Source organism: Lissotriton helveticus, chromosome 4_1, assembly GCF_964261635.1.
Source record: "Lissotriton helveticus chromosome 4_1, aLisHel1.1, whole genome shotgun sequence".
In the NCBI taxonomy this organism is placed as follows: domain Eukaryota; kingdom Metazoa; phylum Chordata; class Amphibia; order Caudata; family Salamandridae; genus Lissotriton; species Lissotriton helveticus.
The window spans coordinates 1,177,866,582-1,178,010,760 of NC_136063.1; positions in this window are offsets into that span (position 1 = coordinate 1,177,866,582).

A 144,179-nucleotide genomic window follows, 5' to 3' on the forward strand; every position below is an offset into this window, starting at 1 on the left:
TATTAACAGTTTTCTTTGACAGGCATTGGCACTGTGCAGTGTGACACTCAATAACAAACAATGAAACAGTTAAATTGCACATAATTATATCCTTCACACTCTTTCTCTGTGGGGGAACTTACTAACACTTTCTGCTTATGCCTTTGATTGGAGCCCATTAGCCCAAACTGTAGTCAGTGTTGAACGTTCTTATATGCTTGATGTTGTTACTCAATGGCCCAATTCCCATATGGTTTGTGAGGAGTAGGTGGGACTTGCTCTTTGAATACCACTGGCTTTGAGAATGCACTGGGCCGTTCCTTCCAATTCGACTCTGGTCGATAGACCTTTTTAGAAGCAACATCTGAAGTCAAAAGGTTTATTACAAACTCAAAGCCATATCACTAGTAATCAATCTCAAGCACATACTATACAAAATATTAGTTTATCAAAGCAAGACCAAAGCAGCATACAAAATTAATCCTCAACATCAATGGGCATAAAATAATTTCTTTGACTGCTATGTAAAAAATAAGGAAAAGGATTGATGACTAGACAAATGGATTCAATCCTTCTCTCCACACATGGAAAAGATTTGCAACAGCTACTAAACCCTGCACTCAACTAAGGAAAGGGGAAACCCTTTTGAATCAAGAAAGCAAGAAAGGTGTCAGCATCAATACCTCTGCAGGAGTTCTATAGGTAAGTAGTCATGTATAGCACGAGGCCACACAATCAGCGATGATAAGAGAGATCCGTTCCTCTCCACGTCAAAAAAGAATCTGACTAAACCCAAGGTGGATTCACTAATTAAAATGCACAAAGAACATTCCATAAATATGACCAAATTTGCATCATAGTACTTAATTTCTGTTGTTTTTAACCATTGTCGCACTTTTATGGATACAATGTTTAGCCGAATAAAGTTTGTGAACTGAACTGAACTTGCATCATAGTACTTTTCCAGTTACCAGGAAAAAACGTTCCACCTTGAACATTTCTCCCATATGCCAGTCTCCGCTTACAAAGCTTCCTTGGATTACTACCTTCATCTTATAGTACCAACTGGGAACACTCCCTTTGTTCTTCATTAAAATTGTTTGACCTTGCCAGTTCTTCTTCGCCTCACTATCTCTGAAATACAATGTGCTTTTTACAAACTAATGAATGTCTTTGGTCTGCACCTGCAGAGGAGAAAACATGAAGAAAAATAACTTTTACATTAATATTAAATGCCTAGACTGTAAACATAAGGCAAACAATCATGCAAACTTAACAGTTTTCTGTAAATGCACATTAATTCTACAACCTACATTTAAATGACACTGTACTCTTATGTGTGGCACGATAAACTAATACATAATAATAATAATAATAATAATAAAACCACTTTTAGAGCGCATGGTTACACTAAAAACAGTGTGTCCCCGCGCTAAGAAATGCTACAGCTCCCTGAAGAGGTCGGGGACCGGGAATAGTCTGGATCCCGGGCTACAGAAACAGTTATTCCCTTGGAAAGAGGTAGGTTTTTAGTTTAGATCTGAAGATTGTTTCTGAGGGCAGACATGTTTTATTAACCAAAAACGACAACTGGTCACAATTTATAAAGAAAGCATTAAACACACATGTGATTCATTCTCACTAATCCCTGGTAAAGGCATTGCATTAAATGCATTTTAGAGCACCACCTTAACATCTCAGCCTATAGAAGGTTAATATCAGCAATCCAGATGTCTCTGAAAAGGAAAACGTTAATATTCACACACTTATGTGTCAGAACACAAAATAGATGACTTTCCATACCTTTGGCGCACCTTATCTCATGGCTATTATCTCATAAAACAAGAGTACATAAGGCCAAATGCAAATATATGTATGGCCTCGCCAAACATAAGAAGATGGAGCCAAAATTATTCTACTCAAGCTTTCTTCTTTCATCCTGCATTGCAGGATTCTAGAGCAAGCCAGAGTACAACAAGACTGAGCTACAGTAACATGTTTGTGACTTGGGCCCAATGTATTTATTCCAGGGGCTTCTAGTTGGACCTGGCCCCTTTGCAGGGTTATCCCCAAATGTTTTCCCTTCTTCCTCCTATTTTTCTGACCTGTTTTTGTTGGCTTTATGACTCTGGGTAGTTTATCACTACTAAGCAGTGCTGAAGTGTGTATGCTCTCTGTCTAAAACTGTATTGGTGATTGGTTTATCCATGACTGGCATATTTGATTGAACAATAAGTCCAGAGTAAAGTGCTCCAGGGGTGCCCAGAGCCTGTAAATCAAATGCTACTAGTGGGACTGCAGCAATGATTGTGCCACCCACATGAGTAGCCCTGCAATCATGTCTCAGACCTGCCACTGCAGTGTCTGTGAGTGCTGTTCTTAACTGCCATTTTGACCTGGCAAGTGTACTCACTTGCCAGACCCAACACTTCCTTTTGGTACATGTACGTCACCCCAACGGTAGGCCCAAGGAAGCCCCATGGGCAGGGTGCAGTGTATTTAAAAGGTAGGACATATACTGGTGTGTTTTATATGTCCTAATAGTGAAATACTGCTAATGTTGTTTTTCACTATTGCAAGGACTTTCTCTCCCATTGGGTAACATAGGGATTGTCTTGAAATATCATTTAAGAATAATTTCTGATTGGGAGCAGATAGAGATTTGGAGTTTGGGGTTTCTGAAATCACAATTTAAAAATACATCTTTTGGTGAGGTTGGTTTTTAAATTACGTGTTTGAAAATGCCACTTTTAGATAGTGGGCATTTTCTTGCTTAACCCTTCTGTGCATCTGCCTGTCTGTAGAATACACTATTGGGCTAGCTGAAAGTTAGGCTCTTTTGCATTCAATCCAGACAGTCACACAACATCTGAGGTGTTCCTTGCATATCCCGATGGGTCATAACCAGGCTGATTGGCCTTCCTGAGCTAGAGTGGTGGGAGGATTTGTCATGACACATGAATAGGGCTGTGCCGGTCCTCATACAAAGCTGTCTCCACTCCCTTGTAGTGTGCCCGGAGCCAGGTCAGGGAAAGCTAGGGTCTTGTGCACTGCAAACTACTTTGAAGTTTGTCTACTTCAAAGGCAGATAGGGATATAATATTGGACCTCTGACACCCCAAAATCAGAACATTTATGGACTGAGGACATTCTGCTAGGAAGAACATTATGTTGTTGGAGGGACTGCCACTCTGCCTGTTGCATTGTTGTGCTTGCCTGCTATTTTCTGATTTTGTCCTGGGATTGAAAGGACTGGACTTTGCTTTCCACATCCTGCTTCCAAGGTTCTCCAAGGGCTTGTGCTTGCACACCTCCTGTTTAGAAGTCTCAAGGCCATCAAAGACTTCGCCTACCAGTCCCTGCTCTCTTCTGCTGAGAGTCTTGACTTGCCAAGTGGTGCCAAATCCTGGTCCGGGCCTGTGGAAGTGTAGCCTGGTGATCTTAGGGAAAACATCCATGTATCGACTCCCAGTGCCTGTTTTCTTGATGGATCACTGGAATACATTGATGCATCATGCTGCCTGTACCAATGTGTGGTTCCCGCTTGAAGCATTTTCACCGAAGGCCCCAGCTCGTCATCGTAGGGCGTCAAACTGCAGCGTGAGTCACGAGTACCATGTCATCAACATCCCTGGCACCCGCTCCGACTCAGCACCTGCTCGCGGCCGAAGAATCACCTCCGTGCCTGCCTTGCAGCTGTGAAATCGATGCACCACCTGCATCCTTGCTGCCACAGCGGTGCAGTATGTCTGGATTTTCAATGCATCATCTCTTGACATGACTCTTCATCAATACTACGCCGCAGTAAGGAACCGAGGCTGCGTGTCTGGAAAACCAGTACATCACCTCCCCTGCCAGTATGGAACTGATGCATCTACTCCCTTGCCTAGCAGTGAGAAATTGGCGCATCACCTCCCCTACCATTAAGGAACCAATGCATAACCTCACCTGTGTAGTAATCACTTAGTTTTTCTGGTGCCTCACCAGTGCATTACACTGTCTTTTATTTTTGACGCATCTAAGATACTTTGTGCATAAACAAATGCATTCATTGATTTCTAGGGACTAAACTTGCTTAACCTTTTTAAAGTGATATTTTGACTTGCGTATGATAGATTTTTGTCGTTTTGGTCTTGTTTTAGATAAATATTGGCTATTCTTCTAAATTGGTGTGGACTCCTGGTGTAGTGTTTTCACTGTGAGACTGTGTGTTGGTATAGATGTTTCACACATCATCTTTAAGATAAGCCTGACTGCTCGCGCCAAGCTACCAAGGGATTGAGCAGGGGTTACCTTAGCTGTGTGACTCCTTTACCCTGAATGGAGTGAGAGTCCTTATTTGGACAGGATGCACACCACTGCCAACTAGAGACTCCATTTCTAACACTTCTCAACACTGCGTAGGAAGGTGGATATCTGACTATATGGTTACCCCAACTTTTTGCCAAGTGTTTTGCTGGTTTTCGACTTCGTTGGCCTGGGATCCTGCTATTCAGGGCCCCAGGCTATCTGCTCTCCCTATAAAATGGGCTCCATGTACTTTAGGTACATACTTGATTGGGTATTGGGTCACCTTTGTGAGCCCCTGTATAGTGTACCATAGGTACCCAGGGCATAGGTGCATCCAAGGCCTACCAGGGGCTGCAGCATGTATTATTCCACCCCTGGCTGGCCATCCAAACTGACACCACAGGCTGATCACCCAGCTTGGGTAAGGTGGTGTAATCACCCCTTACTTAGATATATTATACCTATATCTACCCATATATATAGACACATATGCACCTATAAGTCACTCCTATGGTAGGCCTCGACAATCCTGGAGGCAGAGTGTTTGGTTTTATGTGAGAGGGTGCCCTAGCATGAGCTGAGCCCCTCTGCAGCTTTTGGAACCATCTCCTTATAGCTGTTCTATGATATAGCTATACCATATACTCTTAAGTGCATTATAATCCTCGCGGGTAATGCTAACTTTGGTTTGGCTTTATCAAAACATGTTGTGTAAGGTGTCAAACACTTTGGAATACTACCCCCCCTGCCAATACTGGCGGCGGGGGTAGCATTCCACCCTTCTACAGAAAAAAGACATGTATGTTACTGCTTTAACTCCGGCAAGGGAGGCCTGGACAATAGGTCTCCTGTACAGGGAGGTGCCAGCAACTCCCCAGACAGGCTGATGTGTATTGGGACAGGGAGGGCTGCATCAGCAGATGCTTTTTGAGACACTGCCTGGGGCACACAAGGTGCTCCATGCATAGCCCGGTTCAAACCAGTTGCTGGAGCACTCCAGCCCTGCTCTGACGCGAAACTGGACAAAGGGAAAGGGGTGTAACCACTCCCTTCCCAGGTCCACCCATAGCAGGGACCTAGCAGGTAATCCAGCCCATTTTCTTAGTATAAAGATAGGAGCTGTGTCCGCAGGCCTTTAGATTATTCTGGAACGAAACTCAGATACAGAACTCTTGGACCTTCGACGTTCTGTTTTGACTAGAAGACTGAAGACATCTCCCTTGTGGTCAAGGAGTGACCACCCTGTGCAAACAGGCACCACTGGTAACTTGCCAGTCTGCTTTGTCGATGCTCCCGCCGGAACTCGAAGACTCAGTGACACAAAAACTGGACTCTCAGACTTCTCAGACTCCGACCCACATCCACAGCAAAGCTGAGACCCGTGGCGGACATGAGAGACGTGGGACCAGACACCCTGGACATCCTGCATTTTGCTAACAGCACAACGACCAAGGTACCCTCGCAGTTGTGCATTGGGGTTCCAGAAGCCCCAGACCTGAGTGCCATTTGCACTGAAGCTCAGCCCTCCACACTCCTCGAGTGCCACATGGGGCCCGCTCTTGCATTTCAGATCAATGCGTCTTCCCAGTTGCTAGCTTGCTGGCTAGTGAGCCCTCTGAAGACAAACCTTTAAAACCAAACTGCTTTCCTAATTGCTCCCGGCTTGCCCCAGCTTCCCTGCAAAGAAGAAGCTCCTCAGACCTTGCTGGTCTGCTCCAAAGCCACTCTTCACTTCCTGTGTGGATTATGTTTGCCAAGGCTTGTTGGGTTCAGTCTGGATAACGACAATGCAGTCAACTAGATCCTTTGTGGGACAACTTGAATCCAGCTCCTGGTCATCGTCGACTTCTCCTGGTCCTCATGGCTGCAGAGACAAGTTTCACCTCTTCACCTGAGATCATCTCGACATTGCCTGGTTCCTTCCTGGTTCCTTCCTGGTCACTGGCTAGTGACCCAGTCTCATCTTCGATCCACCCTTGTATCCACCCAGACACTCTTCCTCTGGCCGCCTGCAGCACTTCTTTGCAGATCTCCATTGAAAGCATCGACGAAACCCGACACCAAAAGGCACCCATGCACCCGGCTTCCCTGGGTGAGGTAACACGAGTACTCCGGTGCTCCCGTGGGTCTTGACTCTCGAAGTGTCCTAGTCTAAAGGGGTTTTGTCGTAGTCCATCCGGAAGTGCCCTTAAACAGTAACTTTGTAACTTCTTCGTTCTCCGTTATAAGTCAATGGTAACTCGCGACTGTGTTTAGACACTGCACGCGTCTCCCGTGGGTCTCCTACTTCCTAACCTTTGGTTGTTTAGTGTAGCCCCAGCGATTCCCTAGGCCCTCGGCCTATTCACTATTTCTGTAGTGGTTCTTGTACCACTCACTTAGTATAGGGTTTGTGAGGCCCCTAGGGCATAACTGTATTTGTTCAACTTATCGTATGCTAATTGAGTAACTTGTGATGTACTTCGATCTCTGACCTCATAAAGAGTGCAGAGGGGTTGTGTTAGAAATAAATACATATATAATTAATATATAACTTGTGTGGTGTTCTTTCATTTGGCATTCAAGGGATTATAATTGGTAAAACAGCTTGCTTCACATGCTCTCGGAAGTCTTAGCTTAAGACTGCTGGTCCATGCTACCACTAAGATATCTTGTCTATAAGGTTGACTTTACAACCACCATCAATAAGGGTCGATTAGACTGGTGCAAGGTGCCCACTAGAATAGTGGACATCAAATACCAGGCTAACTTCTCACACACTGCAATAAACATAGAGGCCTATGTACCGAAGGGTGGAAACCTCTTATCTTCCAAAAATACTGGTAATGTCATTGTACTTCCATAGAGGATTTCCTGCTAGTGGAGTTACCAATACCAAGTCGTAGCATGTTGATGGTAATTAATCAGCCACAGAATGCTGTGGGGGAAATTCCATTGAAATGGTTATATTACTAGTATTTTGGTAGAATTTTCCATTACCACTCTTCTCCAAAGTATGTGCTTGTTGTTTCTTGGTGCACATGTTTTCATTCAAAGCCTTTAACTCATCCATGAGATAAAAGGGAGAGGTGTTTGAGATAAAGTAAGTTCATAGCTCAAGAAAATTGTGTGTAAAGCAGGGTTTAACCTAAGGGGTTTATATGTGACCACTACAGTAAGGGTTTCTTTGTGTGAAACATAAGCTATATGGTTACTGTATTTTGTAGGGAAGTAAGGGAAGAGACAGCAAGGGGATATAAAACGTAACCAATGTATATAGTGGTAAGTACATAATGCTATATAGTCTCTTACTATGTATAGATTGCGATTTGGTGAATGTGTACTTTAATACATTGAATATCCTCATTATCAGATACATTTTTTTTAGAAGAATAGCAATGTGCATTGGCAATATTAGCTCAGTAAAGATCTCCCAGAATGGGGACATACTGCGCTTTAGCACTCCCATTCTACCTTATTGCTTTGTAGCATGTGAAGTGGTGGTCTGTCAGAAAGCTGGGTAAGTACTGCGGTCCTACTCCTTGCTGGATGGCAAACTTGCTCTCTCTCACTGCTCAGGATTCCTGCTCTCTTTACAGCTTTAAAATCCCTCCTCAGCTCCCCTTTATTAAAAAGGGTACAATTATTCAGTAATTTTCTCTAAACGCTATATCAAGAATATATTAGAAATATAGTTTCACACATTATAAAAAAGCATGCACTTTCAAATAACATCCAGGCTTGACTCTCAAGCATGTTTGTACTCCCTCTCCAGAAAACATACAAAGAATGTTATGTTATGTTAAATAAATTTATATTGCGCTCGGCTACTCAGAAGAATGTCCCAGCGCGTGCAAAGGTAAAGGCAGAAGGTACCAAAGACTCATCTAAAAGAGGAATGTTTTGAGTTTTTTTTAATATTGCGTGATCCTCAATACTCCGGAGCCCCAAAGGTAAGGCATTCCAAGCCAGACTAGCTTTCCTAACAAGTAAGCAACCACCCAACCTGAGGCAATTGAATCTGGGGGTCTGCAAAAAAAGTTGTGAAGAGGAACGCAGCTGTCTAGCAGGAGTGTAAAAGTCAAATCTTTTCTGAAGATAGCTAGGGCCTGTGTCGTACAGGGCCCTATGAGCAATGGAAAGCATCTTGAATTGAATTCGAGACGCCACTGGGAGCCAATGCAGGGAACATGAATGCGCACGCACACTACACCGTGCAGACAGGCCTGACAGGAGTCTAACAGCGGAGTTTTGAACGACCTGCAGTTTGCCCAAAAGATATCCAGGACTGCCCTCATACAGGGCATTCGCATAGTTAAAGCGAGATAAAATCAGTGCGCGGACCACTGTTTCTTTAGCTGGTCCTGGAAGAAAGGGAAGACATATTTTCAGGGCTTTCAAAGTACCAAAGCATGTCCCGACAAGTTTCTTAACTTGTGTCGAGAAATTAAAATTTTCAGAAAACCATATGCCAAGATTTTTCGCAGTGGTATTCCCTGCGCTAGGCATAGGGAATCCGGGTGGGCCATAGCTTTGCTCTGAAGTAGTCTGGAAAGGTCCCATACAAGAGAACCTCCGACTTCCCTTCGTTACACTTCAACTGGGCTTGAGCCAGCCACTGAAAAACAGAGGCGAGACGATGTTGTGCCAACTGGACCAAGTCGTCATCCCTTCCCCAAGAAAACAGCAGCTGAGTGTTGTCAGCGTAGGCCATCACCTTAGCCCCCAAAGACTCAGCTGAAACACCAGCAGAGTCAAATAGATGTTAAATAAAAGGGGACTAAGCGATGACACCTACGGAACGCCAGTGACCAGCTGCTGAAGCTCCGAAGTACACGGGGGAAGCCAGACCTGTTGCCTTCGCGCTTCGAGGAAAGACCTGATCCACTCCCAGACAGCACCCGCAACGCCGATTTCCGAGAGGCGATTAAGAAGCAGCACATGAGGCACTGTGTCGAACGCCGCCGAGAGGTCAAGTATCACCAATGCTGCCCTCCCGCCGGCGTCCAGACACTCACGAATTGCTTCTGTCACCTCTACCAAGGCTGATTCCGTACTATAAGAATCTTTTTAAGGAGCTTGGTCGGGTTCACTTTGACATGGTTGGATGATGGAGTCATGCATGCCATTAAAAGGATGCCATTACAACGTGGTTTTAACAACAAATAAGTCTTTACAACGCATGTCTTTACCACAAATAATTTTACTAGATATGCTTTACAAAGCAAATGTAAGTATTTTGCAAGGAAGTATAACGCCTATATATATAGGCTTTATACTTCCTTGCAAAATACTTAAATTAAATACTACCCAGCCAGGGGTCGAGATGCCAAAACAGTATAGTAATTTACAAATGTTCCCCCATCCATACGCATGAGAAGTAGAGGTACACCAAAGCTGCTTCACTACCTTGAGTGAGTGGGCTTTGATCTCTTCCAGAATTAGAGTCAGTTTCCTGTCAAAGGTTTCACATGGCACATTAAGGAATCGATTCTTCAGTTGGGGGGCCTGAGCCTCAAGCAATGAAAGTCGTTCGTACTGCACATGCTCCTTGGCCCATACCCAGGGCGACTTTAGCGTTGGTGGCGTCCGGTGCAACAATTTTTTGGGGTACCCCCCTTCCTTACCCCCTCCCCCGATTCCCTCACCACCACCATGCAAAAGTGCCCCTCATCTCTCCATAGCCCCTCTCTCACATATGTTTAATTTATTTTAAAGCACTGGTAAAGGCTGGTTTTATTAATCCACTCAGATATCCACATAAATTACACCCGTTCTTTGTAGCAGGCATATTAACACTCTGCGCTACTATATGGTAATTTGAAACTGTCGCTAGACGAAACTCTGCTCTGTCTCTGTAGCAGGAACATTAATCACAAGAGGTACCTAGACCATTATGTTGCTGCCTGAAAGTTGGGCACAAAGGGAACTTTGCAGCAGGTGCTTCTAAGTCATCATTTTTTGCTAAGGACACTTACTGCTTGACACCCGCCGTTTGCCACCCTAGACTACTTGGAGCCTGGGCAGGGAAGGAAGAAAATTTCCAGAACCAAATGTTGTGGTAGGCTTGAATTTTCCCACTTCAAGGTGTGAATGGTATGATGGGGGAACAATATAATAAGACTAGAACAAAGACGCTAACAGGGCGACAGCCCAGACAATCAAGATTTGGCATGAGGCGCAGAGAGAACTGGGATGGGAGGGAGTTGTAACGAAAGCTACGCCACTATGGGACACAAAAAAATTAGGCAAGCTACGAAGTACTAAAGGTTTCAGTCATGGGGACCTAATAGGCATCTTGTGGGTGGGGGACTTATGGCAGAAAGGTAAGATTATCCCATTTACACAACTGCAGCAGAACTATGGCTTAGCAGACACGGACACCTACAGAAACATGCAAATACGGCATGCACTTGAGGCACTGTTCCCGCGAGGCACACAACTGCCAGAGTCATCACCTACTTACTAAATAGACTAATTTACTAATTTACAAGAAAATAGTAAACAACCAACCGGACCCGACAACAATCCTGAAAACTAGATGGGAGACTAACCTGGGTGAACTAGACGAGACAGACTGGCAGGGAGCAATGGCATCCCCAGGGAGGTAGCGATCCCCTCTAGATTTAAACTAGTGCAGCTGAAGGTGCTACACCGCAGGTATTACACCAGAACATTGTTGTACAAATTACACAGGACAGATACGCCACTTTGCATTTGGCAATGTGGAGCACAGGGCACATTCTGGCACACAATCTGTAGACATTGCCACATACTGGAAAGCAATCATGCACACAAGTTCACAGGTCACAAGAATAACGGTTGCGCTGGAGCCGAGGAGGTATATACTCAACATCTGGGAACCGACAGATCTCAATATGCGGCACAAACCTGGGTAGCGCTTGGTATGGCTTTGGCGAAAAGAAAGATAGCGCAACTATGGGGAGCCAGACAGACCCCCACATTGGGTAGGTAGTGTTGAGACATGGACGAATTAATGGTAACTGAAAAATCAGTATACATACAGAGGAGATGCCCCGAAAAATGGACACGGGTGTGGGGGAAGTGGAATGAGTATCGTGAAAACATTTGTGATCCCCCACTGGAAGAATCACTATCAGACGGTACTGACTAGCTGATGTGTACATAGGAGGTGTTAATACACTGACATATTAATGTGGACAAAGATGAGGTTGCACATGAAAACCTGACATGTGTATTGTCAAATCCTTGCTGTTCATGGTATGGCTACAGTTCGTTGATGTGCTATATACAACAATGAAAACGTATGGAATTGAAGATATGGTTGTAACTGAAAATGTCAATAAAAATATTTATAAAAAAAAAAGTTTACCCACTTTAACAGATGGCATCACGTGTAAGTTTTGGACCCTCTTGAGTACACTCTTGGATCTACTGGCATTACAGAATGATTAATAAAAGAAAAAGGTAGTCACTAGCACACCTCGTAATTGAGTGCTTGTCTAACTTTTTCTAAAGTGAAGCGGATGATTTTCTATCTATGGCGTGCTACTTGGTGTCATATGGCTGCCTATCCCTAAGGTATCTGAATCAAAGAATGTGGGTGCGAGACACACTGTCACGACCGGACCAAGAGCACAGCTAGGATGAATCTATTTCAAACTGCTTGCACAAATGTTTTTAACACAAACTCAACTTCTTGCATGCAAAAAAATTGCACATTACAAATCATCTTTAGTTTATCAATGCTTGTATAATTTCAGTTTTCATTGATAGTAGTTATATATTTTTTTCATATCTTTTGTATTTACATGCAGTTCAGTGAAAAGTCATTCCTTCATGACTAAATTCATATCTGATTACATAGTTCATAAACATATTGTGATGATTACATCAATTTTGTTAACACGAATATACTGATGACAGCGATTGATGGTTGTTGGCCCAATGCATTTCAGGACATGTAGTCCCTTCCTCAGGGGTCACTGTAAATAAAACAATGAGGAGAAGCAATATAATTGTACATTTCATGGTATCATTATAACGTTTCTACATTTCTACTGAGTCCAGTTATATTGAGCCAACTAAAAGAATCGAGTCACACAAGTTACAACATGCAACATATGTTAACCCCTTCGACGCTCATGACGAGCTCAGCTCGTCATGGAGTTTCCATTGATTTCAATGGAAATTACATTGAAGTGGTACCAGGGGCTCAGCATCCAAGTGGTTAACATGACAATCCAAATGAAGTTTCCTATATCTACCCCATTAAGCTGTACGGAGTGAGTCAACTGAATAGCAGAAGGGTACTAAATTGTTACAAAGACAGAGATAGTAGAAGATAAACGTGTGTAGATGAAAAACACAAGGTGTGAGTTATCAACTTCGACTACTGCGTGCTGTGAAAAAGACTGAAACGACAGAGAAGTGAACACTGCTTGGTCTGGAGGAGGGAATGGAAATAACATGCTTACGTTTCGCGTGCGGACAAACCACTGTGCGCAGAAAGAAACTCCCAGCGCGTGCATTAGCACGGACTTAAAGTGGGGGTGAAAGTGACATGTTTAGATGAAGCCGAGGTAACCATGCTTCCAATCATGCATAATCCAAAATTGAAGCTGATCTTCGTTGTAAACGTGAAACGTGGAATGACCACGCAAAAATGAACCGTTACGCCGAGCCGTCTGTAAAACAAATCAACCATGAACTGAAAAGACGTGCTGTGCAAGACTACAGAGGCACGTGAACGCTGTTCAACAAAAACTCATAGTACCTGTGCAGGTCTGCTCTCGAGTTAACGGGGCTGAAAGAAGCATGATGCGGAATGATCACTACTTACAGAAAAGGAGAAAACCTGAAGCCTGAAGCTCTGGACTTTGTACCAGAGCAGATAACTTTTTTAGCAGGACTAACCTGGTCCCTGTATCTGAACTAGTGATGTATCACCGGTCTAGCATGATCAGAAGACTGCTAGGTCTGCGTTTAGGTGCTATTTTGGACTAAAAACCTTACAAATTCATAACTCCAATTCTACTGATTGGATTGAATTAGTTTTGGTGTCATTTTATTTATTACATTTGTATCTATCGGGTAGATGCATCATTGTTGCCGTTTGCGATTCCTAAATTGCGAAAATTAAGGAATTGCAATTTAGAAATCGCAAACGGCAATGCATGAACAATTCGCATTTATTTTTGCGATTCGGTATTTTTCTTTAATTGCGATTTACAATTTGCGAATCGCAATTAAGGAAAACCCTTCCCATTGATTCCTATGGGCCAAAAGGCCCATAGGAATGAATGGGAAGGCAATCACATTTTGCGAATTTCAAATTGCAATGCGCAAAATCTGAATGCAATTTCAAGGGTGCAGGGGGGGGTCCAAAGAACCCCTCCCTGCACCCCTGAAATGTAACTTTAAATGCAATTTACACACACACATGCCCCAAGGGCATGTGTGTGTGTAAATGTAAACTTCCAAAAATGCAATTTGTGCATATTTGATAGTTTTCTGTAAAATAGCATGCAGTTCAATTTCATGCTATTGCGAATTCGCAATTTAAAAATAATCATGCATTGCATTTAAGAAATCTCAAATTGCGATTTCTTAAATGCAATCGCAATTTTAGAAATCGCAACATGGTTGCGATTCCTAAAATTGCGAAATGCATGATGCATTCCAAATTAGTCAATTGCATTCGCAAACGGCCGAAAATTGCGATTCACACCGTTTGCGAATGCAATTCTGTTTGATGCATCCAGGCATATATTTCTAAATTGTTTTGGTATTTTTCTTTGTAGTATGCTGCCTCTGTATATACTATACCAAAGTAAGGTATAGTGTGCACAACTTTCAGGGAGTCCCCAGAGGTATAGCAGAGGCTAAATTAGGTAAGTAATGAAAGCTCTCTTTGTGGTAGTGTGGGGAAGCAGTTAGGCTTATCCAGAGGGTGTGTTAATCATTTATTATGTTCACTCAATCAAGGACTGTTACACACACTCAGAGACAGAATCCAGACCAATGAGGTAAGTATACAAAAGATATACTTATGTTTTATTACAGAACCAGCAAGACTTGGCACAGGTACGTAAAAATATACTTTCAAATGCAAGACTGTTTAGGGAAATACAGTTGTGCTTGAAATTACAATTCTTACAGTTTTGTATTACTTTTAAGGTGCAGTTGGAACCATATAGTAAGTACGTTCAGATCACTTTTGAGTTACTTTTGATTTCTTTGAGTACTGGGGGTGGTATACTTAGATACCACACCTTAGTATCTCTGCTTTAAAGGTAAGTATGACTTTTTATACTTTGCAATAGAATCTCCTTTTCTTATTTCAACACAGTTAAACTCTAAGACATTATTTTAGGCCAAAAATCTCTTTTCATGAGTTCCTATGGGGAAAAAGTGTTAACGGATTTGAAGGTATGTACACAACTTACGAAGGTGAGTTTTGGGGCTTAGGACCAAGGTTCCCCAAGGTCTAGATGAGCACTCGAGTTACACCACCAGCAGCACTGGGGCGGCTGGGTGCAGAGTGCAGGGACCCAAAGATAACCAACAGGGCCAAGGGGGACTTCGGTTAGGGACTGCTGAAGAGCAGACCACTCTGTTGTGGGAGCTAAAATCCTGGGGTTAAGGTCAGCACTGCAGTGGCCAACAACAAACACAGGAGCTGCATTACCACCGGCACTCGGACGGCCGGGTGCAGGGTGCAAAACAGACATCGGGGACCCTGTGCTATCCAGTTTCGGAAAGATGCTGCAAGCTTGCACAGGGATACTTCTTGAAGGCAACCACTGGCAGGAGATGTAAGTTGGGATCTCGGGAGATGCCTGGAAACCATTGTTTGGGCCACTCAAGACCATGGGGCATGGGTGCAAGGGTGTCTTCTGTCATTCGTCTTTCTTACCAGCTCCAGTCGTGGTCGGGAAGACCCTTCAGGTTGAGCCTGCAGGCATCATCGAGAGTCTTGAGGAAGGTTAGGGGTTAACCAGATCCCAGGGCAGGATCGCTGGGGAGACCTCTTTGGGGGTGTTGGACCACTCGAGCTCGGGCTGTGGGCCTCGGGAGCAGAGTGGTGCAGAATCGCGGAATGAACGGAATCTGGATTCTGGAAGTGAGTATTTATTTGAGCAAATCTGGTGCTCATGGGATACAGCACGTCAGGTCCTCTGGGCTCTGGGGGTTGCTGGTTGCTGGACTCACGGGGTTTATTGCTATAGGCAGGTCGTAGATGGGAAAGGCCGGTAGGGTGGGGGCCAAGGCAGTTTGTGTCCTCTTCTCCTTCCTGGGTCAGCACAGCTCTTAGGTCCTTCTTCTTTCTTCCTAAAACTTGAAGAGGTAAGGTTCAGGGGCACCCCTAAATACAGAATTTAGGGCCTTTTAAGGAGTATTCAGATCTGGACCAATGGGTCCCTTCCTTGGGGTGGAGACAACCCCTATTACACCACCCTCCAGTGGGAGGTGGCATGAGTCTTTTCCTAATTGGTCCCTACATCTTTAAGATGGAGGGGACTGAGATGTGTGTGTCTCAGCAAGGCATGGATGCTACTTTGCACTGATTCTGGTGCCGCTTTTAGGGTTTATGTACCCTTGGTCGACTTATTTGGAAGCTCAAGGAGTGGACTCCCTCTGACTACCCATTCCATAGTACCCATTCCTGAATGGGTTTTTACCTAGAACGCGGTTATTAATATGCACCAAGACCACGCACAGCTCTTACAGTTGGATGAGTGAATCTGAGGCATCACCATCACGTATATAATTTTGACCCTTGCCCTGCAGAAGTCCAATATTCAGGGCAAAACACGTTGACTATTTTTTCTGTATATATCTCTTATTTGTGAATATGACTGAATAAAAAAGAAGATTTGAATGCATTTCTGGAAATCACATTGATTTGTTTGGATATCTTAAATATAATTGTTGCATGGTGCACCTCTTTGCCTTGTCTGAATCTGTATTGTCCTTTTAGGACCGCACCCTGGCAGTGGGTGTAATTGTGTTCACAATGCCAGGCACATGGCGCTTCTCTTTTTTCTGATATATTGGGGATATCAGGATAGGTGCGATCTTTACTGTGGGTCCCGCTGTGGTGCTTAGGTTTGGGACTGAGATGTGTGCTTCAACACACCTCTCCCACCTGAGGGGTGGGGTTGGCAGAGGTGGGCACACCTCTGTTCCTAGCTTGGGTGTCCCGCCAATTCTCCCTCCCAAATTAGGGGCAAGAACCGGTGGGAGCCAGTTGCTGGGGGCAGGAAAAGGCAGGGACAGCGTCCAAAGGGGGCAGTCCTTTGACACTTCCCCTTTCGTGCACCCAGCCCTTCCTGGGGCGGAGGCATGACACTTCTGCCCAGGATGGGCTTTGTATCTGTACCCGGGCAGCGGAGGATCTCTAATAAGGGGTCCAGAAACCTGTCTGGTGGTGGCAAATTGCAGGCAGCCATTCAGAAGCCACACCAGGGCTAGTCAATTTTCAGGGGACATCTCTAATATGCCCTCTGAGTGCATCTTACATGAAATCCCACACTGGCATCAGTGTTGCTTTATAGACGTTTGCTACCAAACTTCCCAGTTTTTAGTAAAGCCATTTTGGAGCTTTTGAGTTCATAGTGACCATTTCCCAGGCCACATACTCTTTATGGCTTTACTACACTTGGAATGTCTAAGAATGGGCTTAGACTCTGTAGGGAAACAGGGTCATGCCTCTGTACCCTCACCTTAGGGTTTATGCACCCTGCTAGAGTGGTGACTTACCTACGCCTCAGGCAGTCAATTGCAGGCATGGCACACACAGATGCATGCCATGTTTACTCTTCACTTTTCTCTGCACCAAAACACGCATCCTGCAATGGCAGTGTGTGTGTTGGTTAAGGGGCGGGGCCTCTAAGGGTGGGCCAATAGGTTCTGCAGCCCTTAGAGACCTTCCCTGGTCACAGTGCCCTTGGTACCTATCCATACGTTTACAAGGGGCTCACCTGTGGCCAGGGATGTACCAATTGTGGATACAACGGTACAGTCTTGGGAAAGAACACAGGCCCGGGAACCTGATTGGCATGGACCCAGTGCCCTTCAAGCCAGGTTGCATCATATGTCAGGCAAAAAGTGGGGGGTAACCATGCAAAAAGGAGCACATTCCTACATTCTTGCATTGTGTTTTCACTTTATTGCTCTTATGTGCTGCATAAATACTTAAAACATTGCGTCTAAGTTAAGCCTTACTGCTTTAGTACAAAGCTGCAAGAAGGTTAAGAATAGGCTCAGCCTGACAAGGATTCTGGTTGTCTTAGTAAGGCGACCACTCTCCTCAACCAACAACACAATTGCTTACAGATAAGAATAGCCATGAAATATCAAGAGTGTAGTGACGCTTTCAGTGCCCAAGAGGTGGACATGGTATTGACTCCATAACTGCCATAAAGACTTAGCGACTGGTTTATTCGTTGGAGAGGGAACTCTGTCCCGACAGAATGCTGTACCCGCCAACACAGTGGTCTGCCCATCTGATTTAGACACAGGCCGACCTTAAGTTTGGCCGTGGCCAAACTTCTCTGAGAACCTGTCGGAGTAAGGGCTGACGGAGAATTGGCTATATGTCCATCTGCCCAATTGGGATGGGTGGCTCTTTAGCCCTTTTTTACTGTCCATCACCTCCAAGCAAACCCTGCCATTTTGGGACATTAAAAAGGAAATAATGCATTATCTTTTTTTATTTTCACAAAGAAAATGTTATGTTATGTTATGTTATTTATATTTCTATCGCGCACAGCTACCCCAGCAAAGGGGCGTCCTGGCGCTATTGACAGGCACTGTAACATAACACATGTTAAAAGAAGGGAAGTTTATTAAAAAGCGGGAAATAGGAAGGTTTTAATCGCCTGCCTAAAGGCGAACAGATCATTAAGGGCTCGGATGGATACCGGAAGGGAGTTCCATAGCCCTGCTGCGAGCACCCGAAATGAGCGGCCGCCCATTCTACTCAATTTAAAGCGGGGGCAGACTGCCAGGTGGAGAGCCTCCGATCTTAGGGATCTCAGAGGAGTGTAGGGAGTAAGTAAATTGGCAAGTGCCGGCGGCGAAGAGAATTTCAGAATTTTAAAGGCCAGACAGAGCGCCTTAAACTTGATCCGCTGTCTGACCGGTAGCCAGTGAAGGGCCGAGATGGTACCTGACACAGAACAGTGTCTAGGGAGGCCCACAATGGCTCGTGCCACGGCATTTTGTACCCTTTGGAGCCTAGAGGTCTCCGCCTGATTCATCCCCAGCATCAACGAGCTACCGTAGTCCAGGCGGGATAAAATCGACGCCTGGACCACAAGCTGTCTAGTGGGGGGATCAAAATACTTCAGAACCGGCCTTATACCCCGCAGGATACCATAGCACATGGCGGCCGTCTTTTTCGTATGGTCCATAAAAGTGAGCGCGGGGTCCAGCCAGATGCCTAGATTTTTCACTCCAGATGCTGGGATCGGAGTGACACCCAGCTCTGGTGGCCACCACTGGTTACCCCAAAGCTCAGCGTGCTTCCCCAACACCAACACCTCAGTTTTGGTGGCATTCAACTGTAGGCAGTTGGTGCGAAGCCAGCTTGCCACTGCCATAAGTCCCGCACGGAATCTGGGGGCCTCCACCTCAGGGTCTCCACTAAGTGTCACCGCCAGCTGCGTGTCATCAGCATATGAGGTCATCACCAAACCCCACTGTTTGACGACCGCAGCTAACGGTTTCACATAGAGGTTGAACATTGTAGGGCTCAACGAGGAGCCCTGTGGGACTCCCAGCTCCAGGGGATAGGTGGTAGATTGGCCTGGTGGTATCGCCACTTTAAAGGTTCGATCAGATAAAAATTATCGGAACCACTTGAGGGCGATGTCAGTGACTCCAGCTTCCTCTAGGCGTTGGATCAGTATATGGTGGGACACAGTATCGAAAGCAGCGCTAAGGTCTAGTAATAAAAGCGCTGCTGTACGTCCTGAGTCAAGTACCTGGCGAAGATGTTCCACGATGTAAAGTAACGTCGTCTCGGTACTGTGTCCTGACCGGAAGCCATTCTGACTGGGATCCAGTATCTTATTGCGAGCCAGATACTCAGACAAAACTGAGTTGACATGGGCTTCCGTTACTTTAGAGATCCAAGGCAATAGGGAAATTGGTCGGTAGTTTTCTGACAACCGCGGGTCAGAGTTGGCCTATTTTAATATGGGAGTAACCACCGCCTGTTTCCAGGCGGAGGGAACCACTCCATTGGCCAGCGACATATTGATAAGCTTCAATATGGGAGCTCGGCACAGCGGGGAAAGCGTGTTAATAAGAGCCGGCTTCAGCGGGTCCAGAGGAGAACCTGATTTAACCCTAAGGCTAAGTTTGTCAAAGATCTCAATAGACAAATCTGGTATTATAGTCAGGGTCTCATACCCCAAAGAATCGGGGTCAACTACCTCAAGAGTCGGCTGACATGAGGCAAAGCCTCGATAGATTTTCTGCACTTTCTCCAGGAAAAAGATGGCGAGGTTCTCACAGTGGGAGTCTGTGCAGATCATCTCTGAGGTGGCTCTTTTTTTCATAAGGTCCTTCAGGACCTTAAAGATCAGTTTAGATGGATTAGTACTGGCTGCAAATTCCTGAGCGTAAAATGCGGCCCGTGTTCTGCAAATGGCCCTATGATAGAGCTTTAAAGCCGCATAGTACCGGAGTTTCAGGGTGGGAAAAATCCCCCTTGCTGATGGCAGAATGCCTCTCGAGCTGTAAATGAGGGCATTAATCCCTGAGTTCTCTATACTTTATGAGCACATTTTAGCCTTGGTAGAAATAGAAAATAAAGTCCTAATAAAATACTGAGATAGTGATCTTTCCAGGGGATGTATTTTGCATTATGTCTTGCCAGCAGTTTGCAGAACCAATCGTAAATTCAAATTTAATGTTCGAAATAACTGCTTAACATGATTTAATTGATGTTTGCCATTATTTTTTTTCTCACATATGTATCGAGAGTATTCTTGACAGCATAATCGAAACAATGCAAAACAGAGTGCTGTGAATCCTGACAAAGTGCCATTCGCTGTTACCAAAATGACAAACTCAAGGCTAACTTAACCATTAGTTTTCTAGGGGCAAACTTTATTAATTCCAAATTCCAGTTTATGTATCCCCGCATCCAGTGCAGTAGCAGTTGAGTGACATGGTACCAAAATGAAGTTCGCTTTGGGAATGAAAGAGCATTTGAGGATGGCCATAATGTGGGCTAACATTAGATATAACCTAAAGGTACCAATATGTGGTGTATAATTTTCACTTGAGTAATAAACATGACGGGGGTAAAATATGCTGATGTAGATATTTCCCAGATGTCAATGTGACAACTTACAAAATCAATCACGAGCTAATGATGTTCTCATCTCAAATGGTGCTTTGCAAGAGCCATTTCCAAATCTTCTACTGATAATTTACAAAATGACCACACTAGGTATTGCTCTACGAGATTATTGGGTGACGAGGATAGTTGACAAGCATCATAGCAACACGACTCTCTCTTGAAGATGTAGAAAGATTGAAAAATAGATGTTAATGTTGCTGCATTTCTAAGAAATATTTGTAAATGTGCTCTTCTGGTTGAAAAACATACCTACCTTACTTGTGTTGTCTCTAATTCCCAAGGGTTCTTGATTTGTACAATAATAGTGCTGATGTTGCTTCAGACATTGAGGATATGTTGTAAGATATGGACACATGAAATTCTTTATGTTAAAACATGAATGTAATATAAAGTGATATGCTTTACACTTTTTGCAAAACCTTTATGTGCCAAAATAAAAGGGAAAATCTAACTCCTCCCAAGGGTCAATTACTTTATGTATGTAGCTAACATCTGTACGGCTACATCTTGAGAGTGATCACAACAGTTATATGGAATTTAAAAAAGGCAGTCCATCAACAAACTCTAACACTGAGTCCTGTATGCTTTTACGAAGTGAAAAGCCTTTTTTGGTAATTCTGAATACTTTGATATCCCAGATGAACAATATCTCAAATCTTTGTGATAACTGTGTTAGGAATATATTCTAATATATCTTCAAAAAAAATACAATGGCTTAGTCGTATGATCATTTTAATATAATTAGCATATTTTGCTTTTCTTGTTCGAAAATGTTGTTTCAGATTAGCCTATTGTACGTTCAAGAAATAATAATTGGATGTGTTAAAAGATTTGTTTCAAAACATTATTTCCACATCATCACAGTTTGTATTCCTGTGCGAAAAACATACAAGTGATGGGTGGAATGCTCAAATTAATCTCAACACTTTTAATTATTGTGGGCTACATACCAGTCAATTTTCTTGCGCACTGGTAGGATGGTGGAGACCTTCCTAACAATCCGTTGGGGGATGACTCGAGACTTTACGACAGGCTCTTTGCATGAACACCTTACGGCAGCCCAGAGCTTCAATTATTACCTTCACCATAGCTCCCACATTTTCAGTTTGCTTATGTGTGACATTTTGATTGCTTCAATGCACAGTCTCACACCGCACCCTAGCCAGCAGACTCCACGATGCAGGAATCCGGAACAATGCCCTCAACTGGATCAGCTCATTCCTCTCCAGCAGACAGCAGAGGATCAGGCTCCCTCTTTTCCTCTCAAACCCACAACGACCACCTGCGGAGTCCCCCAAGGATCCTTAATCAGCCCCACCTGTTCAACATCTACATGGCCCAACTCGCATCCATTGTCAGATCACACAGACTCATCTTCTCCCTATCCAACGAACCCAACATCTCCAGACACAACTTCCAAGAAGGAATGGAAGCAGTCACCAGGTGGATGAAGAACAGCTCCAGACACCTCAACATGGACAAAACAGATGTGCTCATCATTGGCCCACACCAAGATCCTGGAACGACACCTGGTGGCCCCTGCTCTCGGGAATCCTCCCTCCCCCACGGACCACGCACACAATCTAAGAATCATCCAGAACTACCAAGACAAAATGGACCGCCAAATCAACGCTGTCACCTCTTCCTGCTACCACATCCTCCACCTACTCCAGAAGACCTTTAACTGGATTCCCCTCGAACACAGGAAAACCTCTCTACGCTGGGATCAACAAGAACCTCACCTGCAAACTCCAGTACATCCAGAACGCCGCCACTAGACTAGTCCTCAATCTACTGTGCCACTCCCACATCAGCCAACACCTACGGTTACTACACTGACTCCCCGTTGAGAAGAGAATCACCTTCAAGCTTCGCGCCCACAAGGACCTCCGCAACAGTGGACCCACCTACATGAACCACTGCCTCTCGTTCCATGCCCCCCAAAGATCCCTCCGCGATCCACACGGTCCTAAGGCGGTCGGACCAACAAACTCGTAATAAGGCCCTATGTTTCTGCACATTTTGCCATGACATATAATACTGAAGTCACTAATCCCAACTGTTGACAACCAGAACTCAATTCCATTTCCGTGTAGTTACACACACACCATCTACAGTGATTGCATTAATCAACTGAGGTTACACAATGTAAAATAGTGCAATTCCCATCTATTTCTTTATCTTGCATGATTTCTGCTCTTTCATTTTGGTGTGGACCATTTATTATCTTAGGACATCTGTAGTATCAAACTGTACCAGATCATTTATTTGAAGATTGACTTTATTATGTGGCATCCAAGCAGCACCATGTCACAGTGCATAGGATGCTGACCGCTTAGCTTTTACAGCAAGGTAAACTAGAAACTGTAAGGTCCAATCAGGATGTTGATTCAAAGGGAGTGGTCCCTTAATCGTCTTTCTGTTTTCATACTGTTTTTAAAAAGATATTTTTACATTAATCAAAACAGATGTTTTTTATTTGCAAACCTGCCAATTTTTGCTTCGTGTACCACCCATTCTTTCCCTGTGTGAAACACACATTTGTGCATTGAATCTGAAATATAATGCTTCTGGTGGTCAGTATAACTAACTGGAAGGGTGGGTAGAATAGTTAATGCACACGCTGCACAGATCAGACTAGTAAACTTCAGTGCAGAGAAGAAAGTGTATTATCACCTGACTAGACTGCTTGTTTAGAAGTGCCTGGGGACTGTGTCTGACAGGCTGAGCTCTTGCCTCAGAGCCCCTTAATTTCCAAGTTCTATGGACTGGCGGTAGAGGTGAGGCTACTGGGGTGTTGCAGCACCCCACAGGCTTGAAGACTATGGCTGTTTACAATGGATGGTCAAGTAGTCGGCTCAGTTCAGATCTCCACACAAAAACAGTGCTGTGTGCTTGGTCTGGAGAGGAAAGTAAAGCACATCTAATCTACCACACGGGCCGAATATGCACAGATACAAGTAAAATGCACATAAGGATGTTACTGAAAAGAATTGGACTCGGGTGAGTATTACATAAAATAATACTTACCAAGAGGTGCTTACTAATAGGATATAAAAATAAGGATAATTAGTAAGTAAGATTATATGTTTTCTCTAGATTACGAAATAACTAGATGCAGAACATTTTGAAAAACAGTGGTGAAATACGAACAATTATAAATAGAAAAATTGTGGAATCTTCAAGTGAGTCATCTTGTAAGTAGGGACTTACACGTAGAGAAAATACTTTTTAGGTAATCTTCCTTAAATACTTATACATAGTCAAAAGTCAGTCATATTAGCTTTATTTCGATAAAAACATATCTTAAAAGCCACGATACACAGGTTGAAAAAAGCAATATAATTAAGAGCATAAGACATTTTCTCGAACAGTAAATACACTCTTGATGACTGAATAAAAAAAGTTCACCAGGGTCCATATAATAAAAATGATTAGAAGTAACATTAAAAAGCAGTATATACAATTTAAAATTAGAAAAGGTGCAATTACTAATGTGCAAGTGACTCATAGGGCATGAAATAAAAAAAGGTACAGTTTCTAAAGTGCAGATGACTCGTAGCAGCATCGATAATTAAAAATTAATTTTCATCGATCTCGATCTAATGTTCCAAGCCCAGCTCAGGGATTTGGCCAAACCACACGCATACAGGGCTCGCGCATCAGATCTTAGAATGCGTAACGCTACAAGGTGACTACGAGTACCCAGTTCCCTGCAAAGTGGCTTGAGCCAACGTTCCCTTGGCGCTCCATAGGCTGGGCATACGAACATGATGTGGGCTATTGACTCTAGACTAGCCTGACAGTTCGGGCAGGTGTCTGGTGTCTGGTAGGGAGCCTTCCATCGGGCGGTCATGTCGCTTGTGGGGAGCAACCCAACCCTGAATGCAAAGAACAAAGCTCGGTTATGGGGTTTTTGAATGACATCTAGATATTGTTCATAGCAAGTGGAGCTTTTATGTTGCATGAATTCATCAGATAGCCTTCCGGATCTAGGATCAAGGAGGCCCCTGGTGCAAACCCAAGACCAATAGACTATCTTAAGTTCTGCTTTTGGGGGAGCAGTTCTATTTGTCCATGCTTCTTTAAGGCCAAGGTCATACAGGAGCATTTTCAAGTCCCTTAACCATTTGATCCTATGCCATCCATCCATGCTCATTAGTTCACTTAGCCCTGCTGCATACCCCGCCAATTCTGGGGTCCGCCATAGGCGGGCCCACAACAGTAGGGGTCGCAGTCTGGCCAAGTCTCTCAATGAATGGCATCCAAGGTCCTGCAGCAAGGGCCTTGTCGGGGTCTCTGGGGGCAACCTCATGAGTTCTTTTAAGAATTTCTTTTCTGATTTCGTGATTTGGTCAAAATATGAAAAACCCCAGAGTTCGGCACCATAGAGGGCTGAACTCACTCCTCTGACCTTATATATCTCAATCGCAGGAGCAATGGGCCTACTTGTTGAGGTACGGTGCTCTCTAAGGTTTGCCCCCGTTACCTTCTTATGGTTCAGGAGCATTTTTTGTATGTGGGTATTCCAGAGCATAGTATCAGAAATGCGGATGCCCAGGTAATCAAACGTAATAACCCTCTCTAATTGGACAGAGTTCAGAACAGGTGGTGTCCTGAGGTTCCTCGGGGGGTTCAACACCAAGTACTTTGTTTTTTTAGAATTGATGACCAACCCTCTATTATTACAGAACAGCTGAAAACTATCTAGTAGGCTCTGTAGGCAAAAGTGTCCTTTATGTATTACAGGGGGAGATATTAATGTAGTAAAAACATACTGGAGAATTGATTCAAGTATCAGAATTCAAGTGATTGAACTACAACAAGTAACATAATCGGTAATTAGAATGGCACGTAATGGGAGAAAAAGGAGCATGATTGACCCTTCTCTGTATTTCAACTCCAATGATCAATAGGAGGAGAATGAAAAAAAGTGATTAAAAAACCTTAACAGATTCATAGATAGTATTAGCCTTCGAGTTTCCCCCTCATATCTCCTCTGTCACAAAATCTGAGACCCATGGGTGGACTCTTCCCCGAATTCCACTTACAGGACACGAGTATGTAATGTTTATTTTAACTCATTCATGGAATTACAGGCGTACTAGATCAACTTGGCTCTACGTCTAAATAACTTTACTTACGAATATAAAATTGAATTTAAAACGATATATATATAAATATCAGTAGGCCAGCTTTTAGTTTTTCTTTATTTATTGGTTTGTATGTATTTATTTGTATTTTTACCTGTTTGTAACTGTCATTTACTTATTACTCTGCAATAATCGATACATTATTTACCTCGCCTGATGTATACCACCACCATGTATAAGCATTTGTTATTCTTTATAATTTTCTTTATACAGTGTTTGCTTTCTGGAAATAATTAATAAAATATTTTAAAATAAAAAAACCTATATGGAGACCCTGGGTTTGGAATCAAGTAGCGAACAAAGTAAAATAAAAGTAAGCTTTTGAAGGTGTTTGGTACTCGTACAAAACATTGGTACTATGAGGAATTAGACCATCCATGATTAGTTAATGCATGTTAAAAACCAAGAATGGACGTGTTGTAGGCTATATAACTTTTTATATTGGTGGACAAATTGTTTATTAAGATAGGAAACATTGTCTGTACCTTTTAACTTTTTGCACATTAGGGTTTGAATTATAATTGTTAGAATAATTTTCATGTTCAGGATAAAGGAAATATTTATGTGTATCATAATATTGGTACAATATGGTTTCTTTCAATAAATGTATAATGCTGATTGAGGATTTTTATGTTTAACCGCTCTGAAGAAACACTAGTGAGTGCGAAACACGTATTGACTGTAGTTCTTGGCTGTATTTGCTGTATTAATAGACTCAACAAAAGAATTTAAAAAAAGGAAGCCTACAAGAAATCTGCAGAAGAATCTTTATTGTTCGTCTCTCAGTAAAGTTATTTTATGTTTTACAATGATCAAACCGGTGGGGACTAATGGTTGATACAAAGCACTGGGCAATATTCCTGCTACTCTGAAGTTGTTATAGTACAAGTAAAATGTTGTTGATGTTAGTGTCAATCAATTAATCTGGCCGGTTCAAACTGGGAGGAGGGGCTAGAGACCCAGATGGGAAAGTGTAGAGAGCCATGTAATTGCTCTCCCCACTGCTTGTAAACATCATGCTCTTTGCCTGCTGCTGTCTGATCTGATCAGTGAGTCAGTGTCCACACTGGGGCCAGTCCACTTATCTGGGGCTGGGGGCATTCAGTAATAAAAACAATTAAGGAACACTTCAGCTATGGATGAAACCGTAATGGTCTGCAGCAGTGTGACCAGAAAGCAACAGCAGGTGCCGGATTCACGTGAGGTTGGGTCTGGTGCATGCTGTTGGTGGTTACATTTACATCCTCTCTGTCTGGAATGAGAAGCTCGCCCACTGCTGGATCCTCACGTTTTGTGCCTAGAGTGAGAGGCCACCAGAGCAAAGCTTTATTTTATGCAGCAGAAACAAGATATCAATGTACAAGAGTCTTGGTCTTGTACACCATAGCAATAAGTGAGTTCAGGCTGGATGGGAGCTTGTGGCAGGTTAAGAAACGAAAAAGAGCTTGAATCAGGCAGAGCAGCACCGTACAACAAGCAAACATCGCACACGAGGGCTGCTAATATTCATGCTCTTGTATTCCCCACAGTGTCCAGAATCTCTGTAAATGCATGAATAATGCATTTTAGTGTGGTGATGTGGATACCTGCACTAAAATGCGTTAGTCTAACCCCTGATGTTTGGTACTTGGCAGGGCTGCATCACTCTAACTCTCTCTTGCATGTCTGCAGAGGAAAAGGGAGAAGCTACAAATCAGACGTGGCTCCTCCGTATTGGTGAAGGAGTTTCACCCCACTGCAGAATGAAACACAAAATGATAATAAAACAATTGTATTATTGTTTTATTTTTCACTGACAGCTGATGCTGCAGAGACTAGTGAAGGGCCAGGTGATCCTCTCTTGACAGCTCAGGGACTGGAAGGAGGAATGAAGGGTACTTGTAAGTGTGCATGTCAGTTTGGCCAGCCGTCTTGGGCTGGCCAAACAGAAATGCACACTTAGATTTCTCAACCAAGCTGTATTGTATAGCTCGGTGGAGAAATGGCACAGGCTCAAAATCATGAACATAAAGACAAACTAAGCGCGGAGGTAAAAAACTCAAAATGGTTCCTTGTTATCGCAAGGTGGGTACAGTCCATTATCCATTCCTGTGGTGTTCAGAAATCTCAATGGAGATTTTACAGTATTGAGTCCACTGCCTTCAGTGTTTCTTCTTGTGGGACAGTGGTGTAAAGTATTCCACATGCATGCTAATCATTACATCATATTCAGGGTCATATCTTATATCAGAGAGGATATTAAGAAGTTATTTTGTATTGTTCAGATACATGTTTATATATTCCACAATTAGTCTTAGGAATCAGTCACAAAATTTAGTGGATTCTGAAGCTGATCCTATTCCATATACTATAAGCCTCCCAGGAGGAGGATAAACACCCTTATGGATTTTTGGAAGGGTGTACAATTAAGGAACCTATGGAGTAGAGTTATATATATAAAAAAAAACTTCCTTCCAAGTTATACAACGATTTTCCAGCCCACTGTCCACTAAGAATGTTACTTCTTCCATCACATCCGGAGTGGGATACCCTAATAGTTTTTTTTAATTTTCTCTCCGCACTCAATTTTTTACTCTCATCTCTGTACATTCCACCTGGGAGTATCACAATTGCGCCTCCCTTGTCCTATGGTTTTATGATTATGTCCTTGGCTTCTGAAAGTTGGGTAATCAACTGTCTTTCCTCTTTCATAATATTCTTGTCGGGCCTTAAATGGTGCACTTTCATTTTTTCTACTTTGTTGTAGACTGCTTCCTCGAATGCTAGAACTCCTGCTAGCATCTCCTAAGCTTGTGGATTAAAGGTGGAATTATTTCCTCACACATTTCTTTGCCCTGAAAGATACCCTTTAACTGATTCTTTAGGAAGAATTCCACAATCTCTCTGCATAGTTAAAAGAAATAACATCTTGGGGTGGAAACAAAACCTAATATTTTTTTTCAGTACACACATTTGAGGTTCAGTTAAGATTCTCTTGCTCAAGTTCATCACGGGGTTCTCTTAAGTCTAGGCTTACTTATCTTGTTTAGGGAATTTCACTGAGGAAATAAACAAATTGAAGGATGTAATTCTCAAATTACTCTAAGCCACAGATAATTGCCCGCAAGTGTATTTTAGTCCACTGGTATATGTTTTGTCTAGGCCATTACTTCAGTTTGGTTTGCCTTTCACTTGAACCCAATGAAATGGCTGGACTTATGACGCTGACAAGCAGTTTATATTAATGCATTCTTTTTGCAAACTGAAAATCTGGGACGGTGGTCACTTAATAGATATTATCTGCTGCATCATCTATCACTCTAAAAATATAAGTGAGAAAAAGGAGACATGAAAAAAAGGAGTCTTGTTGCATGACATTCAAAAACGGACACATTTGGTGCCTGGTTTTTCTTTTGGCACACACAGTACCTACACCATAGTGGAGTTTTTTCTCCCACAATGGGGAGAGTACTCTGCTTCAAAATGTATAGATGTCCACCAGCACAACAGACTTTTTTTTTGCATTTTCAAGCACTTCTGTCATGGCATGGATTACAACTTTGACGGACGGCTCCATCAATATGTTGGAGACGTACGTCAAACTTTCAACTTAAAAAAAAATAAAAACAAAATCCCACAGCGGGATTCTGTTTTTCATAATAAAAACAAAACAATGACTCCCCCCCATTGGAGTTTTCTCCCATTGTGTGAGGGTCATTTTGCAGTTTTCACTGGCCCTTACTGCCAAGTCTTATCTACAGTAAAAATATGCCATTTGTCTGCCCACTTAACTCGAAATGAACGTTATGGCATGTCTGAATTTTGTATTTCTTATACTCCTCTTATGCATCCCTTCCCGCCTAATGGCTGCCTTGGAAAGTCCCTAAAAACTTTTTTGTGGTGTGGCTAGAAGCCACAGCTACAACTTTAAAAACGTTATGCAGCTACTGAACAGGGTGGCCTTCGTCTGCAGAACATTCAGAGCTAATGGCTGGCAACCCAGTTGGCACATCACCCTGGGCACACTCAGCTGGGTGCCGTTGAAGCCCTCTCTCTTGGGCCATATCCAGGGGCTATGTATGCTGCACATAGGGGCAGCCCCCAAAACATTGGTCTTTAATCCTGTCCAGGTGACCACCCTCCAGCCCATGCAGATGGTGCACTGACTGCTGGGTGTCCACCACCATTTATGCCCAGGCTCTCCTGTAGTGCCACACATTATTTCGGATCAGAGGGGGTTGGAATCCCTCTGGCTGGAGTTGACATCCAATGGGTTACACCACCTCACTGATCTAGTCAAGGATTGAGAGTGCAATATGTTTGCTGAGGCCAAGGAGCAGTATGGCCTTCTGGCAAAACATTTCTGGGATTATCAAAGTCTGTTACGCTGCCTTTGCTAGGCCCTGATGCCCTCTACACCAACAAATGGGCAGTTTATTGGCAATATCGGTTAATGGTGGAAGTCTCTATTCTTCTCTTCTGGGAAGCTTCTTCCGCGAGTGGTAAACAGAATGCCTACAGATTCAGTACTCAAAGGCAGACTGGGGAGACCTGCTTGCAGATCATGACCGATACCTCAGGGAGGATTGCCTTAAGTTCAGTTACTTTACTGTTCGAACTGGTCTGCACTCTTCTAGCATCCCGGCGGGTCTTCTTACTGGCAACCTCACACTTCATAGGTATTTGCTTCTTTCATCCACCATGTGCTGGCGATGAGGCTCTCTCAATGGCAATATCGTTCATCTCCTCTGGGACTGCCCTGCTGTGTCAATCATTTGGTCCTCTATCACCATCACTATCAGCCAAATGGGGCCTCTTATGGTGGCTCTGAAGGCTCAGACTCCACTTTTACACAACTTTGCCCAATGCCCTGCCATCTCATATCGCATTTCCGCTAGCTGGCCACTGCCCTAGCTACCGCCAAGATCTGCAACCTTAAGTTTTGGAGGACACCTGCCTGTCCCACCTTGGAGGACTGGTTGCATGAGTTGTTTGAGGGGGACTCTTATGATATGGCAATCGCCAGACTTACAGACCATTATGATAGAATTTTGGAAACATGGCAACCCTTTCTTCCAAACCCCTGACTGTCATATTTGTTCACTCCCCCCCCACAACTGACTGGTGTCCTTTCCACCCCACCCCAGGCCGGTCCTGTACTCTCTGCTTGACCACATGCCTCTGTCCTCCCTGCTAACATGCCCCTGTGCAGGGCATGGGTCCCTCCCAGGCCATTGCTCTGCCCTGATCTAGTCAATGTCCTCAACAAGTTGCTCTTTTGTACCCCGCTGGGATACTTGGGGGCCACCCTCATTCTCGCTTGTTGCTGGATTGTGATTCCCTGTTCCCTTTGTTTGCCCACCTACCCTTTCTTATATCCCACTGCAGATAGGCAATATCTCTTCTCTCCTCTCTCCATCCTCCCCCCCCTCCCTCCCCAAACCTTCCTGCACAGACACTTTGAGAACTGTGCCTTAGAACTCCACCTTATTCTCCCTCCCTCCTCCATCCCCCTCCATCCCCTTCTTTCCCACATTTGCCCACCTTCCTTCCCTCTTCCTGCCCCACCAACTACTCAGCTGCAGTGGATTCCACAGAATTGATGGTCCAGTACAATTTTCCTCTTGCCCCTTGATACTTCTTCCTCATGCTGGACCTGGTGCCTTTGTTGGCCTTTCTCCCCCCCACCCAGCCATCCAGCCCTCCAGTGGCTTTCATTTTGCTCTATTGTACCGTGTTGTATAGTGGTTGTGCTTTTGTCCTTCGGCACGGCGGTTATCCATGCTTATACTCTGTGCAGTTTCTCTTTATTTCAACAAAGAAAGTTACAAACAAAACACAAAGTATGAAAATGTAAAATGTGGATGACATTTTTGTGTAAATGTTTTATGTAAAAGGTGTTTTTTTCAAATATTATTTAAAGATGGTTTAATTATATTGGAGATAATATTGGGTTAATCAATATTGTTGACATTTGTCTATTTAAAGGTAACAATATGTTTGCTACCTTTAAATCTGTTACTTTCACATACAGAAACTTACAAGTCAAAAAGGGGTGAAATGAGAATGGTCAGATTTCTAGGACTGATTTCAGGAAAGTGGAGTTCCACATTGTTAGAGGCCTGCAAAGGGAGCTGAAGTAGAAAATGTTTCGAGAGGACAAAAAACAATTGAGTTCTTTAAATGGGTCTGGATTGTGCCACTATCAGCAGGTATGTGGCCATTCACAGGTTTATATTAATGAATTCGGCAATTTGCGACCCCATTAGGAATTGCTAACAGTGTCTGAGACACTGTTGTAACTTATATTTTACAAGTCGCAAATTGGGTTTCGCAAAGCGATGCAATTTGCTACTCACAAACTGTAAGGGTTGTACATCTGGCCCTATATTTTATTAAACAAAGTTATTTAGTGAATCCCCATTAGAATTGTGTGCAGTATACCAAGTGTGACTGGTTCTCCCCCCAGATATCAACACTTCCACTGACCTCCTTCAGCAGGTGTGCACACGAATGTGCATTAAAATCCCCGTCCCTTACAACATAAATGTCCCCCTATTCAAGAGACATTGCTCTAGATCCTTTTCAGGGGCTGAAATAAATCTAAAGGCTCACACTCCTGTTGATTGTCATGATAATTAATTATTGGCAACTGGATACCCACCACCATTTCCAACCCCAGAAAGTGATAAAATGGTGACTTCATCTGGCCCTTTAACATTTTTGTTGAAAATACTAAGGATACCAAATTGTAAACTCCCCTTTCAAAGTAAATATGGAGAGTTCTTCACACTCAAACCTTATGGATAGAGTAGCAATGCAAAACTGCAGACTAATATATAAACAAAGTGGTACAAAAGGGGGTGGTGATGGACGGAGCATCTGAACCAATCAAACACTCACACCCAGTCAACAGATCTGGGTTTAATCCATCACCGTTCTTTAGCCCACTCTGCCACCCCAGTTCAGACATGGCCATATGCAAATCAGTCTGACCCTGTGCCTCATGGAAACAGTCCAGCCCGAACTGCCAAGCCATGCCTTCCCTGGACCGGAAACAAGCTTCCGAGGACTGGTTTCTGTCATTTCAGCCGTCTTCAGCCCTGCTTGCTTGAATCCAGTGGCAAAGTGAGCAAGGGACTCACGTCTGAGCATACCCTGCCAACTTATGGCGAACAAAGAGGTACAAAAGGGGGTGGTGATGGACGGAGCATCTGAACCAATCAAACACTCACACCCAGTCAACAGATCTGGGTTTAATCCATCACCGTTCTTTAGCCCACTCTGCCACCCCAGTTCAGACATGGCCATATGCAAATCAGTCTGACCCTGTGCCTCATGGAAACAGTCCAGCCCGAACTGCCAAGCCATGCCTTCGCTGGACCGGAAACAAGCTTCCGAGGACCGGTTTCTGGCATTTTAGCCGTCTTCAGCCCGGCTTGCTTGAATACAGTGGCAAAGTGAGCAAGGGACTCACGTCTGAGCATACCCTGCCAACCTATGGCAAAGAAAGTGGTACAAAAGTGGGTGGTGATGGACAGAGCATCTGAACCAATCAAACACTCACACCCAGTCAACAGATCTGGGTTTAATCCATCACCGTTCTTTAGCCCACTCTCCCACCCCAGTTCAGACATGGCCATATGCAAATCAGTCTGACCCTGTGCCAAATGGGAACAGTACAGCCCGAACTGCCAAGCCATGCCTTCCCTGGACCGGAAACAAGCTTCCGAGGACTCATTTAATTCATTGACCGTAATAATATGCACTTATCAATACTACTAAAACATAACAGACTCAGTGTGCAATTTATTATGTTTATTGAAAATATTGTGAAAATAATGCTGATCAAGTACCGTCATACAATGCAAATCATAGATTATCGCAGAGAAAAAGTATTAGCAATGTATAGAATCAAACTCATGGCAAATAAACAATGCATTACAGGAGTGGATAGGCGAAGAGAGAAAGGTTTCAGAGACAAAATACATTTGCAATTGATTATGCAAATTCAGGATGTTATCTACACTAACCCAAGTAAGAATCAGGGAAATCTACCCTCTGGCCAAAGATTAATAAGGCCCCTCAAGAAAATTTGTGTGGCAAAGATTATGTCAGGAATCAGGAAACAGGTTGGCCGCTATCTGGAAACAGCAAACCTACGACAGCGACTATCTCCCGCTACTTAACACCAGCCAACACCCTAACTTCCCACCGCCCAGGCACCTCAATTATACCTTAAAACCCAAATGTCCAACCCACATTTGTTTCAATATGAGAGCGAACTCCGTCTCCATTGGCTAAGGATGGGGGTGTACTGTCACAGTATGACTATTTTATTCAATGTTCTTTTGTCTTAAACTTTCAGCATTACAACAGATTCTTCCCAGGAAATAACTTCGAACCACAATCATAGTACATATTTCTTGCTACACTTTTCATGTTGCAAGTCTTTGTGCTTCCATTTTTTGCCTCTGCCATCTTGAGAAGGAAGTTTTTCGCTTCCACTGATTATCTCATCTTTCCCCTTAGCTTGGCAGTCACACAAAATATTATGAAGGACACACAGCCTTAGCATTCTTTCTTCTCGCTGGAAACCCTCTTTTGGTCATTTTATTTTTCCATCAATTATTAACCCTGGACTGGCTTGCAGAAGAGTAGGCCCATGCTTGCTTTTTCTACAGAAAACAAACACAAACATTATTATTTTCATGAAATATAGTTTCATTGTACACCATCCCAGCATTGCACTAACCCATGCACAACCCATGTTATTATTTCCTAGCAAACATTATTAATGTGCACAAAAGCAGCATTAGTCTTTTTATCTACTTTAGCTAAAAGGATTTGCAGCCTCGTTCCATGCATTAGAACACACATGCGCAAAAGCATTTCCCCTTATTTTAGCTTTCTTTTAATAAAGATTTTCACAGCACACTGTTAATGAATGTTACTGAGGATTTAATCCGAGCAGGGTTTATTGCCACAAAACCCTGCTCCATTAATCCCGCCTAAGGAGGTATTTTTGAGCCATCATCAAAAATCACAACAAATACAAATGACCACTCATTTAAAATGCTGTACTTCTTTCTTGTTTTATCATTCGTCCATCTAAGTCCTTCATGCTCTCATAATACATTTCTCACATGTCCTTTAATGCTATCTCTTCTCTCTTTCTCTTTCTAGCTCTACGTTTAAGATGTGATGTCTCTTTCTTTCTACATTTACATTTGCAACAATTATAACTCAAGATAATAATTAATATCACTGCAACTATTGAAGTAAAAGGTATTAACATGTTTCCTAATAAGCTACTCCCTACAGTAGAACACCAGTTTCCCTCTGAGGAAAAACTCATACCACTTTTTTCCCATCAACCTACAATTCAGTCAAATCTTCATGAAGTTGTGTAAAATTTCTAATATACTCCTCAAGATTTTTACTCTAAGAGAAATAAGTACAACATTGGTGTATTTTCAACATGCTACAGACGCCACTCTCTTTTGCCAATAATATATCAAGGGCAAGTCGATTTTGCAAAACCATTAATCTAATTACAACCATTTCAGTATCAATCATCAAAAACCCACCAGCAGTATCTGTTGATGAACAATCAAATACTGTGGACAATTTTCTAATTTTAAGTGAATTCAAAATGACTCCAACTGAAGGTATCAGTGCTCCAAAAAGATCCCCCCTTATCTCAGAATAACTTGCTCCTCTCTTATTACGTGTTAGCCCTTGTTTTATTTCATTAACTCTATTATTCTTGTCTATATGATAACCTTTAGGAAACCCTTTGCCTAAATAACAACATTCATACCAACCTGCAGGTAACCTTACCACACACATAATAAATTCCCAGGAAAACAGGATCAGTTCTCCCTTTCAATCCCCAACTTCCTTTTAACAAGAAAGTATGCTGACATTCACTAGAACCAATGACGCAACTATTAAGTTTAATGTTTTCTCTAAACAAACAAAGCTTTCCTTTATGTTGAAAATCTAGAGTCATGGCAGCGTATGTCTCACCCTTTTTGTAATCACCCTCTCTAAAAGCCCATGGAGGTACATGAGACTTTTGCTCAGCAGCTTTCTATTTTAAATCCAATCTTCTATCTTCTACCATATTCATTAATTCTATTTCTTCATGTCGTAGTTTTCAGGTTAAATTATTTCTATGTGCATCTATTGTATCTATTGGCTTGTTACTAATGAAAACATCTTCCATGTATGCTGCATAAACAGGACCGTAAACAATTTTCAAATCTCTCCTAACATGAATTTCTGAAAATATGAAATCAAAATTAGAATAATAATACTCTAATCCTTCCCTCTCATAAAACAAACTGGTTAAAACACTGCAAGAAACACCATAAGTTAAAGGTAGGTGATGATATGTCACCCCCTCTGAGACAGATGATGATAATTGCATACACACATAAAAATCCCTCGCTTTCATTGTGTTAACATATTCATGCAACAATTGAGTAAAAAAATTTAACGAAAAGTCATTAATTGATTCATCATGATAAATACTATCCTTTTTTCTATAGTAGTGTTTGAATTTTCTTTAGTAATAGAATCCATTCTCTCCCTTCCCACATCATTAGTATTATTTTTGTTATTAGTCACCATTAGAACAGGCAAAATAACAATCAGTGTTAACCACACCAACATTAGTAATAAAACACTAGATAAGCAAGCATTAATACATCTATATTTAAAACTATGATTTTGATGTCCTGTCTCTGTTACCTTTGCCATTTTAGACACTATATGAAAAAATTAAAAATCTAAGAAATAACCCTAACATTTTCAAAACTTGAAAAACTTATCCAAACTTGAAAAACGTATCCAAAAATCAAGAGTAGTCTTTATGCCTCTCTTCTTTACCCCCTCTTTTATTTATTTTTTATGTCTTCTTCTTCAAATCTTTTGAAGCTTCGAAAATATTCTTCATTGAAATTGTTGCCCCTTAATTTTCACAGTTTTTTAAAGGTGGTTTTAGTTTGTTTTGATCAGTTTGATCAGTACCAGCTTCTTTTTCGTTTTGACTTGTGTTTTCAATTTCTTCCAAAACCTCAAGTGTCCATTCTGGAGCTGTGTATTTCTTATTCAGAATTCTTACTTTTTTTATTTTTTGTACTAAATCTTCTTCTGAGTCGCTTTGCTCAGCTTGACTTGATATTTCAATTATTGGATCTGGCTTTTACTTTTCAAGGGTGTTTTTTAGTCTTTTCACTCCCTTTAGCCACACATCACCTTTTCTTGCTCTCTTAGCTTGAACTGCTTCTTCACCTTCGTTGTCAAGTTCGCAAGTTCTTTTATTCAGTTCTTTTCTTTGTTGTACTTGCTCTTGATTTACATCAATCAATTTCTCTTTTTCTTTTTCAACAGCAGTCTTTTGAGACCCAGTATCTGGTGCCTACTTTATTTAACTTGTGCACAGTTCTTCCTCACGTTCAGCATTTTCAGAATTTGTATCACTACATTCTATAGCTTCATGTTCTTCAGCTGCTGGTTCTTTTCTTTACCAGTTGCTGCTCTTCTTCTTGTCTTTCAAGTGGACTTAGGACTCTTCTTGTATGACTTGCATGAATCTAATTCAGCAAGCCACCACACTTTACTGCTGTCGTTGTTACCAATATTATTTGATAATGTCCATGCCATCTGGGTTATAAACACACCTTCCTCGCATGTTTCTTCGCCAGAACCCACTCTCCTGGACACAAATCATGTGCTTGATCTGGCTGTGTTGTGGTTGCAATTTCTCCAACCTGATGAGACACAGAACACAGCAGATCAGCCAATCATTTACTATAATCAAGCACCAGATCATCAGTAATATTCATCAGTTTGTTTGCTGGTACAATTGCTTGTCTCATTTCTTTCCCCATAAAAACTTCATGATGACTTAAACCAGTCTTTTTTATCAGGAATGCTTCTAAGACTCATCAATACCAGGGGTAAAGTGTTTGGCCATTTCAGTGTTGTAGATGCACACACCTTTGATAGTCTGGACTTAATAGTGCCATTAATTAGTTCGACCACTTCTGATGCTTCAGGTCCATAAACACAATGCAGTTTTTGTTCAATTTGTAATGCTGCACAAATCATTCAAATTATTTCAACATTGAAATGAGTTCCTCTATCTGTCTCTAAAGAGACTGGAAATCCAAATCTGGGGATGATCTCCCTTAAAAGCAATTTAGCAACAGTTAAGCTATCATTCCTTTGTGTTGGATATGCTTCTACCCAACGAGAAAACAAACAACCACCAACACATATTTCAGTCCATTCAATGGGTAGTTCAGTGAAGTCTAGCTGTAATCCAGTAAATGGTCCTGCTTCTTATCCAATTTGACCCCAACTAACAACTGTCTTTCTTCCTGGATTGTGTTGCTGGCAGACTATACACCTCTGGCATAGACTCTAAGCAATGATCCTAAACTTTGGATTATACCATGGCTGCTTGAAGAGTCTGATCATAGCATCTCTTCCAACATGAGCAATTCCATGGTACATCCTTGCCATTTGTGAGAGTAAACAATCTGGCATTACTGGTCTTTTATTAACATACACCCACACGTCATCTTCTGCCCTCTTTTTACAACCTGATTTTATCCAAATTTCCTTTTCTTCCTCATTTGCTTCTTCCTGCAACTGTCTAATTTCTTCACATGTTTCCAAAGAAGAAAACATCAAGTGGCAATTTGTATCTTTTTTCTCCATCTCTCTGTTAAATGAAATTTAATTTTGTGCACAGAAACGAGCCGCTTGGTTTGAGTATCGGTTTCCATTTGTCACATAGTCATTTCCTGACTTATGTCCTGAACATTTAACCACAGCAATCTTTTAGGGCATTTGTAATACACTCAATAAATCCTTCACATTTTTACCATTTAGATTGGGGATCCTGAAGAAGTCAAAAATCCTCTTTGCATCCACAACTGACCAAAATCATGCACCACCCCAAAAACCAGGTTGACTATCAGTGAATATGGTTACTCTCAGATTTGCGCCAGTTATACATTCAATAGTCAGAGCATTCAGTTCAACGATGTGAGCAGAATTTATCCCCTTTAGACAGGATGCTTCAAGAACCATAGCCACTGTACATACTGCTTATGCAGCACTCAATACACCTTTTTCATCTCTCAGGCAAGATCCATCTACAAACATCACACAATCTGACTCTTCTAGTGGTGTATCTTTTATGTAAAGCCTTGGTTTCATGCACAATTCTGTTACATTCAAACAATCATGGTCTGCTTCATCCTTCACTTCTTCACAACTTGAACTCGGCAATAAAGTGGCTGGATTCAATGTTGTGCATCTTGTTACTGTCACATTTTCAGCACCCAAAATCACTCATTCATATCTAGTCAACCGACTTCATGTGATATGTTGAGTCTGGGTCCTTGTTAATAGGATCTCAACAGAGTGTGACATATATACTTTCAGTGGATGTCCAATAACAATTGCTTCACTCCGCTCTAGACTCACACAAGTAGCAGCCACTTCTTTTAAACAGCCTGGTAATGCTGCAGCCACGGAATCCAAAGTAGCAGAAAAATATGCCACTGGACGACATGCCATTCCATGTTTTTGTGTTAGGACTGAAAGTGCACATCCATCTCTTTCACAACAGAACAATGCAAAATCTTTTGTGCAATCTGGCACTCCCAATGCAGGTGCTCAGCAATCTCTATCTCCCTCGCAATTCAATAAAAGCTTTCATACACTCTTCATCCAACTCAATCGGATCAACCACATCTTTATGAGTCAACCTCTGTAAAGGTTTTGCAGTCAGTGAAAACCCACTGATCCACTGTTTACAGTATCCAACCATTCCCAAAAACATTCAAACTTCTTTTTGAGTCTTAGGAGGACCCATTTGCGAAATCACTGTAATTTGGTCTTGCATTACTTTTCTAACTCCTTTCTCAATTTTGTGCCCTATATATTGAACCTCTTTTTGATAATACTGTAATTTTGCTGGTGACACTTCGTGCCACCCATAGGTCATCAATATACTGCACTAACACTGAATTTTCTGGGATGATCAATGACTCCAAACATTTCTTTAAAATCTGAAAAAAAATTGAAGGACTCTCTGTATACCCTTGAGGAATACAGCACCATGCCAAAATACTGTCTTCGAACCGGAAAGCAAAAACATATTGGCTATCTGGATGTAAAGGTTTAGAGAAAATTGTTTGACACATGTCAATCACTATAGACCATTATGCATCACAAGGAATTTGATAAAGAATCACTGCTGGGTTTGGCTCTATTGGACAACAAGGTACCACAATCTTATTAATCTTTCTCAAATAGTGCGCTATTCTATATTTTCCACTTGGTTTCTTGGTCCCTATAATTGGTGAATTTCAAGGGCTACCTAGTATTTCTTTTAGAATACCTTGCTCAATCATTTGATCAATTACAGGACTCACTCCTGCTGTAATTTCAGAACTCATCCTGTACCAAGGTGTGTTTGGATATTCTGCACCTGGTTTAACTGTAACCTGAATAGGATCCACAACCTTCATCAAACCAATGTCCTTTCCTGTAAAATCCTATGCATTAGATCTTACTGTAAGCCACGAAGGCACTGTAACCAGGGTGCTCTGCTCAGAGGATTGGGGCAGTGAACCAGCGAGGAGGGAGACTACAACTACCAGCTCCATTAGCACCTGGAGCTGCTACAAATTGACGGCACCTCCCGGAGCGTGGTGCAAGCTGCAAAGATGCTGTGACCAGGGTGCTCTTCTCAGAGTATTGGGACAGTGAACCAGCGAGGAGGGAGACTGCAACTATCAGCTCCATTAGCGCCTGGAAGAGCTTCAAATTGACAGTACCCCCGCAGCATGGGACTTGCGTGGGGACGTGCCCGGGCAAAGCCCGGGCCAAGGGCGAGCCCGCCCACGCCTGTCGAAGCCCAGAGGAGGCTGGGCCCCCTCCAATTGTCCTAGCCTCGAAAAACTATGGGGAAGAGAAAGGCAACTACACGCGAACAAGGTGTGGACCTTGTAAATACTTTGGTCTCTTTCCTACTTAAGGCGGCGGACGTGCTGACAACAGAAATTGAGAGGGCAGAGGGAAGACTGTCAGAAGGTGAGGTAGATTTTGTAATTCCATTATCCCTCCCTAACACAAGTACTAATATGGCTGACCCAAAAGAACCTGGTAGCAGTTCGTCAATCCAGCCTCAGCCTTCTAGTTTGACCCAGGACCATCAATCTAAGGATATGGGTAGGCTAAACATCCCTGATTGACCGACGGAACCACCTGTAAAAAAAAGAGGGATGGCCGGCAACAGAAACTGAATAACCCAATTGCTGGCGTGAGTGTGGATATGGGTGTGATAAAGAAGACCTCATGTGGACACGGGAAGCCTGCGCAGACCTTACAGGATTTAGAAACTATTATGACACGTTTACTGCAACCTATATTGCAAAGATTGGAACGTATTGAGGCAGAAATTGTCACAATTAAGGAGGGAGGGGGAAGTTGTGGTGCCTGCATATGTAAAAATATGCCAATGGGTCCCATACAAAGTGTGAACCAAGCATGCAGATACATAAGTCATACACCCTTGCATGTTAATTCACAGCCTATGGTTATCACTGAAAGTCTGCCAGGTACTTCAGCAAATGTGGTATTTAGTGAAAGTTTAGTAAATGTGGGAATTGCACAAAATGTTGATAATACTGCTGGAGTGATTGATACAAGAGCAATAGATAACACAAATGAAGTACCCCTCCAAAACCAGCAACAAGTACATCTAAAAAATAGTACAGCCCCTGCCGGTAATGCGTTGACTGGTCATATGGCAGTCGAGGAAAGGGAGGGACCGCAACAAACCCAACGTAACTTTAATGTTCACCTCCCTCCAGCATCATGTCCTTACGTTATGTTATGGTAATTGGTGTTTATATAGCGCCAAATCACCGTCAGGTCTCTTGGCGCTTGCGGCGGGGAGGGCATGGCTGCAAGACGACAGTCGTGGTAGGTGAGAAATAAGTGTTAGGCTGTGCTTAGGGCTACCCTAAGCAGGATAGTTTTACGTGATGATTCTAGCAAATACCCCACTTCTGAAGAGAAATCAGTCTGAAACCACTCAGCAACTGGTTACTAAAGCATATCATTGGTTATATAATTTTGTTCCAAAGCATGAGTATCCTCTTGTTGTTAGAAACATTATCATGGCAAGAAGAGTACCCTGGGTGGGAAATTATCCAAAAACAATAGGGGGGACTGTGTAGTAAATAATTGTAAGAACCAGTACCTTGTGAAACATCTTTTGGATCTGACTCTAAATTCTCCTGTGACATCTACAAAAATGTATACACCACCCCAGGTTTTTATTATAGGCCTCTATGTCTAAACCCTCTGGCCAAGAGAATGAATAATGGTCTTGGTCCTTTTTCCCCCTTTTCCACCTCCCTGCATCAACATCCTTATGGAGCTTTCTCTACAGGGAAGAATGATGGTATGGGTATACCTTTAGGAAATAAATGTGCTTGCTTGGAATGCCTAGAAGCTTGCGACTGACATAAGGAAAACCATAATTATCAAGAGGCAGCTACTTCTACAATAGTTAAGAGGCCCCAAGATCAAAATTATACTATGAGAGTGTTAGTAGGGAACATAGCAGGGTTAAGGTCAAAAATGGAAAATGAAGAGTGGTCTCAGACTATTAATAGGTATGACCAGTATGTTTTCAAGAAACATGGGAAGTGGGTCCAATATTTTTTCATGGGTACCGTGTAATTTATACTCCGGCTGTTCCGTCCCGGTCAGGAGGGGCCAGAGGAGGTCTATTAACATTGATAATAGATACTCTTCGACTAAAGATATATGAGGTAGAAGTTCAGTCCCCAAATTATCATCTAATAATATGTAGTGGTCCTGAAATAGAGGACATGCTCCTAATAAACTACGATAATAACTTCTGTGAAGGCAATATGGCAGAGGTTACTCACTCATTTGAACATGAAATTGAGAAGGTCTTAAGTATTCATTGTAAACCAATACATTTAGTGTGGGTGGGTGACTTCAATGCACATAGTTCCCCAAAAACTACAACACCGATATGTGGACAGACAGATGAATAAGGAATTGCACCCTATCATTTTACACACAACACCTATGGGGATGCACTGAACAGACTCACGAGAAATTTGGAGATTTTGAACCCTGTTGATGAGATTACTGGTACCCTGGAAAAAACCTTTGGGGAATTAAAACAGTGCTCAACGTTAGACTAATATTTGGTGGTTACCCATTTTAAGCGCATTTTTATACAGATGAAAACATTAGTATCAACTTTTAGTGATCACGTAGCTTTGAATTTTATAATTTGTTGAAAGGGATGTTATAATAGTAACATTAAAAGATTACCAGCTTCAAGAATAGCAAGACAAAATGGTATAACATTAAAGGGGCAAAAATAAATAAAGATGTCCTAGTTCCTCGTGTAATTGGAACTACTCAGAAAGAAATTGCCCTGTGTCTTGACTTGTATAATGACCCCCAACATATAGTTCAGACCTTTGTTTTGATGCTGGGCGCAATAGAAAAAAAATCTAAAAACCGAACCTAAAGGCTGCTTATTAACCCATTCCGTGCTCATGACGAGCTGAGCTCGTCATGAGTTGCGCTGCTCGCATGCTCATGACGAGCTCAGCTCGTCATGTAACGCGGCTTTTTAAAAAAAGCCGCACAGCGCAAAAATAGTGGCGGCACGCATGCGGTTAAAGAATCCACGTTGGTTTAATACAGCCTGTACACAATCTTTATTTAAACAGCCTACATAAAGCTCTAAAGGATAAGATAAGGGATACCGCCATGGTTACCCCTCTCTGAGCCCAATATAAAAAATGCAGGCAGGAGAGACTCATGGCTTTAAAGTAGGATGCCTGGGAAAAACTACAAATACCCTCACTACTTAAAAGCTATAAGAGTTCTGGGAGGTAGTAAATTCACCTTTCCTGGGACAAGAGTCAGCCCCTTCGTTAGATACAAATGTGGGGGAAGAGGCTTGGATAGACCATTATACTGGAATTTTTGGCTTAGCTATGGACGAGGTAACTCTGAACGATCATAATTCAAGTTGTGATACAGGTTCCCCTATTACTTTCACAATGGAGGAAGTCGAAAATGGCCTTAACAAATGCAGTAGTGCAAAGGCACCAGGTCCTGATGGTGTGCCTATTGATTTTTTCTTTGAACATGTAGGACTTTGGATTCCATTTCTGACTAGTGTTTTTAACGCTATAGTTATAAGTGGCCCCCCAATCTCATGGAAAAGAACTGTAATTGTCTCGATATTCAAAAAGGGAGATAGAGCGTTACCCAAGAATTATAAGCCTATCTCGCTTATAAGTGGAACATGTAAATTAACCCCTTCCATGATTATGACGGGCCCAGATCGTCATGAGGCACAGTGGAGCTGTACTCATGATGAGCAGGGCTCGTCATAACCACCGCAGCACTCCCACGCGTAAATAATTCCCCGCCTGTGCGGGAGAATCAATCAGTGGGCGGAGTCGTGTCGAGCCCAGCTCGTCATGAGCACAGCTCTACTGTGCCTCATGACGAGCTGGGCTCGTCATGAGCACTGCGGCGCCGCGGCCCCCCTCCCCTGTGCCGTGGGGGAATTACTCCTGTGGCGAAGGGGTTAAAGGGCCATTTGTTGCTAAATAGGCTAGAGAATTGGGCTGCCGAAAAAACATTTTAATATCTGTCCAATATGGGCTTAAAAAAAGGATGGGAACTTTAGAACAATGTCTGAATCTAAATTTAATTACAGCTAAATATAACCAAACTAAAGAGGGATCAGTTTTTCTGGCTTTTCTGGATCTTTCTGCTGCGTTTGATTCTGTTTCACACTATAAACTATGGACTATTTTAAGAGAGATGGGAGTGGAGGAAAATATCATATTTTTTATTAGACAACTCTACTCCGAAGCTATGGCATGTGTAAGGTACGGCTCCTGGGGTGAATGTACAAGGCCTTTCCAGATCCTCCAGTGGGTAAAACAAGGCTGTGTCTTAGCCCCTCTCTTATTTTCACTATACACAAATGGAGTGGAATCAGCAGTGAGCTCTGAGGTGCTTGATGTACCTATGGTAAAAGAGAAACAGCTACCTATATTGTTATATGCAGATGACGCCGTTTTCATAGCCAGGACACATATAGCGCTACAAAAACTAATAAATAAGTATGTGATATTTAAGGCGGCATTAGACTTACAAGTAAATGAAACAAATGATTTGTTTTAATTTTAGGGAAACAGCCAAAGAAATTACCAATGTTTTACATTGAAAAGCAGGAAGTTGAAATAACTAAATCATTTTTATATTTGAGGGTACTTTTTAACAGTGAGGTAAGTTGGACAAATATGATAGAAAATAGATGTAATGGATTGGAAAAACATACTATAGCTATCCATTTATTTACAAAAAAATTGGGTACCAAACCATTAGAACCTATAAAGAAAATCTATGGTGCTAAAGCTATTGCTGCAGCAACATATGGAGCAGGGATATCGGGAATAGTTAAAAATGACTCAATACAACAGAAGGAAGATAGCTTCTTCAAAAAAAGTTTCTCTTTCCCAAAAGGATGTTAAAATTATATAATGCATTATTAACTAAATGCTCCTTTTATATCTTATTTAACTTTTATTGCACCGGTATTACTTTGGAACTCAATTTGGACCAGGGATACAGTGGGGCTCACACAAAATATGATCCAAGATTGTGTATCCCTGGATAAGGCATTGCAGATCCCATGGTTGTGCTATGTAAAGGATACTTTGCAAAAGCTGGAGTTAGCGACCCTATACACAGACCCACTATTATGTATGGGTACCTCAAAAGCAGAAATTAAAATACGTGCTAAAGAATATAGAGAAAGAGAAAGATATGCCACAAATCGTGACAAAACCATGGTGGCACTATATTTGGCATTTCCACCTACTCCGGTGGAACCAAATTTGTACCTGACAACAGTAACAAATGCAAAGCACAGATTTGTACTTTTAAGATTTAGGTTAAACCTAATCCCATGTATGTATGAGGGATATATTCAATAAATGATCTTCCAACTTGCCCCTGTGATGGTGAATCCACTCAATCCATTTTGCATTTTATATTTTTTGGTACATTGTATTCTTGTTTGCGGGACACAGATGACATCAGGATCCTACTGGACAATGGCGAGACAGTGGCCCTCATTCTTCAGGACCTCTCCGCCGCCTTCGACACCGTCTGCCACCGCACACTATGCACACGACTCCACGACGCAGGGATCCGAGACAAGGCCCTGGACTGGACCTCCTCCTTCCTCGCCGGCAGAACCCAGAAAGTCCGCCTCCCCCCGTTCCGATCCGAAGCCTCCGAGATCATCTGCGGCATCCCACAGGAATCCTCCCTCAGCCCAACGCTGTTCAACGTCTACATGGTGCCTCTCGCACGCATCACCCGACATCACAACCTCAAAATGATCTCCTATGCCAATGACACGCAACTGATCCTCTCCCTCACCAAGGAGCCCCTCACCGCCAAATCCAACCTCTACCAGCGAATGAAGGCCGCCGCCGACTGGATGAAGGATAGCAGCCTTAAGCTGAACACAGACAAGACGGAGATTCTCATCCTCGGGCCCAACCCCTCAGCATGGGACAACTCCTGGTGGCCCGCATTGCTGGGGACACCCCCCGCACCCGCCAACCACGCACGCAACCTGGGAGTCATCCTCGAATCGAAACTCACCATGACCAAACAAGTCAACGCTGTTCCCTCCACCTGCTTCAACACCCTCCGTCTGCTCAGCAAGATCTACAGATGGATCCTGACAAACACAAGTAAAACAGTCACCCAGGCCCTAGTCAGCAGCAGACTCGACTACGGAAACACCCTCTACGCCAGAGCCCCGACCAAGCTCATCAACAGACTGCAAAGAATCCAGAATGCCTCTGCACGCCTGATCCTTGACGTCCTGCGCCGCGACCACATCACCCCCCACCTGAGGAACCTGCACTGGCTCCCTGTTGACAAAACAATCTCTTTCAAACTCCTGATCCACGCGCACAAGGCACTCCACAAGACCGGCCCAGCCTATCTCAACAGTTGACTCTCCTTCTACGTGCCCAACAGGAAACTCCGCTCCGCAGACCTCTCCCTGGCTACCGTCCCACGCATCCGTAGAACCATAGCCGTAGGTAAATCCTTCTCCTACCGCGCCGCCAAGACCTGTAACACCCTCCCCCTCATCTCACGACAAATCGAAGACCTTCTAACCTTCAGGAGACAACTCAAGACCTGGCAGTTCGACCAGTAGCAACAGCACCCCCCTCTTCCCACCCTCCCTAAAACACTTGCGAGTAAGTAGTACGCTTTACAAATTATTTGATTGATTGATTGATTGATTGCACTAATGCACTGTTTGGGAATTAATGAATGAATTCAATGCTTAAAACAAATGACCGCCCCTATATGTTTTAATATGTATCTCCTTTACATTGTAATAGATGAACAATGATATGGAATGTTAGTAGCTGACAAATAATTTCTTTTCTGTGTACTTTTATGATCTTACTTGTTTTAAGATCGAATAAAGATATTTTGATTGATTGATACTGTATTTCTCAACTCTGCAGATAAATCCTCTTCGGTAATATATTTATTTGAGGCTCCGACAACTTGTATAGTTTCTCCCAAGAGGGGTAGGTTTGGAATTTCTGCTGGTCTCACAGTGGAAAGGTAGCACCAGGGTCCACAGGGAATGTAACATCATTATCTTCCACTCTTCGATCAACAAAAGGACCTGATTTATCTACCTCTGGAGATGCGCCAAGCACACACTCTTCCTCCCCCCTCAGGCACCGCCATTGAGATGAGTCTGAATCACTCTCAGGACATTGCAACAAATATTGTGAAATCATTTGTACATTTTGATTCTTACCAACGTGTTCACTTGCATGAAATCCAGCATTCGCACTGTATCTCTGTACTTGAGCATTCACATTATTTGGCATAGGAGCTTGAGACACCTACACTTGTTGTACCTGTGGTGTAACTATCTGTTGCTGTTGTTGCTGTTGTTGATTCACAACCACCTCGTTCTGCATCTGCGGATTGGAATTTTGAATCATTCCACAAAGATTTACACTCATTCCGCCAATGTCCAAACTTTCCGCACGCATGACGAGGAAATGTCTTTTTCAATTCTTCTCTATTCTCTATTCTTCTCTATTCTTTCTACCTCTACCTCCACCTCCATTTGGTACCTGATAATGCTGAGAATTTTGATTTTGTCTTCCCATCTGAAAACCTGATTGAGAACCATTGTTTCCCATCTTTCTGTTCTGCCACTTTCACCTGTGCCCACATCATTTTCTCTTTCAGCTTTTTATGCCTTGATTAAATATCATCACTACAACATTTAGCATATCTCAGAATCTCATCAACTGTTTTACTCTGCGAACAAATCAAATACTGCTGAATCATGGTACTAATTTCGGGTTTTAATCCAAAATCAAACCTATATACAAAATGCCCTATATCTTTGTCACCTATACTCTCAAAACCACTATACTGTTTAAACACCTGTAACAATCTCTAATAATGAGCATGTACTGGTTCTTTGTGTTCCTGTGTTGTCCTGTAAATTTTAACCCAAGTTGTTTCTTTTGGAGAAATCTTACTTTTCAAGAAAGTAATTACTTGATTATATTTTCTCATCACTTCTTCTGAAGGTGCTCCTGTTTTCGCATTTCTAGGATATTCTTCTTTTGGCCGATAAACAGTAATTTTATACTTAGTCCATAAATCAGCTAGAACTTCAAACCATCTAATTCTTTCAACAAATCATTTGAAACTTTTACAAACCTATCTACCTGTTTGTACCACTCAACAGGTTTCTCTCTCAACCTGGGAAAATCACTCATAAAGGATAATATATCCTGTCTTGTGAACATATCCACCACCCGGAACTTCTCTCCTCGGGCATACCATTTCAGCCCGTTTTGTTTCTCTTAAATGAAATAAAGTCGCATTTTTACTTGCAATCATTTCTTCCTTCCTTTTTTTTCGCCCATCTACCTTTCCACTGTTCCAAATCACTCCATTTCTTCAAAGTATTCATTAATTCTTCTATTTGCTATCCTTTGCCAGAGGTATTCAAACTTTCCAAATCTTTATCAGTGAAATCCAGTCTATGATCTTTTTTTCAAACTTTAGGTTTCTCTATGTCCACTCCATATTCTTGTGCAGCTTCTGCCAATTTCTCATGTAGATTCTTTGCTTTCCATGTGATATTCTTACACAATTTCTCTGGACTTATTGTACCAATAATCATGTCTTCCAGATCCACTCTCAGTCTACAAACATCTATACTCGATTGAGACCTATTATTTTCCATTCCTCTTATCCAGTCATGTAACTCCTCTGGCGAAGGACCCACTGAACTCCCTGACACTGGAGTTGTTCCTCTGAGATTCTGCCTATTTTTCTAGGATTCATCTGTACACTTCTCCTTGGTTTTTAAGTCATGTTTTCACTTACTGGAAGATCAATCAATGAAGTACTCATCTCAACTTGTTCCGATCCACTAACATTCCTGGCATTATTCACAGGAATTGTCAATGCATGTACTCTCGATATATTTTGACTCTCACCATACAATGGAACTATAGGACCAATTGTTACTGGTACTGGTACAGACAATGCTTCTGCATTCAAACTCATCTGACTAATTCTCTGAGTAACTCCTCTCTCGCCTTATTCAACATGTCAATCTCACTCTCTTGCAACACTCGCTTAGCTAAGGAAACTTGTGAGGCTAATGGAACTTGTGTAACCGGTGAAACTTGTGGAGCTTGTGGAACGAAAAACTTGCATTTCAATTAGTGGTATATTTGGAATTGTTTCTCTGCACTTCCCTGATATGGTGGAGGTCTCATTAATAGTATTTCATCCGTTAACTCATCATCAATGTCATCATCAATTTCATTTGGGTTTATTTCTAGTTGTGAAGTCTCTAGGTTATTCTTTTTCTCTTTAAATTTGCCTCCAGCCTGATCGTCAGCAACTATCACTGGATATAATCCATCTGCAATTACATTTCTCCTCCATCTCTTTATGTGATCATGCTGTCTAGCCCCAGATTACCTTGATATTATATTCCTGTATTTTATTCCATTCCTGTCACTCTCCCTGTTTATATACCTCATGTTCCCATTCCTCAGGCGCTTCATAATGCATAGGTCTAGGATTTGGTTTTAATGAATTCATTCGTTCCCTCAAGTACTCCAAAATCCTTACGTTAAATTTTCCATTCTCTGGAAAAGCTAAAATTCCATCATCTTCTGTATATCTTATCCAATTCTCTAACCATGTACATGTATGATACCCATGTTCCATCATCATAAAAGAAGCAGGCAATCTTGGAGGAGGTACAGGAAGTCCCTCTCTAGTAACTACAGACTTGTCTTTTTTAAAGAAATCTTTAAAACTTTTCACCATCTTCATTTTACAACTCTTTTTATGCAAAATATCTCAACAAACAAAGACAAAAACCTTTCGTAATTCTGCTTATTCTATTTGCTAGCGCTCGTCCAATACCAGTGCGACTCACGCCAAACAATCAATCATGGATCACTATGTAGCTACTATTCTAACCAATACCAGCACAGCTCACAGCAACCAACCAATCATGGTGCTCTATGTGCCTGCTGCCTGACCAATGTCAGCGCTGCTTTTTGTAACATCAGTATTACTCTTGCTAGTTACCCTCCCTTTACAAAATAATACGGCAATGTATTTCTATGTTTTATTAACTTGGTTCTTGTTAGAAACAACAGAAAACAATGCTACTTTGTCTGCTCCACTAGTTAAAGAGATAGTTTCATTATTCAAAAAGATTCTTTCCCTTCTTGTAAAATAACGACAAGCGCTACTCTACTCTCAATCAAGTTAAAGGAGGTCTGAATACTCCTCTTGGGATACTAGACAAAGTTTCGGGAGAGGTCTTCCCTTCCAGAAAGAGGTCTTGGTACTTCTTTGGGGATGTAGGACCAAACTTTCAGAAGCAGACCTTTCACTATTTCATGCAATCTTCTTTCAATCTAATAAGTCCCTAAAAAAAATTAACAGCCTTTCACTGTTCGATATTACGGCAACAGAGAAAGTATTTCTGCAGCTTGATACCTTTCCACACTATTCCTCTGCCACTCAGGCTAAATTAATATGATCATCATCATCCCGGGATTTTAGGTCACTCTGTACCCGTACTTCCAGACAACATAAAACAGAGACACTATCTTTTCATATTAATAACCAATACATCAATAATCAATTGTTTTTGCCAAACTAATCAATACGTAACCATCCTCTGCTACCAAAACTGATCCAGTGATCAGGGATCAATAATTTTACACAAACAAAGGCCCATTTACTTTACCGAACTAATCCCTTCATGCTGGGTTGAGTGTGATGTAAGGTTTTATACCCAACTTACCAATACACAATAGCACCTGCATTTCTCCTTACAATATATATGTGGCGAAAGACCTTTGGGAGTTGATTAAATGATGGCCATAATATGCACTCAGTGTGTGTTTTATAATGTTTAACAAAAATATTATGAAAATAATGCTCATCAAGTACCATAATACAATGCACATCATAGATTATTAAGGAGACAAAGTATTAGCAATGTATAGAATCAAACTCATGCCAAATAAACAATGCATTGAAGGAGTGGATAGGTGAAGAGAGAAAAGGTTCAGAGACAAAATACATTTGCAATTGATTATGCAAATTCAGGATATTATCTATACTATCCCAGGAAAGAATCAGGGAAATCTAACCTCTGGCCTAAGAGCAGCAAGGCCCCTCAAGAAGAGTCGAGTGGCAAAATTAAGTCAGGAATCAGAAACAGGTAGGCCTCTATCTGGAAACAGCTAACTGACGACAGCGACGATCTCCCGCTACCTGACACCAGCCAATGCCCTAACCTCCCACCCCCTAGGCACCTCAATTATACCTTAAAACCCAAATGCCCAACCCACATTTGCTTCAATATGAGAGCGAACTCCGTCTCTCATTGGCTAAGGATCGGGGTGTACTGTCACACCACTCACAGCATCACTATTTTATTCAGTGTTCTTTTGTCTTAAACTTTCAGCATTACGACAGATTCTTCTCAGGAAATAACTTAGACCCACAATCCTAGCACATATTTCCTGCTGCACATTTCATGTTGCAGGTCTTTGCGCTTCCATTGTGTGCCTCTTCCATCTTGAGAAGGAACTTGTTCGCTTCCATTGGTTATCTCATCTTTCCCCATAGCTTGGCTGTCACACAAAATATTATGAAGGAAACACAGCCTTAGCGTTCTCTCTTCTCTATGAAACCCTCTTTTAATCATTTTATTTCTCCACCCATTATTAACCCTGGACTGGCATGCGGAAGAGTAGGCCCATGCTTGCTTTTTTTCTATAGAAACAAACACAAACATTATTATTTTCAAGAAATATAATTTCATTGCATACCATCCCAGCATTGCACTAAACAATGCACAGCCCATGTTATTATTTCGTAGCAAACATTAATAACGTGCACAAAAGCAGCATTAGTCTTTTTATCTACTTTAGCTAAAAGCATTTGCGGCCTAGTTCCAAGCATTAGTACACGCAGGCGAAAAAGCATTTTCCCTTATTTGAGCTTTCTTTTAATAAAAATGTTCATAGCACACTGTTAATGAATGTTACTGAGGTTTAATCCAAGCAGGTCTTATTTCTACAAAACTCTACTCCATCAGTAACATCTTCAATGAAACACGTGGGGCAAGTTCTGTAATATCAGGTATATTAGGAGTGGAGATTCCTTTGGAAAAAAGGTTACAAATATCTGACTAGTCGGAAAGTATTATTTGATAGCACCCCAGTCAATATGATTAAAATTAAGGGAAAGTGAGAGACTTACGGAGTCATGTCCCTGATTTTCTGTGGTCAACTAGTTTCAAGTCCTCACCCAAGGCTTTTCATCGGGACCTATGTGGGTTTACTCCCTGTTACCACTCCTTCAGTTGTGGAGATCACATTATTCTCAGATTAATGCAAAATTAAAAAATTTAAATATACAAAGCACCAAATCGGTCTTTTACTTTGTAATATGTTATAGGCCTCATTAAGGCATCATGAGTCCAATATGAGGGTAGGAGGGATGCCTGTAGTCACACTTCCCTCACTATTGGAGAGATCTGTCTGTCCTTGGCTCTGATTTAAGAAAAGGTGGGCGCGATTGAACAATGTTTACATCTGAGGGCCTGATTTAGAGTTTGAATATAATGTACTTGTAATACTGGGACGTGATATCTGTCATGTTTGTGATGGAGCAACCTGCCTGCAAACTATAAATCAGACCCTTAGTCTTTCATTTGGTAAATGTACCAGAGCTAAGACGGGGTATTTACACTTTACCTTCATAAACATTATCTGGACATTTGAATGATAATTTTTTTTTAATGATGGCAGATAATGAGGTCATAGGGGATTGATGAAGTTATGTTTAATCTCCTGAATGAAATGTACCATAATGCCACTTCTATGGATTGTTATGATCACAATGGAGAGTGTACAGCTTCTTACTTATTAAAAGGGGTGTTGTGCTGGGGTGTGTCTTTTTCCCCTTTTTATATACACTTTACATGAATGCTCTAGAAAAGCTTCTAGTTGCAATTTACAATGATCTTCCACTGATTGGTCCAAGTCCGATCCCAGTCCTTTTAATATGTGGATCATGCCGTCCTGATGATGAGAATGGCAGATGGCCTTCAACAATATTAAAATGATTTTACATTGTTTATGGATGCACTAGGCCTTAACATAAAATTAGGCAAATATTTTACTATGATTTGTGGATGGATAGTAGCTAAGGGGCATATGTATCAATATCCCGTTTTGCGAATCTCAAATTGCGAGATTTAGCGATTTGCAGTTTTAGATTCGCAAAACTGGATGTGTTTAAAAAATCGCTAATGTTTAGCGATTTCTTAAACATAGCCCAAAATTCTCAGAAACTTGATTTGCAATTCCTCAATTGAGAAATTTGCAAATTAATAAATCACGAAATCGTGAATCTGCAATACAGGTGCAGCTTGATGACATCACAACCAGGAAGTGGGAGTAATTTGCTGCACCTGTTTGCCTGAGCCATAGTTAGAGGCAGTTTGGAGAGTGTGAGGAGGCAGCACAGCAGAGAAAGAACCCCAATGGAGTCCCAGAGGCCATATGAGGGCACGGAGGGTGAAAAGAGGAAGAGAAAGCATATATTTTCTGACAAGGAGCAGGAGGTGCTGATAGAGGAGATGGTTTGCAGCCATGAGCTCCTCTTAGGGAAAAAGGCATTGAAAGTACCAGAAGCAAGGAAAAGAAAAATTTGGTTGGAAATAAAAGAGAAAGTCAATGCTGTGGGTGTAACTCATCGCACTGTTGAAGAACTGCGCAAGAGGTGGTACGATATGCGACAAAGGTCGAAGGAGAGGGTGGCAGCCAGACTAAAGGATTCAAACAAACCCGGCAGAGGAACATCCACAGGAGCAGAGCCCCCATGAAGAGCTTGTGGAGTCTACTCTCCTGCCTGAGAGCGTCAGTGGTGTGGCTGACATCGACAGCTCCGACCCTGCATCCAGCAGCCAAGGTAAGATGCATGGCAAATATATCTGCACACATCCCCATCCCATGCACACTGTCTAGAATGTGCAAAATAGAAACAACACAAGTCACTCCGGTCCACTTCTTAAAGCACACCCAACAAAGCATCATGGGAGTTGTAGTTGGATGTAGGATAGTGTGTCCATGACACATAGGAAATCATTTGCAAAATGTGGGTTAGTGATAAGGGAATAAGACAGTGTCAGAAGGTAGTCATCACAAAACTTAGAAACTTTATTGAGTGCAAAATGCAGACAATGACAGAAACTCATGTGTCCCGCTTTACCTCCACAGCACAATCCAGGGCACTTGAAGACAGTGCAGAGGGAGATGACTTGCAAATTCCTTTGGACCAGTCTGATGATGGGGACTCCAGTGCAGAGTCAGAGCACACAACCATCATGCACAGGAAGCGCACGCATGTGCCCCCACTGCCTCCATTGGAGGATGACTTAGATGCCACAGTGGAGGGGAGTGAGCACAGAGAGGCAAGGCAGGGTGTGTCACACATCTGTAGACAGGAAACCCCACAAATCCGTGTGGCAACAATGGAAACACGGAGGTCAAGGCCCAGGAGCAGCACTGCCATGAGGAGCATACAGTATTTGCAGGTCTGGAAAACAACAAGCGTCAAGTACAGCACCTGCAACAGAAATCATTGCGCTCCATTAATAGGCAGCTGAGCACCCTCAACAGGAATCAGCGCTACATGGGGGAGGGCATCATGGCCAAGGCAGGTGCCCTACGTGACCTCTGTGACACAATGAAACAAAACCAAGACACCAGGGACAGGGCTGCCCAACGTGCCAACGCACAGCTTCACAACTACACAAACTGCCTGTGCACCACCACCAGCAACTTGACCCGGTGAGGCATTCAATCAATCAATCAATCAATCAAAACATTTATGGAGCGCGCTACTCACCCGTGAGGGCCTCAAGGCACTGAAGGTAGGGGGTGGAGGGGTGCTGCTACTGCTCGAATAGCCAGGTCTTGAGGTGCCTCCTGAAGGTGAGATGGTCCTGCACCTGCATTACAATGAAGGTGCAAATGTCACACTGCTGCCAGGACATTGCAAGAGGGCTGGAACAGATCACCAGTGCAGTGGAGCAAATGCAAACCGCCAACTCAGGTGGCACCGCACTCATGGTCTCTGGGGAGAGTGAGGGCACTCAGGCTGGGGACCGACCAACACCAATCCGTCACCGGAGGAGGTGAACTGCACATTGATACATTTGTGGCAATGGGTGATGCAACCCAACAACACAGATTGTACACTTTCTTGGGTAGTACCTGCACTGTATGCATAACATGTGCTGGGTACAGCAGCAGTTAATGTTTGTGAAGTGTGAATAAATACATCACAGATTTAAAGCATCATTTTGGCTCATTTTCATAATTTCTTACCTAGAAGTAGTTTTGTGTGATCTCAGGCCATCTCTGACGTCCGGCAGCTGAACCAACTCCTGCTGCTGCCCTGCCAGGGGGAGGTGGGCAATCGTCATCCGATGTGTCTGTGTCGGTCACATCAATTGTGGTGCCTTTCCTCATAGCCATTTTATGGAGCATTGCGCTGCTTGCCACAATTTTACAGCATGTGGCAGGGCTGTATTGTAGTGCCCCTCCACTTTTATGCAGGCACCTGAACCGGCTCTTTAGGATCCAAACGTACGCTCTATGACACAGCGCGTAGATCTTTGTGCCCTGTTGTATCTTCTCTCCCTTGCATTGGCTGGATCCAGGTACGGGGTCAGGATGAAGTCCCGCACTACATAGGCACTGTCACCTGCAGGGATAGAAACAATAGGTAAGTCAATGTACCCCCCCTCAGGAGATGTAGTGGATGGATGGATGTGTGCCATTCATTTACCTAGCAGGTATCCCTCTCCAAACTCTCCAAACTCTCCAGCACTCAGACTTCTGTGTATCCCACTATGTCTAAAGATGAAAGAGTTGTGTGTACTGCCAGGGTATTTTGGTACAAAGTCATTGATGATATACTTAGCATTGCACACAATCTGTACATTCAGGGAATGGTAGCATTTACAGTTTCTGTAGACATATTCAGTTGCTGTTGGGGGTGTGATGGCCACATGGGTCCCATCAATACAGCTAATGATGTGGGGGAAACATCCAATCTGGTAAAAGTCAAGTTTGGTTTGCTGTAATGCCTGTTGGGTGCTGGGGAAGTATATATGATGTGATAGCCTCTGTAGCATTGCATCTAGAAAGCCATGAAAAAAGCGCGACAGGGCACTCTGTGACACTCCGCCAACCTCTACTATGACTCCTTGAAAACTCCCTGAGGCCAGGAGGTGCAGTGAGCACAGGACCTGCACATGGGTGGGAATTGTTTGGGTCCTGCGTGTTAGGTGTTCCAAAAAGGGTTTCAGCTCCTCAATCAGGTCCAAGTTGGTCTGTGGGGGCAGCCTGTACTTGTCATGGATGTCCTCTTCAGTCTGCTCGAACAGAGTGATGCGCAGCCTGAAGATATGTTCCTGTCTCATGCTCCTCTGTGCAAGAGCCCGAATACGCAGCCTCCTGGCTATCACATATAGTGCTGCCATTGTGGAAGGTTCAGTTGCATTGTGGGCTGCTTTAAGTACCTTGCACCTGGTTACCACCTGCATGCACTTGGTGGTAATTGCAATTTCTTAATTTGCGAATTTGACCAAATCACAATTTGTGAATTTTTGTTACATTTCCTTGCGATTTCTTAAGTTGCAATTTCCTTTTTGCGATTTTCGCAAACTGAGAAAATCGCTAATTAAGAAATCGCAAGGATATTCGCAGATTTAATTTTTTCGCAACGTAAGAAATCGCTATTTTTGCGATTTCTTACTTTGCAATGCGATTGTGCCTCAAACATCTCAAATTGCTAATTTTTAATCGCAAACACTGTTTTTTGCAATTCGCAGTGTTTGAGACTAAAAATTTGGTTGATACATATGCCCCTAAGACATTTAATGTTCTCATACCGTTTATGATGCCTGGATTAGCAGAATGTATACTTTTTCATACTTGGGGATTCACACCGACTCCATTGGCATTTAAGCCCACTCAAGGAATATAAAAAAACAATAGTTTACAAAATCTATAAAGGCAGTCGCCAAACATGCTCCAAACCTGGGCTCCAACCCACTTAAGGAGATTTGTACCATCTATAAGCGTAAAGGTATTTCTGTTGCCAGCTATGGCACAAGTTTTTGGCATAGGTAGTGAGGGCCTTCAAAAAGCAGAAAATGCTTTTTTTAAGTAGACGCCTTGCTGTTTCCAGAGTTGTTCATCTTACATCTGGCATAAAGAACTAGAGATGATTTATATGGAGGACATAATGAAATGTCAGACAATGTTATTATGGCATTCAATCTTGATAAAAGTTGAAACTATACTTAACAGAGCAATCATAGGACACTGTTTATCTCACGATCATGCCTCTAATATTCCTTGGCTTGGTTACATAGAAAGGAAGATATAGATTGTTTAAAAGTCTATAATTTTAGAAGATTTGGAATCTATAAGCTAATGTTCCAAATTCAAAATGTAATGTTTATTTTATCAAGCAAAGAATGATAAGATGGAATGTAGGGAGTCTGAAAAAGCAACAGTTAGAACACATTCTTTGCTATTGTCTAGTGAGGGCAACCATCTGTTATTATGATATCATCTCTGCATCATGGATATATGTTGACTTGCTTCGGTTAAAATATTGTACATGCTATGGTGGATTTCATGAAATGGGCCAATGGTTGAAAGACCATTCTTAATGCTGCTGTTATGGTCGCTCAAAACAATTCACTCTGCACTTTATGTTCTTTTGCATGTTTTATAAATTCCCAAGGTCACACTTTCTGAGGTTGCTATTGATTGAATTGAATTATGCACAATGAAGATTGGTGTTCATTTTTCTTGCAACAGGCAGAGTTCATGCCCATTTGCATAACGGTAGAAAAGGTTTTTACATTCTGAATTAATCATTTTTTAATGAAATAAATTTCATAAATAACTAATTATAATAATGCGCTACTTTTATGCATGTTATCATATGTATGTTTTACATGTTTCTTTCTTTATGATTTGCCTTTTTAAACCAAACAAAGATTAGTTGAATTGGGTACCTTAACAAATCTATCATGTGTCATTAAGAAAGGAACTTAACTTGCTCATGTTCACCCTGTCGATGGCCCTCCTGGACCTCCCTTTCCAAGTCCTTCTGGGCATGCTCAGGAAGACTTGGAATGATTCCTCATTTGGCAGCAAAGATGTACTCCAAAATCCAGATCTGGGGCCAGGCAGAGGTCTGTAAGCAAATGTAGAAATGCTGTCTCTGGGAGGAGCAGATCACCTGCTGTGCGATAAGTAGATCACTTTTTGAGGACTGTGACAATTAACAGCTGTGTTGGAGATGAGCAGGACCTAGTAGGGTCCCCGCCAATAAGACTGCAGAGCCGCCTTTTTGTTTGACATAACATAATTGGGACGAATAGGAGGGGTTCCTCTTCGTCCTCTGTACTAATTCTTTTCATACTATACTTGCTCTCTATATCTTACTTTTGGAGATGGGTTCTTCGCTCTGACTAAGTGCGGATACACGTTAGGTACGGTGACTTCCGCTATTTCCGTCTTCAGTTTTTACACAATCTGGTTATAAAAAGGCACTTCAAGATGGCGCCGGTGCTACACGCCACTGAAGACACGAGGAACATTTTCCTCTACCGTAATGTCAGATTAAGGTACATAGTTAATAATGGATATTATATAGGTTAGATTTAGTTTATATGCGCTACAAATAAAGTAATTTTTATAAGAAAGGATTTTTTTAAACTGATATTATCAAGGATATTATGGCTCTTACTTACTGCATAATTATTGTATAGATTCAACTTGTCACCATTGACAGCCCGATGCAAAGTGTATTTTGTTTTGTTTCTTCTTAGGATATGTGGTCTATTGCGACCTCCTTTTGATTTTTGGTTCTGTCAACAACGGGTTTTACTTTTGGAATGGCGTCCTTCGCTGGACTTTGATTTAAAGGTATTACTCTCAAATTATATGGGTGCTGCCAGAACCTAAGTAATATATTCTTACCCTTGCGCGTAGATGCACTTGATTTTCACTTTCAAGTTTATGCGACTGCTGAAAGTGATAACTTGCTTCCCTTATACTGGTCATGAACTCAAGACCAGTTTAGTCTGCATCTTGACTATTTAGAATATCTTCACTATAGTGACTTTGGATGTGGAATAATAGATGGCCATTTCACAATTTACACCTATGCTTGTTAGGTAATGCGTGCTTCTCATACGAGGACTTTACGTCCTATGACTCTACTATTAGATAGATGTCGGCTTATGATATGGACGGTCGTGCCTTGGATGTGCGCAGTTAGTTTTTGCCCTGTGGATCGTTTCTTGTTACTTTTTAATGGATTGATCAATTTGTTTTTAATTTTCTTAGGACTTTTTGGATTATTGCGACCTTACCCTGATTTTATGATTATAGTCCCTATGAAAAAAAAACATTCTAGTGTTAAGTGTATGAAGCAATTATTATATGCACTAAGTGGTGTGGCAATTTTGGTCTTTGGCTATCTTTCTCACATTATCTATATATATAAAAACAAAAGTATGTCTGTCTGTCTGTCTGTCTGTCTATTTGTCCTTTATGCATTAGTACACCATTCATCTGATCGCCATAAAACTTTGGGAAGTTGTTGAGTACACTCCAGAGAAGGTTTCTGGCATAAACATTTTTTAAATATCGGCCCCCCAGGGCCCTCATAATCTTTTGAATACTGATGTATGCACCAGACGGAAAAACAACAAATCGTGTATCCGCAAGCACTCGAATAAATAAATAAAATTAAAACACCATTCTTCCGATCGCCATGAAACTTTGGGAAGTTGTTGAGTACACTCCCCCAAAGGTTTCTGGCATAAAATGTTTTTAAATATCGGCCCCCCCAGGGACCTCATAATCTTTAGAATACTGATGTACGCACCAGACGGAAAAACAAAAAATCATGTATCCACAAGCACTCGAATAAATAAATAAAATTAAAACGACACTTTGAAATGTTTTCCATATTAAAATGAATAAGTTTCAATACAAATGACACAATGTAAATTGAATGTTATCATAACGAGTTTCCTTGAATTTCCTTTCTTCGGAGATCGCAGCAACGCGCGACGGGTAAGCTAGTGTATATATATAAATTTAATAATGCTTATTATTAAATGAGCACGTATGCACGGTAGTGGTGATTTTTTCTGACTCTTCTTGGTTTTTTTTTCTCCCTCTTATGAATCGCACCAAATAAGAAAGTTGCCTCTTCTATGGTCTGACTCGTGATATCCTTACGCTGTGTGCCATAGCGTATGTCCACTAATTGCGGAGATGTTATGGGTGAAGGACTTACTGTACCATCAATGTAAGAAACTGGTGTAATATGTTGTAATCTAGCTGTTTTGCTCTTGTTCTAGCCCTGATGAAGTCTGTGGCTAACAGCCGTATAGACGAAACACGTGTTGACATGATTTGTGGCTTGGACAACAAGTGTAAAGAATATTAAAAGATCTTGGAATAAAGCAAGACCATACTGAGGACTGAGACTTGGACTTGATATGTGCTTCTACTTTTGTGTCTTTTGCACAGGTTGTTGATTGCTAATATTTGTATTATATGTGGACCTAGGTCTACATTTTTACAGCGTGGGGTGGTCGCTGTACGGTTACCTTCAGCAGTTACACATATTGGAATATTTTAATTAGAGAAACTTGTACACTACCCTACGCGGACTTCCCCTACTGCCTTTCTCTGTTAAGTCAAGTGCAAAAAAGTTCAGACCAGGACAATGGTGCTGAAGAGCGCTGCTGGGTTTTTGTAGTGGAGAGACGCACTAACACAGAATGAGGCTCAGCAACACTTAAAAATGAACTCAGCACAATATTTTCAGATGCTTCAGCAGGATTTGTGGCAGCCTCAACAGACATTAAACTTGGCGGAGGCCCAGCTGCAATGTGGTCCAGGATTGAAGAATGATAAACAATGGGCTTCTTTTGATCCACATGGCTCAGTGTCACCACTCCAGGAGCAAATTCATTAGGTTCATGGCAATGCAAAGTAAAAGATTTGGTATAGCCAGAGTCTTCTAAAGCAGGTGCAGATATCAACAACTATTTAATTTTCATAAATTTATGTTAGGCTTCAATAGACCTGCTGAGATTAAGGAGTATCTTTTCTGACTTAGGGTCTGATTTAAAGTTTGGCAGAAGGGGTACTCCATCATAAACTTGACAGATATCCCATTCGCTATAGGATACAATGGAATTATAATATGATGGATGGGATATCCATCATGTTTGTGACAGAGAAACCCTTTCTGCCAAACTCTAAATCAGGCCCTTAATTTTTTAAGGCTTCACCATTTTTAAGCGTAGCTCAAGATCCACAATCTGCAAAATCAAGCCATGAAGAAAAGTACATACCTGGGAGACAGTTATAGGATGAGCAACATATGAATGGCATTAAAATGCTCCGGGGACTGATGGAGCTTACCAGTATAGATGTCATATCTAGTCAGTCAAGTCAGTCAAAATTTACTTTTTTTGGTTAGTCACAACCATAAAGCATACATGTACAACATTCAATTAAAATAGTAATATATAAAAGTTCATTTACTTAAAATATATTTGTTTCTCATTCCTTAATTAGTCACTAACAGCCTGATTCATGAAGCAAAATTGCACTCGCAAAGGGCAAGATTCTCAGAATCTTGCCTTTTGCGAGTGCAATTTTGGCATTTGGGATTCACAATCCCAAATGCAAAAATCGCTAATGAAGAATTAGCTAATATGCGAGGATTAGCATTTAAGGAATCTCTATTAGAGATTCCTTAAATGCTATTCATGACACTTTCAAAAATTGCGATTTTGCAAATTTGGGCCGCTATTTACCGAGAGGTCAGACCTCTCGGTAAATAGCAAAAACTTAGAAAAATGCTTTTAAAAGCATTTTTCTAAGTTGCATGTTGCACACACACATGTCCTTTGGACATGTGTGTGCGCAACACCTGTTCAAATGTGCATTTTAGGGGTGCTACAGGGTGTCCTTTGGACACCCCTGGCACCCTTAAAATCGCTATCTTATTTGCGAGTAGTAAATTGCTACTCGCAAATAAGGGATACTCCCCATTCATTCCTATGGGCCTTTTGGCCCATAGGAATGAATGGGGAGTTATTCCTTTTTTTGCGAGTAGGAAATTTCTACTCGCAAATAGAGAACATGTAGGAATCGCTATTTATTTAGCAATTCCTACATGAATACCGTTTTGCGTGTCCTCAATAGCGAGTCGCTATGATTCGCTATTAGGGCCACGCAAAACGGCCCGTACATGAATCAGGCTGTATGTTCCGGACCCTGTCTTTAGTCTGTTTCTGCTTTTAGAAACTGAGTCCCTACAAAGTTCATGAATTTTACCCCGCGGCATATTAGGATGTTTGAACCTGCTCCCATCCAGCTGGTAACCGCTTGCCTGCAGGTACGGATCTGTAACATATTAAAAACTGGTTTCGGTAAAGTTCTTCTCTTTTCTTTGGAGGATTCACATGTGCACAAGAGATGGCACAAAGTTTCCGTGTGGTAATCGCATAGTCTACATCTTGGTCCCTGGTGTGTGTCCTTCCATGACGGGATCAAGTCTTTTGAGAAATGGTTACCCATTCTAAAGGCCATAAATTTTGTTTTTAAGGATAGCCGGAAATGCGCCATTAGGTAGGGTTGTGGTTTTAATCGTTTGTACGAGTTTAAAATGGTCCATGCATGTCGCCGTTTGGCCAAAGTCTTTTTATCTTCTATCAAAGATATCGATTTTGTATTTAGCTTGCAAATCTTCTTAAAGGATGATTCTTCTGGTTGACTATTCCAGATCTCCTCTATTTTGAGGGTTTCTAGTGATGCTCACAAATCCTCACCCCATGAGTTGGGTTCCTGTTGGTCATATTGTTTTTTAATTTCTTGCCAACATAAGTTATTTAAAGATCCTATTTCCGCGGATCTCAATTTCCAGCACCATTTCACTAGGACTGCTTTTCTTTGATAATTTGATTTAGCAAGCCGAATTCCAGCCTTATTTGTGCCGGAGATGATCCCTTGTAAAGGTGAAACACGGATTTGTATATTTTTGTTTGGAGGGTATTTAGGATGGCTGCTTCTTTCCCATGCTATATTTCCAGTCCATATGAAAGAGATGGTAAAACTTGGGCTGCCATTACTTTTAGCAGGTGGTCGTATGATGGGCATTGCAATTTCTTTTGGAGGACTCTGTACGCAAAGCTCAATGATTGTGCTTTTGCCACGATGTTTCTTTTTTGATCTAGGAGGGACATATTTTTACTTAATGTGACCCCCAGATATTTGTAAACAGTTGTTTCCTCGATATGTTTGCCTTTTGTGTACCACTTGAAAGATCGTCTCCTAGTGCCCGCCAATCTCACCACTTTTGTTTTTTTGATGTTTAATTCCATGCCTTCTCTATCGAAATAGTCTGTTAATTCGAATATTGTTCTTTGGAGGCCTATCGGTGTTTGGCTTAAGACTACAATATCGTCCGCATATTGGAGGAACTGGATGCTTTCATTGGCCAATTTTGGCGGGTGTCCATTCACGTTCTGAAGTTGGTCTTTCAAATCTGCCAGATATATATTAAAAAGGCTTGGAGAGAGCACGCAGCCCTGTTTGAGGCCGTTTCTTATTTTTAATTCTGCAGATAATCTTCTCCCGTCTCCAAGCTTTACTTCAGCCCATGTTCCGCTATATAGTGCCATTATTGTTTCAATTAAAGCCGGCGGCAGACCCCAAAGATCAAGTTTTTCCCATAGGCGTTTTCTTGGAACTCGGTCGAAGGCGGATTTCAGGTCTATATAGCAAGCTATCAATCCCGTCTTCCTTTTACCTGCCACTTCGATTAATAATGACAATGCTGACAGATTGGTTAAACAGCCCATACCTTCCCTAAAACCAGTTTGGAATTTGGGTACTATTTTATTGTCATTTATCCATTGTCGTAGGAGATTCAGTATGCACGATGAAAAGAGCTTTGCCTCCACGTCAATTAAAGCTATTAATCTATAATTTCCGGGTTCCATTCTGCATCCATTTTTGTGTATTGGATGGAAGATGTTGCCTTGCCAGGACTGTGGAATCTTTTTTCCTTTATGCACGTAATTGAATAGCGGTGTCAGATATTTTGCCCAGAAATCGGGGTCATATTTGAATAAGGCGTTTGGCATTCCATTTAGGCCTGCTGCTCCTTCCGCTTTCATTTTTCTTATTAGGGCGGTTGTTTGTTTAATAGTTGTCAGAGGAGCCTGTTCCTCTTGGTCGGTGCATTCTTGCTGATCATTTTTCCTTTGTCCAAAAACTGTTTCTTTTTGGTCTTGACTTATTTTAATGTTTGTTTCTTTATTATTTGGGTGGCTATGGATGTTGTATAGACTGTCAATATAAGCGGCCCATGTTGTTTCACTTATTCCTATGTTGTATTGACCGCCCGCTCCTTTTGATAATTTATTGATTATGTTCCAAAATTCTCCACTGTTTGGTAGCTTATTTGTTCTTAATAGATCTTCCCAGATTTCCTCTGTGTGCGATTTTTTCGCTTTTCTGCAATCCTCTTTATATTCTTTTCTAATTTTTTGTATTTCATTGTTATCTACTTCTTTTCCTAACCTTTTTTCTGCAGCCTTTATTCTTAATTGTTTCGCAATTTCCCTTTTTTTGTCTCTTAGTTTAGTGTTGTACCACTGCTCTTTGTTTACTTTGTATCCATAATTTGCTGGTGTGTTTACCGAGAATTTTCCTAACACAAATTTATGTAAGTTCTCCCATTTTGTTGTGGGTGATTGATTTTCAATGGACTCCATATAAATTTCATGTTCAAGTACTGAGTTCATTATCTCCTTTTTTACAGGACCCTTACATTTGATTTTCTTCAGTTTGTGTGTTTCCGGAATTGCGGTGAGAAATTCTATTTGTGTTTTCTCTTCGATGTTTTTCCTCATTATGGTCTCTTGTGGGAAATGATCACTCTCCGGTCGAGTTCGTATTTCAAAATGGGCTACGTTCTTTTTTAGTTCGTTAATTGTTAGGGTAAAATCAAGTGTGGAGTTCTTTTTTCCACTAGAGAAGGTGGTTTTGGCAGGTTGGTCTCCCTCCATATTTCCATTTAGGATTGTTAAACCTAGGGATTCCAGTTCGCTCCATATCTTATGGATTTTATACTTGTTCTGGTTGACTTTTATTAAATTGCAGTTGAAATCTCCGGAGATAAATATCTTGTGGGACTGATTAGTTTTGTGTAAGGTTTTTATCAGATTTATTAGTGTTAGGGCTTTTTTAATTTTTGTGACCTTGTCTGGATGAATGTATAAATTTATAATTAGTAGTTTCCATCCTGGACTCTTTTTACTTACTTTAGTTTCTACTTTGATCACTTGTATCCAGTTCTCCCCTGAATCGAGCAGTTCGGTTTTCCAGTTTAGGTCATTCGTAATAAAAATGGACAGACCTCCCCTTGGGTGTCCATACTTTGCAAATTTTTCTGCCATTATATGATATTCCTCATATCCCATGATTTGCCTCGGGGTTACGTTCCATGTTTCCTGGAGTAATATTATTTCAAATTTACTCAGGTAGTCTATTGTCTCTTGGTCTTGGGACATTTCTTTAAAGCCGTGTACGTTCCACGAGCAAATATTTATTTTTCTCTCCGGTTTTGGGGTTAAATTGGTGTTTTGTCTTTGTTTTTTTGTACTAATTTACCTACATCAGGATCGATGAGTGTTTAGTGTCTGTGCTAACCAAGACCAATCTTTATGTTCCTTCTGATCCTGGTACTGCTGCTTTGTTTTTGTGCTACTCAGGTCTTGTTCGGTGATTGATTTATTTCTTGCTCCCTTCAAGATTGTATGAGTTTTTTCATTTACGTTTTTAGGTTGTGAAATCTTATTATTTAATAGGGGGAATGGATATTTTATTGGAGTTTGACGCTCTTAAGTTATTCCCCATCCTGTGAAATGTGTCCTAGTCGCAAAGATGAGCTCTGCTATTTCTTTAGAAGCCCAGGTGGTACTGCTTATTTCCGTGTCCTTATCTTTTTTTCCTTGAATAAATTCTACTGATTTCAGGTCGCTTGTTGTTATTCCCCTTAGTTTCGGTATCTCTTTGATTAATCTCAGAATATTTCCCCTGTTCAGCGTGTCCGAATTACCTTTTGTTTGATATTCCGGCTTGAACAGTAATTTACATTCTGTTTCCATGCTTGCTGTCATATCTAAGGTATCACACTTAGGAACACCCACCACTACATTCATTGCCCCCTTTCACGTTAAGTATAGTTTGAAAGGGGTCATTTATAAGGCAGCGTTAAGCCCCGTTAAGTGGCTTAAATCTGCCCTGTAAATAAGGCAAAGCACCTATTGCCACCACAACGTCCAAAAGGGTGACGTTGTGATGGCGATAGAGGATTGTAAATATGCCCCTCTGTGGTCGAGAGGATAAGTTAGAAAAAGGAGCATTGTCCTTCCGTTCAAGCACCAAGGTACCTTTCAGTGATCTCTGTGCTTTTCCATAAAAAAAATATGAATTTGCAGTTATAAGAAGTTTCTGATGAGCCCAGTCCTTTTGTGCAAAACTTTGAAAAACATGGCGTTTCCATCTAATTCTCAAATCATTTGGATAATGAGTCCAAGAAGTTTCTTGTTTATTAATCCTAACCGCTTCAGTAAACATGGATTTGATTACTGAGAAAGCAAATGTGTTTTTCTTGCCGAGGTACAATGAACTTTAAGCTATTGCACTGTGATAATGAGGGAGCAAAAATTATTTAGCTATGATTTTTCTTTTCAAGAAAAATTATATCTGGCAGAGGTCAGGCATACATACTAATGGAGCTGCAAAACTAATTAATATCTCCCTCTGGTTTAATGGAATTTTTTGTTAATGAGATCTGTTCCTTAATGTTGTGGATTCTGTTGCCTAATTATCACATTAGAAGGCAAAATTCGCTCTTTCACTTTCTTTTGCCACCACGCATCCTCACATTTTTTTAAATGGTGTCATATCATTTTATCAGAGATGCATGTTTGTTTTAAAAGAGTCCAGGAACCTTGATAGGATATGCATTCTTATGTTGACTTTCAGCCCTAATAATTTTAATTAGGGCTACTTAAATGTCTAATAAATGAATAACGAATTATTTTAGACATATTGTGAACATCTGACAAAATACTTGCAGCCACTGCTTCTAATTTACGGCCTGATTTTAAGTTTGGCGGATGGGCTACTCCGTCACAAATGTGACCAATATCCAGTCCACCATATTTAAAGTGCATTATATCCCATGGCACTTGTAACATGGAGGTCTGAATATTGGTCACGTTTGTGACGGAGTACCTGTCTGCCCAATTCTGGATCAGGCTCTCAATATTTAAACAGAAAGAATGTTGGGTAATTCTAGAAGCACCCTTATAGAACACTAAAGGGAACACGAGTAACTGGCTGTATTTGGTGTCTATCAGCGGGGTGAACTACATCGCCCACAACACCCTGGTGTTAGAGGAGGAGGGGCCAGTGCTAAAGAGTGGTGCTGGAGCAAATGTCACAGAGGGGGTGCTGCCATTAAGGTTACATCACTGAAGTCATAGGGATTGTGAAAAATCCAAGCATCTCACAAAGAACAAGGATAGCAAATAGCTCTGCCCATTTAACAGGAGACTAGTTAGGATGTGGTATGTAGCCAATGGTGCATTTTGGAACACATTGCGACAAATGTATCACTAAACCAAGGTGTAATGATGCCCTATCATTTACAGACAGCATATTTTATTTTGAAAGTGCCACAAAATTTGCACTGCCGTAAAGTTTCACTGTCAAAACAATACAACACACAAATGTAATGTGTGGAAATCAGGTTTCCGCAAATTGATATCATTTGTACATTGCCAAGTAAAGTGCCTTGATTTGTTTGGATCCTATTAAAATCTTTGTTTTGATCACACTTCAGAATAACATAATCTATGTGTTTCATTTGTGCTTTCCTAATTGCTGATATATTTGTAAGCATTTGCGCAGTTCATTTACAGGTATTTGTATATTCTTGGAATCTGGAAAAAAACTGGCATCCTAAACTTTTTATTTCACACTCCATGTACCTCAGCAAGATTGTCTAATAGTTTACTTTATAATATCCTCAAACTTTGCAGTCAGAGAAAGAAAAGTTAACACCAATCTCCATGGTAAATAAATAAGCAGCAATTTGTCTGATGACATAACATTTGATCTCCGTCTTTGAACACACAGCAAATGTGACAAGATATGGTCGCGGTTCGCTTTCTGATCCCCAGCATGTTTATTTTGAGGGTGCTGCAGCACCCCTGCACCCCTACTCTCAGCGTCTGAGGCGCTAAATAGCAGTGCAGGACTGTTTGGCTGCATTTTGCGAAATTAGAGGGGCAAATAACACCGCCAACAATGCCCTGGCAAAGCACAATTATTTTTATAGCGCGACTGCGTCTCTTACAGTATGGGACCGTTTGACTGCATTTAGTGGCCATCTATGAGGCAAATTGCATCACCCACAATGCCCTGGTGTTACAGGAGGAGGGCACAGCAGCACTATACAGTGCAACAGCATCAACGTTTGTCCTTCAAGGTAGCTCAAGTTCATCATGTTCATAGGGAGCCCAAGAACGATTTACAGGAGTTTACTATGATCAATGAGAACAAAACAAATACTACTTCTCTTATGATTCCTTTGCGCCAAGCTACAAAGCATGAAAGTAGGTTCATCAGGGCTTTGATGATAACAGAGAAAAGATTAAATGTTTTCTCAACTGATGCTTCCAAAATTCTTATGCCTAATGATTTCACTGTTGTTACTGTGATTATTTGTGATAGAGCACAGACCTAACAGAGACCGTTCTTCCTAGTCAGGATAAGGGAGTTACACTCCTAAAATAACCCCTGCTCAGCTTCTTGGTAGCTTGGCATGAGCAGTCAGGCTAATCTTAGAGGCAGTGTGTAAAGCATTTGCACAGAAACAACAGTAATACAGTGTAAGCACTACAAAAAGACACCACACCAGTTTAGAAAAATATTCAATATTTTTATAAACTTAAGACAAGATCAAAAATGATAAAAATCCACAATACAGTACTTAGAAATCTCCAGTTTTCAAAATAACTTTGCAAAACAGTTCTTTGAAGTCGATAGCTCTCTCTGGGGCTATCACGGCATTGTGAACAAACAAATCCAAACAGTTCTGGCTGACTACGGCGTCGCGGGCCAGCTTCGGTGTCGGGAAGACCCGCAAAACAGTACCTGTAGAAATGCAGGGCATCGACGACCTCTAGTTGAGCTTCCAAAAGCACTACGTCTGCAGGTGTCGGTTCTGGAGGTTGGTGCAGGAGTCGTCGGGCCCTTGAAGTCACACTCGTTGCAGATTGAATGCCTCACAGTTGAAGTCAGGAGCGCTGGTGTCGGCAGCTATCGGGTGCTGAGCTGCGAAGTGCAGCAGTGCGCGTGCGATGTCCTCAGATCACGTGCGAGCAGCGGCTCAGTGGAGGCATCAGATGGCGTCATCGGTGAGACCAGGTTTGCAGTGCGAAGTGATGCAGTGTTCGTCGCAGTGCTGGCAGGTCACGGTGCAAGCAGCAATGTCGTCGTTTCTGTGCACTGTCGTCGGTTGATGAAAAGGAGTCATTGGCACCGGCATTGGTAGGCCAAGGCTGTGGTGCGAGATGAGCGTGGTGAGTCGTGTAACCTTACAAGCTGTGCCCTCAAACAACAGTGCAGGCAGCAGTGTCGATCTTGGCATGGAGCAGCATTGTCGGGGATACCAAGGCGGCGGCATGAAGCAAGGCAATGCAGATTGCGGTGCCCACAGGTCGCGGGGCGAGGAGAGGCTCGGTGGTCACGTCAGTAGTCGGTGAGACCAGGGTCACATGCGGCATGGCGGAGGTGCCCTCTGCAGTGCCTTCAGGACACTGAGTCGGCAGCTGTGTCGTAGATGGAGTCAGGTTGCTTTTTCTTATGTTGCAGCATAAAACACACAGTTCCCAGTGCTGAGGGCAGAAGAACTTGATGTTTTTGATGTTCCCTAAAACTTCTTGAACAGGGGGCAAGCTCTACCTCAAGCCCTTGGAGAAACTCACAAGAATAGATTGCAGAAAGTCCAGTCCAGTCCTTTCACTGCCCAATATAGAAGCAGCCACTGCAGGCCAACACAGCAAATCGCACAGCAAAATAGTAGTTCCTCCTCACAGCTTCTCCAGCTCCTCTTCTTGGCAGTCTTCTTGGTCAAAAAGAGCTCTAAAGTTCAGGCGTTTGGGCCCCATTTTTAATAGCCAAAAATATTTTGTCCTATCAGGCAGAGAGTGTCTGTGCCGTGTCACAACTGGTGAGGCTTCCTGGCAGGAGGTGGAGATGGGATTGTCAGAGGCAGACCAGGCCCATTCAGGTGAAAGAAAATCTCTTCCTCCTACTCAAAATGCAGCCCAGATCTATTCAGCCCTTTCCTGACCCACCTAGACTATCTGGAGCCACAGCTCCTCCCCAGCCCCTGTCATCCAAAACCCGGACAGTCAATTCACAACCCCAGCAGAGGCCTACTGGATGGCTGAGCAAGAAAATACCTACTTACTAAAAGTGCTATTTTCAAACACAGAATGTAAAAATCACCTTCACTAAAAGATGCACCTTTAGATTCTGAGTTCAGGCATACTAAACTTTATTTTTCTACCTAGTTCCCAGGGCCAGTTACGTTTATAAGATCTCATAAACAAACTCCCCGTTCTGTCCTTTGGGAACAGGCAGCCTTGCAATAGTGAAAATTGGCAGTAATTCACTATCAGGACATGCCACACACACCAGCGCATGTCCTACCTTTCACATACACTGCACCCCCGCACACAGGGGTACCTTGGGCCTACCTTAGGGGTGACTGACATGTAAGAAAAGGGAGGTTAGGGCCTGGCAAGTAGATACACTTGCCAAGTCAACATGGCAGTCCCAGACTGCACACAGGATCTGCAATGGCAGGCCAGAGTTACATTTACAGGTTGTTTTCATGGTTGGCACAATCCAGTGCAGCAGCCCATTGACAGAATTTGATGTACAGGCCCTGGCACACTCAGTGCACTTTACTAGGGGTTGACCGGTAAGTCAAATTTTTCAATCATGGAAACACCAATCCATAACACAGTTTAGAACAGGAGCACTTGCACTTTAACACTGATCAGCAGTGAGAAAAGTGCACAGAGACACTAAGCCAGTCAAAACCGTGAGGTTAGAAAATAAAAACTCTGGGGAAACATGCCAAAAGATGCCAAGTTTAAAACATGTCCCCTCCAGCTGAAAGTAGGGTGAACTACCCAAACTCCTGGGAGTTCTCTTCACTAAGGCAGAAGAAACTGGACAGACCATCTGCATTGGCGTGTTCTGTGCTAGGGCGGTGTTCCACCATAAAGTCCATTCCCTGTAGGGAGATGGACCACCTCAGCAGTTTTGGATTCTCACCGCTCATTTGCATCAACTATCTGAGGGGCCTGTGGTCTGTCTGAACCCGGAAGTCCCAAACAGGTAGGGCCTCATCTTCTTTAGTGTCCAGACCACAGCGAAAGCTTCCCTTTCTAGGGCATTCCACCTCTGTTTCCTGGGGCGCAGTCTCCTGCTAAGGAAGACTACAGGTTGGTCTAAGCCCTCTTCATTCAGTTGTGAGAGTACCGCTACCACACCATGCTCTGAAGTGTCAGTCTGTACGACAAATTCCTTGAAGAAGTTGGGTGCCTTGAGTATGGGCGCCGTGCACATGGCTGCCTTCAGTGCATCAAAAGCATTCTGGCAGGACTCAGTCCAGATCACCTTCTTGGGCTGCTTCCTGGAAGTCAGCTCTGATAAAGGGGCAACAATGGTGCTGATACAGTGCAAACCCAGTATTTTGATCAGGGATGAACATTCAATAATATCATGTACTTGGGCCCATACACATACACCCAAATCCCGGTTGCGCTGGTGTCAAGTTTGCAAATTTCTTACAAAAATCTTTACTCAGTTGATCAATATTTAGACAGTCCACAGTTTACACAATAAACTTGCTATTAAATTTCCCATCTACTTGGTTGATGGACCAATTAGTTGAAGAATTGAATAGAATAGCAATTCTATATGAAGTTCTAATCATAAACCTGTCTAAAATGACCACAGACTCTTTGTTTGCAAATTATAAAGGTTTATCTATCTCAAATGCGTTAATCTTGGAAAACCTCATGAGAAAGAGTACAATCTAATGAAACATCCAGCAAATGAAGGATCTCAAAACATAAGCTGCATAGAGTGGATAGATAAAGAGACATTTGCATAAATCAAAATTCATCAATTTGGAGGGATAGATGAAGAGACAAAATATGTCAAGAAATTTGAGTTATCAAAAAAACGAACCCAAATAATTTGAATGTAGGAAACCACCACCCAGGCCTAGGTAGCAGAAGAGGACCCCCGGACAGAGAGTCAGGGATCAAAGACTTAAGTATCAGGACAGGGATAGGACAGGAACAGATAGGCCTTTCTGCAACCCGACAATCAGGGGCACATCTCTCTCTCTCTCCTCCCGTTTCTTTCAAAAACTCGCACCAGCCAGCCCCACCCCTAAATCACCTATTGTTTATACCTTTATTTCACATGTCCATCCAACTTAAGTTGCTAAAATCGCCTGTCCCAGCTACGGAATTGGCTAAAATCTAGGGGCGGATGGTCACCCTACCATTAGATAACAATTCTTTGAGTACCCCATTGTTAAACTTCCACTCTCACATATTCAATTTTCATTCCTTCTCTCTCATCGGGCCTCAGCTCGCCAAGAGATTTTGGCCTCGGTCCCCTTTGATCCATCAAACCTCTAGACGAATCTGCAGTAGCCGGCAACGGAGTGCTCGATTCCACAGACCTTGGCATTTGGCTCAACCCACCTACTACACTGTTCCTTACATCACTGATGCTCCCTTCGATTCCCGTCTGTGGTGGCGTTACATTTCTCACCGGCTCTGGGTAATACACTGACACTATAGGACCAATGGTAACCGGTACCTTAAGGGCATCCGGCAACCTCTGTGGACCAATACTTACTACGTTCTGCATCTCCCCTGTTGAGAGCTTTCCCACTACTTCCATTCTAGTTGGAACTTGCTGTTCTCCAACTCCTTCCATTGGGGTTGACTTCTCCCCTTCCGACTCTGGATTGTATGGAGGTGGTCTCTCTAATAACATCCTTTCTAACAAGCTATCCTCCGTGTCACTGTCATCGGCTTCATCATTCCATTTCTGGCTGTCCCCTGTCTTTACCAACAGTGGATACAACCTGTCTCCCTCAATAGTCTGTACTCTCCATCTTTTCGCCAGTGCATCCCACTTCGCATCATGAAATGCTCTGACTGACCGTTTCACTCTTTCCTGTCTCCTGTCCCTGTTCCTCTCATGTGCTGCCCTAATCCATGCATTCAATGCCTCAAACTGTGTTGGTCTAGTCAACGGACGCAAAGAAGCCATAATCGACTTCAACTGATATAACACTTCCAATCTGAAATTTCCGTATCTGGGGAAAGTCAACTCTTCATTTCCATCTGTCATCTTAGCCCAATTCTCAAGCCACAATATAGTATGCAACCCTACCTTCGTAGCCATATAATGAGCTGGAGTATCCTTGGGCGGAGCCTCTTCTTCCCACCCCGGGGTTCTAATCTCTTTTCTCTTTTGAACATTTCTCGTAACACTTTAAAACATTTCATGATGAAACCCAACTCCTCTCTTTTTGCAGCGCTCCTCTATTTCCTGATGACAATCCACCAATCCCAGCGCGGCTTCACACCAACTGCCCTATCCCAGCGTGGCATCTCTGACATCGCTCGCCTCCTCTTCGCAGCAGTTGCCCCCCTTTACAATTCAGCTCTCACTCATGCATATGTCCCATTCACACACTGAAATGATCACTTACGACCAAGCAATCACTTCACTGACTGTACGTCCACAGTCTGACTGTACGTCCACAGATGCATAATTGTCACCGACTGGCAACTGTCTGACAACGAAACAACCGGACAATCACCTCAACTGATAGGTTACAAACACTCAGCAACCCACGACCAGCATCAGTTACTCACGCACTCACACACTCGTTCCCCCTGTCTCGGTCAAGTGGGTGATCGATGGTACCTCACGATCCCCTTAACAATGGTCGACAATTACTCTGGGTGTTCGATACACCCGAACCACTTAAGCTACTTCTTGAGCTTAAGATTTTCCCGGGTTGCGCGCGCTCACAGCCTGATCCAGTTTCATACAACAAGCAATCCAACTCCACAAGACATCACAATACAACACAAACACCGCGATCTAACAACATAAAACCCTATTCATACTCACTCTCCCACGAACTGCTGCTGCCTTTGCCGCACCGTCACTCTCCGTTGCTTTCCATGAAACGCCGTCTTCCGCCGACAATCCACTGGGCAATCATCACCTAATTTCTATGGGCCTTAGAACTCTTATCTAGATCTCCCCTCAATCTAGAGACAACCATCCTACTCTGCTACCAACTGACGGGATGGGATTCTTATCTAGAGTTTTACCTTATCAATTCTCCAGAATCCCAGTACAGGTCGACTGGACATTTTTGTCTGCTTAGAAGTTTAGAGGGGAGGTTTCCAAACTCATAATCAAACAACTTTTCAAATCGACAATCAAATCCAATTTAATGAACCACTGACTATGAACTGAAGTTAAGAATTTATTACAAAGCCAAAAATAATTGGACATTCAAGCACCCCAGCAAGAGGTTCAAGAAATAGACTGGCACTAATACAAACATAATCTTACGAAGGAGTCTCAGACGACTAAGAATGAAAAGCAAAGTCAATTCTAGGAACATCAGGCATCCAACCTTAGTTCCTATTTGAAGTCAGGACAGCATTAACAAAAGGAAAGAAAAGATTATTCTGTCCCTACTGGTGACATCCCTACTTGACAATCCCCTCCAGGCAAGAGTAAAGGTGTCAGCCGTGAAGACTCCCTAAGAAGTGCATTCACATTTCTCAAATGAGTAGACTAACTACTGAGCTCATTCTAAGATGCTCCTTCCTACACCCCACTCTGCCCTACGTTCCCTCAGTGCTGTCTAAGTTGCCTACATTCTGCTCTAGCAACCTGCTGACCAGATCTGCTCTCCACCCTCTGGGTCTGTCCCTAATACAAAACTCCCAAAATCTTAGCTACGCCAAGGTGTTGAAATTGGCAATATATATACACATAAGCGGCATTCATTTGTGTTCACTGTACCTCTTGTCGTAAGCAGAATGGGTATTGCAAAACACTGACTGTGTTATCCCGCCAGCATAGACCCATGCACACATATATACAACAGCCATTTTAGGTACCATGGTCTCTCTGTTTGCGATCGATCATCAGCGCCCTTCCCTGACCCTGCAAGCTTCCCCCATGTACCCCGACCGCCCCCACTCTCACATGCACAAGTCATGAACCCTTCTCCTTCTGCATGACGCTGTCACTGGGAATCACACCCCGCGCCTGACCAACACCTCCTTTCCTTCCATGAATACCCCTCTTTTGATAAACCCTTCCTCTACGCTCGATTGTCCACACCGATCCTTCCTTTCATGAATATCTCTCCTTTGATGACCCCTTCCTCTGAGCCCTATTGTTTGCACGGACCGCTGGTCATCCCTTAGCCCGAGTATACAGTTTATTGCCCACTACTGTATGCACTCGCCCCCCTTCAAAGGAGCTACTATTGATCATGACCTTCCCACCCCCTGGGATTCGATCAGACGCACACATTCCAAAGGAATCAGCAGAACACTCAGCTGCGTGACAGCCCCCTCCTATTGTATGGAGGGTAAGGGCCTCTACTGTAGCCACGTGTTGGAACGAGCCGGAACTGGGGGGGTGCCGGGGATGTCATCTTCATACTTCACAATGTCTTTATTGTAATAAAGAGCGTTCACATGTCTTAAACCAGTGTATAAAAGACCAGGCCTCAGAGAGGCTAGTTAGAGCACCTCCTGAAGACACTATGGGAGTGTCTGAAATGACAGGCTCTCCTCATGAGAAATAAAACTCTGTTCTTGATTTCCGGCTTCCAGTGCCCGTCTCTTTATTTGGTAATTATTTACGATGGGAACTAAGAGGCGCCTTGCGCCAGCAGCCTGGGCATCCGGTGCGTTATGGGCTGACTTTTCCACAATTGGCGTCCCAACGCGGGGTCCATCAGCGACATAAGGTTCGGTAAGAGAGGTCCAGACGATGGGGTGAACATCTAAATGATTGGAGTATACCTGCCTTGAGAGGGCCCTCGTCCGGCTGCCGATTGAATGAACTTCACCGATTCCGAACGGACCTCTCTCAGGTGACCTATTGTCCTGACTGGAATCCCACAGGAATGCTGCGGTAAAAACATGGAGAAAGAGAACGATCGGGCGCTGGAAAAAGGAAGGCGAAGAACTGTCCACACGGTCCGGTCCGGGTAAGGTCAAGTAGGACGTCTTTACGTCTAATTGGTAGGATGGCTTTATCCATCTGATAGATTGATTGATTATTGATATTGGAAATGGTATTTAGATACTGGTATTGTTCATTGATTGGTTCATTTAGCCTTGAGTGCTACTTGAAGTATTGGTTCTCTTGGAGACATTCTCTGTTTGCAAACAGCGACGAATAGGAACGTTCCTCTCTCTTTGCAAATAGTGAAGGATAGGTAATGCAGACTTTTGTCCCCTATTGTAATCCGTCATGCCTGTTTTTCTCCCCATTGATTGATTGTTTGATCGAGCATTGAATTGTTCGAAGTTGGTTCTCTTAAGGATCTTCTCTGCCTACAAACGGGGAAGAATAGGAATATTCTCTCTCCCTTTGCAGATAGTGAAGGGTAGGTAACGCAGGCTTTTGCCCCCATTGTAACCCGTCGTGCCTATTTCGTTCCTCATTGATTTGATTGGTTGTCCGAACATTGACTGTTTGGAATTTGTTCTTTTTGGAGGTATTCTCTGTTTGCAAATAACATAGAAAAGAAATACTCTGTCTAGTCTTTGCAAGTAGTGAAGGGTAGGTAATGCGGACCTTTGTCCCCCGTTGTAATCTGTCATGCCTATCTACTCCCCACTGATTGATAAACCAGTTCCACCCGGACCATTTATTGGAGGTAGGTCATCCGGCTCAGCCCGGAGGACACCCCTAATAAAAAGGACAAATATAAAGAAAAATGCGGATTAGCCGCTGTATCATGCTAGCAGATAAAAAAAATATATATAAAAATCGTTAGGGAAAACAAAAGGAATCAAGTAAAGTCAGTAGGCCACTGATGAGTTTTTGATTTTCGCAACAAATAAGAAAACGTTAGGAATAAGCCCGTAATAAGAAACATGAAAATGGTGAGAGAAGCCAAGCTTGACATCACGACGGCCACGAGGCAATTAGGCTTCGCCACCCCTCACTGCTCCAAACATGCCTGTCCCACCACCCGCCACGCCCCAATAACGGTAACATGAGATAGATACAAGTCAACAGATACCTACCCCCATTCTGAAAACTCCCGAAGTGCAACTGGTTCGCGGCTACGTCCATCCGGAAGACGAGATCTTCAACACGTGTAGGGCGGGTCCTGCGAGTAAGGTGGGCCCGAAGAAGAGCCAAGGCCGACGGGGTCCGGCCGTCCCCACTTCTTCTATAATGGCTGCGACAACACTGGGGGGGGGATGTCTTGCGCATGCCTCCGACCCCCCCCCTCTTAATCGCCTGGTCCGGCTTCCATAAGAGGCCTGGGGGTGGAGAGACCACTACGCGAATAGCCCGGAGGAGGCACCACGTGCCAAGGTCTGTCCCCAGGATGAACCAAGGGACCCGTTCCTGGGGCCGTGGCGAAGAGCGTCCGGCTGCCATCAACCGGAGGCCTGGCCCGAAACGTACTAGGCGCCACTTCTTCTATAATGGCTGCGACAACCCTGGGGGGGGATGTCTTGCGCATGCCTCCGACCCCTCCCCTCTCTCATCGCCTGGTCCGGCCATCATGTATATTAGCGCCGAGGAAAACGGCGTGGGGTGCGCTGGGAGGGAGAGCGGGCGCAAACAGGCCTCTCCCACCTCCCCAGGTGGAGGCCCCCAGCAGCAACCCCAACGCTCCACTCACCCGACATGGGTTCGCCCACTCGTAAAATGGCGGACGATCCTGCTGGAGCGGGCCCGGGGTGAAGAGATGGCCCGGTTGCTTGTTGATTAAGAAACAAGTCCCACCATCATAAAAGTTCTCCTCGACCTTGAAGATTCTATAGGAGCCGCGGGAGTCCCCGACCCCCGCAGACACCCCCGATGGGGAATGACTGCCATGATTGACCACGGAACGATGAAAATGTGGCCACAAAACGTCGTCGCTCCCATGCTGTCTCCAGCCTCAGTTTGAATGACTAGAGTCCTGCAGACTACAGTTCGGATCAGTTCCGGTGAAAACCCAGTATGACCCGGTAGGAAAATTGTTGCCTCCCTCCTCCTTTTGACTGATGGTTCAGACCACCGATCCTTTCTTTTGCCCTTTAACGGAACTTTTGGACTACCGAAAGAGACTCTGGGCCAACCACGAGTTAGCGGAGATTTAGACTATGCCTGGATCTGCCTGACTGCACCCAAAATGGCGTCGACGCAAATGAAACTTTCAACTCCTTGTTGTACCCCGATTGTTCAGCCCTGGTGTCATGAAATATGTATGCAGGTTTTTTTAACCACATGGATTGATATAGGATGTGTACTGATTATATGTTCGGACAATTAATTGATTTGGGATGTGTACTGTCAGTTCGAGCAATGAATTGATATGGGATGGGTACTGGTTATATGTTCGGACAATGAATTGATATAGGATGGGTACTGATTATGTGTTCAGACAGTGAATTGACATCAGATGGGTACTGATTGAACATTCGGACAATGAATTGTTGTTAAGTTTTGGCGCCTCATGATTATTGCAAATTCGAATTTCAACACTTATGATACTCGCTCACACTGAATTCTCGACATGTTTTTATTGCACTTGTCGCACTTTTTTAAACAACCCCCGACTCCATTAGGTTTTTCACTAATAAAGTATTCCCACATCTACAGTTCCAGCCTGCTCCGTGGCCGGCCCACGGGGTTGTAGGCCCGTGTTTGTGCACCGACATTCTTAATAAAGATTTTTTTGGAAAAAGCAAACGTAGTTGTCACGCGTAGATTGATAAGTTTCGAATAAATGATCCCTGTTTCCGATATAACTAAAATACAGGTGAAATGACTCAGCTCGATTAGTTAAGAGTTAAAAGATGTAATATATAGAGATATTGCAGATATGAAGGGTCCAAGTTTTAGTTGTGTATTTTTCCCTTTTTGTACAGCCAAAAGCAACCGCTAAAGATCCTAGTATTTAGCCTATACTTTATATGCTACCTGTATAAGAAAAGTCACACTAACGGTCCACCTGGGCTTGAACGCCCAGTTGACAGGGACTGCATCCCGTGGAGATAGGCCGAGTATGCAGTAAGTAAAAGCCTTTCTGGGTTTATGCACGCTAATGTGTCTATCAATGTAGCCCCTGCCCCCTTCTTTTTCCCTCTCTCTGCAGGTCACATCGGAATGTCGATTAATGTACGAAAATGGTGATGTAGCGGACGAAGAGACGGGAAAGAGGGTTTGATCATGGTACCTAACCGCGACGAACCCCGAATAATGCAACTAAAAATGACGTACAATAATGAATACATTCCTACGTTTAACTAAATAGGGAAAGTTTAAGGAATATTCCGAGGTAAGGTTTACACAAGTATCCTCCGCCGGGAGGACTAGGAATATTGCCAATATTTTAAAAAACCCTACTACCTCCTTTTTCGCATCCTCATAGACATGTAACTTAAAGCTGCCCCATTGTTCTCCAATTGACACCAACTGTTGTCTCAGCCTGGAAGCACATTTGCTAAAAATGACTCGAAAATCCCACCGTGAGCATTAGCCCGACCAGGTTAGTTCATGACCAATTGCCACAGGCGTAAGTGTGTACAATCAAAACCACCAGTAAAGGCAGCCGACGAATAAAAGAGAAGAAAAGGGTAAAAAGAGCTTAGGATGCTAAGGATGCACAGCATACAGGAAAAGATAATTTTGGCCAATAACTGTTTTATGTTTTGTCTTGGATTTTTGTATATAATACATGTACTGTCTTCCCCGTCCGAGTTTGTGTGTACGTGATGTATGGATCCACGTCATCCCTCTGCCTGTGTTTCCGTATTACTTAACCCCTGCTGCTCTGTGTTGTGTGCGCACTGAATGGACCATTATCGTGCACGTTTTTCTCTCTCTCTTTCTCTCTCTCTCTCTCCCTCTCTCTCTCTCCACGTCATACGTGTACCGAATGGTTCGTTTAGAGTGCGGGCGACTCTCTCTCTCTCTCTCTCTCTCTCTCTCTCTCTCTCTCTCTCTCTCTCTCTCTCTCTCTCTCTGAGGGTCCCCCTGTTCCCCCCCCCTTGTGCAAGAACGTTGTGCCCCACCGGCACGAACCTAATTGGGTCTCTTCGAACACAAAGGTGTTTGGCAAAATTGACAGGAACTAAAACGATTGTACACTTGCCATATTACTACCTCTCCTTTCTGCAAAACGATAGGTCACTCAAGTCCAAAAGTCTCATATAGCACTTTTTACTGTATGTTGATGTCATCGGAGAAAAAGTCAGAACCTGATTCCTTGATTGACCCCGACTAAGTATTACGCCGATCTCTAGATTTGTATAAATAACTCAATGAATGTAAATTCATATGTACTGCATTCCGCCAATTGTATAGACTGCATATGGTTTCACGCAAGTTGCTAGCATTTGACGAACGTTATTTCATTGGCCACACATGACTATATGTACACTGCATCAGTTGGGGTAAACACAAATGTACTAGCCAATGTTAAAAAGCGGCGACTGTTGAAATTGGCAATATATATACACAGAAGCGGCGTTCATTTGTGTTCACTGTACCTCTTGTCGTAAGCAGAATGGGTATTGCAAAACACTGACTGTGTTATCCCGCCAGCATAGACCCATGCACACATATATACAACAGCCATTTTAGGTACCATGGTCTCTCTGTTTGCGATCGATCATCAGCGCCCTTCCCTGACCCTGCAAGCTTCCCCCATGCACCCCGACCGCCCCCACTCTCACATGCACAAGTCATGAACCCTTCTCCTTCTGCATGACGCTGTCACTGGGAATCACACCCCGCGCCTGACCAACACCTCCTTTCCTTCCATGAATACCCCTCTTTTGATAAACCCTTCCTCTACGCTCGATTGTCCACACCGATCCTTCCTTTCATGAATATCTCTCCTTTGATGACCCCTTCCTCTGAGCCCTATTGTTTGCACGGACCGCTGGTCATCCCTTAGCCCGAGGATACAGTTTATTGCCCACTACTGTATGCACTCGCCCCCCTTCAAAGGAGCTACTATTGATCATGACCTTCCCACCCCCTGGGATTCGATCAGGCGCACACATTCCAAAGGAATCAGCAGAACACTCAGCTGCGTGACAGCCCCCTCCTATTGTATGGAGGGTAAGGGCCTCTACTGTAGCCACGTGTTGGAACGAGCCGGAACTGGGGGGGTGCCGGGGATGTCATCTTCATACTTCACAATGTCTTTATTGTAATAAAGAGCGTTCACATGTCTTAAACCAGTGTATAAAAGACCAGGCCTCAGAGAGGCTAGTTAGAGCACCTCCTGAAGACACTATGGGAGTGTCTGAAATGACAGGCTCTCCTCATGAGAAATAAAACTCTGTTCTTGATTTCCTGCTTCCAGTGCCCGTCTCTTTATTTGGTAATTATTTACGATGGGAACTAAGAGGCGCCTTGCGCCAGCAGCCTGGGCATCCGGTGCGTTATGGGCTGACTTTTCCACAAAGGCACGCCTCTCTGGGAAGGTGTTGGTCTTCGGATTTTTCCAGCATGGCATTCTTCCATCTAGCGTCCATTGAGGTGTCCTTGGATCCTAGGCACCTTCTCGCCAAATGTTGCAGATGAACATTCCTCTGGCACCTACTTGTTCCGACTCCTACCGGCTTAACTTCCAAACAATGGATCTTTCTACCTAACAAGCTCCGTGGCCTTGCACCTGCAACTGGAATACATGAGAAGCAACCTTGTGCACATCCAAAGTTACAATTCAATATTTGCTGAGAACAGCACTCTTCCCAACAAGCAGCTATTTCACAAGAATAACCAATGCTAACTAAAGAAATTACAGTTAGGCCTCTACTGGCTTCTCTTCATGTCTCAGGCCTTTACGTGTTTAAATGCATTTCTCAACGATTCTACATTATAAGCAATGCACTCTAATCCATTGCAAAGACATCATTACATAAAATTTCTAAACGTGAGTTCTTTTCTACATTAAAACGTCACATTCTATCTCCTACATGTGCAACTCTTAATATGGCACATTTATTAATCCTACAATACACACGTTTAGTAGCATTTCTATCTCATATAAAGCGTTACACTCCTGTTAAGGATCTACATTAGTTTGCAACGTTATGAATACATCGATTACACACTGTTCTAATTCCCAACCTACTGTTATATCTCTAAAAACACGTTAGTATACCCTCTAAATATGTGGGTGCTGACTACGGGAGATATGGTGTACCCCTACAATTTTCAAAATGACATGGCGCTCTCTCATACTTTTCTTTCACTTGCCTTGCTATTGAATAGCTTTTGTCTTAAACTGTATATGTATCACCCGACTCCTCCTATAACAACATTTGGGCCTTATTTACTTACATGTATATTTACACCTACCCAGATGTTTAATTTCACTTCTTCTGCAATGGACCAAATGTACACCTAGATGTAGGATTGCATGTATCCACTCCCTCTAATGAGGAGGTGGGGTGTACAACAACAAAATGTTAAAGTGTAAAATTAATACTAACAGCTTTTCTCCTGTATGTAGAGATCACCACCACAAAAGTGGAGATCTTATGTGAAAGCATTTGGAAAATATTTGAGTTTAATATTTTAAAAAATATATATATGTTTGTGGATAATATATATGCGAATATGTGCAAATTAAGGTGCAAAGCTTCCTATTCACCGGCTAATAATACAGTAGAGATGTACAGCACAATCACTCAACAAATTAAATGTGTATGAATTAATAACATAATATAAAATATACTCATTGTATTTAAAAATATCAGTTATGAAGCAATAATTTTAAAAAATACTCATCAGCACAATCATTTTTATTTTCATTTGGTATGAATTAACCATAGGTAAAAGGTATATATTGAGTTAATTAAAAACTTGTAATTAAAAAAACATGTTTAATCAATGTTTGTTTTTAAACTAGGTTTATCATTTATATAATAATTTCGAGCTGTAGTTATTGTAAAAGTGTATTTTGTGAGTTATAATTATCTTTTGTGGGTGCGTATTTTACATTAGAGTCCCCCAAAACCACTCCACACATTTCACCAAATCTGTCCCATTTAGTAGAAATTATCATCCATTCGCCCACCACTCCTCCTGGTCCCACATACATTTACTACTAAAATATGTACCTATGTGGCTGAGAGCTCCTACATGAAAGATAGAATGAGGCAGAGGCCAAGTTCTCCAGCCATAGGTTTGTGAATTTCATCTTCTAGGACGTGAGGAGTACTACTGTAGTACTAATTTACATACCACAAAATACAGTTTGTGAATCAGGCCCAATATGGCACGCTAAGGAAACAGTTTTATATAAATCACTCTGATACCCTATGAGGTTTAGTAGTGCTACATAAAAAAATAGTAAATAAATAAAAAGTATATGGTCCAATCAGTTAAGTATCTGTCTATGTTGGGGACAGATATTTCTCAGCATTGAAATGCATCCACAGGAGCTCTGAATCCTGCCCTGCTTTGTGTACACATCCGCAGGTCTTCCTTTCAAGTTGTATGTTTGTGGTCTCAGGTCTTACTGGCTTCAACAGTCACATTGAAGCATTTGACATGGTTGTAGGTTTCTGGAGGTGCTTTTTGGTATTAAAGAAAAGGGATAGCTTACAGGCCATTCCTAGCGGTAGTTTTTCATTAGTGCCAGAGACGTTGGCAGTGACTAACAAAGACAAACACGGATTATAATGCACTCTCCGGGGCACTTCCTTGTCAGCAAACATCAGATGGGCAAGTATTAGTCACAGCTGTCAAGCCTCACGTGTAGGTGCTCATAGTTCGTTTCTGTTTTTCACACACGTTTCCTGCCAATATTGCATCAGGGTGACAGGCCAATGTGACAAGCCAAAAGCTGCTGGTGGGAAATGCTAATTAGATCACAAATGATTAACTGGGCAGGTACAATCAGGTGTTGCTATTTTTTTTTAATGTATCGAGTTTTACGATATTGTGCCAAACGGTGAAGGAATAGCGAGATTTCAAAAATATGTTTTTTGCTCCCACTTTTTTACAATGACATTGGTTTCCCTGGCAACATCTCTCTTCCTCACTCACCACTGTGAACATGAGTAATTGTGGAGTATATTCTCCCATCTATTATACTGCTTATGCTATTGGCGTCCAGTGGTACGTTTTTGGGTTTCGCCTGCCGAAGGCTGCTGCGCAGCCTTTCAGCGCAGGTGAAATCCTATGTCCCCAATAAGCACTTCGGGAACGTCCCCCGGCTCTCATTGGCTAGCTCCATAAATGGAGGCTAGCCATTGAGTGCCGGATCTGTCCGTCAAGGCCGGACCAGATTCGGGGGCGTTCCCGAGATTTTTTCCCAGGGCGGAGTTACGTTTTTTCCTGTTCCCTCCCCTTTCCCGCCGTCTGTGTCCTCTCCCGCCCCCCTCCCGTCGTCCGTGTCCTCTCCCGCCGTCCGTGTCCTCTCCCGCCCCCCTCCCGTCGTCCGTGTCCCCTCCCGTCGTCCGTGTTCTCTCCCGCCCCCCTCCCGTCGTCCGTGTTCTCTCCCGCCCCCCTCCCGTTCGTGCAACTCGAGTCAGGGACCTTGCCGCTGTTGTGGTACCCCGAGCGAGTGCCCACCTCGCTTAATATTTAGATTTAAGGCCGGTGCCCACCCGGCATTGCTCCGTGTATTCACCGCCGCGGCCCCGAGTGAGAGGAGGAAGCAGCGCCCGCCTTCAAGCCCGGGCCGCGCTGGGATTGGCCCAGCCGGTCGAGCCCCCTTCCGCGTCATCGCAGGAGGAGGAGGAGAGAGCCGGAAGGAGGAAGCAGCCTGCATCGACCGTCCCGAGGCTCCCGAGCACAGGAGGAGCCCCGGGGAAAGAGAACGTCCCTCCGCGGCCCCGGAGAGTCCCGAGGAGCGGGAGCTCTCCTCTGCACTCCCAACCCCCCCCCCCCTCAAGTGCCTGTGTAGTCTTCTCCCCTCTATTCCCGCCAGCTTGCCATTGGGAGGTCTGTCGGGCACTTTGCACGCTTTGAAAAATGGACTTAGCTTCGTCTCTGATACTGTCTCCTCTGTGCTCTGCCACTATCTTGGCGTCCTTCCCCTCGCCTCGTAGTCTCGCCGTGCTTCCTCTGTTAACCCGGAAGCCGACCGCCAAAATCGCCACTCTAGTCTTTCTCCATATTGGGGCAGCCCAACGCCAGGCTCCATGTTCTTTCACCACCACTGTACTCATATGACCTGGAGCATGGTACTGTATACTTTAAATCCTCACGCTATGTTGCCGCGCTTCCTGCATAGTACAATCTGCGCAATTTTATCAGTTTTTAGTATATGCCTCCTCTCCACCTCGTGCAAGAGCTCCCGCGACCAGCGTCAGCCCGACGCCATGTTTCCCTCCCTGGCGTTACAGCTATAATGATGGTGATACTTGGATCATCTTAAAACTGAAACAACTTTCTAGTGTCAAGAATTATGACCTCAACAAATATCTAATGTGTTTCTAACAGTGGATGCAAGAGAATCACGTCAAACCGAACATGAAGATGTTACTGAAACACAACATAAGCTCAACCCTTTTTTTGAAATGATGGACAGGATGTTGATTGTGCTAGCCATTCTTTTATTGGGCACACTATCATGTTAAGCTAAAAAGGTAGCTTGTTATTTAAAATCTCATTGGAGCTGGAAAATTGTAATGCAGGGATTGTGATCTGTGTTGATAGTTAGGTAGTGTGCTTACTACCCTGACCTTTCTCCTCATGAAGAAAAACTTGCTCTAACGCACTGAAAGTCTACATGAAATGTAATGCACTTCAAGAAATATGGGTGATCTTAGAATATTTTCCCTTATTTGTAGTGAATCTATGTTGGAGAATTTGTGAAGGGTCATGACCTTCGGCAACAAATTGAATAATTCATTCCACCCTATTACAGATATGATGTATTTGGACTGGCAGCTTTTCATGCTGGTTAATACACAGTTTTGTTTTGTTGGTGAAGAAAGGCAATGCTAAATATGTCAAAGGTAAAGGGAGTTTAATGTGTATTTTTGGGGAGGACTACAGGTATTCAACATTTATTTGCTCGTCCCTAAAGAATTTGGTATCAAGGGGTTTAGAGACATAATAATGTTAAATAACAGCAATTATTTTTGTCGATAATTAGCAAAGTTAGCAATAAAACACATTCTTCTGGATTTCAAATTATTTTTGGATGATCTTAGAACATGGCTGAGCTCAGTTTTTTCTCAAATAGGGGATGCACACTTGCCAGAATGCTATTAAGTTAATTGCACAGATGCATTTTTGTACGTTTGGATCTGGGGCTCATTTATTAAACTGAAGTGATGTTGTAAGTGTTTTAAAATGTGCTTAAAATGATATATCAGTTTGTGGCAAATTGCCTGAATGAAGTACATTGTAAACAAGCATTTACAATGCAACGGTTTCGCCTTTGGAAAAGTTTGAGCTATTGACATTGTAAATCCCAAAATGTGTTTTTATGTGTTGGTTAAGAAAACAGATAAATAAATGGCATTGTCATTTACATTGCCAATAGCTCTAACTTTTCCAAAGGCGAAACCGTTGCATTGTAAATGCTTGTTACGTTTGGGGGCACTGTGAGCAAGGCATTGCAAGTGCTCTTCGTCAATGGGTGTTCATTACATTTACGTGAAGCCCTCATTTTACTATACCATTGACACTTACAGGTGCAATTTCAAACTCTAGATTTTCTGTACATGCCAGATTTTTTTTACCGCAGTAACTCCACAGCTCCAGGCACTGTAACTGAACCACTAGGTGTAAATTCTGAGCAGGAATGCTGAGAGAGAATGTGGCCCAATGGCTAGCGGGGTCGACCCCGGAACCGGGTTTGAGTCACGGCAGGGGCGCTCAACATCCTGTGTCTGGGAAAATCACTTTTAATCTCCTCATGAAGAAACAAAATTAATGCGTCCGTCTGTAACGCAAATGGTGCTCATGTAAAGCGCTCTGATACGATCGGGACAGTCTATATAACCTATATAAAACTCCACAAAAAAAAAGAACAAGCATTTGCAATGCAGTCGGTCTCGCCTTTGGGACCTTATATGTATTTAGCTATGAAGCACATTAGTCTGGGTGCTGAAACATCTACTGTTCTCTAGCATGGAGGGAAAGTAAGCACCAAAATGCGTGCCACGCCAGGTATGGAAACAAATGGAAAGAAATATTGCCTTTCAGCAGGAAATGGTATGGTCCAAAGCTATGTTTTTAATATAAGATCAGGGCCTTCGGTGGTCATATCGCTGAAAATACAAGATTTAAAAAAATATTATTGTCTACAGATGCTCCTGGAAGACAGTGTCTGTGGACTGGAATCTAGAGAATACTAAAGTTATTCTTGTATTTTACTGACCTCTGCTGGTTGTTTTCAATCAAGAAAGTTAAATAAAGACAGTTGTCAGAAACATTTATAAAAGAAAGTCCCTAAGCAGAAAGCAATTCTGGTATTTTACTGACCTCTGCTGGTCGTTTTCTATCAAGACAGTTAAATAGAAGCATTTGAACAAGCAAAAAGCAATTCTGGTAATCTACTGACCTCTACTGGTCGTTTTCTATCAAGACAGTTAAATAGACGCAGTTAAACAGAAAAAAGGTCTCTTAGCAGAAGTCCTAGGGCTGATCTCCAGAGCCCGCAAAGTACATACACATATACGTATTTACTTAGGTATATACAAGAGGTCTCAAATGCTCAACCTAAAAATTACCATTGTCCCCGCACAGGTGATTCCTAATATAACTATTCACTTACCACATTGAAGAAAAGTGACTAACCTATGATGATTTATGACACAGTTCAAATTCATAAACTCAGATGGCAAAAGAATGAGTATTAAATTTTTGTTATTTAAGCCATTGGCATGAATACCGGGTTTCATTATAACATGTTTTAAAGCTTATTATTATACTCATAAATAATACACAGGGAAAGAAAAACGATACATTGCACATCTTCAAAACCTTCCTTCACGGCTATGGCAAAGTCCACAAACCACCCTTAACCCCACACCTTCTGCCTCCCCAACTGCATATTTTAGTTATTGTCTGGCTGAAAGGTACGAATTTCATCATCCAAGTTACAAGGCCTTTAAGTACTGGGCTCTATTAAATGCCTCTGTACTACGGACAGTCCCCCCAAATGTTCTGATATTTTTGCGGACCATCTCTAGCAGGGCAATTGACAGTCTACCTTCTCTCTTGCGTCTCTTGGGTCTCTGCGGACATAAGAGAGGTGATTGGATTGTCAACCAAAACGTAAGTCGCCAGCGTCGGCCTGTGAGAACCAATACTGCCAGTGGATTCCAATTTCCATGTCTAATAAATCACGATTTGGGCATTTAAACCATACAAATGATATGTATGACTGTCTACATGCTGTGGGATCGTACATCTGATATGGATGACAGTTAGATCTATTTATCACATGTAGATCCATCCTCTTGGACCCACACATACCAGTAACACTGAATATTACGGATATTTCAACAAAATGACCATTGGATCACTTGTCCACACTCAACGTTCCACGAGCGAGGAAGCGAGGAAGCGAGGAAGCGAGGAAGCTGAGCGGCAGCGGCGTGCTGTTCAAGCCGGCAATTCTGATCTGAGCCGAGCCGTAACCAAGCTGTTGTGGCTGGGTTGAGGTCGCGACCCGGAGGAGCTACAAGCCAACCCTGCTTGCCCGCCCGACTGCCCGCTGCCGCTGCCCGCTTTCAGTCTTTCCCCGGTGCTTGTGCGGAGAGAAGCGCGGGAGAAACGCCTGGTGGTAGCATCGGCCGGGGCCGCGAGAAGCACGGAACAATTAATCAAGCCTTGCCAGCCCCCCCGCCAGCCCCACCAAGATCAGCACCACCCAGCAGCACGGCGGTGGGTAGGGGCAGGGGGCTCCAGCAGCTGCAGAAGCAGCCGGTAGCGTGAACCATCATCGGTCCCTCCACCTCTCCGCCTCTTTCGGGTGGAAATTCTGTAACCTGCTATACCCTGCTGTACCCTGCTGTACCCTGCCCCTCCCCATGCAGTGAGGTGTGGGGCACAGGGGGAGTGAGTGCAGGAGGCCGCCAGAGCCCGCAGCCTCCTTGGTAGCTGCGCTGGGCGGAAAACGGGAGCGGCCCGATAGCGGCGGGAGTTGCCACGAGTCACTCTGCAGGTGGCTTGGACAGCTGGGGGTGCGGGAGTCTTGAGACAGTCCGGAAGGCAGAAATCCGGTTTGATTGGGGCAGTGTTACGGCGGGAGACCGCACAGAGCCAGCGTCAGAGGAACGGAGCAGATTGGACCAGCAGGACAGAGCCAAAAAATGTTTTGAATTGCTACAGGACCAGCTCTGAGGCAAACGTTGAATAAAGTAAAAATCACGGAGAAACACCAGTCAATGAACAAGACAATAATGTGATACTAAGGTACTGGGTCATTTGAAAAAAAAAAGTGCTCCTATACACTTTGCAACCGTAATTTTACCTCCCTTTCATCTACCTACTGTTACTTCCACTACCTTTTCTCGACGGCTGCTGCTCATTTTTGTCTGTCACTGTCTGCTTGCCACCATATTGCCCTGCTAAACTGTTCATCTGATGATTAACTGAGGCTTGCACAGAGATCATATTGCCACGCTGGTTGGTCTCTGTGCGTGGTGCTATTGGTGGCTGCGGAACGAGTGTATTAGTAGTGAGTAGACAGGCTGGGGAGGCAGTTGGTCTACAGATCGGATCAATGAGATAAGGGGAGATACAGAGATACAGAGCTGGAAAGATTCATTTGCCCTGCGTTTAGCCCTGCGCTTAAACAGGTTGACAAATAGGGCAACTCAAAGTACCTATTCTAATACCTTCTGTTGATCCCGTGCTGCAAAAACCTACATTTACTGTAATTTAACTGTGAAAAGAAACATCACTGTTTATTGCAGAGAGTATTATACAAGGTATAAATGGTATTGCAGACGGGCTGAATTACACACAGTTTCCCTACCAGGGAGTTTGATTGGTCCTAAATCTTACTACATACTACCTTGATATCACTGTACTATATAAGTAACAATGCGTTCTGGAAGGGAACGACCATCTGCCCCCCCGGCACGTAGATCACGTAAATCTAAAGGTCCAAATACCATAAAGAATTCTAAAGCACAACCTAAGGAGCTGAGACAAACACTCATCTCACCAATTGCGAGAATGTTTGAAAAATCCTCTAAAATTCCTCAAACATTTGACTTCCTAAAGGATCCAACAGGAGTCTTATTGTCAATCCAAGGCGACCAAGCAATAGGTAAGCTACAAACACCCATTATACCTATTAATGTTATATCACATAATAATCAAGAAAGCAAAAATAAACAATCTGGAATAAATTAGGCAAATATGATGATCACACAATTTAACAGCTTGGTGAACTCTGTAAATCAAATATCAATGGAAGCCTCGGACCAGGACGATTTGCATATAACGAGCTCACAGGAATCTGTTATTGAAGGGAATACTAAGGACGGGATAAAAACTGGATGTTCCTTTGTTGGTGATCTCAATGGGGACTCAGGAATAGTATCCATGCCATCCAGACTACCTATAGAAGTCAATGTCGAAATAAGGAAAAATATACCACAAATAGAGATCCCAACAGCCAATAATCAAACAATCTTAAATACGTCGGATAGTTGCATGCTCGAAAGAAAAACAAGTAAAGAGAAAATGGTTTCATTGGACAATAAAAATGCTAGACTATTTTTAAGCAAGGAAAATAGAGAACAAGGTACTCAAATAAAAGATTCATTAAACCCCAAAACCGTCGAACCATCTAAACAAGCAATTAATGCAAACTCGGACAGGGAGGTAACACAACTTGCGGGAGTTAAAAGAAGGAGAATCTCTGAACCAGAACAATTATTAGACTGTGAAGACACTACTAGCAACAAAACAAAAGTCTTTATTAATAATCTTAAACTGCAGGGGAGTGAAAAAAGCAAAATCAATGATAACCAGGACTTGGCCACGGTTTGGGATATTTTCTATCAAACTTCAACACTTACTATCGAAGCATTATCATTCCAATCTAATAAAATGGATATTCAAATTGATATTCTAAGCACAATGGCTAAAACAATAGCAGGAATAGATCTCAAATTAGCTAATCTCAAGTCCCTGATAACCAGAGTACAGGCAGATAAATCGATATCATATGTAGAATGTTCACACACACCAATAATTAACAATCCAGCAACTATACCTAAGGTTATTAGTACGATGCTAGAAGATGTTAAAACAACGCTCAATAGGGGCCTTAACTCGCTAATAGACGGGAATAGAGGTATGATTTGCACTTCTGGAATTAAAGAAATTAAACAAGAGAGCAAGGAATGCCAAATTGAATTTCAAATTGTCCATCGATTGACAGACCGACTAACATCAAATATCCCGGAGATTGTTAAAAACTACTGAAACTGAGAAAGCATTCGCACAAGAAATAGAAACAAACAAAGGATATATCGAAGTGGAAGAAAAAAGTGACACAGACCGGAATCCATTTATTATGTCAAAAAGGAACAAGAAAAAGTTACGCAAAGCCCGAAATAAAGCAAATCTAGTGGAACAAGTAGGACTAGTCGCCCTAAGAGAATCATTACAAAGCAAACCACTTAAGGGAAATATAGAAAATCAACCTATCAGGGAAATAACCAGGGAAATGAGTTATAAGTCGCCAATACAGACAAATGGAAAAATTAAGTATTATAACATATTTGCGCAAAAAATAAATAATACTAATATGGATAAGAATATGGAAGATAAGAAACCTAAACAATATACATCAAGTGCAAATAACGACCTTTGTGATAAAGCTAAAAAAATCGAGCCTCAAATAGCACTCAATTGTTGCAATACAAATGGGCCAATAACACAAGAAATAGGTAACACTGCACAGGATGAAAACAACGCAGGTACAATGTATGCCGTGCCAAAGGACCATCATCCAGCGACTGATGCTCAAAATGAAGAAACAAATAGGAATGAACTTGTGTCAACTAAATTGGTAAAAGAAAAACTAAAAACGCCAGATCAAACTATCACAGATAAAAGACAACTCCCTTGGGTTGTACCAGCAAAGCCCTGTGAACCTATGGCACTGACAGAAATTGTGGTTGAAACAACAAAAAAGGATCAAATACAAATTGTAAAAAAAGCCAACAGTGAAAGAGTTATAAATATTGTCAAAGGAGAGTCAAAATTCCATAACAGAGCGGATATAATAGACCATATGAGGGAACAACTAACATTTAAACCAATATATGAGTCCAGAGGTCGACAAGATACACTTAATAGAGGCAACTTATTGTGCCTTTTTTCATCAATTCCGTCTCTGGAAAAGGTGACAACTAAAGATATTGAATGTGTTGGATTCTTAGAAAACCCAGATGGCCAATTACCAACAACAATAATAACACTTGCCTCCCCTGTCATAGCTGAGCAAATTATAAGGCAAGAAGACACCTTCCGTAAATGGGGAATATTGGTTAATAGAATCATGCCAAAAGAATATCCCACACCGCTTTTGAAAGCATTAACTCTGAATGGTCCAGAAAAAGGCAAAAAGGGCCTCCCAACCTATTCGGTTCTAAGAAATCCAAATCAACGAATAGATAAAGGAGTGCCAGAACAAGCAAAAAACTTGATCGATGGAACTGAAATTGGGATAAATGAATTATGGATTAAGAGTGCACTACATGGAAATAATACCCATTGACAAGGAAAACATGAAAAACCAACTAAAAATACAAATAATAACAAAATAACGTTTTGTTCTTGGAACGTAAATGGTATAACTAACAAATTAGACAAGATAACCGAGCAATTCAAGCACTATCAAATAATTTTGCTACAAGAGACCTGGGCAATAACCCCCTTTATAATACATGGTTATAAAGGATACTACATACCTGCTATCAAGGAAAGCACTTATGGATGCCCCTCAGGTGGGCTAGCAATTTTTATTTCAATCGATCTCAACGTGGAACATGCTGAAATATTTACAAATAATACGAAGCTTCAGTCTGTATTGGTGAGATATTGGATGCACGGACAAAAAAGATCATTGAAACTGGTTAATATATATATCCCTCCTACATCCATCTCCAGGAAAACTATGTGCGCAGCACTGTCCATGTACCTGCTAGAGCAAAGGATCGAGGACCCCTTTATGGATTTTATTATTTCAGGAGATTTTAATCTCAATCTTCTAATTCCATTTACAAGGAATGAAGCAACGCAATCGCAAGACCACCAATGGTTAATCCCGGTTCAGGTAACAGACCCTTTTAATAAACAAGGTCTCCAACAATTGGGTATAAATTTTAAAAAGGATATGGAAGCCTTGGGGTTACGAACACTTAATGGAAGATTTACAACAGACTCACCACCAGCATGGTCCTATCACGCACACAGTACTAAATCCCGTATAGACTATACTATGGTATCACTAAATATCTTCGGCAACTGTACATCATACCATCTAAAGAAAGTCTTGGAGAGTGATCATAGTCAGCAAATCATCACCACAACATTTAAATATAAAAATCACCAAATCTATTTAACCACTGAAGGTCAAATTGGAACGACTAATTATAAAAAGTTAGTTTGGGAAACAGGATCTCGAAATAACCAACTGACAAGCGATCTGGCGCTAAAACGGTTACGGGAATGCAGTGAAGAAGCACCATTTGCATCGGCAATCGAACAATGGGCCAGTTTTACCACCAGATTGCCAACTAGTAAGGGAAATCCCAATATCTCTAGAGATGGCCAAATGAAACAGGTAAGAAAAAGGGCAACCAACATTGATCTTACACATGCAGTGCAGAAAATGAAACGAACTAGAAATAGATTAAGAAAAGAGCTGACTAAATTCCCAGATAAAGAAGATACCAGAACTGCCTTGAAAGTGGCAAATAAAAATTTAAAGAAGATAATATGGAATGAAAAAACTGAAGCCAAAAACGCTCTTTGGTCTCGTATATTTTATACTAGTAATCTCGGAAATTCGAGGGAGTTCTGGAAGATGGTTATTACCCTAAATAGGCCGGATAAAGCGGTAGTCTCATCAGTATTGACTGAAACTGAATGGGTAAATTTTCTAAGCCATCATCTAAGTCCACATCCAGCAGTACAGGGTACTGAAGACCATAGACCATGGAAGGAAATGGCAATAAAAAATCAAGAATCAGTCATGGCGATAACACAGGAACAGATTGTTAAACTAATAAAGAAGCAGAAAGATGGAGCACCAGGACCAAACGGGATACCCTTTTCTGTATATAAAGATGACCCGGAAACATGGGCTAAAGTACTCGTAAAGGTCTTTAACTAAATAGTTAGTAAAGGGGAGCTGGAGAGGCTCCTTAATATCCCCAATTTTTAAAAAAGGAGACTGGGCGCTTCCTGAAAATTATCGTTTAATAACACTACAGGATACTGATGCAAAACTGTTAGCAGGCTATCTGCTAACAACCTGGTGAAAAAGAATAACATTCTTCCGCCAAATCAAACTGGCTTCGTTAAAGGTCTTGGGACATCCTCCAATATCCTGGCACTATCTATTTTAATGGAAAAGGCAATCTTAAAGGGCGAATCACTGTTTCTATGTTTTGTTGATTTTAAATCAGCTTTTGACTGTGTCAACAGGGATCTTTTATGGAAAAAGTTACAAGCACAAGGGATTCCTCAGCCTTTAATATACCTGATCAGTCTCCTGTACACTAAAACCTGGGCCAAAGTTCGAATTGGGAATGGCAGATCGTTAACTGAGGAAATACCAACGCTTGGCGGTGTGAAGCAAGGCTGCGTATTGGCACCTTTATTATTTAATCTGTTTTTAACTGATCTAACCGAAGAATTGAACAAGATAAATGCCCATCCACCGAAACTTGCAGATAAGCACATATCAAATTTGCTATATGCAGATGATGTTATTCTTTTAAGCAGAACAAAGGTAGGCTTGCAAAGGTTAATTACACGTATACAGGAGTACTCAATAAAAAATTAAATGGTAATAAATGAATCCAAATCTAAAGTTATGATTGTCTCAAAGAATCCAAGAAGGAAATACAATATGAAATGGTTCTTAGGTAAAGAAAAACTGGAACAAACTAAAACCTATAGATACCTAGGATTGGTTTTTGATGACAATGGTAGTTTAAACCCCAGAAATTGGATATTACCCGGAAGGCAAGCTCCCTAACAGGTGCATTTGGTATGATAAAAAAATCCACCAGCAACTTAACCTACCAGTCACTACTTAAAGTCATATCTCCAAAACTGTTACCTTCCCTACCTTATGGCAGTGAAGCATTGAACGGAAAGGATGCTATAACAATAAATAAAGGCATTTCGAAAACTTTTCGATCCCTTTTCTGTCTACCTAAAAATGCCTCACAGTCCCAAATAAGACTAGAATTTGGCTTGAACAATCAGCAACATGCTCGGATGGGTAACACAATTAAAGTATGGTATAGGGTAAAAAATGACAAGGACAACTTAATCTCAGAGTTTTTATGGAAAGAAGTAGAGGGCAATAATAAATTATCTGTTTGGAAGTATCTCGAGAAGGCTTTGGATGAATTTGGGCTCAAGGAGATTTGGATGACCACTATTCCTCAGGAATCTTTAAAAAAAATTGTAAATAAGACAACTGATATCCTATCTGTGATTAGTGACAAAGAGTCCCTGGTCAAAAGGAAACATGCTTGGTCTATAATAAACAGTTACAAAAAAAAGAGTCTGCAACAATATTTGAATACAGCATGGACTTGGAAATATAAAAATATATTCATGAAGGCCCGGTTCTGAATCCTGCCCGGAGAGTCTCATGCACTGCCATGGAAAAAGCTTGAAAATAATATATCATGTCGGCTGTGTAACACAGGAGAGGAAAATATTATACATCTATTGTGCCTTTGCCCAGAACTAAAAAATGAAAGAATAACACTTTTAAAAAGGCACCTCAATAAAAGATCAATAAGGACATGTAGACAAGCGCTAATCCAGTGTCTTTGCCTGGAAGATATACATATTAACTCGGCTCTCTCAAAATTTTTATCAAGTGCATTGAAAAAACTGGAATTTTTAAAACATTAATTATTATATTGTTTGTATTTCTACATTTTTCTTTAAAAAAATTACCAAATTACCGCTTAAATTTTAAAGTCATCGCCCTTTTACTGTATACTATAATTTTACTGTATTACTATAATCGAAATGTTATATTGTGCATTATTTTTTGGTAAAGATTTTAAATAATCAATCAATAAACAATTATTATCAGTGGAGCAAAGAGAGTACGGTTTTGGCAGGGTGGTGAGATAATCTGTAGGAAGTGGCGTGGAAGAGTGATAGGCGACTCGGGGCCTAATTATACAAGTGCCCTGGGGGGGCGAAATGGGCGTTGCTCCCCAGGGCACATTGGTATTACAGAAGGGGACGCAGATGCTTGTACAGCCCCTTCTGTAATACCGATAGAGCTGGCACACATAAAACTTCAGTGCTATTTTCAGAGGGTGTTCCCAGATTTGCATGGGGGTGTGCCCCATGAAAATGAGGGAATCCCTTTGCCTCTGCGTCCATTCCGTATTGCGGGTGCAGAGGCAAATAAGCTCTCAGAAGGTGGTGGGGCCCTCTCTCCTCCTTCCCCTCTCTCTCATCCCAGCTCCTCCTACCCACTTGTCACCATTTCTCTTGGTACAAGCTTTTCTCTCCCTCTCTTTCCTCGCTCATATTCTTCTTTCACGCCCTTCCTCATCATTGTCTCCCTGCTTTTTATCCTTACTCTTATTCCTCTTTACTCTAAAGAAGGAACACATAATGACAAGGGCACTTCCTGTAAGAACTGTAACTGAACTAGGAAACAATGGGGTCTCAAACCAGTAGCTCGTGAGCTACTGTGGCTCTCCAGATACCACTGAGTAGCTCACCTGTGTGCAGCCCAGATTATTAAATTAGAAAGCTTTTGCTTGGTTGAATTAATATGCATATAAACAAATTGAGAATATACAACACTAATAATATTGGTAGCTCTCAATGTCTTTCATTGAACATAAGTAGTACTGAGCTCAGAAAAGGTTAGAGACCTAATGAAAACTCCAAATGGAACGGTGAATAAAACATGGGTATGGAAAGGCTGGGTGGCCTTCATCTGCTTCTATGTTTCTATGACACACAGTAAGAGATCATGATATATATTCAGTTTTGCCACACAAAAGGTCCCACCGTCTTTTACTGCAATGTGATCTAGGTTTCATCATTTGAAGTAATTTGCTGTGGTCTTATAGTAATGCCAAAGGTCATACCATGTTATGGGGTGTAATGCCTGGGAAGAATTGCCATGAGCAAAACAAGCAAAGCTGACCATCTCAAAGGGTCTCCATTAAATGTTGAAAAGGGGTTCAAATTTTACATTTTATTGCATATTGTGTACCTGAGTTTACTAAAAAGCTACAGAGTCTCAAAGGGAACTCATAAAAAATCCCAGTATCTTCATAGTGAGAAAAATAATCCTGATCATCTCCAGGGGTCTTGCAGTTTTTGCAACCTAAGATAGGTTTGAGAACACGTTAGCAAAATGCAACCATTTTCAACAGTTTCCATAAAAAGCTTTTACAAAAATCCAAATGTCACTTTCTAGCACATTCTATGTGTCCTTGAATGTGCTGCACATATGCATCATTTATGTATTTTGAATGATTACAACTAGTAAAATTTCAATGTTAAAAAAATTCAATTTTTTGAAGTGTGTCAGGGACTGTCCGGGACTATGTGGGGAACACAGTCAGGGACTTGGACAAGGACTGGGAACTGGGTAGAAGACGTACACAGAAAGGAGGAGTACAGTGCTGCCCAGGATCATACAGGGAGTCAGAGGAGAAAAAGGGATCCAAAGGGGAAGCCTGTACAAGTGAACGAGATGGGTAAGACTCAGAAAGGAAGGGCACTCACAAGGCAATTTAGCATTCAGACTAACTACACCCAGGACGGACGTGCAAGACATATATATAATACATTAACAATAAAGGGGGGTGTGGGGTAAAGCACTCAGGAGCTCCACATGGTAAGACTGAAGCTCAGCAAGTTTCTTACCCGCAATTGCTGTTACAGATACTGACTGCAAATACCCACATGTGGGATATGCATGCAAAGGCAGGGTCTGTGGGGCTTATACCTATATTGATGTTATAAATGTAACTCAAAGACAAAACTCACAGTGAACAAGAAACACCACCTAGGTAGTCAGCTGAGCCCACGGATCCTGGCGATCAGACAGGAACGCGCAAGGCAGTAACAGCAAAGGGGTAGAACTAAACACAAGCACAATAGACAAGGAGCTAGCAAGGAGGAGTGCTTAACAGGAAAGGAAGGAGATGGCAGGGCACACTTGGCAGAAAGCAGGTAACAAACATACATGGTAATAGAAGTAAGACAGCAGAATAGAAAGGCAGCAGACTAGAAATGGAACCAAGGAAATGGGAAGCAAGGCAGGGACTGGAAACGGATATACAGAAGGGGAGGCTACAAGGGTATACTAGAATAGTGCAGGTTAAGGAATCAAGAAAACAAAGTAGCAGAGAAGGCAATGCTGGGGCAGGAACAAGAAGTGAGCTAAGGCTCAGGAGTCAAGGCAGCACTGCAGACAGTGCTGGTTCAGGAACAGGGAACTACCAAAGCTTCAGGAGTCAAGGTAGCACTGCAGGCAGTGCTAGTTCAGGAACAGGGAAATTACTAGAGCTTAGGAGTCAAGGTAGCACTGCAGGCAATACTGGTTCAAGGAAACAGGACATAGCTACAGCTCAGGAAACAAGGAGTCAAGAGAGCACTGCGAGCAGTGCAAATCAGGAACAAGAAATAGCTAAGCCCAGGAACAAAGAATAACTATAGCTCAGGAACTCAGGAAACAAGGTAGCACTGCGGAGAAGTGTGGCTCACTGGTTAGAGGAGGCAGACCTGGAAGCAGAGGTCAGCCCGGGACCAGGGTTCAATGCCCGGCTCGGCGGGGTCCTGAGTCCTAAAATGTCCATGGACTCGACAATTCTCGCTCCGGTGCCTACTCGATTCACGGGTTCACACTCTGCGACTCTGGGCAATAGCTTGCTTAATCTCCACAACGGCCCCTCGCAGCGGGATGCCTGGCTTTCACCTTGCGGATACCCTGCCGGGGTTATCTCACAGGGGAATACCAGGACGGGTTCCCTAAGCAAGCGCTTAGAAACCGCTTGGTGATTTGCGCTATATAAATTCCTGTACACTGCAGGCAGTGCTAATTCAGGTACAGGGAATAGCTATAGCTCAGGAACTCAGGAAACAAGGTAGCACTGCAAGCAGTACTAATTCTGGAGAAGGGAAACTGCTGCAGTTCAGGAACAAGGAATAATAAGGCTATGGGGTCAGGGTAGCACTGCAGCCAGGGCTAATTCAGGAACAGGGAAAACAGCAGCAGGTCAGGAACAAGGCATAATTAAAGCTCAGGAAACACTGGAAACAAGAATAGCAAAAGCTCAGGGAACTCTGGAACCAAGGATTGGTCTCATCGGTAAACAGCTACAATGACCAACCTTTGCCTGAAGGGAGCTGGGGATTAAAAGAGCTCACAGTAATCACATGCAGCTGGTGTGAGCAGGCTAGCAGCAGCCAGCCACAGGTAAGCTGAATTCCTCCTCCCATCCCTGGCCTGCAGGGGTGGAGACAAAGCAGTGAGCAGGGAATTCTGGGTAATGGAGTTTCAGGCATGAGTAGGCTGGCTTTAAGTCTAAGCAGGCTGGCTTTCACAAAACCCGGCATGGATTGGGAATGGATGTCAATTCCCAAATAGTGTCCAAATGGCTGGAAGTCAAGATATGCATGCAGGGGAGTGTCAGGAAGCATATTAGAACACTGGAGAGTCCCACAGTTCAGCCCTCTGGTGGTGGACACGAGAACATAGGGAGCGAATCGTGACAAAGTGCCCTATTATTTACAACCACATTTACCTACCCATCTATGTTTCAATGCATTTTGTATTTTTAATCCTGCGCCGTCGAAATAAATTCCTATGGCGAACCATTATAAAAAAAATAAAACATCGTAAAAATCTGACAGTCTCAGCAATACAGCAGCGTTAGATTTTAGAGGCTCATAAAACATTGCTGTGGTTCAGATTAGGAAGACATGATAGGTTTGGGCCAGCTCGGTCAGCAGGGCAGCATAAAAACTTTCAGATTAAGATTTCAGACAGACTGTACTGAATATCCCACAAATATCTACTTTAGATATCAGTATTAAATTATCATGTAATATATGGCCTCTCTTTGTGTTTGGATCTCTGATTTATGGCGTTCTGCTGAAAAAATGACAGTCTGCAATGTTAGGCCCTTTCGTTTCTAACAGACCCATTGTTTATTAGCACTGTAAACAATACAAACCATGCACAGCTGTTGGGTTACTTGGACAGGCCCATTTAGTGTTGTTTTCCTGCTACTCAAATGGTTTGGAGTTGTGTGGCCGACTTAATGCTACAAAATTTAATAGCCTCTAGTGATGGGGGAAAGAATTAAGCAGCACCAAATGGGCAAGCCGCTCTTAACCTTTTGAGAGACAAGAGCCTTCCTCTATATTTCAAATTAATCACTAATCCTCCGTGACTGCAGATTGTCTGAGTCTTGAAAACATGATGACCGGGTAGTTCCTATACTGTTTGTTAGAAATGGGGGTCTCTAGTTGGCAAGGGTTTGCACCTTTGTCCAAGTAGGTACCCGTCTTTCTAGTCAGGATAAGGGAGTTACACTCCTAACATAACCCCTGCTCACCCCCTTGGTAGCTTGGCACGACCTTTCAGGCTTACCTTAGAGGCAGTGTGTAAAGCATTTGTACATAACCAACAGTAAGACAGTGTAAGCACTGCAAAAGGACACCACACCAGTTTAGAAAATATCCAATATTTTTATATACTGGAGACAAGACCAAAAATTACAAAAACCCACAATACAGTACTTAAAAATCTTCAGTTATAAAAATGTTGAAGTTGATAGCTCCATCCGGGGCTATCACGGCGTCGTGAACAAACAAATCCAAACAGTTCTGGATGACCGCAGCATCGCAGCCCAGCTACAGGGTCAGGGAGACCAGCAAAACAGTACCTTTAGAAATGCAGGACGTCGGAGACCTCTCGTTGAGCTTCCGAAGGCACAGTGTCCACAGGCGTCGGTTCCAGAGGTCGGTGCAGGAGTCGTCGGGCCCTCGAAGTCACACGCGTTGCAGATCAAACTCCTTGTGGTTGAAGTCAGGAGCGCTGACATTGGTGGGCGTCGGGTGCTGCCATTTGAAGTGCAGCGGTGTGCGATGCCTTCAGGTAGCGGTACGAACAGCGGCTCGATGGCGGTGTCAGATAGCCGCATCACTGAGACCAGGGTCACGGTGCACAGAGATGCGGTGCTCGTTGCGGTGCTGGCAGGTCACGGTGCAGGCATCTGTAGGCCAAAGCAGTGGTGCAGGATGAGGATGGTACGTCATGTAACTTACAAGCAGTGCCCTTGACCCAAGGTGCAAGCAGCGGCGTTGATTATTGCGTGGAACACCATCATCGGGGATACCAAGGCAGCATCATAAAGTGAGGCGGTGCAAACTGTGGTGCCCACAGGTCACGGTGCGGGCAGCGGTTCAGTGGTGACGTCAGATGGCATAGTCGGTGAGACCAGGATCGCGGTGCGGCGTTGTGGCGGTGCCCTCTCCGGTGCCTTCAGGACACGGAGCTGGAAGCGGTGTCGTAGACGGCATCGTGTTGCTTTTCCTTCTGTTGCAGCACAAAACACACGGTCCCCAGTGCTGATGGCAGAAGAACTTGAAGTACTTGCTGTTCCTGAGACTTCTTGAACAGGGGGCAAGCTCTACGTCAAGCCCTTGAAGAAACTCAAAGAAAGAAGTTGTGGAAAGTTTAGTCCATTCCTTTCACTGCCCAAGATAGAAGCAGCCACTGCAGGCCAACACAGCAAAACACTCAGCAAAGTGGTAGTTCCTCCTCACAGCTTCTCCAGCTATTCTTCTTGGCAGTCTTCTTGATCCAAAAGAGTTCTAAAATTCTGGGGTCTGGGCCCCAGTATTTATACCCAAAATTCCTTTGTTCTCTTAGGCAGAGAGTGTCTGTGCTTAGTCCAAACCAGTTTGGTTTTATCTGGGCCAGCTTCTCAGCAGAAGGCAGAGACAGCATTGTCCAAGGCAGACAGGGCCTATTTAGGTTCAAGGAAAATCTCCTCCCACCACTCTAAATGCAGACTGGGCCGATTCAGGCGCTAGTGAGAACTCCTCCCACTACTCTGAATGCAGCCTTTGTCTATTCATCCCATCCCTGACCCATCTAGACTCCCTGGAGCCACTGCTCTTTCCTAGCCCCTGTCACTCCAAAGCCAGATAGTCAATACACATCATAGCAGAGGCACACAGGATGGCTAAGCAAGAAAATACCTACTTTCTAAAAGTGGTACTTTCAAACACAGAATGTAAAAATCTGCATCTTTAGTTTCTGAGTTCAGGCATACTAAACTTTACTTTCCTATCTGGTCCCAATGAGAAGATATATTTATAAGATGTCATAAATGAACTCCCATGCTTTACTATAGGACAGATAGCCTTTCCATAGTGAAAAACGAAGCGCACTTTAATTCACTACCAGGACATGTCACACACATCAGTATGTGTCCTATCTTTAATATACAAGTCACCCTGTCCACAGGGGTACCATGGGCCTACTTTCAGGGTGACTGCCATGTAAGAAAAGGGAAGGTTTTTGTCTGGTAAGTGGGTACACTTAACAAGTCAACATGGCAGTTACAAACTGCGCGCAGATTCTGCAGTGGCAGGTCTGAGTTACCTTTTCAGGGCTACTCATGTGGGTGGCACAATCCGTGCTGCAGGCCCACTAGGAATATTTGATTTACAGGCCCTGGCACACTCAATGCTCTTTACTAGGGGCTGACTAGTAAATCAAATATGCTAATTATGGAAACACCAATCCATAACACAATTTAAACAGAGAGCATATGCCCTTTAGCACTGAATAGCAGTGGTAAAGTGCCTAGAGTCCTAAAACCAACAACAACAAGGAGGGAGAAGCAAACAGTTTGGGGATAACCCTGCAAAAAGGGCAACTTCCAACACTGTTGGATTGGATGGACATTTGTGAAAAACAATAGAAATGTAGCAAACACCATGTGTTACTTTTTAAGTGTTTGCAAGCTTTGTAGACTTAGTAAAGGTTGAATGGTGATGAAATAGAATGATGTAAAAAAAATCCTGTGAAAATGGACTGTGGACAGTATGCACTTTTAACGAGAGAATTATATGTCAAGCCCAGAGGCTCCCATTATGTATTGCCTTTTTACTTTTTACTCTCCAGAGCAGCCAAGATTTGAGAAAAAGTTTATCATCTTTTACAACCGAAAAAACTACAATACCCAGAAATCCATTTGGAAAAAAGTACCAATACAGGCATCTACACATGTGTTCAATTAAGTCCCTATAAATATGGGCCCTATCCAAAATCCTGCTTCTTTCCTGCTGCTCCTGGTAGCCTGTTAAGTACACTCATCTTTCATTCCACCTAAGTGCATTATAGAGTATTTGGAATTGTTCACACCAGGGCATACCTGTGCTCCCCTCCATTCGAGAGACATAGCACTTAGGTGGGTTATGAGACCGCATGACTCGGAAGGAGTTCGCCTTCCATTCCCACTGTGGTCAACATACATCATACATTCCAACTCATGCCTCTTAGCAAACAACTGCACTAGAATATACATTGTTTAGTCAGCGATCGGTACTGCTTCAGGCGTGACAAACATCAAGCATTTGTTCTTCACGTGGTGGTCTCCTCTATTTTTTTTATTACAGAAAACAGTCTCAATTTTCCTCGTATAGTAACTGACATTTAGCTTCAGACCCTCTTTAAATATGATAGACCAACTACACTTAAGCTCAAGTGATATTCAAGAGAATGACATGGATGAAAGTGAGGAATATTTAATTTAAGAATTTAAGACATTTTATTAATTGCTCAGAAAAGTAAGCTGTTATTACTTCTGCGGGCATTATTGTGTATCGCATGGGAAAATATTAAAGATATCATTATTGTCCAGCTTCTTTTTTGTAGCACAATGCCTATGAAAAATCCTGATATGTATTGCCCTTGAAATTTCTGTGTAGTGTACTGTCCAACTAAACCTATGAAACATTAAAGTTTCAAATGCCCACGCCCATGCAAGGTGAAACATGGGATCTTGGAGTCGAAGGTAGGTCTGCCTAAGTGATTCTGCTTACTGTTGGAGTAGCCAGCAAGAGTGTTCCATTCTTAACAGACTCTGGCCATCAGCCAGAAAAAAAGACCCTTTGGAAAAGACCTCCTTACTTCCTTATCCAATCTTGGCGTTTCGGTTGATGATTTAGGTGTCATGCATTATTCACCCAATTCAGTTTTAGATAATCAGAATGGGTCAGATTTCAACTGGTTTGGCCCAAACAAGCATAAGATAAAGAGGGCATGAACAATTGTTAATGAAAGTAAGACCCTCACATTCTACACAGACATCTGTGACACAGCTAGCCATTTTTTTAACCATCTTTCTTATTGCACCCCTTATTCATGGACTGGCCAGCTATCCCTCTTGTGGAGTGTAGCAGATATGGCCCACACAATTGATTCCCTTTGGATTCACTCTTTAACGACCCAGTTCTGGACTTTTAATGTGAGTGAGTCTAATTAACTTAATCTCACTTACTGTAAGTTCTGGGTAAATTGACTGAGAGGCAGCGGCGGTCGGTGCAGGTAAGCGCGATCAGGCAGGGCGGGGGGGTTTCGACAGATGATGGAATATTGGAACATTAAATAAAGAAATCATATTCTGTCATATGTCAACACCCCCTGTTCTGCTCTGCCCCACTGCGCTTACCTACACCGACCGCTACTGCTGAGAGAGCAATCTACCATTGTCCATCTTTTGAGAAAAGTCCCACTACTGTGCAGTTAGGGGAGGCGTCCCTGGGCTAGGTACACCTGAACACATGAGCAAAAGTATGTGCACAGGTGTGTGGGCTGACCATGTGAGAATACTGTCTACCTCAGCCTGTTATCTGCGCAGAGATATCCTGTTGCAGAAGGGACCCTTCTAGGATTGTCACTGGCCTAGTGTAGGCCTTATAATTTGAGCTGGTATTCATGGTGCACATCAATAATGATAACTGAAAATCCTGTGTGCTTTACTGATTTACAAATTATGGGCAAAATATGCCCCAACGAACAGTTTTGCACAATGTAGGCCTGGTGATACCAGTCGTGTACCAATTCTGTACCCGAGGCTCTTTTGTGATAACTGTACTCCTTCTGCATTTTAAGAACGAGGATATTTCCCGGGCATAGTTCATAATCAGATTCCAAGCCTTTTCCCCCTCACTGGGCTAAGCTAATTACTCTGCTAGCCAGGAAGAGGATCAAAGGCCTCCCATGCAATATGGCCATTTGCCAATGATTGTCCCTGTTCCTGGAAAAAGAAGGGGTGGCGAGAAAATCTACATGCACCAATTACCTTTCACACTGCAACTGGTCTGAGATGGCTCACTCCCACAAAAACAAAGCCAGACCTCTGGAGCCAAACACAAGAGGAGCTCGCCTTTTAACTTTTCGAGGCAAGGTATCATGCAGCTGTGACAGTTAGGTGGGGGCTGAGGTTCTCAGGGAAGGTCTGTCAACTTCAAGACAACATGTTCAAATGTCCCAAAATGATGTTGAGGAAGGTTGGAGCGTAGATGGAGTGATGATGTGTCACCTTTGGACTGAGCAGAAGATCCCACATTCCAGAACTTGTTATCAGCACTTACAAACCCCTGCACAAGAGAGAGACTGTGGAAAACTATCTGGACCTGGTAGCGACAACGCTAGAGAAATGCCAAGCTAGAAGGAGCCTGGTGAGTGCGGCATGGATGGTACTCTGCTGGTGAGCTGTGGAAAGGCTACTGATAAAGCCCCAGGGTGATGGGCACAGAGTTGACGAACAGGTCCAGCATCAGAAGCATTAGTGACCAAGCTCCATGAAAGAAATATATTTAAAGGACAGAAGAACTGAATAATCCTCTCCTGGTGGCTAGAGCTCACCAGCAAGAGCAAAATTACACTTTACCCAAGCAAATTAGCCTGACAGAGCTAGAGAAAATTGAGAAAGATGCCAGGTCTTCCGATGGGGGACCAGTCTGGAAATAGAACACATAGCCTTCCACTGCAATTTCTTCAGATGCACCTCGGATGTCCTAGGGCCAGGGGTCAGCACAACCTTCATTTTATGTTTTATATCTATCCCTCTGGCCCAATGCAATTAGAGTTGTCCCACCGAGGGGACCCTCGTGTTCCAGGACTGAAGAACAAACCAAGGAAGCTCCTGTGGCAGACCAGAGCCCAGTGAGTGCAATGGGGGCTCCTTCTGCAGCTGGTTACCTGTGTCTGGAGGGGGGAGTGGCACCCAGTCAGCTGTTCCCACATCCACTTTTCACACAGGCAGTAGGAGAAAGGACTGCTGGCTCCTGTGCTGGCCCTAAGGAATTGGCCAGGAGTGTGGTAGCCAGTAGGGGTTGTTGGGTCATTAATTCTCCTTTATGCATCCCAACAAAAAGCGTATGGGTGCCTGAAGTGGGACCAGGGAACTCAGGGCCCGATGTAGGTAGCCCTTTACCGATCGGAATCGGCCGAAAATACCGATTTTCGGCCGTTTCCGATCGGTAAAGGGCTATCGAGATGTAGGGGCACATTTTCGGTAATTTTACCGAATCGTTATCATTTCCGAATCGGTAAAGTTACCTAATCGGTAATATTTACCGATTCTGTAATGATAACGATTCGGTAGAACTACCGAAAATGCAATGTAGGTAGCCAATGTTCCATCAGCACATGGCCTACAGAATCGGTATTTTACCATGTAATACAAATCCATGGTAAAAAACCGATTCCTGTGTACATGCACATCTGTGCATGTACACATGTGCCATGTGACAGACAGACGTGCCCTTAGGGCATGTCTGTGTGCCACATTGCACACATGCCCGTTTTGGGGGTGCTAGAGGGTGTCAAAGTGACACCCCCTGCACCCTTGTGAATTCTTAAATTACCGATTCGGTAAATACCGAATCGGTAATGCCTAATCATTCCTATGGGCTTCAAAGCCCATAGGAATGAATGGGCATTACCGATTCGGTATTTACCGAATCTGTAATTTAAGAATTGTTAAGGATTCGGTAACGAATCCAGATGTTGGGACCTACATCCCATTTACCGATTTTGGAATACCGAATCGGTAGGATTCGGTATTTCAAAATCGGTAAATGGGATTTACCTACATCGGGCCCCTAGTACTAAAAAATCCAAAGGTTGTGCTGCAAACTGCTTGACATCAAAAAATTAAGACAAGAGACAATGAAAGGAAAAAGTAACAGTGCAAAGCCACTCATTCAGTAGTCATGCCACTGCCAGTTGGTCCCAGGAAGCCCTGGGGCAGGCCCAAAAATAAGCGTATTGGTTCTTGTGATGCCCCGAGAAAGACAGTGGTGCCACAAACATTTTAACAAGTTGTGGGGGGACTGCCGGTTGTGTAGTGTAGTTTCTTTGATATTATGCTCACTATGACCCCCATGGTTCTGGGTGAACTCTAAACAGGATTTAGGTAATCTGCTGGAAGATGTTATGGTGTGGGTATGAAAGGTATGACATAATGGGGCATATTATCAAGCAAGGGCGATACATTATCGCCGCTGTTATCGGCAGGAAACTGCAGATAAAGCGTCAAATATGGGCTTGATAATATGCCCTTGTGAATTCCCATAGCAGCCCAGGTTAACACCAGAACCTGGGCTGCTATGGGAATTTACAGGGGCATATTATCAAGCCCATTATCGCCGCTTTAGCAAAAGTTTCCTCCCGATAAAAGCGGTGATAATGTATCGCCCTTTGCTTGATAATATGGCCCCATGCATGCAAAGCGTGATCATATGTTGAAGAATAAGGACATCTGTTGCAGAGCTCCATGTGTGGTGTGTTTATTTGCATGCATACGGGCTGGGGAAGATGCTACAACTGGCCACATGTAGAGGATATGTGCCTCGAAGAAACAAGGCTGCTCTCCATAAGAGTTTGCAAAGGTACAGAACACTCCCCATGCATGCGATGTGTGTCCCAAATCGATGCAAAGTGTTCTGCGGTTGCCATATGTGGAGTTACAGCCCTAAACCAGCAAACACACAATCATCAACTAAGTTGAAGGCCCTGCAGAGGTGCACATTCTAAATTCCCACCCCAATGGTGAGGCTAAAAGAAGAGATATTGCTCCACACCATAACACAGAGCCATCATCCATATGAAACAAATACTAAAGGCAGTGATGACCAGGTATGAAAACAGAAACTTACTTACCGACACAAGCGAGTGAAGTACTATATGACCTCAAAATCGGATGAGACGACCAGGTCCAAGCAACGGGGATGTTGCATGAAGAGGTTGCTGGTACTGTTTTGTGTGAAGAATTCTGCCTGAACAGCACATGCTCTCATTAGTGACAGAAGGGAGTGCAAAGTCTGATTTGGCTACATTCCTGAAGCCGCAATCACGTTTCACATAGTGAAGAAACAGAACATCAGTGGCAGGGAAACTACATGGATAGAACCATTCAATGACTTCACAGATGCGCTAGAAGAAGAAGACAATAATAAAATCATGAAATATTTGAAAATCCTTGCCGGGGATGGAGTGAATGAAGTGCTAAAGAGAAAGAATCATAGGAAGCCAGGTGAAATTTGAGGCTGAATGTTGACTATAAATGATATATCTTCAACCAAGCATGACAACAAGCTGGTGAAAAGAGGGATGAGTTTGTTGAGAGACTTGATGCACTTATCAAACATTATAAGTTCTGTGACTTTAATGAGGAAGAAGCCATTTACCTCTGAATCATTGATGGCTGTCTTTCAGATTCCTTCAGGAGACACAAGTGGAGAGAGACACTCAGTTTAAAGAAAATGATAATGGCTTCAAGGGCAGAAGACCCAACAGATCGACAAGCTGCTGATAGAGAAACAGGAGCAGCACATAATGAAACTGTATTGATTATAAGAAGCAAGCAAAAGCACAAGATAGATGCTCACAAGTCAACATCTCCGAAAAAGAAAAAGTTATGCTTCTGATGTGGATTTTCGTTTCTCCATGAAAGTAAATGTCCACCCATAGGATAGATATGCAAAAGCTGTGAGAATGAAAACTTCTTTATAACGGTCTGCAAAGTGAAAGAGAAACCAAATGCAACAGCAAGCAGGGAAAATGGATGCCGGACGGTTCTAGAAGCATTCTCGCCATGCCCACAAGGACTAAAGGCAGCATCAGTTACGACAAGTAGAAACCAAGAACAATCAATCATCGTAAAGTTCACCATGTATAGGCTCTTCAACATCATTATCAAACGCTAGTGAAGAAGACGGATGTGTGTTGATGATCTCGACTAAGGAACAGCATGCAAATTTAGGATTAGCTGCATGCAAAGAATATCAAAATCGAAAGAAGAATCACCAAATTAAGCACCAAAATCCATTTGGACACTGTCCTAAAATTACATTAAAGGTGACCGTTCGTGCCATAACCTTCATTATAGACAGTGCTGGGTTGCTTAACATCATGCCAGTAGAAAAGTTCACCAGCCTATCTCTGTGCCACTTCTTACTCCGTCATGCACATAGGTATATGCTTGGGCTGCTTCTAAGCTGTCACAGAGTCAAGGGTCCTTTACAGCAACTTTACAACAGAAAACGATGTCAGTACAAGCAACAATTCATGTCCTTCGGGGGACTTCATCTATTGCATGACCACTTAGCTTTGCCACTGCAACTGGCATGGGACTGTTATATTTCTCAACTACAACAATATTTCTCAGTCTGAAACTGTGAGTCAGTTCCCATCCCTGTTTCACGGCATAGGATGACTCAAAAAGATGAAAGTGCGACTTGAGAAAGAACTAGAAACACTGTTGAAGCATGAATTCGTTAAATGCTCCACCAGTGGGGGAGGAGCTTCGCGGGCGACTATGATGGCCGCGTAAGCTCGGAGCTCCGCGGACCTTCCGATCCTCCTCGTATATCCTGTCTGGAATCCTGATCCACGCGGGTGGATTCTTCTTGCTGGTGGGCTACTGAGGCGGGAGCTGCCCTCTGCCTTTGAATCGGTGGTTCCTACGCTGCACTACGTCGAGTTGCAGCCCCGTGCCAGGGCTGTGCCATTGTCTCTCCGGTCTCCGCCGCACCGCACGATTGGACTGTGTAGTGCTTGCCTGCTGTCCCGCCTGACGGAGTGCTAGTGCCTACAGTGCGTTCTCTTATCGGCCTGGTCCGACTGTCTAGCACGGATTTTTCCTTGGCTCGCTGGGCTCGGGCTTGACTGGTGCAGCCCTTTGTCCTCATCGGAACCAACATGGCGGGCAGGGGGGACCCCGACAAGACGTCACACAAAGGCGTCCGAGGTAAAACACAGCCGCAACAGAGTAGAATTGAGCGGTATGCCCAGCCGAAGACGCCGCCTGCCACGGGGTCCTCTGCCAAGAGCCTTCCGTCTACGGGCTCATCGGACGGCTCCGAGCCTACCCTGAGCGACATCATGGGAGCCATCGCCAGTTTTCGGGCTGACATGCAGCAGCAGCACGAGATCTTGACCCACAAGGTGGACACTATGGCTGTTGATCTGACTCTCATTAGAGCCGACCTGGGCAAGACTAATGACCGAGTGAAGTCACTGGATATTAAGGCCTCCAGCCTAACGGCCGACGTCTCGGACCTGCAAACCGAGGTCCGGAACCTGCGGATGACTGCGGACCGTTTCTCGAGCAGGCTGGAGGATTTTGAAGGACGTGCCAGGCGGCAGAACGTCCGCATTGTTGGTGTTCCGGAGGGGTCGGAGGAAGCGGCGACGGACCTCTTTGTTGAGGACCTGATAAAAACCCATTTGGCACCGACTGGACTTAGTAACTTTTTCTCTGTGGAGCGTGCCCATCGGGTACCGGGAGGACCGCCGAAGTCGGGCGTGGCGCCTAGGCCCATCGTGGCGCGGCTCCTCAACTTTCTGGACCGAGATGCGGTCCTGCAGGCGTCCAGACGGCATGGACCGCTTCAGTATCAGAACGCTGAAGTGCACTTCTACCCGGACTTTACCAGGGCTGTTCAGCGACAGCGTCAGAGCTATGCGGGCGTAAAGCGGCGACTGCGGGATATGGGATACAAGTACTCCATGTTGTTCCCTGCTAAACTCCGGATTGAGCATGAAGGCCGTGCCCTGTTCTTTGACTTTGCCGAGAATGTGAGTGAATGGTTGGACACTTTGTCACCGCGTCGAGACGCTCCGGATGACCAAGGTGGAGGTGCGGTTGGTGGCTCGGATCTATGAGACTTGGCTCTGCTGTGTAAGACTGGCGTTTGGTGGGCCCGCTTCAGGGGACTGTCGGTATTGTTTCCTAAGTGACCCTGCTAACTTTCCTGTCGTTACATGGAGGGTGGCGGGAGGTGTTCGCGGAGATTCCTTACTCCTCTGGGACTTTTTGTAGAGTAGTTTATGGGGCGACAGGCACACTGCTGGTTGGGGGGGCTTTTTAGTCTGATGCAGGGGTGCGGGGTGGGGTGTGCATTTATGCGAGTTTCTTTGTTTGTTCGTTCTTTCTCTCTTCTTTCCTTTAGGCGATGGATCAGATGTACTGCTATTTTCCACTTGATGGTTGGGTTGGCTGGGGTTGGGTGGGACGGGTTGCGGGACGATGGGGGGTAGGAAATTAAAAGTGATCAGTTGGAATGTTAATGGGTTGGGTGACCGTGTTAAGAGAGGGGTGGTTATTCAACTGCTTAAGAGACATATGCCCGACGTTGTGCTTCTGCAAGAGACTCATTTGATTGGGCACTCTTGCAAGGCTCTCAACCGCAAAGGCTACAAGATGGTGGCCCACTCTGGGTTCTCTTCTGGCTCCCGAGGGGCGAGAATCCTGGTGCGAGCGTCCCTTCCCCTTGAGATAGACGTCACTGTGATTGATGAGAGGGGGCGTTATGCTGCAGTGGCGGGGAGATGGGAAGGGCGTTCCCTTGCGCTACTTTCGGTTTATATTCCCCCAGGCCTACAATCTAGTACTTTTCAGGACCTTGGTGGCGCCATTTTGTCCTTGCCTGATGGTCTTTTGATAGTGGGGGGTGACCTTAATTCAGTCTGCTCTGGCTCCCTGGACCGCCAACCGCCAAGAGATCTCCGCAGTTCCTAACTGTGGTTGCCTTCCTTTCTTGACTCCATGGGTCTTGTAGACAGTTGGAGGTTACTGCATCCCGCGCTCCGCCATTTCTCCCTCCTTTCGAGTGCCCATGGTAGTCTATCCCGTATAGACTACGTTCTTACCTTAGCTGCACATGCGTCTGCCGTGTCTGAGGCCCGTTTTTTGGCACGGGGTATTTCCGACCATTCCCCGTTGTGGGTCTCGTTTGATTTTAACATTGTCCTGTCTGACCGGCCGGTGGCGGTTAACCCCTGGTATTTCCGTAATCTCAAGACTCGTGCGCTCCTTGCTAAGGCCATCGACCTCTACTTCTCGGAGAATGTAGGCTCGGTTGGCTCGGCTGTTACCCTGTGGGAGGCATTCAAGACTGTGTTAAGGGGTGAGGCTCTTGCTCTCATTGCGGAGGCCAGGCGAGTCAGAGATGCTGATCTCACGTGTATTGAGGACGAGGTTTTGCGTCTTGAGTCCCGATTGGGACCTGAGCCCGACCCCTCTCTTCTGATGACCTTTCCCTTAAACAGGCGGAGTACCATGATCTCGCCACGAATGCTGCCCTTCTCCTGGCCAAGGAACAGCAAGGTCGTATCTACGACGTTGGGGATAAAGCTGGGAAACTGCTGGCTTGGCTGGACAGGCGCGAGATGGCTAACCGTGTGGTGCCTGAGATCCTGGGCGACGACGGGGTCGCCGTCACGGACCCCAGTGCTATCGCCGAGTCTTTTGCTGATTATTTCCGGGGTGTCTACACTTCCACCTCAGACTGCTCCGAGGCTGACTCGGCTGAGTTCCTCTCCACGATTGACCTTCCCTGTCTTTCTGAAGAGGATCGTGCCGACTTGGATCGAGACATATCCGCTGACGAGATCGCCTTGGCGATCCGTGCACTACGGTCGGGTAAAGCGACTGGCCCCAATGGTATTCCGGTCGAGTTGTACAAAATTCGACCGGATGTGGTATCCACGCACCTGCGGACTATGTTTTTGAAGGCACTAGATGAGGGCCTCCTCCCCCTAGATCAGAGACTGGCCACCATCGTGGTTATTCACAAAGAGGGAAAACCAAGAGACGTGTGCCGATCTTATCGCCCCATCTCTCTCCTCAATGTGGAGCCCAAGGTCCTAGCCAAACTGCTTGCCAATCGATTGGTTGGAGTCATCGGTGACTTGGTGCACCCAGACCAGTCGGGTTTCATTCCCCGCCGTAACACTGCCCTTAATCTGCGTCGGCTCCATGGTGTTATGGCCAGGGCTCACACCCTTGAGGAACCGGCGATACTTGCTTCTCTTGACGCCACAATGGCTTTTGACTCTCTTGAGTGGAGTTATCTTTGGGCGGTGCTGGCGAAGCTGGGATTTGGACCGGTCTTTCTGAGTTGGGTGCAACTCCTTTACTCTTGCCCGCTGGCTAATGTCGCAGTCAATGGCCGCGTTTCGGCGTCCTTTGCCCTTCACCGAGGTACTAGGCAGGGTTGTCCCCTGTCACCTCTCCTGTTTGCCTTGGCTCTTGAGCCGCTTGCGGCCATGTTACGTACACACCCTGACCTACATGGTATAACCTGGGCCCCGGGTTTTGAGGATAGAGTTTCCCTGTACGCAGATGATATTCTGCTCTACCTTACTTCTCCATGCAAATCGCTCATTGTGGCGTGCGACGTGCTCAGGCTGTTTGGACGCCACTCTGGCCTGGTTATCAACTGGGCTAAGTCTTCTCTTTACATTCTGAAGGGGGACACACCGCGCCTCCCCAGAGGCTGCAACATCCAGATGGCCGGACAGGGCTTTAAGTACCTGGGCATATACATTTCCGGTAGTTCTCAGGCGCGGTACGACCACAATCTGCTCCCCCCTCTCCAGCGGCTGCGGAGGGACGTGGATGGTTGGCGCAGGCTCCCGCTCTCTCTCCTGGGCCGGGCAGCGTTGTTTAAAATGATGTCCTTGCCCAGGTTTTTGTATGCCTTACAGAACACACAGGACCTGGTTCCGGCCCGTTATTTTCGAGAGATAGAGAGCTTGCAACGGGCCTTGCTCTGGGATGGTCGACCCCGTGTAGCCATCCAGAAGCTCACGTTGCCATGGTACGATGGAGGCATCGCCCTACCGGATGTGCGTCGGTACTATTGGTCCTCTCAGCTCACTGCTATCAACCACGGCTTTTATGGCCCTATTGATAGCCCAGGTTACGCAATGGATAGGTGGCTCTTGCACGGGGGCAACTACTATCGCGCCCTGTATTCCAGATCCTTTGATCGGCGCCTGTCAGGCCCGACCAAGGCGGCGGTTCACATTTGGCGGACGATCACTAAAGCGCAGGGTTGGCAGGGCAGGCTGACTAGGTTTACCCCATTGTACGACTCTGATATCTTGGGCAGGCTGTGGCACACCAAGGGCTTCGACAAATGGGATCTCATAGGCATTTCCAGGGTGGACGATATGCTTCTTAAGGGCAAAATCAAGACCTTTCCTCAACTGCAGGCCGAATACCGTTTGGGCGATTCGGAGTTCTTCCGCTATGCCCAGATGAGACACGCGCTGCTCTCTGCCCGGCCTACGGAGGGAGAGATCCCCGAAAGCTCCCCCCTAGAGGACAGGATACTGGATGGCCATTTGCCTGACAGTGCTATTTCCCTGTCCTATAAGAAATTGATTAATGTTCGTGCTGATCTCCTCCTGTGCTTACGGGACCAATGGATGGCGGACGGCCTGGAACTTGACGATGAGGACTGGCAGTGCGCAGTGTCCTCCCCCAAGGAGGTCGCTATCTCCTCACGTCTCCGACTGGTGCAATTCAAAATCCTTCACCGGGTGTATGTCACCGGCCCTCGGCTTTTGCGTATGGGATTCTCGCCCGATGGCCTTTGTCGTCGAAGTTGTGGGGCTCTCGCAACCTTTTTCCATATTCTGTGGGAATGCCCCGTCATTGCCCCATACTGGGCGAGAGTACACCGGATTATGGGTGAAGTGACTGGTGTGGTGTTGGCTGCGGAGGCGCGGAGGTGCATTCTTAATGTATGGGAACCGTCTGATCTCAACGCGGCGCAGACTCGCTGGGTGACATTGGGTAATATGGTTGCCAAGCGCGATATTGCTCAAAAGTGGGGTGCTGCCGCAGCCCCCCTGGTGGTACACTGGAAAGCCAACATGGATTGGTGCATGTTCCGAGAAAAGACAGTTTATGTATCCAGGGGTAGGCCTCAGACATGGAATAAAGTGTGGGGGGCATGGAATGCTTACAGGGGAGATGTGTGTCTGCCGCCGGAACCTGTCCCTCGGGACGGACACTTATCACCGTAGCCTGTGACATCAACTGTTTTATGCTGTTTGTATTTCTCCTGTTTTTTCCTCCCCCCCCCTCCCCATCCTACCAATCATTCTTTTTATCGATTCTCTACCTGTCCTCCTCTGCCTTTTGCCGACTCTTTTCCGTCTCTGTTACTCCATTGCCAATCTCACGCGCCTTTTGGCGATTCTTTTCTTGGTTTAGTTCTCTTTCCCAAAAAACAAAAAACAACCTGCAATGTTCTGATGTGAATCGTCTTGCACTTTTCTCCTCCTGAGCTTATGCTGCCTTGCCTTCGGGATGTTAGGCTGAATAGCTGTGTGCTCTTTTATAATAAAGGTCTTAAAAATTTAAAAAAAAAAAAAAAATGCTCCACCAGTGCTACGCCTTGGGTTTTGCCAATAGTTGTGGTGCCAAAAAAGGACAGTAGAGGTGCAGTGCACATTTGTGTTGATATGCACCAGGACAACAAAGCAATAGAGAGAGAAAGACATTCTGGTCCCAACATAGTGGGCATGACCATGCAGCTGAATGGAGCCAAAATCTTTTTCCACCTTGACCTGAACTAAGGATACCTTCAACTCTAGCTATGCTAGAACTGTAGGTCCATTATTACTTTTTTGACTCATGTTGGTTTGTTCAGATACAAAATTCTGAGTTTTGGAGTATCTTTGGTTGCGGTTATAATTCAGGTTGTTATTTTCTGAGTAATTCAACCTGTTACACACATTTTAATTTATAGTGATGACATACTGGTATTTGGGAGAATACAAAAGGCTCTTACACAAGTGTGCCAATTACTTGCTGATGCCGGTCTCACTTAATGCAGCAAAGTTTCACAAAACCAAACTTAAAATCTTTTGGCATATATTATCTGATGGGGGAATTACTCTGACCCTGATAAGGCCCAAGCACTGTCATCAACTTGCTCCCCACAAAATGTAACCATGCTGCAATCCTTCTTAGGTATGGTCAGTTATCGCTCAAGGTACATTTGTGACTTTTGCTACAGTGAGTGCCCCATTGAGAGACTTAAAGTGGAATGTCTCATTCCAGTGGTCTCCTGAATGCGAACAAAGTTTGAAAGAAATAACACATGCAATTGAGAATGTAACTGAAATGGCCTATTTTGACCACAAGTTACATACTGAGATTACAGTAGATACAAGCCCTGTGGGGCTTGGGGCAATCCTTGCTCAACATAATCGCCATCCAAAGGCTCAGATACACATGCCAGTAGAAGCCTGTCTGGACCAGAACGTACCTCTTCTCAGCTAGAGAAGTAGCGTCTCACTGTAGTGTGGGCCTGCCAACATTTTAATTTGTTTTTATTTGGTAAACATTTCACTATCTCACAGACCACCAGGCATTGCTCAATATCTTTGGAAACCGATAAGGTAAGATGCACCCTTGTATCTAGAGGCTGTGGGTGGCAACTGCAAGAGAATGGCTATGTGATTGTACACAAGCCGGGGAAAGACGAAATCCCCGCAGATTACTTTTCACGAGTGAAGCTACATCCACACAGTTCGACATTGTAAGTGGCTGAACAGTAGCTCATCTTCATTGTGAGGTTCAGCAGACCAGCAGCTCTAGCCATTAAAATGATTATAGCTGCTACAAATGCAGATAAAGAAATGCTAATCCTCAAAGACCTCATTACAATGCAATCTTGGAAGAAAGTATTCTATATTCTACCCTTCGCTGATGAGATTGAATTCCAAACATTCTAAAGTGTACAGAATGAGCTATCTGTCATGCTGGAATGTATCATCTTAAGAGGCTTGAGAATAGTCATACAGGAGAGCTTGAAGCAGCAAGTCATTGAGTTAGCCCATGAAGGACATTGTGGCATTGTAGCACCAAAAGAGCTCTGAGACCAAGCATGGTCCCCTCGCCTAGATGCAATAAGTTGAGAAAGAGCTGAAGGGCTGCCACCTTTGTAACTGTTTATCCCTAAGGGGAAGCAGCATCGATTGACAATTTTGACCTTTCTATGCATGCCTGAGAGAGAGTCGTAGTTGCTTTTTTTGGGCCTCTAGGAAATGGACATCATCTCATTGTAGTCATTGATGAATACTAGCATTTTCCTGTGGTGGAAGACTTATCATCGAAAACCCATGACAAAGTCATCGAACGGCTGGAGGACATCTTTGGAGCATGGGGCATCCCTGCTATTTTTAATTCTGATAATGGCACAAAGAATTCAAGTAGTTTCTTGCTTTCACTTAAAGTCACGCATGAAAAGAATATATCTCTCTGACACCAACCCACTGGTGTTGTTGAACGAATTATGGGCACACTCAAGAAGGTAATTCCGGGAGCATCAATGTAGGGAATCGATCTAACATGTTTCAAGCCCTTCATGCCTGTCGATCAACCCCACACCTCACATCTGGTGAAAGTCCTGCCACCATGCTATTTGGGAAATCCATTGGAACCAAACTACCTCAATGGACATCGGACCGATAAGTGAAAACCGATAAGGTTTGTGTCACAGACACTTCTCAAAAGTGAAAAATAAAAACATATGCCGATCAGTGCGGATGCACCCAGGGACCAGTGTTTCACAAAGGGGACTGGGTACTGGTCATACAGAAAAGGAAGTGGAAAACAGAAACTCCATATGCTGTCGACCCTTTGAGGGTTGTGAAGTGCAAAGGACACATGGTGACAGCACATTGTCCCAGAAATTCTATCACACTTTAAACACCTTCCTCAATGTATGTGAGCGCCTGAGCTCACGAGCGAGGCAACTCCGCCTGAATGTCCAGATTAAAAATCTGAACCTATGTCATCAGTGCATGATCAAGGTGCATCTCAACTACCTCAACCCACCTGATCTGGCGGACCAGTGCAAGCGACTCATTGGGGAAATTTGATGCTATTGTTGTTTGTACTTTGGATTAAACAAAGGGGAAGATGTAGTGTCTTTGATATTATGCGTGCTAGGACCCCTGCAGTTCTGGGCAGGCTCTAAAAAGAAATTACGTAGTCTGCTTGGAGGTGCTAAGTTGTGGTTATGAAAGTTATGACTCGGTGTGTGCAGAGCGTGATCATATGTTGATAAATAAAACCGTCTGTTACAGAGTGCATGTGTTGCATGCTGCTGGGCTGGGGAAGATGTTACATGTGGCTGCCCCCTAGAAGAGGTTCGACCAAAGTTTGTCATAAGTCTCTCAGGGAGTTACATTGATGCCCCTTGGAAAGGGTTCTAATACTTATAAGTACTCATAGAATTTTCACATAGCGTGTGGGGTACCCTGTTGGTTAGTCTTAAAACTGCAGTGGCATCATGATAAAAGTAAAAAAGAAAGACTCTTACACACACTAAATTGATTTGATCTTGCTCTATTGGCAATGATAAAATTGAAAGTTAAATGTTTTATGGTTTCATTAAGGTCATAAAAAGTGTTATTGACAAGCACAAAGTTAACAGTCAATCTTACACGTTAAATGAATGAAAGTCGGTGAAATGCTTCATTGACAACCCCACGGTTAACAGTGAATTATGACAGCCTTACTGAATACCGTTTTAAGAAGGTACAATCCCTATTGATTACAAAAGGCATCGTATTGATTTATTATGCCGTACTTTAGCTTTTATCAATGTGGGGACACTCTGCCAATGCCAGTAAGCCTGCGTTTTGATACAGGCACCTACTTTTATTGTGTCTAGTATACGTGAGGAATACTATGGTTATAGTGTTCAGGGCTCACTTTGGGGGGGGGTGGGGGGACACGTCATGAGGGTGTCACCATAGCCATATCCATTTGTAAAGTAATGTAAAGAACTTAGTGTTGTGTGCATAATAACTTTTCCTTTCGAGATGAAAAAACTCTGCCTGGGCAATGGTTTATTGAGTGCTGTTTGATGCATACCAGCAAGCAGGTTTACTAGCCCACACCACCTTCCCTGAGAAGGCCTTGGACAGGTCTGCTTCACTATCCTTAGAGAGTCAAATCCTACACTTGGGGACCAGGTTCCCAGTAAAAGATAGGTTGAGTAGTTAATATTTGTGAAGGACGCAAAGTCTTAGCAACTAATAACCCAGATTCCTACATGAAGGATTATATAACAAGAATCAAATTCCCTCTAGATTACAAGTAAAGATAGGAATGCCAGAGGTCTTCTATTGTGGACCAGATCTTAATGGTATATTTTATTGATCTCAAGCTATAACCTTTATTAAGCAAATATGGTAAGGATTTCAAAGAGGTAGAGACAATGCCTAGTCATCCTATCAGAAGATAGATGTTTTAGGCTCTCTCACTAAAATATTTGAAATGGCCGAATGGGCAAAAGAAGGATCCTAGATCATCGACCTTTCTGAATTGTCAAACTGGATTTAAAGAGTCATTCATTTCCTTGATCATGCAAACTCTGCCATATTCCTTAAATAGCGCAAAGACCTCTTAATAAAAATAGATCCCAACATGGTATACCTTGCCTCTTCTGAAGAAGGCTCTTCTGTGACTGAGCTGCTTTTTGGAGACAACTTTCTTAAAGAAATCTCCAAATACCTTAACATATTTACTTTCATTTGCAAGGCTCAATTATCACTGCATAAGATGTTTGGACAATGTGCTTTATACAAGACTGATAGAAAAAGGGGTGGTTTTGCCAGTCGGTTTCAAAATGAGGGTTTGCCCCTATTCTCATTTCTAATAGGACAAATCAAACTGACTCCTCTTCTTCCTCAAACGCTCTGGAATTTCAGGAATCATTTTGCCGATGTACAGTCAAGAGCCTCCAATGACAATATTGAGAATTCAACCAATTGCTTTGCTTTGCTTTTAAGAGACTGTCTTGGTATATTCCTACTGCCAGCTCAAACAATCCTTATATTTTCCAAACGGTCATGATCTTATATCAGTTTGCAGACCTTCCACTTGAACTATCATCAGCCCCTTGGTGTTTCATCAAGTTTCTCAGACCAGGATTAGGTTTATTAGTATATTTAGATTACAATCTCATTATAGGTTAGCACAAATGTTTTCTCAGATCAGATCTCCGAATCTCAATTCAGCTTCTAGAAAACCTTGGTTTTTCATAAATCAATCAGAGTCTTTAATTACACCAGTTCAGATCATAATATTGAAGTTTTATTGTGACATAGTTGTGTGCTCTTCCGGGTTGGGGGTTTGTTGTGGCAAATTCCTGACAGGCAGAGTATGGTCTCGGAAGGAGTCTTCCATGCACATACATTGTTTAGAGCTTCTTGCAGGCTCCCCTGTGATTCAGACTTTCACAAAAACATGCTCATTGTCCTATTTGACTAAGAATAGAAAACTTCTTGGCAGTGAAACATTTAACCCATCTTGTGGTTACTCAATCAAACATTCCATTAACACTTGTTATGTAGGAAGCATTGTCTCTATATCACATTTAAGTGATAGCAGAGTTCTTAGTCACATCAGTACTGTTGCGGACTCGTTTCCAAGTCACCTAAGACATTATAGCAACTGGAAACTTTATATTTCTGCGTACCAACAAATAGGGCCTGATTCACAGAGGTAAAGTTAGGCCAAATGTCTAACTTAGGCCAAAAGCCTAACTTTACTACTTTTATGGATTCACAAAGGTAAGGTACTACTTGTAACTTTTCTACTAGTAAACTTACTACTAGCAAAATTACTATTAGTAAAGTTACTAGTGGTAACTTACTTTTGTGAATCCAGAAACGTATTAAAGTTAGACTTTTGGTCTAAGTTAGACTTTTGTCTAACTTAATTTTTGTGACTCGGCCCTTAGAGTCTATGTGGGCCCACCGTCAATATACCTCTTTGACTCTGGGATCAACACCCAGCTCCCCCAATTTTGTATTTCTGGGCTTGATCTTTATTAGTGGCTACAGATGTTTTGCTCCACTTTTGGAGTTAGGAAATCTGTTATGCATTCCCATTCCTCCTGATATCAAATATCAGTAGAAAACTTAGAAAGCTAGCGCTAGCTTCTCTATTTTGGTTTCAAGATGCTTTGCATATGGCAATAGTTACCCCAATTCTTCATTCCAGCGTCAAACATGAACTCAAACATGCATTCTGCCATCCATTGGGCCAGTTCAACAATCACATTCTTTGAGGAAATGTACAATTGATGGCCTGGAAGATATCAGGCCATCCTGATCTGCCCCTGGGCTCCAGGGTATCACAAGTTTATAGTTTGGCATGGGCAACTTGGTCTCATTGGTGTGTGGGATCCAGTACATCTTTCTCCATGGCAAATGTCTCTGTCCCAGTTAACTTCATTTGGCAACTTCAGGTAACTCTTCAAGGACTATTAATACTTGTAGGTCATTCATCTCTTAATCATCTTTACATAGTGGGAAAATTGGTTAGAGAACATTTGTTGATCTACAGGCTACTTCGAGGGATTAGGAAAATTATTTCTCCTTTAGCTAAATATAATGCATTATGAGATGTTAATTTACCTCTTTAATTCTCATCTTGATAATCAGTCAAGAACCTTCAGAGGCTTTTCGGCTAAACTGGCAATGCTATTATGTGTGATTTCTTTTAGCAGAGTCTTTAAAATGAGACCCTTAGATCTGTTGACTAGGCCATTCACTCCTATCAGGGTTGTTTTCTCTATTTAAAGGAGAACTAAGACATTATATTCTGCTGTAGGGTACCTTGGGTTTTCCAACTATGCAAACTTTGTGTTGATCAGCACCTTAACGCCTTAACCTCGGCGTTTTTTCTGCCGCGGTGTGGCCGTTATAAAGGGTGGGCTGGGCCGGGTCGGCCGTTGGACGTGCGCAACACCAGGGAGGTAGCGCGCGCGACGTCGAACGGCCGACGGCAGCAGGGAAGGGGTTAAAGAATGTGGATTATTGTCTTCTGATCTTAGAATGTCTTTTGTACAGTTCCTTATGTCATTCATTAATCCCCACTCCCGGTCTCTTCTGCCACTCTGACTGATAGAGCACTCGACACTCTGAATGATGTAATGATTAGAAGGTTGTCGACATTAGTAGACAAGTTGTCAGTGAATACAGCTCGGGCTTTATTGCTTGTTGATGGGGAGATGGTCTCTATAAGGGCCATGGTGCTTCAGAACCGTCTTGCATTAGAGGTTTTATTGACAAAAGAATGCAGAGTCTGTAAATTATTGAGGGTTCAACAGTGCTGCACTGATATGCCAGACAGCAGCAAGGATTTAAAGAAATATATAAGTAACATCACTGAGATACATCACAACATACATGATTTGGCAACAGACGGGATTTGAGATAAAATTAGCCAAGGATTTGGAAGAGTTGGAAGTTGGTTTGGAAGCTTGGGACAGGTAATTATTGGTTATATCATAAAACCTATCGTAATAGTTGTGATTTGTATCGTGTGTTGTGGTTTTTTTTTTAGATCTTTTAAGTGGCACTAAGCAAGACAGGCTGAGAGATTTCTTAGCATACGAGAACGGCAGATGGAAAGACTGCAGGGCAGTCACTATCAAAACCTTAAGAATCTGGAAAAGTTCAGGCAGGGAAGACAGGCTACAACTTCTGTTTATGTCGGTCTTTTCTGCGAGGAGAACATAGCAGAAAAGAGTGTTGTGTTTGATGACACTTGTCATCAGTGGGGGAACCGATAGAGTGCTTGATGCTCTGAAATTTGTAAGGGGTGCATTATATTCATGTACGAACTGCACTCACATATATTTAATGCTTTGTTGAACTTTGTGCATATTAAAACGAAGTTTATATATCCTCAAGTGAGAATCTGTAGAAATAAATTGTGACGCTTTTATACGATTGATTAGTGTTTTGCACACGTTTAAAGAAAACATGTAATTGTGCACATTTATAATGCCTAATAGGTAAACCAAATGTATTCACTGTTATAAGATTCATATAAAGGCCTGTATAACGAGTGCATATTAAAGACGTTCTTAGGTTAGCCAGAATTGTAGACCTTGTTGTGAACGTATCTAAGACCCTATTTAAATATTCCAGATTTACGCCCTTATGGGGTTATAACAAATCATATCCTTATAAAGGCATAAAAATCATATCCATATTAAGTCATAGCCAATGCAGTCCAAATACGGCAAGGCTACTCCCATAGACTCCTAGAAAGTACAACGCGTTCTGAAACAAACCAAGCCTCCAGCAGCCCGGGAATTCCCCCTGCTTCTGTTTTGATTTGTCCAAGAACTCCTGGAGTCCTGAAAGAACTGCGAGTTCTTAGTGACGTCTTATGTCCAACCTTACGTCAAACTCGGCACCTTCCAGGTATAAATATACCAACAGCTGCCCTAGCAAACACAAGGTGGTTTGGAGCAGATCAGCTATCTACTTGCCCGAAACCCTGCTGTGGCAAGTGCCGAAGGAAGCCGACCCTCCCATTGACGCACTGAGAGAGACGCTGTCTTTTCTCCTGCCGAGAAATCCAGCTAAAGTGTTTCCAGTCACCCTTGCGGGTTGCTGGGAAATCGAGTCCTGAGAAAGAGATACAAGACCTCCTTCATTCTATAACCAAGGTACAGAGCTGATTAGATCCTTAGAGAATTCTTGATTCAGATTCTTGGCAAAAACTATCTTAACTTAAACTGCAGCTCACTTACTCCTTCCCGCGTACTAGGCTTAGGTTGGGTACACCGGGGTAGGTGTATCTTAGAAGCACCAGTTGAGTACGTTTAGTCATGGTTTTATCTATGTATATATTTGATCTATTTTAAACACCGTATGGCTTAGAAACCATACCATGCTTTTACAGTATTATTTTATAATACTCCTTTTACTGTACCCACTTTACTTTATAACAAGTATTGCAATTGTGGCAACTCACATCTCTTGCATGAGAAAGAAGACTGTTCAATAAATAACCACTTTTTATTGAAAACGCCCGTCTCTCTATTTCTCTGCGCTTCAGGTGAAACTAAGCATGCACGATTGACTGAGTGAAATAGTTATCTATTGTTTCTGCGACTCTGGAGGTATACTCCCTATTCTGGAGGGAGCAAAGTTGTCATGTTTATGCAGTTGTCAGAAACGAATCCCTTCTTGTCTATTCAGGAAAGTTAACACCTTCTTGTTTACTCGAGAAAGTTTCTAGTGACCTCTGAGCTAGCTGGCATTCATAATTAAGTCTAACATATTCAATAGAGACCTAGTCGACCTAAGTCCTACGCCTACACTATCGTTTATGTTATTCCAATGCGCAGAGACTATTGGGAATATAGGAACTACACTACATGGCGCCCAACGTTTGGTAAGGCGATAATTTAATGCTAGATGCTAGAGTAACTAAGTCGTGCTTTTCAAACAGACCCCTTTTTCCCGTAAATACTCCAATAGACGTCTGGAGTGGGTGAAAGGTTAATATCAGCCGAAACTTAGTAGGAAGAGATTTCTATGTATTAGTTTTTGGTTTAAGCGATACAAAAGGGGATGATGGACGGAGCGTTTGAGCAAATCAAACACTCACCCCCAGTCAACTGATCTGGGTTTAATCCATCACCATTCTTTAGCCCACTCAGCCACCCCATTTCAGACATGGCCATATGCAAATCAGTCTGACCCTGTGCCTCATGGGAACAGTCCAGCCCGAACTGCCAAGCCATGTCTTCCATGGACCGGAAACAAGCATCCTGGGACCGGTTTCGGATTCATAATCCTCATCAGCCAAGCTATCTTGAATCCAGTGGCCAAGTGAGCAAGGGACTCACGTCTGAGCATACCCTGCCACACTTAGGGCGAACAAAGCGATACAAAAGGGGATGATGGACGGAGCGTTTGAGCAAATCAAAAACTCACCCCCAGTCAACTGATCTGGGTTTAATCCATCACCATTCTTTAGCCCACTCAGCCACCCCATTTCAGACATGGCCATATGCAAATCAGTCTGACCCTGTGCCTCATGGGAACAGTCCAGCCCGAACTGCCAAGCCATGTCTTCCATGGACCGGAAACAAGCATCCTGGGACCGGTTTCGGATTCATAATCCTCATCAGCCAAGCTATCTTGAATCCAGTGGCCAAGTGAGCAAGGGACTCACGTCTGAGCATACCCTGCCACACTTAGGGCGAACAAAGCGATACAAAAGGGGATGATGGACGGAGCGTTTGAGCAAATCAAACACTCACCCCCAGTCAACTGATCTGGGTTTAATCCATCACCATTCTTTAGCCCACTCAGCCACCCCATTTCAGACATGGCCATATGCAAATCAGTCTGACCCTGTGCCTCATGGGAACAGTCCAGCCCGAACTGCCAAGCCATGTCCTCCATGGACCGGAAACAAGCATCCTGGGACCGGTTTCGGGTTCATAATCCTCATCAGCCGGGCTATCTTGAATCCAGTGGCCAAGTGAGCAAGGGACTCACGTCTGAGAATACCCTGCCACACTTAGGGCCATATGCAAATCAGTCTGACCCTGTGCCTCATGGGAACAGTCCAGCCCGAAATGAGGTGGATTCAACTCAAGAACGGAGAATGGGACCAGACAATGCTAGACAGCGCAGCAGAAGTGACCATAGCTCGCAAGATCATGATGAATCTTCTGGAGACAGTGGACACGAATGAATACATTCAAGTGGAAACTGCAGACACCAGAGTCAGTGTGCCCCATAAATTATATGAAATAACATTACGTATAGAAGGGGACAAAACTAGGAAAATAAAAGGTCTCTTTTGGGAGAACCTATCTAAAAGCTATGACATCCTTCTAGCAGAGAAAGACTGGCCACCAGAGTTTGTCAGGGAGTGCCCACATGGCGAAGAAATGATTATGCCTGCCTTCTCAAATCACATTCCAATTCATAAAAATACACATATGCTAAAAAATGGGCAGTGGCCCAAGCCCCTGCATTATATAAAAATCATGTAGGATGGGATGAGGATTCTCCTCACCATAAAATTCAGTTAAAAAATCAACCTACTGCACAGAGGCGGTATCCTGTTAAGCAAGAAGCTAAAAAACAAGTCAGGGAGATCTTAGATCAACTTGAATATCAGGGGGTGATTGAAACATGCACCTCACAAATGAACAATCCTTTGTTTCCTGTCTCCAAGCCAGACGATTCATATCGTCTAGTTTTGGACTACAGACACCTAACCTCCAGCTGCAAAACATTTGCAGTACAAAACTCACACAGTGCAGCACTAATGAATAACATCGTGCGCGAAAAATATAAAAGGACATTAGATATCTCAAATGGTTTCTTTTGTCAAAACATTGCACCAGAAAGCAGGTATTTGACCGCTTTCTCAAGTATGGGGGCCCAAAGGCAATTTTGTCGTCTCCCCCAGGAATTCAAGAAAAGCCCAGGATTATTTCAGCTAGGGTAACAGAATTACTACAAATGTATGATGATGAGGCATTATCTTATGTCGATGACATCTATCTTACAGACGATGACCTGGAGACACACTTAAAAAGAGTGAACAGCATTATACTTGGGTTCGCATCTGAAGGGTACAAATTCAACTTCAAAAAGTTACGAATCGCCCACCTAACTGTCCTATTTTTAGGATATGAATTATCAAGTGAAGGCAAAAGCCTAGCAGACAACTTCTTAGAGAAATGTGCAGTACTCCAAGCTCCAAAAACGCTGAAAATCTTACAATCAATTCTAGGTTTCCTGAATTTCGGAAGAACTTACATTCTAAACTATGCAGAGAGGGTTAAACCTCTCTACGAATTAATAAAACCTGATTTCAAACCAATCATTTGGACTCAGAAACACACAAAAATTTTAAGATCAATACAAACAGATATGTTAACTAAAACAAAACTGCAAACACGCGCAAATGAACGCAACCTTGTGATCCGAGTCATCCCAGGAAGATGCGGATTCACGTACCTGACCTCTAATGAGGGAGAAACGGTACCAATAGCTTATAAATCACACTTGTACACACAAGCTGAAATGAAATACACATCTACTGAAAAAATTCTGATTGCGGTACAAACTCCTGTAGCAAAAGAAAGAGCCCTAGCCCAAGGCAGGAGCCTATCTGTTTTAACAGCAGTATCAGCCCTTGAGGCAGTAACAAGACCAAGCATTCCAAATGCTAAAGCTTTAGATCCAAAATGGATACAATGGGAAAATTCTCTTCCTGCAACAGACGTGAAACACGCATTTGATCCGAAAATGAAAAAACTAGAATATCTGGAATACGAACATGAATGTCCTCTGTCAATCGAAATTCTGCCTCTCGAACAGTACACCTGTGTAATCTACACGGACAGATTTGCACATCACTACGTTGTGGAAAAACAAATTTACAATGCAGCATGCGCGATTGTTAAAGGTCGCTGGCGCTTAGGTAAATTCAGACCAATGGTCACTAAAACTGAATCACTCAGAAACTGTACAGCTCAGCGAGCTGAAATAAGATCTTTAAAGATGGCACTTGAGAATGCCGATCGCGAATTCCCCACACTAATAGTGTGCGATTCGTATTATTGCGTCCAGTCTTACAACGAATTCATGCAGACCTTGAGTGAAAACGGTTACAAAGATGAGACAGGTGTCACAATGAAACATAAAAAACTATGGGAACAAGTAGTTCTTTTACAGAAAGAACTACAAAAAACTCACGTGATAAATACGCAGAGTCTTCAACGTGATGGCGTTCACGTTGCAGGGAATCCATTGGCTAGCAGAGCCAGAACGGCAGCGGTTCAAGCGGCATCCGTAGCTACAAAAAAGCGTTCTAAAAAAAAAATAGATGGAGAAACCATGCTGGCAGTAAAAGCCTCATTAAAAGGCGACTATGCAGCATTACCTCTCAACTATCCACTCGACAATACATACATAATTGATGCGAACTCCGTTGCTTTTGCTCGAATCCCTGGAGTGGGGGACAGAGTAATTCCAAACACGAACCGGAGGGCTTACTTGATTCAAGAAGCACACATGGGAATGGGTCTGAGGCACCAAGAGATCTTGAAATAACTAATAGAATTACAATCACAATACTGGTGGCCGGGGATGACCGTGCAAATGTATAACTTTGCAATGGATTGTCAGGACTGCAACAGAGATCGCAGTTGTGAACCGGACCAGACACCTGCCCCGACACCTCTATTAGACAGCATTAGGCTATCTATACGCAGACATCCAGACGGAAAAATGCGATCCCATAATTATTAAGACGAGATTCATTTAGATGAGGCCCCAGCACTCGGCTGACACCAGAACTGTTATAAAAGATTTGCAAGTCTTTTCGGCACATACGCAATTGGCATGCTACATTCTGACCAGGGTCCTGCGTTTAGCTCTCGAGCTTACAAGGAGACCATGGCCAGCTTGGCCATTGCATTGCGGTACTCTAGTCCATTCCACCCCGAGGGACATGCGGTAGTGGAGAGAAAAAACCGTGACATAAAGCAATCTATAACAGCGAGGGAATTAGGTTCGGGTGACAGGTGGGTCAAACATCTAACAAGTGTCCAACGTAGTCTTAATAATCTGCCAACAAATTCTCTAGGGGGAATCACTCCGTATGAACTTTTGTTTGGTACTAGAATGATAATCGAAGACCTCGATTGTCAGACTTCAGTGGTAGAACAAAAAACCTTTGATATCAATGATCGTTTGGCTGTTTTACAGGACTTAAATGAAACAAGAAGAAGTCTAAGTAACACAAAGCTAAAGCCAATGGCCACTGAAGAAAAACCACCTGTCCCAGCAAGACCTGTCTGGATTCCAGAGATTGGGGATCTGGTCAGAGAAAAGATCGCAGTGAAGAAGGAATTTGGGCCTTCTTACAGAAAAGCAGTACCTGTCTTAGCTATCAGCGGCACAAGAACAGTAGTACTACCGCCCCTTGCTGGTAAAAAGGAGAACAGAGTTGTATCAATCAACATGATAAAACCACAATCATGTGGCCAATAATAAGTAGTAGGCCCAGTGGACTCCCAAGAAATAGCAGAAGACCAAACCTTGCTACAATTCCAGAGGTTCAAACTGAGAGACTAATCACATTTGATAAACCTGCAGTAACTAAAAAAGGACTATGCAACAAAGCCATGGAACTTGTACCTCTTGAAACCCAAATTGCAACAGTTCGTCAAGAAACACCAATCTACAATGATGTAGCCTCTGAATACACAAATGCAAAGATTAATGAAAATCCGGAAGCAATTTCAACAATTGACAGAACTGCATCTGGCTACTTCATCAATTTTGATGACTTTTCTGAAGATCCAAGTGAACATGAAGAAACGCCAGCAACTAAAACTTTCAAAGAGAAAATGACTGAACTATTTCATGAACTCAAAGAAACATATCTGATCTCACCATGGATTGAATTATGGATTGTTTTAGGTGTACTTTTCCTCCTACTCTGGCTCATTTTGGTTTTAAGCTTGGGAAAAATGATTGAAGGAAAATATAGTACAATGGACACAGCAAGTCAGAACATCAACTTGGTCCTAAAGCCTCACAGATCTTCTCACATTGAAAAAAGAGAACTATCATCAGTGAACATCACAGCCATTCCTATACCTGGTGGTGTAGCATGGGACACTACTGATTACGACATATATGGCCCGGTTGAGATTTTGAGATATCTACATCAGTTCAAGGTTTCATTAAGTGACTTTTTATCACCTAGTACTTTCTCTGATGATTGGGACTTTGAAAATATTAATAATATGATGTCAGATTTAGAAATGTCAGCAAAATTTACAGAACATGATTATTTAGAAGGCTCATCAAAGTATGAAGAAATGTATTGCTTTAATCATTATGGGCATCACTATTTGCATAAACCTGCTAATACTAGAATTTTTTTTACTTATAATCAATGGGAACATTGTCCTACACCGCCAAAAGGCAGCTCGAAAACATTGTATGAGAAATTCCAATACTTCTCAGGGTTTAACATCACTGATCCAGAAACGTTTTATTTTAAAATGTTAAATAAGACAGGAATGAAAAACATGTTGACAAACACTAAATTGATATATTCCACAAAATTTTATGAAAAAAATGTCTACATTTGGTTTGGAATTTTGGAAAAACAACATTGAAACAAAAACCATTTGGGGTACAAAGATTGGCAGGTACAAGGTCTAGAATCATTATTTAGAGCCTGAATGATCCCAGAACAAATAATGTTCCTGAATGACACCATTCAACAAACAACCTGTCTTGGCCTAGCCAAGATAAAGGACTTAAATAAACCGTCTATACCAAAGTCCATACCTGATAGTAATAGCTCTACAGATGCGGAAATAGACTTATCCCATATTTTAAAACATAACAGAACTAATGCTGATTGGAGAAAATGGTTGATCTTGCCCACAGACACCAATAACTGTCAAGATAGATTCCTGAATAAAAGACAGGGGTTCAAACAGAACAGGCCAGACCCAAGATATTCCCAGAGACAACATCCAGGGATAATTACAACATACAGTGTAGGGAAACTATGCCTCGAATGGCGACAGAAATCCACACTGCCTGAAATTAAGCGACACTTGACTTTACTTAAAGAAGGTGCTGACTTGGGGGATTTCATATTGGAACCTCACAAACAGCGTCAGAAACGTTTCATATACGCCAGTACATATGCTGCTTACAACGAAGCTTGGAAAGTAACACAAATTGAAACTGCTGAAAAAATACGAGAAATTGATCGTATTAATTTGGAAAAATCACTGTCTGTAGTGGACAATGGGTTAACGACTCTGTCCTCCAGAATTTATTCACTGGACAGCATTGTATCATCTGCTATTGATATAATGGAACAGGATATGCTAATGTTACAACATGGCCAGTCCCAATTGCGTTCTATTGTACAGTTAGGCTGGACGTTGCAAAACCTCCGTTCAGGCTACGTGCCGAGGCGTCTAATAAACACAACGTCATTATTTTCTATCTTTAACCTTACTGATAAACAAATCTCTTTGGCACAAAAAGGAGCAGACTATACGGGGCTGAACGTTGAAAAACTTGAAAAATTGCCATTGACAGTCTCCCAAAGACCCGTCATTGAATGGATAATACATGGCACAATTACAATTCCGATTACGACTTTTCAGTTTCAATATTGCCAAAAGCATATACCAGCAGGCCTGTATGATAGGTTGGGTAAAGGTTACATCAAGTCGACCTGGAATCCACCTTATACAAATAAATGTTACTATGAGGGGAAAAAAGAGGTGTTTCTTAGTGGTAATAACTGTAAAAATTCACTAAGCGGCACTCTTCTGTGTCAAGGAAATAACTTGCAAGGAGCCTGCGAAGGTTCATCAAATAACCTTTCATGCCACCTGCACGGCACCCCAGCTACACAGATAGAGCCTTTCTTCAGACAACTTTCCAACTGCAGTTACGTTATAATAAGTGACCGCAGCTGTTGTGGCATGGTGCCAGGAAGGGCCTATCTCGTCAGTGTAACTTCCATGGTCACTTGCTGTATGCAAGTATTGTATTCAAAGAACAAACCAGACAAGGAGGCAACAATATGGCCTTCTCTGAATATCTCTTCTATTCGAATTGATACTTTAAGCAGAATGAAATCCATTCTTTTACAAACAACTGTGCCTTTAACCTCGTCCAAAGAGACGTATGATCTGCAAGTTGCAAGGACAGCGGCAGAGATACATACATTATTATCAACCAATTGCCCCGTGCATTTCACAGAAATGTTAGGTCAAATTTTAAACATGTCTGATACCAGTGGCATCGCACATGTATTTAAGACAATTTTTTCGGGACTGTTAGCACCCTTAGAAGCAGTCCTGAGCATCTTCCCGAATTTCGTGCACTCTGTGTTTGGCGGCCTGCCTCTCATCTTGGGACTCGTAGCAGGAATTTTATTTTTGTTCCTTCTGCTCCGATATGGCAAATCCAGCCACAAACAAAACTCAGGCTACCATGGAAGAAACGATCCTTGCGATGAGATGCAGAGAAAGAATAACTAAAGTACTCGGCTTAGCTCGACTCAGAGATCTGAATACCACATGGTTTCTTTCATTCAGACCAATCTGGCAAGATTGCATCTTACCTGTTCTACAATGCCTGCTATGGGGAGAAGAATGCGTGTTGGACGTCTGTCTCACACTACCATCAGCAGTACCTTTGGATATCGATACTTTGCTTAGTTCGGTAACGGCTCATGCAACATGTTGTCCCCAGCGGCTACCTATTCTGATGAAGGCATTCGTTGAGACTTCACCATTACGATTAGGTGACGGTGAGGTACGAGATGAAAGCAGCACACAGGTACCACCTTTTGTGCGCATTGCTGATCTAAACACCGATGACAGCAATGCCTCTCATATGTGCACTATTTCTGCTTTTTCGAACTTGGTCGAACTTTCACCTAGTGTTGTAGACGAATTCTTTGCCACCCTATCTGAGTTAATGTTCACTCCTAACAACGAGAATAACTTATAACTTTTAACCACACAGCGTTCCCTGAACTCTGAATTCAAACTTCAATTTTGAAAACAGAACTTCTAAAAAACTGTGGAACTATTTTTTGCCCTGAGAGCGAAATTATTTTTCCCCGTTCCCAAAATGTTTACTTTTTTTTGGCACACGATACTCTGCTTAAAGTAGAACTATTCTTAGAGAACAAGATTTCTATTTTTAAACTCTAGAGACAATATTTTGATTCAGCCTCTAGCACATGTACAATCTTGTATAAATATGTGATGAAATGGTCTCGACCTTCTCTTCTGTATTAAGAGCCATTTCATGAATGTAATTTTCATGATTCATTCATCCACTATTTCAACGTACTATACATGCATTATCTGAATGATACCACTGCTTAAAAACGTTCAGTATATTACTCATTTTTCCTGTATATACCATTTCAAGTGCATTTTATGTATTTTGGGGTGGTATGGAAAACACATGCATATTCATATGTTTAGAATTGCTTAGTATTTAGTAATGGTGGACATTATACGTGGAGTGGGTGTTGTGAACGTGTCTAGGACCCTATTTAAATATTCCCGATTTATGCCCTTATGTGGTATAACAAATCATATCCTTATAAAGGCATGAGAATCATATCCATATTAAGTCATAGCCAATGCAGTCCAAATACGGCAAGGCTACTCCCATAGACTCCTTGAAAGTACAACGCGTTCTGAAACAAACCAAGCCTCCAGCAGCCCGGGAATTCCCCCTGCTTCTGTTTTGATTTGTCCAAGAACTCCTTGAGTCCTGAAAGAACTGCGAGTTCTTAGTGACGTCTTATGTCCAATCTTACGTCAAACTCGGCACCTTCCAGGTATAAATATACCAGCAGCTGCCCTAGCAAACACACAGTGGTTTGGAGCAGATCAGCTATCTACTTGCCCGACGCCCTGCTGTGGCAAGTGCCGAAGGAAGCCGACCCTCCCATTGACGCACTGAGAGAGACGCTGTCTTTTCTCCTGCCGAGAAATCCAGCTCCAGTGTTTCCTGTCACCCTAGGCGGATTGCTGGGAAATCGAGTCCTGAGAAAGAGATACAAGACCTCCTTCATCCTATAACCAAGGTAGGGAGCTGATTAGATCCTTAGAGAATTCTTGATTCAGATTCTTGGCAAAAACTATCTTAACTTAAACTGCAGCTCACTTACTCCTTCCCTTGTACTAGGCTTAGGTTAGGTACACCGGGGTAGGCGTATCTTAGAAGCACCAGTTGAGTACGTTTAGTCATGGTTTTATCTATGTATATATTTTATCTATTTTATCTTCAAGCGCTGCGAGGCCCTAGGGCAGTTATGCGCTATACAAATGCAATTTTTCATTTCATTATTTTAAACACCGTATGGCTTAGAAACCATACCATGCTTTTACAGTATTATTTTATATTACTCCTTTTACTGTACGCACTTTACTTTATAACAAGTATTGCAATTGTGGCATCTCACTTCTCTTGCATGAGAAAGAAGACTGTTCAATAAATAACCACTTTTTATTGAAAACGCCCGTCTCTCTATTTCTCTGCGCTTCTGGTGAAACTAAGCATGCACGATTGACTGAGTGAAATAGTTATCTATTGTTTCCGCGACTCTGGAGATATACTCCTTATTCTGGAGGGAGCAAAGTTGTCATGTTTATACGGTTGTCAGAAACTAATCCCTTCTTGTCTATTCAGGAAAGTTAACACCTTCTTGTTTACTCGAGAACGTTTCTAGTGACCTCTGAGCTAGCTAGCATTCATAATTAAGTCTAACATATTCAATAGAGACCTAGTCGACCTAAGTCCTACGTCTACACTATCGTTTATGTTATTCCAATGCGCAGAGCCTATTGGGAATATAGGAACTACACTACAGCCTAACTTTCGTTTTTCTTAAATGTTTCATTTCTCCTCGTTTGCTCTTAGGTCAGGAGCTAATTAAAATGTATGTGTGTAGAAAGTTTTCTTTTCAACCCTACTTCAGGTGCAGGAATTTGACCTTGGTATTTTAGATTTAAGGAGATACAAGGGAGGAACGGAATGCCTTTGAAGAGCTCGAACTGAGAGAAGGGAGGACACCTACCGTTCCTGGTGAAACTTGGGAACGAAGGTCGGCGGACAGAGTTGGGAAATTAATTGGACTATGTGGAAAATTACTCAAAGAAGGTGTTCACAGAGCTATGTACCATGTGACTCGTTAGGGGTGTAACTTTGTCTTTTTGTATAAGGTACAGGGACAGATTTGCAGGACTTCTGCTTTGGACTGAGAAAGGAGAGCATCTTAGAATGAGCTCTGTGGCTTTACGCTACTTGACCCATTTAACGTGAGTGCACTTCTTAGGGAGTCAACACGTGCTGACACCTTTGGGAAATTCTTCTGGGATATTAGGAAGGGATACCACTTTAGAAATAGAGTACGCACAGAATATTCTGTAATTCAGAAATACAAATAAGAAAGGATTTGGACGCAGTTTCTATACTCAGCTGTGCTCTGATTTTGGAATTCATTGTTCTGTGCCTATTGTGCCATATGAACTATATTCGTTGGTTTATGCTCTGTATTAGTCTTCATGTACCTTTACACCTTGATTTTGAGGTGTGTCTACATTCTGTTGTTTCTGCCTTTGTAATAAAACAACACAAATCTGAATTCGGAGTCCGTAATTATTTAGATTGATGGGAGGGGAAAACTATAATTGGTAAATTGTTTTCTTCCCTCCACACTTCTTAGCAGGCAATAAAGACCATCGGCCAGACACCTTTGAATAAAGTTAGGATAGGAAATTCGGCCCCATAAATTGGTAGCAAATGAGGATGGTTGCCTCTAGAAATGAGGAGAAATTTTAGAAAACTTAGAACAGAATTAGACTTACAGAGCCCAAAATAGAAACAATGATGCAGAGCAGAGGACGGTTGGTGTTGACGGAGATCAGCGGAAGCTGATGGTGCGTCGGAGACAGCGGTAGCGTGAGTATGAATAGTGTGTGTGTGTTAGATTGCAATGAATTAATTTTGTGATGTTTAGTGGATTTGGAATGATAGTCGCGTGAATGTGAGGTAATTGGTTTACTGTTCCGAAAACATGCGGACCAGGAAGATTGGAAATCGGACTCATGAGGAGTCCAAGATCCCGGGATTTTTTTGTGTTGTAATTGTCTGATCATCAATGTGGGTGTTGTGGAGCACTATCTACGGCTCACTTGGGGTAGGGAACTTTGTGTGAGTGGATTTTCTGGTCATGGGTGTAAAACCTCAGGCCAAGGGTAGACTACATTGATTCGCGTGACTGACGCAGGTTGTGGGTCACAGAATGTGAAGGTTCTTGAGTGGGTGTATACTATTGATCTTTTAGACGGCAGACGATTGCTTTCTTTTATGTAACTGTGAGTGACTATGGCTGCCTGATAGATAGTTACTTGGTTTGGTAGCTTTCTGGGTAATCAGTTATTTGGTTGTGTGAATGTGAGAGCGAATGTACGAAGTGAAATTGTGAAGGAGGGTGAACCACTGAGGGGAGGAAATGATGACGTCTGGGTGTTGCGCGCTGTGATAAGCCGGTTGGTGTAACTCTGTGCTGGGATTGGAGGGTTCTTGGCGACATTTTGGAAAGAGAAATTGTGTTCTGTAACAATTGAGTTAAAAAATGAGATGTTTCAAGGTATTGCGAGACCTATGTAGGGGAGATTCAGGTGTAGTGACTGGGGTTGGCGAAGAAGCCCCGCCAGAGGATATTCCGGCACATTCTATGGCAACAAATGTAGGATTGCATACCACAATGAGGCTCCAAAATTGGCATAAGATTACAGAAAAGGAAGGAGAATTGGCTTTTCCACGATATGGGTCATTTCGATTGGATGTGCTGTATCAATTGAGAGGGGTGATGTCTTTGTTAAAACCTCCACCTAGACCTACACAATTGGTGGCATTAGATGCATGGATTCGGGCAGCACAAACTAGGCAAAAAGAAAATTTCCAGGGAAGGATGAGACAAGTAATGAAGTTGTATCAGGATGCTAGGTGGGATGCTCAGTTGAAGAACTGGAGGGTGGATACCATAGAAGGAGAGAGCCTATATCCCTTGTTACTACAAGGAGCTAGTGCACAGACAGGAAATACAGAAGTTGACAGTGACACAGATGATAGCTTGTTAGACAGATTGTTGACAGAGCATCCTCCCCCTTACAATCCTCAGTCTGAAGAGGGAAACCAAAATTTGGCAGAGAGAAGCCTAGACGGAGTGAGATCTGCCCGACAGGCGTACATTCGAGAGTGGTGGGAAGAATTTCAATAGGATCAGAAGAAGGGAATACTGAGATGGGGGGAACTAACTGCGACATACGGTTACCAGAAGCCCTTACGGTGCCGGTTACCATTGGACCCGTAGTCTCGATATAAAATCAGAGTATAGAAGAGAGTGGGAGTCAACAGCAAGCAGGAAGGAGTGAGGATGCTATCTCTGGAGGAAGTCTTACTATGGGAACAAGCGCACCCTTGGGGCGGGTGGAGACTAGTACCCCATTGGCAGCAATGACAGACCCTTCAAGGGTGACTATAGGATCGGAACTGAAACGAATAGGAGCACTGGCAATTTCTAGGTCAGAAACTCAAATGTGGGTTCCACCAGTACGTGAGAGTATGAGGAGTTCAGCTGAATTAGGAATGAGACAAGAGGCGTTCAGAGCATGACCTGGTATCTCGAATGATGGATTGGAAAGTCAATTGAGGAGTCAGAATTGTGAAAGTGAAGGCCAGCCCACCACCCATGTTGAAGGGACGGAAGAGGGTTGGAGAAGTCGAAGTTATGATAGAGAAGGACCGTTTAATGGGACAAATCGAGGAAGAATTGAAGTTGCAGTGAAGGCAAAATTGTTGGATGTGCTGCTATTGAAGGCAGAGGTCGACAAGGTGATTGATGGGAATCTGCCACTGGAAAGGGTGGATCTTTATGAGCCAGATGAATGACTATATGTGGCTAAGGATGTCACTAGGAAGGCAGAAATAGTTCACGAGGCATTGGTACAATTGGCTTGGTAGTCTGATGTGGATTTGACAAAAACGAAAATGTTGCAGGGAAACAACGGTTAAATTATACAGACCTGGAGCTGGAGGAGATGAGAATAGTAGGGTTGAAAGCTCATATTTGAGAATTAGTCATAGGGATGAGGGCATGGAAAGAACTGGATTGGTGGGAAGAGAGGTGGTCTAGGAAAAAGAATGTCAAGAAAGGAATAGGAGATACTCTGCCACCCGGAGTGCGGTCGGAGAGAGTAGGAAACTTCCCGCTATGGAAAGTGCATAATGGAGGGTATGTTCATGTGCCTTGGATCAGGGGTGACTTGGTGTCCTTTACAAATGATTTTCCTCGGCTGAGGCAGAAGTCTGCGGAATGGTACAAACAAATTGATTGGTTTGTGAAAATCTCTAAGGTTTTGTGGATAGATTTGAATACCCTATTTGCCATAGTGGTCCCAGGCAATTTATGGGCAGCTTGCAAGATTGCAATTAAGTGGCCCACTTCAGAACCAGCTAGGGATCCTGTAACTCATGGCCCAAGAGCAGAGGTGATGAAGAAATATGAACAGACAATTACGTGGCTCCAGTCTAAAGTAGCCCCTCAAACTATTGATTGGCTCAAGATTGATCGTATTACCCAGGAGCCAAAAGAATCAGTGCATGCCGATTACGAGAGACTCTTATTGACCTTTAAATAGCATAGGGGCCTAGATGCCCTTTAACAAAAAGATATGAGACAATTTGTGTTAGGATTGAGGGCTGAGATAAATTTGATGATTCAGCAACATCTGATATGTTGGCAGAACAAGTTGGTGGACGAAATTCTACGTTATGCTAAATACTGTAGCAATCAGGTAGAGTCCACGCATAGGAAAATGAAGGATAATTTGATGATGATGCAGTTGAGGAATGCTGAAAGGTCAGACCTAATGCAGGAGAATGGAGGTACAATGGGTCAGCGGCAAGAGAGTGGTTGAGGAAGAGGATAAAACAAGAAGGCCCACCCAGGACAGGGAAGAGGATGAGTAATGGATACAGGGATAGGAACAGAATGGGTTGATCCGAGGAGAAACACTGCCTGTCATTATTGTCACAAAATCGGGCATTGGACGTGCGAGTGCCACTCAAACCCTGCCAATCAAATGCAAAATGAGTTAACTGTACCGGTATCTGATTTATTTATTTAATGGTTTTATAAAGCGCGTAGTAACTCGAAGAGCATCCCAGCGCTAAAACCTGCTTTCTCCAAAGGTTTCTGCCATCTGACGGGATTATGTTTGCGGGAAAAGAAGAGTTTTTAAAGTTTTTCTGAACTGGAGGTAGTTCAGTTCTGTCCTTAGTCTCCGTGGTAGTTGGTTCCAATGTTTGGCCGTGTGGACCGAAAAACGCCGGCCACCGGTCCTGGCCTTTTTGACTCTTGGGACCGAGATCAGATTTTCTCCACTAGATCGGAGATCTCTCTCCGCTTTGTAGGGAATTAGGAGTTCTTTCAGGAGGGGGGGGCCATTGTTGTTAAGGGTTTTATGGGCCAAACAGAGGGCCTTGAAGACCACCCTTTCTCTGACTGGGAGCCAGTGGAGGGACTTCAGCGCTGGCCTAGCAGAGGATCTTGCCGGTGTGTCCGTAAGTAGACGGGCAGCGGCATTTTGGACTTTCTGAAGAGTGTTAAGGGTGGTTTTGGGAGCTCCCAGGTAGATGGCGTTACAGTAGTCCAATCTTGCCAGAATTAGACCCTGAATGAGGAGCCTCCTTGCGGTTTCGGGGAGCAGGGGGAAGATCTTCCTGCAGGCTCTGAGTAAGCCAAAGCATGTCCCAGCCGTCCTTTTTGCTTGAGTTTTAAAGCTCATGTCCTTCTCGATCCATACACCTAGGCTTTTGACCTCATCCTTGGGTGCGGGAGGGTTACCTAGGCAGCTGGGCCAAAGGTTAGGTGGCAGGGAGGGCCCCTTGTGTCCCATCAGCAGTATCTCTGTCTTGGACCCATTTAATTTTAGCGAAGATGGACTGAACACCGTGACTAGACCTAATTCCATGTATGGGGGAATATTGGAACCTCATGTGCAGGTGCCTCAACCCCCTAGGATTTCTGCAGGAAACTATATGTACCAGCAAATGCCTTTCATTGAATTGACTGACATCTATTATCAGAACTCATCACAAGGAAAATGTGGGAGGGGGAGGAAGACTGCGCCTTGGGAGCAGGCTTAGAGGTAGATCAGAGGGGACCATTTGTGGAGGCTGATGTCAATGGTCATCCAATTACATTTCTAATTGACACTGGTGTAGCCTGATCTACTGTAAGGTCAGCTGTAGTCCCCAATTTGTCACTTTCTGGGCAATCGATCCAAGTGGTAGGAGTCACTAATCAGACGATGACCAACCCCCTAACCAATGAGTTACCTGTGAGAATAGGAACGTTTCAGGACCGGCACCAATTTGTAGTGTGTGATTCGGGTCCGGTTTGTCTGTTAGGACGTGATCTCCTGTGTAAGTTAAATTGTACCATCTATTGTACTCTGAAAGCGGTGGAATTACAGACTTGTGAATACGATGCTGCCTTTAAGATAGCAAGACAGAGCTTGTGTGCGGAAATGTTTATTGTACTAACCAAAGATGAATTACCAATGGATACTGTGAATCCTGTGGTGTTGGATTTTACAGGAGATGCAATAGGTTTGGTCCAAGGAGTCTAACCTGTCAAGATACATGTCAAGCCAAAGGCAGACTTTACAAGGATGCCACAATACAAGTAAACACCGGAGACAGTGGCAGGAATAACACCAGTGATAAAATCTATGATTGCTCAGGGCATACTGAAAGAGATTAGAGGAAACCCCTGTAATTCACCCATAATGGGGCTGCAGAAACCTAGTGGCAAATATAAAATAGTGCAGGACTTGCAAAGGGTTAATGAGATCGTGATTCCATGTAGTCCTCTGGTACTGAATCCAGCTGTAATCATTTTTCAAATACCTTGTGAAGCAGAATGGTTTATGGTCATTGACCTATGCCAAGCAGTCTTCTCAATACACCTTCATGAGGAGAACCAATTTATATTTGATTTCCGGCTAGAGAATCGTGTGTTAACATGGTGTTGTATCCCACAAAGAGTATACAGAAAGTACGTCTATTTTCAATCAAATTCTGAAAAAGAACTTGAGGGTTTGACAATGCCACAGAATTCTGTTCTTGTCCAGTATATAAGTGATCTTCTGGTCGCTTCGGAGACGGAGGATGCTTGCAGGATAGATATTGCGGCTTTGTTGAATCATCTGGCAGAGAATGGACACAAGGAGTCCTCACGTAAACTTCTATACTGTTTGTCTGAAGTTCAGTATTTCGGGCATCAAACTGAAAAAGGAAAAAGAAAGGTGTCACCAGATCGCATAGAGGCGATTTTGCAAATGGGTACTCCAAAGACGCAGAAGGAAGTCTGAATGTTTTTGGGAATGGTCGTCTATTGTCGACAGTGGATCTCAAATTTTTCTCTGCGGGCAAAACCCTTGTTAAGACTAACACGGAAGGATGTGAGTGATCCAGTACCATGGGATGACGATTGTTTGAGGGCCTTCCGGGAGCTGAGGGAAAGCTTATGTCATGCCCCTGCTCTGGGAATGCCTAATTATAATAAAGCGTTTTTGTTTTTCTGTCACGAGAGAGAGGGGTGCGCATTGGCAGTGTTAACTCACACACATGGGGGTGCCCGTAGACCAGTGGCCTATTTTTCAGCCACCTTAGATCCAGTGGCTTCTGAGTTGCCTGGATGTCTTAGATCGGTTGCTGCAACAGGTGTCAGCATTGAGAGATGTGAAAGCATTGGATGGGTTATCCTCTTACAATATATGTCCCGCACTCAGTGGAACTCCTGATGATGAGAACCAAAACTCAGTACCTGACGAACAATAGGTTCACCAAGTATGAGCAAGTTATACTGGCATCTGATAATGTTACTTTGAAAAGATGTTCTATGTTAAACCCTGCCACGTTAATGCCATACCCATCTGTTGAAGGAGAGGATTGTGAGGAGAATGACTGCCTAAATGAGACTGAGATCTCTACCAAGCCCGACCTCACATTGTTGATGAACCTTTACCTGAATCTGATCTACTCCCCTTTATTGATGGTTCATGTTTAAGAGACAATGGACTTTGTTGAAAGCAACTTTTGCTATTTGTACTATTTCTGCAGTTATGGAAGCTGCTTGTTTACAAGGAGTATACTCTGCACAAGTGGCGAAAATAATTACTCTTATAGGTGCATGTTTCATCTCTGATCGAGTCTGAGTAACTATCTTCACAGAGAGTCAGTATGGGTTCGGAGTAGTTCACGACTTCCGGCAGTTATGGTCCCAATGGGGGTTCTTAATAACCCTGGGCAAAGCACTACACTACGCTCGCATAGTTTGCAAAGTTTGCGCAACTTCGCGAACTGGACGTAGCACAGAGCAGACATGCTTAGTGTAGCGTCGTGCAGCTGTCATTTTTTGCTTGCTCACGGTCCTCAATGTCAAGTTGGCGACCGCGAGCAAGCAATATGACATCCTTGCGAGACTTTTTCCTTGTTCACGATCAGCAACATCAAGTTGCCGATCACGAGCATGGAAAATAAACCTCCCGGCGAGATTCTCAACGCGAGTAAGTCAGGTTTCTCATGCGAGTGGTCGCGCATGCTCGCGACCGCTCGCGATGAGAAACTACCAGTCCGCGTTGAGAAAACTGCAGCTCGAGTAAAAATCTACTCAAGTAACAGAAAAGTACAGCACACACTGTGCAAGATGCCGCTTTCAATAATTGCACAGTGCTGGATGCTTGTCCGCACTGTGCAATCATTGAAAACGACATCTTGCACAGTGCGAACATGCTACTACGCAGTTTGCATAGTGCTACGCGAAGCTCGCGTAATGCAAACTGCACTTTGCGTAGCTACACGTAGCGCTACTTCGCAAACTACGCCCAGCCCTAGTTCTTAACATCATCAGGATCTCCTATCAGAAATGGGGAATATGTGAGACAAATGTTAGAAGCGCTACAGAAACCAAAGGAAATAGCAGTGGTAAAATGTGCAGCACACAGGAAGGGGGAGGATTTTATCACCAAGGATAACCGTTAAGCTGATGAAGTGGCTCTCTTTTGTGCTATACATGCTTGTATTTTAATGGAGAATATGTGGGAGAGAGC